Here is a 144,179-nt window from a genome sequence, read left to right as displayed (position 1 = left end):
AATCTACAAGGATAACAAATGAATCAATAGAATTAGGGGGTAAGTTATGATACCATATCAAGGCACCCTTGGACAGAGTCTCCCCAAACTTCTTCAATACTACTGATTCAATTTCTTCATCTTCTAAGTCGTTTCCTTTGATGGCGTATATATACGAGGTGACGTGTTTATTTGGATAGGTCGTCCTGTTATAATTGGGAATCTTGGGCATCTAGAACTTCTTGGGAATTGGCTTCGGAGCCGCACTAGAGGGGAAGGGACTTTGAACGAACTTTTTAGAGTCTAGTCCTTCTAAGATTGGGGGTGCCCCTGGTATTTGATCAACACGAGAGTTATAAGTCTCCACTTTTTTGTTATTATCCTCGATCTTCTTCTCCCCAGACTTGATTCTCTTAGTGAGTTTCTCGAGCATCCTCATAATCGTGGGGTCAGTCCCCGAGCCATTTTCACCTGGCCTTTCTAGCACCAGTTTAGTACGCCGAGCGTTTACTGTTTCGGCTGTATTTGGAGTTTTATTCTGACTCTGAAGTTAAGCGATGGCGATTTGCTGAGCTTGCAGCATCTTGAATATCACTTGGAGGCTGACTCCTCCATCTCCTATTCTTGGTGCTCCTTGGCCACCAGATCGAGATTCCCTGTGTGCATTCTCCCAAGGGTCTGTGCCTAAACCCACGTTTAGAGCAATGCGTGAACTAACATCAACTGGTTCCATATTTGGCACTTTCCCTAATTTTATCGGTGGTACACCGATCCTTGGATTGTTGTTTTCTCCAAGACCTTCATTTTCATGAACATGTGAATTTTGTGAGCTAGACATGTTTCAGCCTAAAAATCAAAAAATCTTGACAAGAAAAAGTGTAAAAACGATGTGTGTAGTGAGAATCAGTAAAGAAATAATCACTATTATCTTTAGTTCCACAGTGGGCGCCAAACTGTTTACCTCGAAAATATGAGTAACAATTAAATTTGATTTGTGGGCTTAAAGATATGTGATTTAAATCAATACCAATTAATAATCAAGAAATATGAAGTAGAAATAAAAGAAGTAAGTGAATCAAACCAATGTTATCCAGCAATAGTGACCTCGAGGTGAATTAAGCACAATAAAGTAAGAACAATAAATATAAATAACAATTCTGATGAACAATAGGCAAAAAGTAGAGAGTATATTCTTTGCTCAATGATTAGATAATGTTACAAAATGATTAGGGTCCCTATTATATAATAGGGGAACCCTTAAATAAGGTATATCTCTATTTACAATAAGGAATATTCTTGATACAGCTATCTAGCCGCCTGGTATGGAATCGTACAATCCTATTCCGGGATTTGCGCCATGAACTTGGGGACGTGACAGGAATCTAGCTCATTCTGTTACAAATCCGCAACAGAACTATTTCGAGGTCGAGGATGCTCGGCTTCGATATTCCTCGTACTCCTATCTCCGGGCATCGCATTCTGTCTTCGAGCTCGAGTCCGGTCCATTGGGCTCGAACTCGACTTCGCCCTCGAGCCTATAAATCGGGTAGCCCCGATTTCTACCGTATAAAATATTCTCATTGTATTTACCTGCACTGTTATTACTACATCTAATTAGTCACTACACATTCTCACTTCCGTATATCACATAATCAATAGAAGTTAATACAGTCTCACGTAAACATGAAGTACAATTAAACGTTAATTGTATAGTCGTGTCTAACTTCATGTACCTCAAAAGGGGCTAGCTCTTCAATTAAACAGTCAACTGACGCTAGATTATTTGAATAAAAGAGGTACCAACAAAGGTTGTGGTGGGATAATAAGCACTCTACCATTTTTAATCAGAGGTTTGAGATTCGATTTTTGGGAATGGATTCGTTTTTATAAAAACCGCTTTCCCTCCCCGAAGTCGGACTTTTCTGAGCGAATCTCTATTATCGATAACTAAATTGCAAATCACACACCAAATTAGAAACAACAAATAAAAAATGTGATTTCTACTGCACATCAGAGTGGAATCATAAACATGAATATAAATACTTCATTTTATACTACTTTCATACGTGAATGATGAGAAAATGAGATGATATGAAAAGAGCTATATAATCCCAAGGGGTTGGTTGGCAATCCGCTTTGACTCCTAGTGGAAGACTCTGATAGAAAACAGATATAAATAGCGAAAGCTGATAGCCAAAATCACTTGTATGTACTGTAGATAACATATAATTACAACTTTTAGTCAAACGTAAAATCGGTACTAATCTCCTGAAGTGCTATTGCAACCGCGAAAAGAACTTTCAAGCATGAGGAAAAGATGATCCTTCAGTTTCGCGATCCTCTGTTGTATTACCCGTATAACACCCGAAATTAGTAAAATTCGTGTGGGCAAATTTCTCCTAGGAAAAACGTGTAGAGACCCTCTAGCCTCCTTAGAGATAAAGTCCCCATTATACAACCACATGTTTTTGAAAACCCGTTGGTTTTTTTTTTCACCAAGAAACATGATTCCATTTAATTTCTAATTATTCTGGAACAGCAGGGACCACATAATTTAATTAACGAGGTTTCCCATTATGGATTTAATTCGGAATATTCAAATTAATACTACCATAACAAATTACGAATTAATCCAATAAAAAATTATAATTGTACTCCTCAGTTCAATTTTGAAATTCTTCCATTTAACCATATTTAACTCCCCATGTTAAGATTTAGAGACTAATCAAATAAATTAAATTACTGCCAATTTTATTTATTGATTATTTCCTTTAGATTTTCGCTTAACTTATTTTACGTGACGGATATCCACCTGCAAGGTTTACACATGAAAACTTATAAGCTTTCATAAAGGCGTATCATAAATATCAAGGTCGAGACATTCCATCAACTAACTATTACAACGTCAATGTATATTATTATTGATGTTTAACTATATTGTATAATTTTTAGTGCATTTCTTACCTTACATTTTTGTGCTTAATATGTGCGATATTTGAGCTTAATTAAGTTGTTTGTTTGTGTAAGATTATTGGAATACAAAGATGAGTGAAGGTTGCACAAAAATATATTGAAAACACAAGAAAATAGCACGAAAAGGAGAAAACTAGATGGAACCCAACACCAGGCGCCAGACCAGACGATCCCTGGCTCCAGGCGAGGCGAGGCCAAAGGCCATGTCCCCATGTCTGCGAGAAAAGTGTTTACTTATGGAATTTGGACTTGTATACTTAGGCCCTAGCCTATAAATACTCCCTAAACATGTCTAAGAAGGGAGGGAACGTTTTTGAAAGGGAATTTTCGATTAAGGGAAAGCACGAACAGCCGTGGAGGCCGAAATTCATCAGATTTCATCTTTCTTCTTCCAAACTTAGTAATTGTTATGTTTCTTTGGATGATTTTCTGTTTGGTTACTACGTCTGTGTGGAGCTAAACTTTATGTTCTAGATTTTTGGTTATTTCATGACTATTGTTATTTGAATATTGATTTCTTAATTTATCGTATTAGTTTATTTATTCAATCTTGCGCTTAATTATTTAATTACTTGATCACCAATTGAATACTCTCTAGGATCTAGAGCTAAGCTCGAAAGTGGATATTCTAAATTGCATGTAGGATTGAGTAGAGCAAGCTCTTAAATCCGGGCATCGACGAACAGATTAGCGGTTAGGATAGACATATGCTAATTGCTTTGCTTGGTTATTATACGAGAATCATGAATACATTCTCGTTGATTCTAACTCTATAGACATATAGGCGTTAGATTTACTTGAATAGGAGAGTGATGACGTCCAAATCTACTACTAAAAAGTAAATGGACACGGTCGCATGCAATATATAATTTACTCAACTTTGAGTCGGGGTCGAATCTCACAGAGAACAATTTGTAGGCAGTTAGGCATGTAAGAGAATTATCACTTGTTATGCTTAGCCAAACACTTAGAATGATTTTGAGAAAATATTTATAACTAATTTCGAAAATGTAAGCTAACCTAAAAAGCAAGTAAAATGATCAATGGCTACAAGCATTGATGCATTGGGAATTACACTCAAGTAACGATCCAATGTATTTCACGATTTTATAAATATGAGCGAGTTTATACTAATTAGCCTCGAGTAATAATTCTTTATTATCTTCTTCCGAAAACTAACAAGACTTCCTAATCGAATTATCCCTATAAAAATTAAGAGATTAAGCACACCCGAATATGGCTACAAGTAGTTCAATCCTATCCCTAGGCTGAATCTATAAAGTGAGGGGTAACACCTCAAGTTCTTGTTAATTAATCTTTCCTAACCCCAAATTATCTTTTTCAAAATTAATTCTCAGTAAATGGGCGAGTCTGAGGGTTAGCTAATCCCTTTGGAAATATTAAAAAATAGGAATAATTAAAGAAACAATAACTCACTTCAATATAAATAAAAATTGTTCAATACATAAGCACAACAAATATTTAATCCACACTTTAAATATGAATATTCCCACAAACAAAATTCAAGTGCTGAAAAAATTGTAAGAAAATGAAGAAATAAATATAAATGAATAAGAAATTCTCAACCAAAAGCTTCAAATCTTCAAGACTCAAGTGTGTGTGGAAGAACCCTAGCTCTAAAACTTGTTTTCTCTGGTGTAAGCATAACCGCAGTTGATTAAATATCCGCCGTGGTTGAATCGCAAGGAAGAAAGATGGGGTCGGTCGAGACTCTTCCTTAGTGAAGTGGGAAGGCCCGTGAGTGATATTTGTGCTCATTATCACACCTCCTTTTTCACCTACCCCCCCCCCCCCCCGTGAAGGGTATAAAGGAGTTTTTCCAATTAAAGGATATTCGAAACGGGATTTACATTAAGAAATTCAGAGTCACCACTTGGGAGATTTATGGTGTCCCAAGTCATCGGTTGAATCCCGAATCGAGGAAAATATGACTCTATTTAACAGTCCGCAAACCAGAAATCCGAATAAGGAATTCTGTTAACCCGGGAGAAGGTGTTAGGCATTCCCGAGTTCCATGGTTCTAGCACGGTCGCTTAACTGTTATATTCGGCTTAATTATCTGATCTTAAACAATTACGAACCTATGTGCGAATTTTTACTTTTAACCGCTTTTATTCAATTTTAAAAGAAGATTGAACGTCATTTAAAACATGTCTTTGGATCGCGCCATATGAAATTCACCCGCGATCCTAAACATATTTTATTCAACGTTTTAAGATTTAGATTTGGGTCACATGAAATGCACACCCGAGTTTAGGAAGGTAAAATTATTAAACTAATGCGCCTAAAGCAATTTCGCGTGGCAACTTTGCAAGGGCCACGAGACTTCACTAAGTGGCACGCCTCGGATTCTAAGGATTGAAACAAAATTAATTAAGTGAGGGTCGTGCAATTTGTTATTTTGTTTGGCACGGCGCACCTCGAATCTAATTAAAAGAACGTGACTAGTTGATTAATAGACGTGGAAGATATCTACTTATATTATGCCAAAGCTTAAGCTAAAACTTAATAATCAATAGGATAGCAAATGACAACCCATGTTTGATTGGGGAAAAGCCTAGGCTGGTCATAAGCCAAAGGCTGGCTGTCTGTGGCTGTAGGCCGGCATGAGAAACAACTGGGCTCAACATTGAAGCCCAGCTTGGCAATCAGATCATTGAAGGGAAAAATAATCACCATTGGGCCAATAATGACAGCCCAATACACGATTCAGAACTAAAGTTTGAAGCAAATTATATCATTCAAGAAATCTGGAATTGAACGAAGTTTGAAGCAAATTATTCACCAATTAACAACAAAACTCAAAGGCCCCCAACTCGTATTAAATTCTGATTCAAATATTGCACATTTAAAATAGATCACACGACATCAAAACTTGCCCAAGCAAACTAAATATAAAGAGTTAAACCAAATCTGAAAATTCCAAGTCGAAAATCAGACTCAAATCCCATTCGAAAGTTTTTTAAGATTCAAGGTTTACAGGAGCAAAATGACAACTCTAAAACCCCTGTACTGTATTTCAAGCGATATAGGAGTAAATCTAAAATGAGCAGTGGGAAATAAGCCTAAATGAAGCTTGCTAAACCAACAACATAAAGAATCTGAACTTAGAACTTACCAAAGCTATGAAACACTCCTCCAAAGCAGCTAGCCTTAACTAATTAAACTAGGAATCATAGTCCTTAATTAATACATATTTTACCAAGTCCAAAACACTCTCGAATCAGCTGTATTCACACAAGGTCCAAATCCAGCACTTAAAACCAAATGTATATCAAGAAATGGATCATTCACAATAAGCTAGACTAGAATATGAATAAGAATATGGCAAAATCAAACAGTAACTAACAACAGGGACTAATGCTTTTCATTCAACTTCAGCTCAGTTTACAAATCTTTATACGAAACTCAAACAGGCTTCATTTCCAACCATGGTTTCAGAAGAGTACCTGGTGCAGTTAGAGCAAAGAAAAGAGGAAGAAATCAGTAGAGCATCAGTAAGAAGTCAGCTACAGAAATCAGCTCAAACCAAGCTTGAATGCCCAAGTTTAAAACTCAAAGACAACCCCGGGAACTTTTAAAATAACCTCATATGCTAACCACAGGAATGCTTAAACCATTTTCAACTCAATGTAAACTAGATAATTTGATTCAGAACTGTAAAAACTTCAAAATCACCAAAAAATTTCAATGGAACAGTAGTTTTATCTCTCTTTTAGCCGTTTCTTTTTCTGTATTTTTTAGCCCTTCCCAAAAATCTCTCTCGAGCTCTAAGTAACAATGCCTTTATAGGCAAGCTACTAGGGCAGCCTTAAAGAGTTCAAAATTGCATTTAAAAACTTTCTGAAATTTTCATTTTTGCTTAGGAGTCCTTAATGTACAATCTAGAAATTCAGAATAACCCCAAACCCAGCTTCCTAGAAGCTTCCCTAGTCAGTTACACCTAGATTCCCTATGTCTTTTACCCAAACAAACCCTTAATTGCCCTGTTTTTACCCCTGAGCCCAAAGCAGATATGGGTCAATCTTGACCCAAAACTTAAAAGGCTTTTGCAGTGGGGTCGAGAATGGCCTCAAGGCCCAAACAAAATCAGAAGCTCATTTTAATGAATCAATAATCACTTGGGAGATTTTAAAACTAAAATTCTAGCTAAATGACTGATTTCTCTTTTTAGAAGAATCAGAAATTGTGACCTAAATAAAGCTAAACAGGCAACATACACAAATCAAACAAAATTGACGATAAATTTAAAAAGAAAATTGGAGAACACACAGAATAAATACGAACACCAAAATGAAAACCTAGGATTAAAACTTTTATCAACTTTTAGTCAGAATAAAAATTAGTTAAAGAAAAAGGAGAAGAAAAGAAGAGGAAGACGGTGAAGTGACAGAAATGGACAGAAAAAATAAAGAAGCTTACCGACTAAACTCGACACCAACACTGGATTTCCAATTTATCCCAAAATAATGTTAATAGCTTGTTCTTTGTCAAGAACCAGCGACCATCATTGTTTCGTGATAAATCGACCTTGAACACTCAGGAAAATCGGGGAAATAGCCCTTGCATGCACAGAATCTGATTTTGGGTTTTTAGGGTTTCACACTTCAAATCAAGATTCGACGGGTTCTAGAAAGATTCGAGGGAAACGAGTACCGGATTTGGTATGAGGGAGCCATGGGGGGGTGTTGTGGTATTGATTTGGATGGGGATTCGAGTGGTCTATGGTGTAAGCACGTGATTTTTGACCCTCCCCGAGAATTTTCACATTTTTAGCATGAATATGTGAAATTGGGTCCAATATAGCTATTTTAACTATTTTTACTTTATTTCGTTGCAAAAGAAAATTTCAAACATATATATATAAATTTTAGTTTATGTATCTCTCATAAACTTAAAAAATACAAAAATTGTACTTTATTTTGGTACTTTATATAAATTCTAAAATTACAAAAAATATAGTTCTATTAATGTTTGCAGTCATTATAATTTTGAAAAAATACAAAAATATTACTTCATATTTTTACCTTTATTAAAAAACAAAAATTACAAAAAAAAAGTAGTTTTATTAATATCCTATAGTCATTTTAACTTTGAAAAATACAAAAAAAAACATTACTTCATATTTTATCTTAATATTTAAAAACAAAAATTACAAAAAATAGTTTTATTAATATTTTGTAGCTGTTTTAAACCTTGGAAAATATTTAAAAAGATATAGTTTTGTTTAAATACTAGTCTTATTTTTGGTAGTTATTTTGCTTACATAGGACTAGTTAAGCAACATGTTCCTATTTCTCGGGTCCGGGCAAAAGAATAATATTCGGGTTTAAACTACCCGGTTTTAGGCCTAATTTTCGGACCTAGCCCATAATAAACCGTGTCCAGGACACGTGGGGAACCCCACCACGCGTGGGGGACATATGCCTCGAACCCCACCACGTGTGGGGCTCATTTTCATGGGCATTGCATTACAAAAACACGGGCAAACACAAAGAAAGAGAGGACTTTTGGAATTTTTTTTGAAGAGAGAAGACTACTGTTCATCGTCTTCTTCTTCTTAAAAAGAGGAAGAAGAAGCCCTAGCAGCTCCCTCCGTGAACAACCACACAGCCCTCCGTTCATCTCCCCGTCACCACCAAACAGACCCCAAACCATCGTCAACCTCCCAGCTGCCCAAACGACCCCATAACCCTCGCTGCTTCACTCGTCAAAAACCAGTCACGACCCAACGACACCGGAACCACCACGTCCAAACCCACCTTGAGACCACCACCGGACCAACACCCCTACTGCCCAAAACCTCCGTCAACGACGCCCAGCTCCATCACACCCGTTGCAACCCAAAAACCAGTCGCGACGCCATTCCCTCACGTCCGAAACCACCCAAAACCACTGCCTAAAACCAGCACCACGACCAACAGCCCCCCCCCTCTTGTCGTCAAACAACCAGATGCCTCACGACCATCGACGGTCCAAAACCAACGCCATATTCATCGTCACTCCTCCACCTCCGTCAACAACCAAACAGACCTCCATAGATGCTCCTTTCATCACCTCCAACGACCCCTTTGTTGCAGTTTCTCGCAACAGTTGCTGCGTCGAAAAAATACAGCAGCTATTGCTGCGTCGCTGCGTTGCTGAGTAGCTCAGCCGTTGCTTCAGTCCGGTGAGGTTGTTTTGTTCGTCGAGGTCCGGTACGTCGAGGCGCTGTCCGAGGTTCCGTCGTTGTTCTTCGTTCAGAAAGGTCCGGCTTAAGTTCCGTCGGAATCGTGTTTGTCGCTCTGAGTTTGTCGAGGTGCAAAGGTTAGTAAACCTCGATGTATTAGATAAATAAACTTACGTTGAATGTTTGAGATGCAATATAAAAATTGGTATGGAAATTTTCTGCCTATGTTTCATTGTCTGCATTTTGGTTCATTTTCATGTTATGTTATTCTTGTTTATTTGATGTCGTTTAATTAAGTTGGACTAGTCGTTCTATGACACAAGTTTGACGTTAATCTGTTCGTCCTTTCCTTTGGTTAGGTCAATCGAAAAAAAATAGTATTAGTGCATGCTGTTACTACTACCGAAACACTCATTCACTAAACTCCTTTTATTAAACTTCTAACAAGTCATGGGATTTTAGTTGTAAAGAGGCCGTAAGTTTTAGTATTGTTAGAGACATAAAAATGGCATCCTTTTAAAAAATAATAATAATAATAATAATAATAATAAAGAATAAAATGAGACGAGCCTCGCCGAATAAAAGGGACAAATTGCGGGGCCCTCACAAAATATATGTATTAAATACTTAGATTCCGGGATGGGCCGTTTAACAAATTTCACGGCCCTCCCCAAAAATAATAATGCGCTAGTTGCTTTAGGCGCGCCTTTAATAATGTTATCTCCCTAAACTCGGGTGCACATTTATGTGACCCAAATCCAAATCTCAACGGAGTCGAAATATGTCTCTAGTCACGGGCGCATTGATTGTGGCGTGGCCCGAGATGCATTTCCATGACGTTGCAAATTCTTTAAAAAATAAGAATGAGATGAGCCTCGCCGAATAAAAATACAAATTGCGGGGCCCTCAGTAAATACTTGTTTAAAATTACTTAGAATTCAGGAGGGTCGTTTAGCGAATTTCGCGGCCTCCGCAAAATAATAACGCGATAGTCTCTTTAGGCGCGTGTTTAATAATTTACTTTCTTAAGCTCGGGTGTGCATTTCATGCGACCCAAATCCAAATCTCAAAACATCAAATAAAAATGCGCTCCGGATTGTGGGTGCATTTCATGTGACGCAGTCCAAAGACGTGTTTTAAGCGATGTTCACATTCTTGTAAAAACAATAATAATAAAGCGGTAAAAAGTTAAAATTGGCACATTGGTTCATAATTGTATTTTAAAATCAGATAAATAAGCCGAATATAACAGTTGAGCGACCGTGCTAGAACCACGGAACTCGGGAATGCCTAACACCTTCTCCCGGGTTAACAGAATTCCTTATCTAGATTTCTGGTACGCAGACTGTAATATAGAGTCATTCTTTTCCTCGATTCGGGATTAAAATTGGTGACTTGGGACACCCTAAATCTCCCAAGTGGCGACTCTGAAATAATTAAACCAATCCCGTTTCGATTGTCCTTTAATTGGAAAAACCTCCCCCTGTGCCCTCGGGTGCGGAAAAAGGAGGTGTGACAGCTCTGGCGACTCTGCTGGGGATCAGCACCCAGAACCACTGGTTCAGGGTTAAGAATTCGAGCTTAGAATAATTGTTATTATTTGGCTTTATTTATTATCTGATTTTTACATGTTTGAGCCTAATGTGCTAAATGCTGCTTTTACTGCTTTGATATTACGTGAACTGTATATAAACTATGCCGAAACCCCTATACTTTCTCTTCTTACCTCCGGGGATGTGCTTACTGGTTGAGACTCCCTATTCTGTTAGTGTCATACCCTAAATAAAAGAGGCTCGGAAAGTTTCTAAGCCGGCTGGCCTTTTGGTTCCCGGAAAGGAGCTCCTTCCTCAGCTCGAGTTGTCCGCTCGGGTACACTGTCTAGAACACCGACCCAGGTTTTTGAACCTAGTATAACAAAGCCACATGCCGGATCCCTAGTAGGAACGTTTATTTGCATCATGTGCATTTGACTTAGGGGACTCAACATAGGGGTTGGGTCCGTCTAGGACAAGCAACCTGAAAATAATAGACAATCTTTCGGCATCCTATGTGCTACATGTTGTATTTAGTCAAGGGCGTATGGGTCATTTGGTCATTTCCAGCATGATGTTATTTTAATCAAAGCATGGGGAACATTTGTGGAATCCAAGAAGCCTTGGAATTCCCTATGTCCCCCACGCTTGCTTTTTGGGAAAGCACATGGGGAACATTTGTGGAATCCAAGAAGTCTTGGAATTCCCATATGTCCCCCACGCTTCATATGTTGGGAAAAGCGCATGGGGAGCATTTGCGGAATCCAAGAAGTCTTGGAAATCATTATGTCTCCCATGCCACATTTGAAAGAAATAATAAATATAAAAAATAAAATTACAAATAAAACAAAGCATGAAAATTCAAAAAAGATTTTGCATGTTGTCATCATTTTCCACATATAAGAAAATAGTGAAAAAGGGAGAAAATAACAGCATAGAAGTCTGAGTAGAGTCGAAACTCTGCCGAAATTTTGAAAATGAAAAAATGTCTTGTTAGTTTGTTATATTAAAAGCAAAGGAAAAAATAAAATAAAAAAATAAAAAAAATCATCATCGTTCTGTCTGGTTTTTTTAAAATATTAAAGAAAATAGTTTGTTTTGCCATTAAATGAAAATAAAAAAGAATCTGTTTTTTTTTTAAAAAAAAATAATAATAATAAAAAAATGTTTTATTTATTTTACTTTGTTTGTCTATGAAAATGCCAGAATTAAAAATAAAAAGAGTCCGGCGTTGAATGTGATTTTATTATTTGTTCCAAAAAATAAGTATATATATAATCCAAAAAAAAATTCAAAAGAAAGTTCAAAATTCAACAAGATAAAATAGATAAATAAAAAATCCGAAAATATTTTGATTCTTCTTTAGAAAATTCAAAATTCAAAAAAAAAACATGTTAGAAGCATTTCTTATATTGAAGGTAAAATTTCGAAAATATTTTCTTCTTTTCTTTAGAATAAAAAAAAAGCGAAAATTCAAAAAAATATTAGTCTTGCTTTTAAAAAGAAAATCAATCAAAAAATAATATTTCTTCGCTTCTTTTAAAGTAGTTCTTTTAAACGAAAATTCAAAAAAAGTTAGTTCATCTGCTTATTATTATTTGCCTACTTATTCTTATTTGACCGAACTACGCGGGTTTGATTCTCACCGGATGTGAGATACGTAGGCAACCCTCATCGGGTCCAACCCCACCTTCTCAAAAAAGAAGGAATGTTTTATGTTTTTCGTTAATTTGTTTGTTTGTTATGAATGAAAAATAATAGTCTATTTGATTGTTGTGGGAAAAATAACAAAAACAAAAAATATAGAAAATGGAAAAGGGTCCTCTCAATAATAGTTTATTTGCCCGAACTACGCAGGTTTGATTCTCACCGGATGTGAGATACGTAGGCAACCCTCATCGGGTCCAACCCCACCTTTTGCTAAAATAGCCAAAAAACAAATAAATAAAAAATATATGTCAAATTTTAATTTTGTCATAAAGAAGTCAGGTGACGCTGTTTTATCAAGACATAGTCGAATGTTCCCGAAAGGGACGCCGGAAGGCTGACTTTGCATAAACAGCCACCTTTGGATCATTTTTTAAGACTTGGTCCAGTTGACCCCCACAGCCTAAAAATCTTCGTCCCCGAGACGTTGAAAGGCCGTGTTTGCAATATTGACTTTTCTAATTCAAAAACGATAAAAAGAGTCATAAATAAGTCAGGTGATGTTGTTTTGTCATAAATAGCCGAATGTTCTCGAAAGGGACGCCGGAAGACTGACTTTGCATAAATAGCCACCTTTGGGTCATTTTGAGTTGACCCACACAGCCTTAAAAAAGCTTCGTCCCCGAGACGCTGAAGGGCCGTGTTTTGCAACACCAAATTTTTATTATAATTTCAAAAAAAAAAAGAGTCAACGATTGGGTGAATGCCGTTTGGATGTTTAGTCAAAAAAAATATGAAAAATAAAATAAGCCGAGCCAGTTTCGGCCGCGTCTTAAACCGTTCTTACCGAAATAGCCTTAGAGTATCTTTCAGTTGTCGAAAGGCTATTTTCGTAAAAGAATGGACAAGTTTGTAAAGTGTCGAAATAATCCTCCTCGGCCTCAAAATTCATGTGAAATTTGGAAGGGGCCACATTTGCAAAAAAAATAACCATTTGGTTGCATTTGTCGAACAGAGAAAGGGAGCTGGAATTTTGTTTTTGAGTCTACCAATCTTTTGATTAGAACATGCGGTTTGTTTGATTTTTAAGTTTGCGGGTCATCTTTAAATCCTTGAAACCCAGTTTGTTCTAATATGAAAATTGAAAAATGTTTATTGTTGTTTAACTTTCCAAATACCCAGCTCCACAGAAGGCCTATCCACCCTCACAAGCCTACCGGAAGCCCCCTGGATCAGGTTTCCGGCCCAATCAAGCATTTAGGAACGAAAGGTTGCTGAAACGAGGAAAGGCTCTCACCCCTATCGGAGTATCTTATGCAAGTCTGTTTGAAAGGCTAAAGCATGCTGGCTCGATTGAGCCACTCCCCGCATGTACTCCAAATCCACTTGCAAGGAGCTTTGATCCGGCAGCGCGATGCGCCTACCACTCCAATGTCATAGGGCACAACATTGAGAGCTGTCATAGTTGGAGAAGGGAAGTAGAGAAAATGATCCGAGAAGGGCGGGTTGTGATTAATAACAGTGACATGGAGCACTCGAACCCCCTCGAGAACTTGCCGACGGAGGTTGATGAGATTGAAGCTGGTAATGGTCTCGGCAGTATTGATGCAAAGCTCAGTGGCTAAAATGCCAATTTTGATAAAGTGGGAGGACGTTTTGTTCCTTGGTCAGCAAGAGAGAAGCTTGTGGTGGCTCATTTTGTTGTCATTTCTGTTGTTCGGATTATTAGGGTTATGAGTCGGATGTTGTCTTGTCCAGTTTGTTTTTAGGATTTTGTTCTGGATTGTTTTGTTTGTTTTGTTATTTAAACCATTTCACCGGTAGTCTAATACAAAGTCCGGTCTTCTATTATTTCCAGTCATCCGTTTGTTTAGTCCTTTTACCATTTTTTGTTCGATGCCGATTCTAGGGACATGACATGCGCACCCAGTTTGGGCCTAATCTTAAAGTTAATCATAAAACCCCGAAAAGGTGATCAGACCATTTAAAGGAAATAAGGACGGTTGAGATTATTCGGAGCTCGAGTCATATGGAACTGGGGCAAGTAATATATGAAGAAAAACCGTTAAAAGCAAGATTCGCCAAATTGGCATGAGGGGCGTTCATGATAATGAGAGTATCGCCCAACGGTGCTTTAGAAAGGACCAATGAACAAACAGATGTTGAATATAATTGTCAAGTCCAGCACCATCGGAAAAGACTATAAATCTATAGTTTAAATTGTGTTGTTTGCACTTGGCATGTTTTGAAGACTGGAATGACGAAGGCATTTTGTTCTGCTACCCAAACACTTTATCCTTCGTTACCCCTTTTGAGCCATATTTATTTTCTTTCATACCCCTCGTTCAGAATTAGTAGCAACGAATAAAATACGCAAGCATGGCAGGTAAGAGAAAAGAAAGAAAAGAAAACAACAAAAAGGAAAAGAGAAAAGAAAAGAAAAGTGATAACAAAAAAAAAAGAAAAAAAGAAAAAAAAAAGAAAGTCAAATGGAAAAGAGGAATTGGGAACTACGTTTGACCTGATTCCTCAAAGAGGATACGTAGGCGCTTCACGACTCGGTCATAGTTTTGAAAAATGAAAAATTACTAAAATATCCCCAAGCAAGAAACTGGGGCAAAGGTTGAGTTTATTGTGAATAAATCTAATTCCGAAGGTTGTAACTAATAACCCAAAATTAATGCATTTTTGAGCCTTTAATACCCTTTCTTTCTAGCCCTATCCAAAACCCACATTACGGTCCAAAGAAAGACCTTCTGATCAGTCTGCAAAAGATGCCAAGTCAGACAAATGAAGAGTCTTACCGGCGAACATAACATTCTATTCCACAGCAAAAGGGACTCTAATCTCCAGCAGAAAGAGTCATACCGGCGACACTCCACATCCCCAGCTGGAAAGTGATACAAATGAGAGAGTCTTATCGGTGAAAACCTTCACAGGCACCATAAGGCGATTGAAAGCTGAGAGAAAAACCCAAATGAGAGAGGCTTGATAGTGAAAGCCCTTCGGGCACTACAAGTCGAATAAGATTAAGAATCATATGGGGAATCACCAATTGAAGATCTTAAAAGATGATTGAAGGCAGAGGATAAGCCACATACGCATGTCATGGCCATTAGAGTCGGTATCTGTGTTTGATAGGTTTCTATTTATAGTTTCTTTTGTAAAAGAGTCATCGTTTCCTTTGTCTTTTATTTTGTTTCTGCTATCGTTCTCCTTTCATAAAAAATTTCCCCAATAGAGTCTGTTCGGTCAGAACAAGTATGAAATGACTTCAAAATATGCCATCAGCTTTCCAAAATGAGATCTGACTAGTATATCCAAATGGTATAGTCAGCGAGGAACAAGCGCGAGGCCAGTGTCAAAAAAGATATCCCCAGCAAAGGGAATTGACAAAAGGATTGACGAGCGTCAAAAGAGATATCCTTGTCAAACCCAAGGTTATAAACCTCAAAGGCCAAGGCCCATGAACAGAGCAAGGAGAGCAGTGAGCATGATTTGGCGAAATCCATACTAGACTAAAAGGTCGGGGAAATGCCAGTTTCCAAGCTATGCCACAAAAGAAGAGGGATATCCCCCAGGAGGAAGGGATTATCCCCAGCACATAATATCATCCCCAACAAGTTGTGCAACGCAAAGCAAGGAAGGAGAAAAGGGAAAGCCATCCCGTTGGGAGTATCACAACCAACCACCATGTTTTAAACTAACAATTTTGTTTGATTTGAAACAGGTAAAGGAAATGGCATTGATGCCAGAACTGCATGCCACAAGGGATATTATCAAACTGGGGCAGAAAATTTTCCTTCCATTTAGAAAAATTTTCTGGAAGTCAGGTACCCCCAGCTGATAACATTTTACCCCCAACAGGTAAGTAAATCAAGGGAGGTAGTCTTTGAAGGAAGAAGCTATGTAAAAACAAAACAAAAAAGGAATAAAAAAAAGAATAATAATAAAAAATGGGGAAGGTAGAAAAGGAAAATTCATCCCAATCCCCAGCAAGTATTCGAGGTAAGACATTTTCAAGTCTTAAGGATATTTTGGGTTCATCCGCCCTCAAATAGGATATGTTGGGTTCATCCGCACTCGAATAGGATATTTTGGGTTCATCCGCCCTCGAATAGGATATTTTGGGTTCATCCGCCCTCGAATAGGATATTTTGGGTTCATCCGCCCTCGAATAGGATATTTTGGGTTCATCCGCCATCGAATAGGATATTTTGGGTTCATCCGCCCTCGAATAGGATATTTTGGGTTCATCCGCCCTCGAATAGGATATTTTGGGTTCATCCGCCCTCGAATAGGATATTTTGGGTTCATCCGCCCTCGAATAGGATATTTTGGGTTCATCCGCCCTCGAATAGGATATTTTGGGTTCATCCGCCCTCGAATAGGATATTTTGGGTTCATCCGCCCTCGAATAGGATATTTTGGGTTCATCCGCCCTCGAATAGGATATTTTGGGTTCATCCGCCCTCGAATAGGATATTTTGGGTTCATCCGCCCTCGAATAGGATATTTTGGGTTCATCCGCCCTCGAATAGGATATTTTGGGTTCATCCGCCCTCGAATAGGATATTTTGGGTTCATCCGCCCTCGAATAGGATATTTTGGGTTCATCCGCCCTCGAATAGGATTTTATTTTCTAAATTGTTGTTGAAACCAGGCGCCAACCTGTAAAACGAGAGGAATACATTTCAGTCTTTACTTTTCAAGTGTTGAAATTCTAGGTCGCCCACCAGTATAATGCGGGAATACATTTAAGTTCTAGGTCGCCCACCAGTATAATGCGGGAATACATTTAAGTTCTAGGTCGCCCACCAGTATAATGCGGAAATACATTTAAGTTCTAGGTCGCCCACCAGTATAATGCGGGAATATTTTTAAGTTCTAGGTCGCCCACCAGTATAATGCGGGAATACATTTAAGTTCTAGGTCGCCCACCAGTATAATGCGGGAATATATTTAAGTTCTAGGTTGCCCACCAGTATAATGCGGGAATACTTTTAAGTTCTAGGTCGCCCACCAGTATAATGCGGGAATATATTTAAGTTCTAGGTCGCCCACCAGTATAATGCGGGAATACATTTAAGTTCTAGGTCGCCCACCAGTATAATGCGGGAATACATTTAAGTTCTAGGTCGCCCACCAGTATAATGCGGGAATACTATTAAGTTCTACGTCGCCCACCAGTATAATGCGGGAATACTTTTTAAGTTCTAGGTCGCTCACCAGTATAATGCGGGAATACATTTAAGTTCTAGGTCGCCCACCAGTATAATGCGGGAATACTTTTAAGTTCTAGGTCGCCCACCATTATAATGCGGGAATACATTTAAGTTCTAGGTCGCCCACCAGTATAATGCAGGAATATTTTTAAGTTCTAGGTCGCCCACCAGTATAATGCGGGAATACATTTAAGTTCTAGGTCGCCCACCAGTATAATGCGGGAATACATTTAAGTTCTAGGTCGCCCACCAGTATAATGCGGGAATACTTTTAAGTTCTAGGTCGCCCACCAGTATAATGCGGGAATACATTTAAGTTCTAGGTCGCCCACCAGTATAATGCGGGAATACATTTAAGTTCTAGGTCGCCCACCAGTATAATGCGGGAATACATTTAAGTTCTAGGTCGCCCACCAGTATAATGCGGGAATACATTTAAGTTCTAGGTCGCCCACCAGTATAATGCGGGAATACATTTAAGTTCTAGGTCGCCCACCAGTATAATGCGGGAATACTTTTAAGTTCTAGGTCGCCCACCAGTATAATGCGGGAATACCTTTTAAGTTCTAGGTCGCCCACCAGTATAATGCGGGAATACATTTAAGTTCTAGGTCGCCCACCAGTATAATGCGGGAATACTTTTAAGTTCTAGGTTCGCCCACCAGTATAATGCGGGAATACTTTTTAAGTTCTAGGTCGCCCACCAGTATAATGCGGGAATACATTTAAGTTCTAGGTCGCCCACCAGTATAATGCGGGAATACTTTTAAGTTCTAGGTCGCCCACCAGTATAATGCGGGAATACATTTAAGTTCTAGGTCGCCCACCAGTATAATGCGGGAATACATTTAAGTTCTAGGTCGCCCACCAGTATAATGCGGGAATACATTTAAGTTCTAGGTCGCCCACCAGTATAATGCGGGAATACATTTAAGTTCTAGGTCGCCCACCAGTATAATGCGGGAATATATTTAAGTTCTAGGTCGCCCACCAGTAAAATGCGGGAATATTTTTAAGTTCTAGGTCGCCCACCAGTATAATGCGGGAATACATTTAAGTTCTAGGTCGCCCACCAGTATAATGCGGGAATACATTTAAGTTCTAGGTCGCCCACCAGTATAATGCGGGAATACTTTTAAGTTCTAGGTCGCCCACCAGTATAATGCAGGAATACATTTAAGTTCTAGGTCGCCCACCAGTATAATGCGAGAATACATTTAAGTTCTAGGTCGCCCACCAGTATAATGCGGGAATACATTTAAGTTCTAGGTCGCCCACCAGTATAATGCGGGAATACATTTAAGTTCTAGGTCGCCCACCAGTATAATGCGGGAATACATTTAAGTTCTAGGTCGCCCACCAGTATAATGCGGGAATACATTTAAGTTCTAGGTCGCCCACCAGTATAATGCGGGAATACATTTAAGTTCTAGGTCGCCCACCAGTATAATGCGGGAATACATTTAAGTTCTAGGTCGCCCACCAGTATAATGCGGGAATACATTTAAGTTCTAGGTCACCCACCAGTATAATGCGGGAATACATTTAAGTTCTAGGTCGCCCACCAGTATAATGCGGGAATACATTTAAGTTCTAGGTCGCCCACCAGTATAATGCGGGAATACATTTAAGTTCTAGGTCGCCCACCAGTATAATGCGGGAATACTTTTAAGTTCTAGGTCGCCCACTAGTATAATGCGGGAATACATTTAAGTTCTAGGTCTCCCACCAGTATAATGCGGGAATACATTTAAGTTTTAGGTCGCCCACCAGTATAATGCGGGAATACATTTAAGTTCTAGGTCGCCCACCAGTATAATGCGGGAATACTTTTAAGTTCTAGGTCGCCCACCAGTATAATGCGGGAATACATTTAAGTTCTAGGTCGCCCACCAGTATAATGCGGGAATACATTTAAGTTCTAGGTCGTCCACCAGTATAATGCGGGAATACATTTAAGTTCTAGGTCGCCCACCAGTATAATGAGGGAAGGCAGTTGTTTGAGTCATTGAGGTTTTATTTTTGCAGACGCATTTGCTAACAAAAGTTTTGTTTTACCCGTAGGAGATGCACATCCTAGCATAGTCTTTAGGTTACTCATCATTGCATCAGTAGTATAAATGAGTTACAATTTTGCTAACGACTCACGAATCTTCCCAGTACACACTGGGTTAGGATATTTTGTTTGTTTTGTTTGTTTTGGTTGTCAGGGACCCGCCTGTAGAACGGAGGTTGTTGTATGCCAAAGAAAAATAGAAGTCAGGCGTCCACCTGGAGAACAAGGACAAAGAAAATAGAAATCAGGCGTCCACCTGGAGAACAAGGACAAAGAAAAATAGAAATCAGGCATCCACCTGGAGAACAAGGACAAAGAAAAATAGAAATCAGGCGTCCACCTGGAGAACAAGGACAAAGAAAAGAAGTAATCAGGCGTCCACCTGGAGAACAAGGACAAAGAAAAATAGAAGTCAGGCGTCCACCTGGAGAACAAGGATAAAAGAAATAGAAATCAGGCACCCACCTGGAGAATAAGGGAATACAATTGAAGTATTTAAGTCAAAAGCCCGCTCATATGAGAAAGGAGCACACTCAGAATCAATAAAGCAGAGGAATACAACAGGAATCCCCAGATGTGGAAGTGGAGAACAGATGTGGTCTGCTCAAGAACTGACACCTACAACTAGCAAGTATCAAGGTTCAAATCCAAAGTCTGTATGAAGCACCATTCAAGACTCAAGACCAAGTTTCAGAAGACTTGAGAGATAGGAATCCTTGTAACTAGTAGCTGATAGGCTTAGTTAGTCTTTTTCAGTTTTCATTTTTGTTGTAATGACAGGACCGCGGACCGGAACCTCGACGGAACGGCACCTCGATCGGCTCTCCACCTCGGTACACTTCACTATCTCTCTCATTCCCGAACTACACGTGGCCTGATTCCTGTATAACCAAGGATATGTAGGCAGCTCAGGTACCAGGGCTCGGTCACATTCCCTCCCTTTCCTTAAGTATAGTCCGTCCAAGTAATGGTCGGGTCAAAAACACGTCTAGTCGTTCTTTGTCGGAAAACTCTTCGGGTTTCCAGTCAAAGAGGGGCAGCTGTAAGCACGTGATTTTTGACCCTCCCCGAGAATTTTCACATTTTTAGCATGAATATGTGAAATTGGGTCCAATATAGCTATTTTAACTATTTTTACTTTATTTCGTTGCAAAAGAAAATTTCAAAAATATATATATAAATTTTAGTTTATGTATCTCTCATAAACTTGAAAAATACAAAAATTGTACTTTATTTTGGTACTTTATATAAATTCTAAAATTACAAAAAATATAGTTCTATTAATGTTTGCAGTCATTATAATTTTGAAAAAACACAAAAATATTACTTCATATTTTTACCTTTATTAAAAAACGAAAATTACAAAAAAAAATAGTTTTATTAAGGTTTTATAGTCATTTTTAACTTTGAAAAATACAAAAATATTACCTCATATTTTATCTTAATATTTAAAAACGAAAATTACAAAAAAATAGTTTTATTAATATTTTGTAGCTATTTTAAACCTTGAAAAATATTTAAAAAGATATAGTTTTGTTTAAATACTAGTCTTATTTTTGGTAGTTATTTTGCTTACATAGGACTAGTTAAGCAACGTGTTCCTATTTCTCGGGTCCGGGCAAAAGAATAATATTCGGGTTTAAACTACCCGGTTTTAGGCCTAATTTTCGGACCTAGCCCATAATAAACCGTGTCCAGGACACGTGGGGAACCCCACCACGCGTGGGGGACATATGCCTCGAACCCCACCACGCGTGGGGCTCATTTTCATGGGCATTGCATTACAAAAACACGGACAAACACAAAGAAAAAGAGGACTTTTGGAATTTTTTTTGAAGAGAGAAGACTATTGTTCATCGTCTTCTTCTTCTTAAAAAGAGGAAGAAGAAGCCCTAGCAGCTCCCTCCGTGAACAACCACACAGCCCTCCGTTCATCTCCCCGTCACCACCAAACAGACCCCAAACCATCGTCAACCTCCCAGCTGCCCAAACGACCCCATAACCCTCGCTGCTTCACTCGTCAAAAACCAGTCACGACCCAACGACACCGGAACCACCACGTCCCACCTTGAGACCACCACCGGACCAACACCCCTACTGCCCAAAACCTCCGTAAACGACGCCCAGCTCCATCACACCCGTTGCAACCCAAAAACCAGTCACGACGCCATTCCCTCACGTCCGAAACCACCCAAAACCACTGCCTAAAACCAACACCACGACCAACAGCCCCCCCCTTCTTGTCGTCAAACAACCAGCTGCCTCACGACCATCGACGGTCCAAAACCAACGCCATATTCATCGTCACTCCTCCACCTCCGTCAACAACCAAACAGACCTCCATAGCTGCTCCTTTCATCACCTCCAACGACCCCTTTGTTGCAGTTTCTCACAACAGTTGCTGCGTCGAAAAAATACAGCAGCTGTTGCTGAGTAGCTCAGCCGTTGCTTCAGTCCGGTGAGGTTGTTTTGTTCGTCGAGGTCCGGTACGTCGAGGCGCTGTCCGAGGTTCCGTCGTTGTTCTTCGTTCAGAAAGGTCCGGCTTAAGTTCCGTCGGAATCGTGTTTGTCGCTCTGAGTTTGTCGAGGTGCAAAGGTTAGTAAACCTCGATGTATTAGATAAATAAACTTACGTTGAATGTTTGAGATGCAATATAAAAATTGGTATGGAAATTTTCTGCCTATGTTTCATTGTCTGCATTTTGGTTCATTTTCATGTTATGTTATTCTTGTTTATTTGATGTCGTTTAATTAAGCTGGACTAGTCGTTCTATGACACAAGTTTGACGTTAATCTGTTCGTCCTTTCCTTTGGTTAGGTCATTCGAAAAAAAATAGTATTAGTGCATGTTGTTACTACTACCGAAACACTCATTCACTAAACTCCTTTTATTAAAATTCTAACAAGTCATGGGATTTTAGTTGTAAAGAGGCCGTAAGTTTTAGTATTGTTAGATACATAAAAATGGCATCCTTTTAAAAAAAATAACAATAATAATAATAATAAAGAATAAAATGAGACGAGCCTCGCCGAATAAAAGGGACAAATTGCGTGGCCCTCACAAAATATATGTATTAAATACTTAGATTCCGGGATGAGCCGTTTAACAAATTTCACGGCCCTCCCCAAAAATAATAATGCGCTAGTTGCTTTAGGCGCGCCTTTAATAATGTTATCTCCCTAAACTCGGGTGCACATTTATGTGACCCAAATCCAAATCTCAACGGAGTCGAAATATGTCTCTAGTCACGGGCGCATTGATTGTGGCGTGGCCCGAGATGCATTTCCATGACGTTGCAAATTCTTTAAAAAATAAGAATGAGATGAGCCTCGCCGAATAAAAATACAAATTGCGGGGCCCTCAGTAAATACTTGTTTAAAATTACTTAGAATTCAGGAGGGTCGTTTAGCGAATTTCGCGGCCTCCGCAAAATAATAACGCGATAGTCTCTTTAGGCGCGTGTTTAATAATTTACTTTCTTAAGCTCGGGTGTGCATTTCATGCGACCCAAATCCAAATCTCAAAACATCAAATAAAAATGCGCTCCGGATTGTGGGTGCATTTCATGTGACGCAGTCCAAAGACGTGTTTTAAGCGATGTTCACATTCTTGTAAAAACAATAATAATAAAGCGGTAAAAAGTTAAAATTGGCACATTGGTTCATAATTGTATTTTAAAATCAGATAAATAAGCCGAATATAACAGTTGAGCGACCGTGCTAGAACCACGGAACTCGGGAATGCCTAACACCTTCTCCCGGGTTAACAGAATTCCTTATCTAGATTTCTGGTACGCAGACTGTAATATAGAGTCATTCTTTTCCTCGATTCGGGATTAAAATTGGTGACTTGGGACACCCTAAATCTCCCAAGTGGCGACTCTGAAATAATTAAACCAATCCCGTTTCGATTGTCCTTTAATTGGAAAAAACTCCCCCTGTGCCCTCGGGTGCGGAAAAAGGAGGTGTGACATATGGCGTCGTCACCGGGCTCAAAGCAGTGGGGAAAGGGGGCGGCGGGTTAGGGTTCTTGCTGAGAGTTTCAGAAGGGGGGTTGAACGAGATGAAATGAGGGGGGTAGGGTAGTGTTTGGACACATAAATATCCTTACCTCCCCAGTTCTGATCCGTCCGATCAGACCCGTTCAACGGTCAAGATGAAGGGAACTGGAACGACGTCGTTTGGTTGAGTGGGGGGAACCAGACCGGGTCAAGGCGTAGGTTTGGGCTGGGTTTCAGGTTGTTTGGACGGGTTTCACATTGGAAGATTTGGGCCTGGGAGTTTAGTTTGAAAACTGGCCCAACCCTTTTCATTTTTTATTCAAAACAAATTTAATTCAAAACTCTTTTTCCTTTTTCCTTTTTTCCCTTTTTTGAAATTTAATTAAAATCAAAATTAATTCCTAGAACTAAAAAAAACTAATTAAACCTAAAATGATAATTAACACAATTAATTAAAAACAAATTAACAAAAGAAAGCTACTCAAAATCAAAGCTAAAATTAAAAGTGCAAATTAAACTAATTTTGTGATTTTTCCATTTTATGCAACAATTAATTTTCTAATTAATCCTAAAATGTAAAATTAACCCTAAATGTAAATGCAATGTATTTTTGTATTTTTCACTAGTTAAAACGCACGAACAAAATGCGAACAATTAACAGCAAATGCCACAAAAATCCACAAAATTGCAAACACTGAAAGAAATTATTTTGTTTTGAATTTGTTGGAATAATTCATATAGGGCAAAAATCGCGTGCTCACACTCATTGTAGTTACCTCCGGGGTTCTTTACACCTGGATAGTACCAGGACCCTTGTGCCCCGGCCCGGACTCATGTGCCTACCAGAACCAGGGGTATTCGAGCCTACTACGTACGATTAGCCAAACTTGCGGTGGCAAAAAGATTAGACTTCCTCCCATGCCACGGTTCCCCGTGGTCCAAACCTGGTGGCGTTTTAGGTTAGGGAAGAAAAGGAACCTCGGCACCCAGAGATCACGGAGTCTGTGCCCGTGCCAAAAGTGAAAAAGCTTTCCTCTCCTTTTAGTCGAGCATGCCCGCCCTATATCAACCACTGCTTCTGCTTTCTGCCATATGGGTAGGAGATGAGTGCATTTGAGAAGAATGAGACATGTTAGATTAGTGTAAAATGTTTACCACTCAATGCTATGCATACAGAAATGAACATAAGGATGATACTAGGAAATATGATCCAAAGAATCTTGATAGTAGTCCCATGAAAAATCCTTTGCGGGATTGGATTTTTTTCTATCTCGGACCCAACTGCTACTGAGAAAGTATTAGGAAATACGAAGATTCAAGAGGCAAGAAAGGGATTGGAGATTACGGAGTCACAAGTAACTGATTGTTAGAGCATAACAATCAGTCATATGCAATCAAGGATGGAGTTATTCGATCATAGTGGATTCGATAATGTCGTTTTTATTATATAATAAATATCTCTTTCCGAACAGATTTCCCCATTAGTAGTGGGACATTCGGGATGAAGTCAATAAATAAAAGGAAGACTTTAATAACTATATCATGCCATAAACGAGCCTCTCTTATTACTTTGTTGTATCCCCTATTCTTCAGATACAATTGGATACTTCTACGGCCAAATCTCAATTTGTGAAAAGCCTTCGATGGTTTCCTTATGAAAATGGTTTGTCTTGATTTCCGATTGATGAACAAGAAGGAAAATGGAACAATTCTAATTTTGACTCGCCCCCGGCTACATGTCCTTCTGTTCTTGAATGTACGAAGGTAAGCCACCATAAACTGATTTCCTTTCTTCTCTCTTTCACTATCATGTTCTTCACTAACCCGAAAGGCTAATAGGCATCCTACAACAATAAATAGAATCCCCATAAAAATACCACTAGATCGAACACTATTGATTTCGTATCCGGTCAAAATCTTTGATAGAGTTAAGATGTATTTAGAGAATCGTTTTGTCTCAATCAATCAAGAATGCCAAAAGTGCGTGCTTCAACATCTAAGTTTCACACAAGGAACCTCCAAAAACCGTAAGCGAGATATCCGCTTCTATTATCCACTATGGTCTGTCTCTTTTTGAGAGAAGATTTTCTACCCCGCCTGCAGTCCGAGGAAAGAAAAGTTTTGCCTTTGAAAAAAAAAAGGAGCTCGCTAGGCATTCAGAACAAAGGCAGGTAGTATGGGCCCTCTGACTTCCAGCTATGTGATGTGCGGCTCCCGCGTCAGGGCCTTTTTAGTACTGACGATTCTTGATGCCAAGACGGAGACCAACTAGATGAGACATACTATTGTTCAAAGTCCGGTATTTGACAAAATCTTTCTATCAATAGATAGGAATGAGTGTTTGATATAGGGGATAAGATCCATCTGTGAGGCAAAAATTTTTAGTTCAGATTTTTCTGGTAAAAAAGAAGATAGGATTCCTGATTATTGATATCTTAATCAAATCATATGTGCTGGTCAGTATAATCTCGTATATTCGCTTATTCTCCATGAGAATTCTAATTTGTTGTCAAAAAGGTAAAGAAATAAATTCATCATTCCACTACACTCGATTCAAGAACTCGAGAATGAATTACGAGCCTTTCTAGCCACATCTGAATCGGCATCCCTAAGCCACGGATTGTCCCCTGCGTCCATTTTTGGTATCTACTGTTGTAAGCACGTGATTTTTTCCCTATATGAGAATTACTCCAAAAAATTCAAAATAAAATAATTTTCCTTGGTGTGCAATTTTGAGAATTTTTGTGACATTTTTGGATAATTATTTGTATTTTGTCTGTGCATGTTTATTTGTTAAATTAATAAAAAAATACAAAATATCTCGCATTTTGCATGTAGGATTTAATTCTACAATTGTTAGTAATTAAATTTGTTTTACAAAAATTAAAAATTACAAAAATAGGCATCTTTTGCATTTTTAGCATTTAACGTCCAAATATACAATTTTATGCTTAATTATTACTTAATTGTGCGTTAATTGTTATTGGGAGTTAATTTACGCTTTTATAACTTAATTTAGTTCTTAATAATAATTTAAGGATTCTTAGAATTTAGTTTTATAAAAATAAAAGTAGAAAAGAGAGCAAAAATACAAAAAAAAATCGAAATTAGGCCTCTTATTCAAATTCAAGCCACAGGCCCAAAAAAATACCCAACCTTCCCCATGACCCGGTCCATTTCAAATCGGGTCGACCCAGTTCATAACCCAACACCCCTATTTCCCTATCTTTCAAAAAAAACCCTAACAGTCTTTTCTTTCACTGTTGAAGCCTGCCCCCCCTCTCTTTCCTTCTTCTTCCCCAAGCTCCAAGCAAGCCATCAATGGCTACCCTCTTCACCATCTCCACACACACACACACTCATCCCCACGCCACACACACAACCACGTCGACAACACACACACGCACACAACCACGGCGACGTAACACACACACACTCGCGGCTTCACCAACATGAACGACCATCCATGAACGACCACGACCTCGTCGCCTTTGCTCCAAAGCCAAGCGGCTTCTGCTGCTCCTGCTGCATCTAGCATGGTCGAGCAGTTGGTTCGAAAAACTGACCCCGTTACTCCAAACGACCAGCCCGTCGTTGCTGCTCCATTCCAGCTGCCTCGTCGAGCTGCTACTGCTTCACTGCTCCAGCAGTGTTACTGCTGCTTGCTCCGTTGAGCTCCACCATGAAAACCCAGTCTGCTGTTGCTTCATCTTCTCCAGCTCCTCCGTGCTGCTGCTGCTGCTCATGTTTCTGCTTCTGTTCCCCGCTGCTTCTGCTGTTGCTTCATCTTCTTCGTTTCGTCGAGCTCGAGTTGAGTGGTCGAGCTCCCGAGCTCTAGCCATGGACGTGAGGCTTCGCTTCACTTGTCTCCATCCAAATGACCAGCTGTTACTGCTTCTTATTCACTACATACCCCATCGTTGTTGCTTCACGTTTGCTTCACCTCTTTCAGTTGCTTCTTAGGATCGTCTTCATCGTCGTTTGTGCGAGTTTTGGTTGGGGTCGTCAAAACAGTCCATACGAGTTCGTCGTTGGTCAATCATTGTTCGTCGTTTCGATCCGGTTAGTGGGTTTTGAGTTTTATTTTTGTCCGTATTTCGTTTTGATATTCTCGAATCTAAAATCGGTAAATTTTTTTTTGTTCGTGTTCATTGTTTTGTTAATTTTTCAGTTGTTCATGTGAAATTGTTAGTTTAATGTTTGTTAGATTCAAATTGAAATTTAATTAATTATTTCTTCAATTTGTTTCATGTGTTTTATGTATTTTTCAGAAATTGTTAATATTGTTAGATTCAAGTTTAAGTTCATAATTGTTTCTTCTTCGATCTTGTTATTTGTCTAAAAGAATTTAGTTGTAATAGGGAAATATGTTGGTTTAATCATGTGAATCCGTCATGTTTTGTTATTTAAAATAGATTTAATTTATGTTCATCTTTGTTTGAAGTTCATTTTTAATCCAGTGATTTAATGTGAGTTTATATTTTTGATTTTTTGATTCGTTGATGAATCATGTATTGTGTTGTTAATATTGTTGTTTCATTGCTCATCCATTTTTGGTCTAAGTTAACCAGGATTGGTTCCCAATATGGTTGATTTATTCACATTAATTTGATGTTGTTCATCTGTGTTCATATGAGTTGTTGTTGAATTTGTTTAGAAATTAGTCATATTGGCTATATTTTGGTTAAGTTTGATTAATTGATTGATTATAGCTGATGGGGTAGTTTGGTAAATCGCAGTACGTTCAGGGGTAAAATGGTAATTGCAATAACATCGGAGGGGTAGTTTGGTAATTGAACATTTTGTAATTCTTTATGTTAAGCATGGGGGACAAAATGTAATGGGGTGTGAGTGATATAATTGTTTAATATAAATGGGGGACAAGACATAATGTAGTGGAGGCGAATATTGTAATTGTTTATGTTAGGCATGGGGGACAAGATGTAATGGGGTGGAGTTGATATATTTGTTTAATGTAGTGGGGGATGAGTGGGAAGATAGTGAGTTTGGTAGGAGAAAGTGGTTGTTATTAATTGATTAAAGGGTTTGGGATGGGAAATAAATAGAGAGACTTGAATCAGATTTAAGGAGAAGACAGAATACAGAAGAAAATTTTAAGAGAGAGGAAATTCCGAAAAATACTAAGACTTTAGAAAATAAATAAATTAAGACTTTTCTCTTTCATTTTATAGAGACATAATAGGAAAATGTAGTCATTGTAGGTTTATCCTTTCATAAAATGAGACGAGCCTCACCAAATAAAACAATGCAAATTGTGGGGCCCTCAATAACTGGTCACAATAAAATACTTAGAATTTGGGATGGACTGTTTAGTGAATTTCACTGCCTTCCCCAAAGACAATAAACGCGTTAGACTCTTTAGGCACGACTTAATTAAATTACATTCTTAAACTCGGGTGCGCATTTATGTGACCCAAATTCAAATCTCAACGGAGTCGGAATGTATTAACAACCATGGGTGCATTGACTGTGACGTGGTTCGAGACGCATTTTCACGACGTTGTAATTCTATAAAAATGATAAATAATAAAAGCGGTTTAAACTTAATGAAAGCACATAAGTAATAACATGTATTAAATCAGATATCTAGCCATTATAACAATTTAAGCGACCGTGCTAGAACCACGGGATTCGAGGGTGCCTAACACCTTCCCTCGGGTCAACAGAATTCCTTACTTAGAATTTCTGGTTCGCAGACTTCATTTGGAAAGTCGAATATTTTCCTCGATTTGGGATTCAAGATAAACCGGTTACTTGGGACACCAAAAGCCAAACCTTTCTCAAGTGGCGACTCTGAATTAAATAAATAATCTCATTTCGAATATTGTCACTTAAATTGGAAAAACTCCCTCGCGCATTTTACCCTTCGGGGCGGGCGCGCAAAAAGGAATTGTGACAGCTCTGGCGACTCTACTGGGGATTATTTAACCCAGAACCACTGGTTCAGGGTTCAAGAATTCGAGCTTAGAATAATTGTTATATTTGGCTTTATTATCTGGTCTTTATTACATGTTGGTATAACGTGCTAAATGTTGTCTTTTACCGCCTTGATATTACCTGAACTGTATATAAACTGTGCCAAAACCCTTCTCTCTTCACCTCCGGGGATGTGCTTACTGGTTGAGACTCCCTATTCTGTTAGTATCAATACCTTGAAATAAAAAAGAGGCTCGGACAAGTTACGAAGCCGGATGGCCTTTTGGTTCCCAGTAAGTTGCCCCCTCCTCGACTCGAGTTGTCCTCTCGGGTACACAATCTAGAACATATACCCAGGTTATAAACCTAGTATAACGAAACCTCATGCTGGATCCCTAGTAGGAATGCTTATTTGCATCATGTTGCATTTGACATAGGGGACTCAACACAGGGGTTGGGTCCATCTAGGACAGGCAACCTGAAATGAAAAGACCATCCTGTTGCATCCCGTTTGTTTTGCGCATTTATTTGCTTCAGTTCTGCATGCTGACCGGTTTCTAAAAAAAATATATAAAAAAAAAATAGCAGCGTAGGGAGATAATTACTTATTCTTGGAAAAAATAAAACCAATATCCGAGTAGTGTCAAAATCTCGCCAGAATTTTCTTAAAAAAAAAAAGAAAAAAAAAGAAAATGAAAACAAAGTTTGTCTTTTAGTTTGATTTATTAAAAAATATATATATAAAAAAATATTCTTTTAATCACTTTCATAATCAAAAAATATATATTTAAAAGTAAAAAAAAAAGAAAATTCAAAATTCAAAAAATGTGTTGTTTCTTTTGTAGTATCTCTTTTATAAATTCAGACTAGTAGTCCAAATACTTCCTTAAAATGATTTTTCCTTAGTCTTTATCTCTTTTCAAAAAATAAAAAAAAAATAATATAAAAATCCAGAAAAAATATTTTTTCTTTTTTAAAAAAAGATTGTATTCAGAAGGGGTTTAGTTTATTTACTCTACGTTTGATCAAGCCCGAACTACGCCGGTTTGATTCTCACAGGGTGCGAGATACGTAGGCAACCTTCATCGGGTCCAACCTCCCCTTTTTCAGAAATAGCCAAAATATCAGAATTTTAATTTATGAGTCGGTGATGCCGTTTTGTCAAGAATAGCCAAATATTCCCAAAAGGGACGCCGGAAGGCTGACTTTGCATAAACAGCCATTTTTGGTCATTTTTTAAAAAAATTTGACCAAGTTTCCCAATGGCCTTAGGATCCTCGTCCCCGAGGATCTGCGAGGCCATGTTCCCAATATCGGGTCACCATTATAAAAAAAAATAAAAATAAATCAAGTGATGTTTTTTTTGTCAAAAACAGCCGAATGTTCCCGAAAGGGACGACGGAAGGCTGACATTGCATAAACGGTCATCTTTGGTCATCGTTTTTTATTTTTGACCGGTTGATCCTCCCAGCCTTAAAATCTTCATTCCCGAAGTGCTAAAAGGCCGCATTTGAAATCCGAGTCCATCATTTCGAAAACAAAATCTTGAAAAAAAAAACATAGATAGTTTTATTTTTTGAGTCTAATAAAAGTTTTTCGTTGGTATAATCACCTTAATAAATGTGCAGGATGAACACAATACAAAACAAACCCTTTTCAATAATGACCAAGATCCCTTTTGAGTTGCGATTATGGTGGAATAACCTAGGCAAGGAAGGCAAGACAAAGTAAAGAAGTATCTGAAAGATCTCCCGGATTTACTAGACATCCAGCCTCGGGGTGATGTTATCAGATCATTGGTCACTTGCTGGGATTCAGCACACAATGTATTTCATTTCTCGGACTTTGAGCTCACCCCGACATTGGAAGAAATAGCGGGATACATCGGAAGTGATGAAGCTCCGTTAAGGTTCAAATACTTGATTGCACCTAGGGCCGTCATTGTACACCGGTTTCTGGATTTCCTAAAAATACCCCGAACATTTCACCACCCAGATCTTGCAAAAAGTTTCTGCAGTCTCCGCCTCATATATGCTAGATACGGCCACATGGGCGGGTTCAATAAGCCAGACTTCAAACTATGCAGTAGAGGTAACCGACAAAAGTGGGACGAACACAGGCTGGTAGCTTTTATGACAGCTTTTTTGGGTCTTATAATGTTCCCAAGGAAAGACGGAAACATTGATCTAAAAGTAGTTGGGGTCGTCAGTACCTTGCTTACCCAAGATAAAAGTACTCTGGCGCCTATGATTATGGCTAACATCTTCCGGGCTCTTACTGCTTGCCAAGCCGGGGGCGAATTTTTCGAAGGATGTAACCTATTGTTGCAAATGTGGATGACCGATCATTTATGCCACCGCTCCCTGCTCTTGGGTTACGGTTCGCCTGAGAAGACTTGTATTGGAGAATTCTACACAAGAATCAAAGGGTTTAGTCTACCCGAGGGAGTCACAGCATGTACGTCATTTTTTCGAACTCTCACTGCCAACCAAATCCAGTGGACGCTCGGATGGTTGCCTGTTGAGGAAATCATATACATGCCGGCAACCAGGCCCCACTTTCTGTTGATGGGACTTAAAAGCATCCAACCCTATGCACCATATCGGGTTTTGAGGCAACTTGGGAGGTATCAAGTAGTGCCGAAAGATGAAGACTTGAGTACCCAAGTGGTTGAAATCAGTCCAGACGGTCGGTTCCCCGAAGAAGAAGTTCGCCAGATCTGGAGTGAGTGTCAACATCTGACGGCAAACACTTGTGTGTTGGATACGGCTAAAGGAGAAGTTTCCCCGGGGTATCACGCGTGGTTTAGAGGTGACATGTCCTGCGAGAGACCAGCTAAAAGACCTCATCTCAAAGATTTCGTTGAGTCATCCCAAGAGCAATGGAACTGGTTAACAAAGGAAAAAGGGTATCGGGCGGAGATCGGTGAGTTGAAGCAACAGGTTGAAAGTCTGAAATTCAATAGCAGTATGCAAATCACCGCGGATCGAGGCGAAAAGAATAGATTGGCCCAAGAAAATGAAGAACTTAGGGCCCAAATCCAGAAATTGAGAATGGCTCCTGATAAACAACCAAGGAGTCGATCAGACGAGCAGTTGATAAAAGGGCTGAAAAATGAAGTCAGGGAATGGCGAGATGGTTTAGAAGAATCTGAAAACGTCATGGCAGAGCTCAAGGTACAGTGGGGTACAAAAGCAGATAAGCATCGCCGATACTTGAATCAATTGAAACGCGACCACGAGAAAATTGTTGCCAACATGAAGAGAAAGATGGCTACACTTGAGGTTAAAGCAGTTAAGCAGGCCGAGGATTTCCAAATTGAAAGCGGACACTGTTACGACTTGTTGGCCCAAATGGAGGTAGAAGTGCGGCAACTGAAGAATCAGCATATGCAGGATTCTCAGGCGTTAAAAACATGCAGTGATCAGATAAAACGCTTGCTTATAGAAAAGAGGCGAACCAGAGATAAGATTAGGACCATTGCCCATGCCATCATCAGAAGGTGTCTACGGTGTGAAAACATGACCAGCATTACCGTTCTCTCGGCAGTAATGGTTTATGTCAAGTAGACCATGCATGAGCTGGAACAACTTGAAAGGGATCTCACACCTAAGACTGCGGCGAGGCCGAACGATGCCCCGCGGGCGCCAATTATCGAAACCTTAATGTATTCATAGGTCGAGTCTATATCTTAGCATCTTCTGTCCGTCTTTTCGCATCAGGGTGCATTAGTCTGTTTGAGTCTGTACTTATTTTCAAGGTTTGTTTATTTTCCCTTTTTCAAATGTTGGTTCTAATGGATTGCTTCAGTAATAAAATGTGTGCTTCTTTTACACTCCTCTATCCCGAACTATGCAAGATCTGATTCACGCGGCATCGTGATACGTAGGCAATCCTCATCGGATCCGGTCATATTTTTAACTGCAAATAATGAAAACAATAATAATAGAAAAAGAAACAAAGAAAGAAAAATGGTGATAAATAAAAGGAAAGCCTAAGGAGAAGCCGGAATGACGTATGTCTTTGTTGCAAGCATGTAAAAACTCACCTAACTGTATAGGTGCATTACACCCCAATGTGAGATTACCTGTCTGTTATTTGTTTCAAACTAACCGTTTGTTTGCTGATAAGTTCAGGTTCCTAGAAAAGTAGTTTGGTTTTGTGGTAATCTGGCCTCACATTCATACTTCACGAGATCAAAAGGAAGCGTTCAGCCACCCGTCGCTAAATCAAGAGGAAGTGTTCATACATACTTCACAAGGTCGAAAGGAAGTGTCGAAATGTCTTCAGAAGTTCCTCTGCCAACGATTCCTATTTCGGAGGAAAGTTCAATCTCAGCCATCCTAACTTCTGAGTCAGCAACGGTCGAGGAAAATAGAATTCTACGTCTCCGCATGATGGAAATGTGGGACGCCTGGGCCAATGGAAAAGAGCCACCAAGTGCGATCCCTGGATTCCCTGAGCTTTTTCTAGGGCAAGTGGGACCTCCAACATCCCCATAAGTTATCCAAATACCCCACTGGGATTTCCTACCATCTCAGCCTACTTTACTGGAACACCTTCTGAGTCTCGCCCCCAGGTGTTAGCTTCCGGTACGGCTTCAAACATATTCATTGCTCCACCTTGTTCAGCTACGGCACAACCTATTTTACCCAGGCCTAACTTCGATTCATCATCCTTCACATTTCAAGCACCACCTCTTCCATTGGAACCTAGCCAGTTCACTACCAACGCTTACCCTCAGCCGTCTCGGTACGAGTTTATCACAGGGCAGGAGAAAGCCGAGAAAACACCTGAACAAGAGGAAATGACCAGAAAAATGAGAAGCATGGAGCAAACTCTCAAAAATATACAGGGTCTGAGCGGGCAAAAGAGCGTATCTTACGCTGACCTGTGCATGTTCCCGCACGTACATCTGCCCTTGGGTTTCAAAACCCCAAAGTTTGAGAAATATGACGGGCATGGGGACCCCATAGCCCACCTCAAAAGGTACTGCAACCAGTTGCGAGGAGCGGGCGGAAAAGAAGAGCTTCTTATGGCTTACTTTGGAGAAACTTTGATCGGCATTGCTTCTGAATGGTATACGGATCAGGAAGTATCTCGTTGGCACATTTGGGACGACTTGGCTCGGGATTTTGTCAGGCAGTTTCAATATAACATCGATATTGCCCCCGACAGGAATTCATTGTTGAATCTAAAGAAGAAGCCTTCAGAGAGCTTCCGAGAATATGCTGTCAAATGGCGCGAACAAGCATCCAGAGTCAAACCTCCCATGGATGAAACAGAAATGGTCAGCGTTTTCCTTCAAGCTCAAGAGGCTGATTATTATCAAAACATGATGTCTGCAATGGGAAAGCCGTTTGCTGAAGCCATCAAAATCGGTGAAATGGTGGAAAATGGTTTAAAAACAGGGCGAATCTTGAGTCAGTCTGCTATAAGGGCCACCTCCCAAGCAATCCAAGGCGGGTCTGGAGGAGGAGCAAACCGAAAGAAGAAGGAAGAAGCAACAATGGCAACTTCGAGTGTAAGAAAACCCCATCCGTCCAGATTTCATTTCTCTGAAAGAGCCCCGCAACACTACTACCCCCATCAAGATGCGGCCTATGCTATGAACCTTCAGCCCTACACAGTAATGAATGCACAACCATATATTAGGCCACAACAACAATTTCACCAAAAGCGAGCTCAATTTCCAAGAAATCAACCTCCTCACCAAGCTCAGTATAATCCCCGACCTCCACAAAATAATCTCCCCTACAATGCCCGCACTCGAGAGCCGCCCAGGAAAACGGACTTCACACCTATTGGTGAGTCGTATTCCAACCTTTTCCCTAAATTGGTCCAAATGGGTTTGTTACAACCCATACCCCCAAATAGGCAAAACCCAGAGTCACCCTCTTACCAACCTGGTGCCCGATGTGCCTATCATTCTGGAGTGGAAGGGCATGACACTGAGAGCTGTTGGACTTTGAAAAGGGTTGTTGAAAACCTCATAGAACAAAAGCGGATAGTGTTAAAGGACAAAGACATTCCTAATGTGACCAACAACCCGTTACCGGCTCACAACAATGGACCAATTATTGGGATGATCTGCGAAGATAAAGAGTTTAATCCTGTCTTGAAAGCCATCATTGCAATCGCTGACATTGAGAAAAAGCCCAAGACGTATGCAAAGCAAGAAAAGGGGGACAAGAAGAGTAAATCCCCCCCCTCAAAACACAGAAAAAGCAGTGGAAACCAAAACTGAGGTAGTACCCTCGAAAGATGTCGTCCTTTATGTCCCCCGAGGTTCGAAGAAAGGACAAGTGACATTGAGCCCTCCAAGAAGGTTTGAGCTGAACAAAAGATCTAAAATGTATGTGCCCAAAGGGACCTATGCGGAAAGGGGGCCAATAATTTCACCAAGGCTGAATGAGCCCATGATTATTGGACGCGCGCCGCAGAGGCCCATGACAGATCCTACTACCGTCCCGTGGAATTATAACAAGGCGGTAGTAACCTACAAAGGAAAAGAAATCCTGGGAGAAGTAAATGAAACTAACCCAACTGAAAAATACCTCAACCTGGAGGAGTTGAATGATTCTACAAAGAGGCGTTTCCCACTCAAGAAACCAGTTAGTGCCGAGGAAGCGGAAGAGTTTTTTAGGAAAATAAAAACTGCGGACTACGAGATAATTGACCAACTCCGAAAGTCTCCCGCTCAGGTCTCGTTGTTGTCTCTATTAATGAATTCAACTGAGCATCAGAAAGTGTTGATCAAGACCCTCAACGAAGCTTACGTCCCAATTGAAACTACTGTGGAACAGCTAGAGAGGATGGCAGAAAGATTCTTCATGATCAATCAGATTTTCTTCATCAAAAATGATCTGCCCCCGGAAGGGGCCGCTCACAACAAGGCCCTCCACCTAACAGTTAAATGTGAAGGGTACTATGTGAAGAGGGTCATGCTGGATGGCGGGTCCGGAGTAGATATCTGTCCCCTTTCGACTCTGCAAAGAATGGAGATCGAGACAGGTAGAATCGGGCCCAACAGTGTATGTGTTCGTGCCTTTGATGGCATCAAAAGGGACACCCTAGGCGAGATCGATTTGATTTTGACTATTGGACCTGTGGATTTTGAGGTGACCTTTCAGGTCCTAGATATGGATACTTCTTACAATTTCCTTCTAGGAAGGCCTTGGATTCATGCGGCGGAAGCCATACCTTCTACTCTCCACCAGATGGTAAAATTTGTATATGAAAATCAAAAGATTATAGTCCACGGAGAGGATGAGCATTCAATTTATCGAGACTCGTCGGTTCCATGCCTCGAAGCTAAGGAGGGTAGTGAACACATAGTCTATCAAGTTTTTGAGGTTGTGGTCGCAGACCAATGCGAAGAAGGAAGCCCTTACCCTCAACCTTTTCTCTCAAAAGCGTCAGTTATGGTTGCCAAGGAAATGATCAGGTATGGTTATAAACTAGAGAAGGGACTCGGGGCATCATTGCAAGGTATCACCGAACCTATCACCTTACCTGCCACCGAAAAGTTCTTTGGTGTTGGTTTTTACGCCGAAGAAGCTGACGTAATGTGGGCAAACCAACGGAAGAGAAATGGTTGGGTTTTATCTCAGCCAATTCCGCATCTTTACAGAACATTCGTCAGACCCAAGTACATTGAAGAAAGAGAGGATGAGACCTTCACGACCAAGGAAATTGAAGAAATCTGTGGGGTTATGAGGCAAATGCTGTATGAAACCCATATGGTTCAGCCGGGAGAAGGCTCGAGCACCGCTGAGGTGCTTTACATGGGGCATGGTGCCAAATTGCAAAACTGGAAGGCTACTCCATTTCCGATCAAGCGGGAATCCTGGTAGACCAGTCTTGACACCTTTTCTGCATCACGAGTTATTTTGGGGTGTAACTCGAATGATTTCCTTTTAGTTTCCTGTCCTTAAATTCTGATGTAAACCCTATTATCTTCAAAATTCAATGAAATGAAATTAATATTTCATCTTTCATCTTATTTATTCTCTCTGATTTTTTTTATTTTTCTTGTTTGTTTTTTCTTTCAGTTCTAATAATGCGGTTTTAAATAACATGACATGCTTGTGGACTTCATGCCCATATCCAAACATGCAGTCTAGCTGCGAAATAATGAACCAAGAAATGGAATACGATGAAGAAGAGACTTTTAGGGAAATAAATCGAGAATTGGAACACTTTGAGAACAAACCTAAGCCGAATCTGAATGACACCGAACCGGTTAATTTGGGAACTCATGAGGAAATCCGAGAGACCAAAATAAGCATTCACACGGACGAGAGAACGCGAGACGCGATAGTTCAACTCCTTTTTGAATTTAAAGATGTGTTTGCTTGGTCATACGATGACATGCCAGGATTAGGTGTTGATCTAGTGGTGCATAAATTGCCAATTCACCCTGATTATCCTCCAGTTCAACAAAAGCAAAGAAAGTTCAAAACTGATGTCAGTGACAAGATTAAAGAAGAAATCACCAAGCAGCTGAAAACGGGAGTAATTCGGGTAGTCCAGTACACCACGTGGTTGGCGAATGTAGTTCCAGTGCCGAAAAAAGATGGGAAGACTCGGGTATGTGTGGATTATCGAGATTTGAACAGAGCGAGTCCCAAAGACAATTTCCCATTGCCCAACATCCACATCCTTGTTGATAATTGCGCCAAACATGAGATCCAGTCTTTCGTAGATTGTTACGCTGGATATCATCAGGTGTTGATGGATGAAGAAGACGCCGAGAAGACTGCCTTCACTACACCATGGGGCACTTACTGTTACCGGGTTATGTCATTCGGTCTGAAGAATGCTGGGGCAACTTACATGAGATCTATGACTGCCATTTTTCATGACATGATGCATCAAGAAATAGAGGTGTATGTGGACGACGTGATAGTCAAGTCCAGGACTCGGGACAATCATATCCAAGACTTGAGGAAATTCTTCGAGAGACTGAGAAAGTACGACTTGAAGCTGAACCCGGCCAAATGCGCCTTTCGGAGTCCCATCAGGCAAGCTTTTGGGTTTCATAGTAAGCAGGAGAGGTATAGAGTTAGATCCAACAAAGATAAAATCTATCAGAGATCTACCTCCCCCAAGAACGAAGAAAGACGTGATGAGTCTGTTGGGCAGGTTAAACTATATCAGTCGATTTATTGCCCAGCTGACTAGCACGTGTGAGCCCATACTTAAGATATTAAGGAAGGATGCAGCGATCAAATGGACGGCTGAGTGTCAAGAAACTTTTGACAAGATCAAAGAATATCTTTTAAATCCCCCAGTTTTGGTCCCGCCAGAGCCAGAGAGACCCCTGTTCTTGTATCTGACAATCTTGGAAAATTCTTTCGGTTGCGTCCTCGGGCAACATGACATAACCGGAAAGAAGGAGCAGGCGATCTACTACTTGAGCAAGAAATTCACCGGCTACAAGGCCAAGTACACTCTGCTGGAAAGAACGTGTTGTGCTTTGACGTGGGTTGCTCAAAAATTGAGACATTATCTCCAAGCTCACACTACTTACCTCATAAGCAGGCTGGATCCTTTGAAGTATATATTTCAGAAACCAATGCCTACTGGAAGACTGGCCAAGTGGCAAATCTTGCTTACTGAATTTGACATAGTCTATGTCACCCGCACGGCAATGAAAGCCCAGGCGTTAGCCGATCATTTGGCCGAAAGTCCGGTTGATGAGGAATACCAGCCATTGAGTACTTATTTTCCAGATGAAGAAATAAATACCATAGAAGTGGTCTCGGAAAACACTGACGTTTGGAAGATGTTCTTTGATGGGGCCGTAAACGCCAAAGGTGTAGGAATAGGGGCAATCTTGATCTCACCTGCTGGTCAACATTATCCGGCTACAGCTAGGCTTCGTTTCTTTTGCACGAACAATACAGCTGAATAAGAAGCCTGCATCATGGGCATGAATATGGCGATCGATCAAGATGTTGGGGATTTGTTGATTATGGGGGATTCTGATTTGATTATCCGTCAAGCCCAGGGTGAATGGGAAACTCGAGATGTCAAGCTTATTCTTTACCGGCAGCACGTAGAGGATCTCAGCAAGCGGTTCAGATCAGTAGAGTTCAGGTATATCCCGCGATGTCACAATGAATTAGCCGATGCACTTGCCACTTTAGCTTCAATGTTACCTTATCCAGGCAACGCCCACATCGATCCCTTGGAAATCCAAATCAGGGAAATGCAAGGTTACTGCAATGCCATCGAGGCAGGACCAAGTATCCAGCCATGGTACCAGGATGTTAAGAGGTTCTTGAAAATACAATAATACCCCGAACATGCTACTGGAGATCAGAAGAGAACTATTAGGCGCCAGGCAAGTGGATTCTTTTTGAGCGGTGAGATATTGTATAAAAGAACCCCTGATCTCAACTTATTAAGATGTGTTGACGCCAAAGAAGCAGGCAGAATCATGCATGAAGTACACGCAGGAGTGTGTGGACCTCATATGAACGGGTATGTTTTGGTAAAGAAAATCCTTCGGGCCGGGTATTATTGGATAACTATGGAGAAAGATTGCTTCAGCTTCGTTCGGAAATGTCATCAGTGTCAGGTGCATGGAGATCTAATTCACGCACCTCCCATAGAACTGCATCCCATGTCTGCACCTTGGCCATTTGTTGCCTGGGGTATGGATGTCATTGGTCCGATTGAGCCCAAAGCTTCAAATGGGCACAGATTCATATTGGTCGCTATCGACTACTTCACAAAATGGGTCGAGGCTGTCACTCTCAAATCGGTCACTAAGAAAGCCGTGGTGGATTTCGTACATTCAAATCTTATCTGTCGTTTCGGTATTCCTGCAACTATAATCACAGATAATGCGGCAAACCTGAATAGTCATTTGATGAAGGATGTGTGCGAACAGTTCAAAATAACGCATAGGAATTCCACTCCTTATCGGCCCAAAGCCAACGGCACTATTAAAGCGGCGAACAAAAACATCAAGAAGATTTTGAGGAAGACAACCCAGAGTTCCAGACAATGGCATGAGCAGTTACCTTTCGCCCTGTTGGGATATCGCACTACAATACACACATCAGTAGGGGCAACCCCATGCTTGTTAGTTTACGGGACCGAGGCTGTGATACCGGCAGAGGTAGAAATCCCTTCTCTCCGGATCATTGTTGAAGCTGAAATTGAAGACAGTGATTGGGTCAAAACCTGTTTGGAACAGTTAACGCTGATCGATGAAAAACGAATGGCTACGGTCTATCACGAGCAGTTGTACCAACAAAGAATGGCCCATGCTTACAACAAGAAAGTGCGACCCAGGAATTTTGAAGTAGGTCAACTGGTGTTAAGGAGCATTCTTCCACATCACCAGGAAGCGAAAGGAAAATTTGCTCCTAATTGGAAAGGTCCATACATCATCATGAAGATATTGCCCAGGGGAGCATTATATCTAGGTGATATTGAAGGAAAAGATCTCGACACAGCCGTGAATGCGGATGCAGTAAAAAGATACTATGTTTGAACTTGCTCTGATTGTTTTTGCACAATTGAGAGGACGAAGGCTTTCATCCCCGCTACCCAAACACTCAAATCCTTTGCTAACCCTTTGAGCCGTTTACCTTTCTTTCATTACCCTCTTTGGAACCCGGAAGTGCTAGTAAAAAAAAGCATAAAAATGAAAGTTGCCTGAACTACGTTTGACTTGATTTCGAAAGGATACGTAGGCAGCCTCTCTATGGGGTTCAGTCACACCAAAACAAAAATCCAGTTTTTTCCCCAAAAGTTAAACTGGGGCAGACATTATAATAATTCGGCGATAATCCCGCCTGGACGGTTCTAAAGTTGTAATTCGATCCAAGTTCTTTTGACCCCAAACCTGTTGCAAGTCCTTCCGATCAATCGGCAAAAGTTTCTTCAAAATCAAAGGACGCAGTTGCTCGGATCCGACGCAGTCAGGATGAGAGAAATAAAATGAGAGAGTCTTATTGGTGAAAACCTACAGGCACCATAAGGCGATGGCGAGCAGAGAAATCAAAATGAGAGAGTCTTGTTAGTGAAAACTCATGACGAGCACTATAAGGCGACGGTAAGAAGAGAAATGAGAGAGGTCGTCTAGCGAAACCTCGCAAAGGGCGATGTCGGCCGAAAAGAGGATTTCACCACAGAAGGTTCTGGCAAGGTTCCCTAGTTTGGAAACATAGATCCATTTGGTTCGTGAGAAAATATAGGTTCGTGAGAGTCGGGCATCCAGTCCAAAAAGCAGGTTATGTCAATTTAAAGCCAGCATGCACCTCAGATAAGTCTTTCTTTTCCCCGAAAAGGACGCTTCTCTTTTTAAATTCATTTCCTCGCTCTTTGTTTACCTTTCTTTGGATTCCTTTTCGGTTTAACCCTAAGCCCCAAAACATGCTAGAAAGAAAAGGTGGTAGGACCGGTTTCACAGGGCTCTGTCTGGCAAGAGGTGGAGAACATACCCGGCCTCAGTGATGCATCAGTCTAATCCCGACTGATCGTGACGTTTGATTACCTCAAAATCCCCAAGCAGAGTGAGACGGAAGAAACAGAGTCGTACACGCGCAAATCATCGTGAAATCCTAAAATATTGAGTCTTATCAATTTGAAAGGAGGTCGCCTTGGAAGCCAATCAATGGCAAATTTTCTCAACAGAAATGAGGCTTGGGACCAAGAAAAACAATGAAGGCCACAAAACCGACCACAATTTCAAACTAACAATTTTCCTTTGTTTGAAGTTGAAGCAGTTGCGATACAAAACGAACTAAGCAGGAAGCAGGTACAACCCTGCGAGTGGCAGGTGCAGCCAAAAGGAAATGCGCAAGGGTTAGAAATAGCTATGCTGCAATAATCAACCCAAAAGAGAAGTCTCCTCCTGATTCTTTCCTGCATTTTTTCTAACCCGATGATTTCCCCGGCATAACCCGAGGACTCTCTCCCTTTTCTGGCATAACCCAATGACTTCCCCGGCATAACCCGAGGACTCTTTTCCTTTTCCGGCATAACCCGATGACTTCCTCGGCATAACCCGATGACTTCCCTGGCATAACCCGTGGACCTCCCTGGCATAACCTAGGGACCTCTTTCCCCTTTCCGGCATAACCCGATGACTTCCCCGGCATAACCCGAGGACTCTTTCCCTTTCCCGGCATAACCCGTAGACCTCCCTAGCATAACCCAGGGACCTCTCTCCCTTTTCCGGCATAACCCGATGACTTCGCCGGCATAACCCGAGGACTCTTTCCCTTTTCTGGCATAACCCGATGATTTCCCCGGCATAACCCGAGGACTCTCTCCCTTTTTCCGGCATAACCCGATGACTTCCCCGGCATAACTCGAGGACTTTTTCCCTTTCCCGGCATAACTCGTGGACCTCCCTGGCATAACCCAGGGACCTCTTTCCCTTTTCCGGCATAACCCGATGACTTCCCCGGCATAACCCGAAGACTCTTTTCCTTTTCCGGCATAACCCGATGACTTCCCTGGCATAACCCGTGGACCTCCCTGGCATAACCCAGGGACCTTTTTCCCTTTTCGGCATAACCCGAGGACTCTTTCCCTTTCCCGGCATAACCCGATGACTTCCCCGGCATAACCCGATGAATCTTCCCAGCATAACCCGTGGACTTTTTCCGGCATAACCCGATGAATCTTCCCGGCATAACCCGGTGAATCTTCCCGGCATAACCCGTAGACCTTTTCCGGCATAACCCGATGAATCTTCCCGGCATAACCCGATGAATCTTCCCGGCATAACCCGTGGACCCTTTCCAGCATAACCTGGCAATCCTCCCAATTTAGGGCTCCGATCCCTAAGTTGAGCAAGTTTCTATTTAGCCAGCATTAGAGCTCCAACCCCTGAACTGAGCGTTTTTTCTGTTAGCCAGCATTAGGGCTCCAATCCCTGAACTGAGCGTTTTTCATTTAGCTAGCATTAGGGCTCCAATCCCTGAACTGAGCGTTTTTTCTGTTAGCCAGCATTAGGGCTCCAATCCCTGAACTGAGCATTTTTTCTGTTAGCCGACATTAGGGCTCCAATCCCTGAGTTGAGCAACCTTCCTTTAGCCGACATTAGGGCTCCAATCCCTAAGTTGTGCATTTTTACCTTTTGCGATATTAGGGCTCCAATCCCTGAGTTGCGCTTTGTAGACTAGGGTTTTTTTCTAATCCCCTCATCAGTGCTGTAAATTTTCATGACAATTAACTCACGAAATTTTCCTAGTGAAACTGGGGAAGAAAATTTCGTTTGTTTTGTTGTCTCAGCAGGTCTGACCCAGAGGTGCATGTATCGAGACGACCTACGGGATGAGTCTCAATCCAGAATAAAGAAAAGAAGAAAAGAACAAAAGAAAAAAGAAGATGTTCCCACATATTGGAACAAACAAAGGGCAGGTCGCTCAAAAATTGGATCAAATTCCCGAGCTCCGCCAATCCCGTTTCATTCAATACTGCAGAAATAAACAAGCGCCTACAACTTGCAAGCATCAAGATTCGGATCGAAGTCTACAAGCAGAATCAGCTAAGACCCAAGATCAAGTTGCAAAAGAATTATAGATAGGAATCTTGTAACTAGCGGTTGACAGGCATAAGTAGTTAGTTCAATTTCAATTTCCTTTGGTTGTAATAAGGAGGTCAGTAAAGCGGTAGTAGCAACAGCAACAGCAGTAACAGCAAGCACTGCAATCCCGTGGTAGTCCCAGCTACCAAAATTTCCCGAACTATATTAACCTGATTCTCCTTTAGCCAGGGATATGTAGGAAACCTTTGAAGCAAAGGTTCGGTTAAATCTTTTTCAAAAAATGCTTCATACGGAGTACTCAGATGGGCAAAACTCGCTCACTTTATCTTTGCACGAGAACCCTTCGTGTCTTCGGGCAAAGAGGGGCAGCTGTAAGCACGTGATTTTTGCCCTATATGAGAATTACTCCCAAAAATTCAAAATAAAATGATTTTCCTTGGTGTGCAATTTTGAGAATTTTTGTGACATTTTTGGATAATTATTTGTATTTTGTCTGTGCATGTTTATTTGTTAAATTAATAAAAAATACAAAATATGTCGCATTTTGCATGTAGGATTTAATTCTACAATTGTTAGTAATTAAATTTGTTTTACAAAAATTAAAAATTACAAAAATAGGCATCTTTTGCATTTTTAGCATTTAACGTCCAAATATACAATTTTATGCTTAATTATTACTTAATTGTGCGTTAATTGTTATTGGGAGTTAATTTGCGCTTTTATAACTTAATTTAGTTCTTAATAATAATTTAAGGATTCTTAGAATTTAGTTTTATAAAATAAAAGTAGAAAAGAGAGCAAAAATACAAAAAAAAATCGGAATTAGGCCTTTTCTTCATATTCAAGCCACAGGCCCAAAAAAATACCCAACCTTCCCCATGACCCGGTCCATTTCAAACCGGGTCGACCCAGTTCATAACCTAACACCCCTATTTCCCTATCTTTCAAAAAAAAAACCTAACAGTCTTTTCTTTCACTGTTGAAGCCCGCCCCCCCTCTCTTTCCTTCTTCTTCCTCAAGCTCCAAGCAAGCCATCAATGGCTACCCTCTTCACCATCTCCACACACACACACCCCCTCATCCCCACGCCACACACATAACCACGTCGACAACACACACACGCACACAACCACGGCGACGTAACACACACACACCCGCGACTTCACCAATATGAACGACCATCCATGAACGACCACGGCCTCGTCGCCTTTGCTCCAAAGCCAAGCGGCTTCTGCTGCTCCTGCTGGATCTAGCATGGTCGAGCAGTTGGTTCGAAAAACCGACCCCGTTACTCCAAACGACCAGCCCGTCGTTGCTGCTCCATTCCAGCTGCCTCGTCGAGCTGCTACTGCTTCACTGCTCCAGCAGTGTTACTGCTGCTTGCTCCGTCGAGCTCCACCATGAAAACCCAGTCTGCTGTTGCTTCATCTTCTCCAGCTCCTCCGTGCTGCTGCTGCTGCTCACGTTTCTGCTTCTGCTCCCCGCTGCTTCTGCTGTTGCTTCATCTTCTTCGTTTCGTCGAGCTCGAGTTGAGTGGTCGAGCTCCCGAGCTCCAGCCATGGACGTGAGGCTTCGCTTCACTTGTCTCCATCCAAATGACCAGCTGTTACTGCTTCTTATTCACTACATACCCCATCGTTGTTGCTTCACGTTTGCTTCACCTCCTTCAGTTGCTTCTTAGGATCGTCTTCATCGTCGTTTGTGCGAGTTTTGGTTGGGGTCGTCAAAACAGTCCATACGAGTTCGTCGTTGGTCAATCATTGTTCGTTGTTTCGATCCGGTTAGTGGGTTTTGAGTTTTATTTTTGTCCGTATTTCATTTTGATATTCTCGAATCTAAAATCGGTAAATTTTTGTTTTGTTCGTGTTCATTGTTTTGTTAATTTTTCAGTTGTTCATGTGAAATTGTTAGTTTAATGTTTGTTAGATTCAAATTGAAATTTAATTAATTATTTCTTCAATTTGTTTCATGTGTTTTATGTATTTTTCAGAAATTGTTAATATTGTTAGATTCAAGTTTAAGTTCATAATTGTTTCTTCTTCGATCTTGTTATTTGTCTAAAAGAATTTAGTTGTAATAGGGAAATATGTTGGTTTAATCATGTGAATCCGTCATGTTTTGTTGTTTAAAATAGATTTAATTCATGTTCATCTTTGTTTGAAGTTCATTTTTAATCAATGATTTAATGTGAGTTTATGTTTTTGATTTGTTGATTTAGATTGAATCATGTGTTGTGTTGTTAATATTGTTTGTTTCCTTGCTCATCCATTGTTGGTCTAAGTTAACCAGGATTGGTTCCCAATATGGTTGATTTATTCACATTAATTTGATGTTGTTCATCTGTGTTCATATGAGTTGTTGTTGAATTTGTTTAGAAATTAGTCAAATTGGCTATATTTTGGTTAAGTTTGATTTATTGATTGGTTATAGCTGATGGGGTAGTTTGGTAAATCGCAGTACGTTCAGGGGTAAAATGGTAATTGCAATAAGGTCGGAGGAGTAGTTTGGTAATTGAACATTTTGTAATTCTTTATGTTAAGCATGGGGACAAAATGTAATGGGGTGTGGGTGATATAATTATTTAATATAAATGAGAGACAAGACATAATGTAGTGGAGGGGAATATGGTAATTGTTAATGTTAGGCATGGGGGACAAGATGTAATGGGGTGGAGTTGATATATTTGTTTAATGTAGTGGGGGATGAGTGGGAAGATAGTGAGTTTGGTAGGAGAAAGTGGTTGTTATTAATTGATTAAAGGGTTTGGGATGGGAAATAAATAGAGAGACTTGAATCAGATTTAAGGAGAAGACAGAATACAGAAGAAAATTTTAAGAGAGAGGAAATTCCGAAAAATACTAAGACTTTAGAAAATAAAAAGAAAAACATTCTGGAAATTCAAAAGAAGAAGAGTATACACCTGATATACAATCCAAATATTCTGATATACGGATTCAGAAATTAAGGGTTAAACACTAACTAGTCTTTCAAAATCTGAAAAGATTCCCTTTGCTTCTGTCCGTTGATTGTTGTTGTTGTGTCTGGATTTTTGTCTTGATTTTAAAATCTGTCACTAAGTTTCTCGTTGCTGGTTGTTACTGGTTGTTGAGGTTGTTGTTGTTGTATGCTACTGAATTTCTGCTGATCTCCCTTTTCTTTTGCTTCCAATATCAGGTACACAAGTGACACGCTGATTATTGTAAACTGAAACAGGAAGCATGAATACGAAAAAATGAAGAGTTGAAGTTCTAAATTTATTTAATTATATTCTGAATTTTTTTTGTATATATAAATTATTTAGCTTACAAAAATCAAAATCATGTAGCTATTTAATATATATATAGTGGAACATCTGACAGTAGCTTAACGGATGAACTATCTATATATATTGCCTAAAAATAAATGAATGGTGTAGCAACTCCGTCTAGTTAAAAATCAAACGATAGGCCATTTCGAACTTGTAGGAATATTGTTTAGTTAAATAATATTGGTTAATTTCAGCATGTAAATGGTTTAGGATTAAAATTAGATTGCTAAGTTTTTTTTTAATTTGACAAACTGAGAACATGCCTAGTATAATGTAACTAGGTAGTAACATGTGAATAAGACGGCCCAGGTCTAGTTTTATGTCATACACGTTGGGCCTGGGCCCGCATTGGCAACAGACTGCCCTGCTTGCATCATTTTCAGAATTTATGAATCATATTCGAAACCCAACTATAACAACTCAAGCATGTAAATAAATTAAGACCTTTTCTCTTTCATTTTATAGAGACATAATAGAAAAATGTAGTCATTGTAGGTTTATCCTTTCATAAAATGAGACGAGCCTCACCAAATAAAACAATACAAATTGCGGGGCCCTCAATAACTGGTCACAATAAAATACTTAGAATTTGGGATGAACTGTTTAGTGAATTTCACTGCCTTCCCCAAAGACAATAAACGCGTTAGACTCTTTAGGTGCGACTTAATTAAATTACATTCTTAAACTCGGGTGCGCATTTATGTGACCCAAATTCAAATCTCAACGGAGTCGGAATGTATTAACAACCATGGGTGCATTGACTGTGACGTGGTTCGAGACGCATTTTCACGACGTTGTAATTCTATAAAAATGATAAATAATAAAAGCGGTTTAAACTTAATGAAAGCACATAAGTAATAACATGTATTAAATCAGATATCTAGCCATTATAACAATTTAAGCGACCGTGCTAGAACCACGGGATTCGAGGGTGCCTAACACCTTCCCTCGGGTCAACAGAATTCCTTACTTAGAATTTCTGGTTCGCAGACTTCATTTGGAAAGTCGAATATTTTCCTCGATTTGGGATTCAAGATAAACCGGTGACTTGGGACACCAAAAGCCAAACCTTTCCCAAGTGGCGACTCTGAATTAAATAAATAATCCCATTTCGAATATTGTCACTTAAATTGGAAAAACTCCCTCGCGCATTTTACCCTTCGGGGCGGGCGCGCAAAAAGGAGGTGTGACAACTGTGATAAGAAAGCGCTCTTAGATCAATTCAGTAGAACGTGGGTCTCCAAAACTTTTCTGGTTATATCGACATAACAAATACCCTAAAATGGAAGATATAGATCAATAATCTATTAACACTAGTAGAGACCCTCTATGTAGTTGTCAGCTTTCTATCTCTTTCTCCAACCTTCGATGATCCTCCTACAGGCAAACCATCAAAGTCAAGAAGAAGTGATGGACCTGCTCTTTCGATATCTATATCTGATCCCTAAGCTAAGCTCCAAAGTCTGACTACAGTCTCTTTCCTAGGTCAGGCTATTCCTCGTAGGTGCGGTTTCGTAGAACCAACATTTGGTGGAAAATATTTACTCCGCAGAAGCGAACTTCACGTGCAGAAGTGCAATCACATATGTAGAGATAAGGGGCAGAAGCGCGATCGCAGAAGTGGTTCTCTAGTCGCAGGTGCAATTTTTGCCTCGCATGCCTTCTTTCGCAGATACGAATCTTTTCTTTCAGATGCGAGACTGCAAATGCGCGCCTTTTCTTGCAGATGCAAGATCACTAGAAATATTTGCACTTCTTTTATGTTTTTTTGTTGCACAAATCTACTTTATTTAATCTCAATTCTCTTCAAGACTTCATTTACCTGAAAATCTAGCAATACACACCACAAACAACCTCATATTATAATTAACATACCACAAACAACCTCATATTATAATTAAAAGACACAAAATCTAAAGAAAAGGAACTAAAATAAATGGTAGAATCACCACTCATCAACACTTTCAACTTAAAGCTTTTGCTTGTCCTCAAACAAATCAAAACCAAAAATTAATTGAGGTTCTACCATTTGAAGCACAAGTATCATCGCTATCATTCACAACTCACATTCAACAGTTAAGCACCATACTTATGATTTTGGTTGGTAATAATAACTAGGCTCAAGCATGTGAATTTGAAGCAAAAAACTCCCTCATTTAAAAACAACTTCAAGAATGCAATGGAGTTTCAAAATAATCAAGTAACAATAATCAAGCCTCAAGAAATGACTCAAAAATACTAGTCTACTACATATGCTCAATTTACACAATTCGGACTCTATCAATGTCACCAATATATATATATATATATATATATATTGAGGGACACAAGAGATGTGATGTGGCATTCTATTAGACAGGAATGACTATTTATCCATTTTCTCATTTATTTGCCTTTAAAAATTTAGATTTAGTGTAGTATTTTAAAAAATAATCAAAAGTTTTTTTCTATGTTGAATAGTCGCTTCCCATACTGAAAAGTCACGTATTCTTGACACCATTTTCTATCTCGATCCTTCTACAATTTCTTCCCCTCTCTCTCCGGCGCACACCTGCAAATTAAAGTAGTCACCGGAGATCCTGAAGTACTTGGGTAGTTTGATTTTTAAAAATGTAAAGCCGAGGAGATGAAGTTACCTTTGAACAATTGGATTCGAATTAATCTACTTACAAAGAAAATCTTCAGCAGGTAATGCCCTAATTTATTTCCTTTACGCTTTCCTATGTTCTCTGAAGAATTTATTCCTCAATTTCGTTTTAGTTTAGCCATGTTTAGTTTAAAACCCCTTCTCTCTTTCCATTTTAATTCTGCCAAATGAAAGCTTCCTCTAAACCAAGTTTTGGCCCCTAAAATTCCGTCACAGGGTCAACCATCTTCTCTATCTGAGTCCAAATTAGTTTTCTCCTCGTCCCATTCTTTTCATGCTTATTCATATATGGTCGAACTTCCACCTTCTGATCTTTATTTAAGTTTTTGTTTTCCCTTTTTTCCTTATTTCCTTGAAGGGTGCAGCGGTAGGTAAGGCCCTGGAAAAGCGAAATAGAGAAGATGCACAGGAAGTAGGTGAAATGAAATTATGTATAGATAGCAAATGTTGCCTATATTACCGATAGAAAGAGGTTACGAAAAATATTGCAGAAAGGCCAAACTTTAACAAGGTCCTGATTTACCTCATTCAATTGCGATTGGTTCTGACGTTTGATGAAATAAGGCAGGGAAATGGAGAAGGCTTATCAAACCAGTGACTTCCACAAAGTCTTTTCTGGTAGACGAACTCTTTTATTTTTTTTGTGTAAATAAAGGTTATGTCCATCCTGCTAATAAACTATACATGACCGATGTGCTTCAGATCTTTTGGTTTTTAACACCTGCAATTTTGCCCCACATATTTATGAAGTCCATTCACATATTGAAGATACTATATTTTTGAGATAAACATCTGAACTACCACTCTTATTTACTGGAATTTTTCAACTTCCATTGTAATTTTTGTTGGTGTGGTAAGCAGAACCTTTTTTTAGATAAGGATGGTATATAAAACCTTCAAAACTGCATTCGTATTCAAATTGTGTATGTTAATTATTTCTAAAATTTATTCACTGATTATAAGGGTGTCACGTTGGTTTGAATCTATTGTATTTCTCCTTTTGACATCATATCGAGTATCTAACTCAGTGGATGCAAGCGATAGACTGATATGTGCGTGTTTTGCTTTTATGTTGCCCAAGTAGTAGTCCTTTGATAAGCAGGTTGTCTTTATGGATGGATCAAATAGATTATGACATAGAACATTTATTTTGTTTAATTTTTTGAGTTCAACTAGGTAATCTAATAAAACTGGGAAGGTTTGATTTTTTGAAGGTTAGTAATTAATGTACCACCGCTGACACTTTAGCACCACTACTCGCTAGAGGTAAATCTCCCTTTTCTGATTTTGTGATTTACTTATCTCTCTCTCTGTTTGGCTGGCGTTTCATGTATCTTTGATTCTGAATTTTTGATAGTGAAGTCAAGAAGGCTTTTGATGTGATAAATAACAAGGGGAAAGAAGGCAACAATTGTGTTTAAGATAGAAAATTCAAAATTACATAGGAGCTTTGAAGAAGCTGAAGAAATAAAAAGTGTAAAGGAGAAAGTTTTGGAATAGTGTTGGTCTGATTCGGTAGAAGAAAAGGTTTAAAATAGAACTGCTAAAGGTGAAGTTATTGAAGTGGAAACAACGAAAGCATGGGAGCAGAAGAAGGGGGTAGTATGATGGAATATTTTCTTAGGTTTTATGTTTTCAGGGTTAGTCCTATTTGGACCTTCTTTATAGTTGCTATTTGGTTCGTAGATTGTGTAGGGTGAATAAAAAGACAAAGATTTGGAGCTGAAAGTTGCTACTGTGGATGATAAGGTTAGTAATTTCTCCATGCTTGTAGTTATGTTATTCAATTTCGGGACTATTGGGCATCAACATTATATAGCTAAGAAAACATTAACCTCTAGATTTATATGAATCTCAATACGGTGCTTTCTCCATCATGTTTCGGAGGTTTCATATGGTGACAGCTCATGAGCATGATCTTGAAGAGATTTTTTTAGTGGAGACAAGCTCCGACAATATGGTTCAGATGTCGTTTGATGTGTATTGAGAGAACTTGACATTTTTAACTATATGCCGACTATGCAGAGCTTGGAAAGGTAAGCTCATGGTCAGATTCAATTCTATGAAAGAAAAAAATGTCAGCCTCTGAGTGGCATTAAACCTGTGGTATATTTTCCGACCATATATCATAATGCAATATATCTTCGTATCAGATATATTTTACGCATTAGTTGAAGCAATTCACCTGTTTTTACTTGGAAAGGCAGGCACACGGTGAGATTCAATTTTATGTATGAAAAAGACGCCTCTGAGTGACATTACACATGTTGTATATTTCCCGATTTTATTTCATATGCGATATATCACAGTATCAGATGTATTTTGCGCATCACTTGAAGCAATTCCCCTGTTTTTACTATTTCTGGCATATTTTCTTTCGGTTTTACTGTATTTGCTTTGCAGTTGTTTATGTTCCTGCCAAGGCTGCCCATAAAGAATGAACTTTCTTAGATAAATAAAGAGTCATCACAGCCATTTCCATTGGCTTCAACTGAGCGAACATACTATCTGTTACATAATTATTTTTACTTATACGGACATTTGCAAGTTGGATCAAAATTAAAGCATATTTTGAATATTGATTGGTGACTTATAGATTCATGCGAATAGCTTTATTCATTGTATACCAAAGGTCAGAATTAACATTTTGGGGTAGATTGTATTAAAAAATTCCGAGGCTTCATTAAACACTTTATATATTTACTTATTGATTTGGCTTGGAAAACTGTAAATAGCATGAAAGCCAGTTAATTCGAATATAAAGAAATTATGGCGAAATTAAGCTCTTGAAATAGGTGAAAATTGGTAATATTGGTTCGGCTCCAATTACTCGGTTGAGTTGATTTTAGTAAATGTTGGACTGTGGGAAAGGCCATGACGGAGACGTTGATAGCTATTGATTAGGGCTAAGTTTTCATGCATCATATAATGTATACCAAAAGATTTTTGATAAGATAGGAAGTACTCTATGCACAACTCTACAGGTCATCTTTAGTTTATGTAAAAATATACTATTATTTTTTATATTTTATGTATTAAAAAAAGTTTACATCATAAATTAGGCGAGTTTTTTCACAACTGCGCGAAGCGCGGGCAGTTGACTAGTCTATCATAATTCATGTGCCCTCACAAGAAAGAAAGTTTCAAAATCACCATATTTACAATAATAACACAAGGGAAAAATGCACAAAGATACTCACTCTCAACAATGAATTTCAAGTGTTTTAAAATATCATGTCATAAGCTTGCCCTTATTTTAATTCATCACCTATTCAAGAACATTCGTTTGGAGATCCCCATTCGGACTTTTTAAGCTTGTAATATAAGTTTAGGGAAGGGTAGGATAAGCATTTGGGATACAAATGACTACACCCTCATTGAACACTACTCACATTTGTCTTTCTTTTTACTCTTTGCTTCTTTTTAAACCACATAGCCTTTATTGACATCTAGTTATCAACATAGAACCACCTTAAAGTACCTCTCTAATTTTCTCAAGACTCCATTTTTTTTTCATTTATACAAATATTTTCTTTTGCTTTTCTTTTGGAGCTTGAGTATCTTCATATAAACAACTTTGAGGTATATGGTTCTACACACAATGTACATCGTCATCGTTTCCCAATTAATACCAACACCCCCAACTTAGACTTTTAGCCTCATTCTTAATATTCAAGGAGGGATAGTTTCAAAAGAGGGAATTATTTCACAAAAGGGTAAAGGTTTGTAATGTAGTAGCCAAATAAGAAGTTAAAGGCTCAAATGGGGTTAACTAGTGATAATATTTATGCAATGGTAGGCTTGAAAGTCTAAAGAGGCTTTTTCAAAGATCACAAAGAATACCTAAGATCCTCCCTCCAACCAAACATAATTAACATTAGCATTGAAAGACCAACCGGGCAAGTTCTAGATGATAAAAGTAAACACAAAAATTATTTTAAACAAAAACTAACACACATGACACATGAACTAATCAAGATGGATCAATTTCACTTCTTAATAAGAACAATTAGAGCAATATCATGCCAACTAGTGGGCAAAGAGTCACAAAATGAGCCAAAAAGTTGTCACAAAAATTATTTTTCCCCATGCAACTTACTTTTTCGCTTTACAACCAAAAATCGGAGGGGTATTCTTAATTCACACTTCACATACAAGATACTGATTCTATTAGTACCAAACAATCCAAAAGTCTCTGCGTAACAAAACAAGACTAATTCCCTTAAGAAAGTTGTCACGCCATCTATCATAGGAAAAGTTACCCGGTTCAACATAAAAATATTCCTCGGAAAAGAACCATAGTATAAAAAAATCCAATGAGATTTATTATACAAGATATTACTACTAAGGAAATAAAAATAAAATAATACATACTAAAAACTACTAAGGAAAATAAAACAAACACTAGAGGAATAAAAATAAAATAACTAAAAACTACTAAAGAAAATAAAATAACAAAAGCAACTAATACTAAAGGAATAGAAATAATAAAAACTAAAAACTAATGAAGAAAATAAATAAATAAATAAATAAATAAAAATAAAATAGAGTAACAAAAGCGACTAATCCGCAATTATATCACCAATCCCAAACTACACCCGACAAAGACACACAATATCCATACAAAAGTATAAGCCCGATAGAGGCACAAGTTAAGAATTAATGTACAAATAAAGTATACTCCCTAAAGCCACCCCAACTAAAAGCACTGCAATGTCATCACTACACAATATCAAAATAAAATAAGAGTAGGTTGAGGGTCTCCTTGAGGTCTGCATCTGTCACGACCCAAACTAAAGGGCCACGACGGGCAGCCGATACCTTACTCAACCGATTACCAACGTACATATCTTTCTTATCGTACTATCATGGGTAAATGGTCCAAAAGGGGCGTCATGAGATAACCAATATAAAATATAAATGCATACTAGAAATAGGATGACCCAACATGATATATAAACTTATACATGTGACATATGTGCCGATAAGGACGACATGATCATTTTTACATTCAAAACGTAGGCCGATAAGGCCATACAAGTATCCATATATATGACATCTGTCTACAAGCCTCTAAGAGTACATAAATGTCATATAGGTCGGGACAGGGCCACGCCATACCGATCAATACATGTCCCACTCATACTGACCAAATAGGCAACTCCGGAGCAAGTGGAGTGCACCAATATCTTCCGCTGAGTTGATAGCCTACTAGAAGGACTATCAACCTGTCTATCGGGACCTACGGGCATGAAACACAATTGCCCCAGGAAAAAGAGACGTCAGTACAAATAAAGTACCGAGTATGTAAGGTAGAAAATCATAAGTAAGAACAGTAATGTAAAGAGAGATATATCAGATACAATCTGCAGCATCTGAGTACCTCTGAGGGCTACTGACATGAAATACTTGATACATATATATACATTAACTTTTAAAAACATACGCCTCTGTGGGCATCATCAGCATCATATCGTACTCGACCTCGAAGAGGACTCGGTAAAAACGTACTCGACCATCATAAGGCTCGGTAGAATCGTACCCGACCACGTGGAGCTTAGTAAAACCCAACTAATCATTGGTTGCATAATAGGTGTTGTACCTAGCTGACTATAGCACGACTCGGTGGAGTAAATTAGATACATTATAATGCATACTGGACTCATGGAATCACGTTCTAAACCTTTCCGAGTGACGTATGGTCGTTGCACCTTTTCTTAACGTTATGGACATCATACCATCAATATGAACCTCAATAGAATTCAAGCATCATATGTACATGCTTAGAATAACTTTATAAGGAAAGAACATCATGGACAACCTTAGTTTCTAGGAGTAGATTCGTTATGAAATAGTGTATCGTTTACTTCATTTCACATTAGATCATGCCAAAAGAAAGAAGGAAGTGCCTTAACATACCTTAACCCTGTTGATTACTTAATACCTTCCAAGCAACTCTTCAAACAAGTCAACTCAATCTATCAAAGCATAAGGATATTCAAAATCAGTGCTGAGCAAAGGCTAAGTCTGTAACTTAAGCTAGTAGCTCGTTTACGTAAATTCGAGTAGCATCTCCCCTGTAACAAGGGAATCCTCCAATATCATATACCAACAACAAAAACCAGAGAAATTCAGCAACATATAAATATCAATAACAATTCACTATATAACAACAACATGTCACAACTACTTCACGACGAGCGGTAACCTCCGATTGGAATCCATATAACCCATATCACCCCTTATAGACTTCTTACATTAGCTTAACAGTATCATTAACATGATAATGAAGTCATTCATCAATGATTTCATCCTTATACCATATATTTATAACAAAGAAACAATCCACAACTCCAACTATTTTCAATTAGCAACTTTATTCACTAGTTCATGTCTAGTCCATCCATTTAACTTAATTAACTTCAAGATAACTTTAAGAACATGAAAGAACACAATACACATACCTCCTACAGTAACTTCAAGTCAAAATCCAAGTTATATTTAGCTTATAACAGCCCTCAATAGCAATACGACACCATAGAAGTGACTTAAGCTAATCCAAGTAGTATCTTGTAGTTTATCATCCTAACAACTTAACAAACATACAAGCAAGCTTAAGAAAAATTAGTAGGTCGTTATACTCACCTTATCCAGTAGCAACAACTTTATATTTCAGCCAAACACATCCCACAACTATCTTCAATGTCAACACAACCTCAAAGAGGTGTTGTTCTTCACTAGAACTAACTTTTGATGTTGAAATATGGTGTTATCCATTTGCATGACTTGAAAACTAGGATTGATGTGAAAACCTTGGGATATTATTTTACAGAACTTAAACCACTTAAAATAACCTCCCACACGAGCTGCAGCCACCCAAAAATCAGCAATAACAAGAAGAACAAGAAACTTACTAGCACGACGGGATTCCCGACACTTAATTTGTGTTGTTTGCCCTTTGTTTGGGTCTTGGATCATGAGAGAACCTAGAGAGAGTGTTTTTAGGTGTTTAGGGTCTGAAGATACTGAAAAATAATAAGTTAAAACGGGGTTGAGGCGTCTTATATATATCAATATATCTCAACCGCCATTTTGGGTCCCATAGAGAGCTGCTTGGTGCAGTCTCGAAAAAATGCGAATATCTCCCTACTCCGATATCTTATCGACAAACAGTTTAATATGTTAGAAACTAGATTCGTAGATATTCAATTTTGCAGGTACATCACCCCATAATTCAAAGTAAATAGGGAGAAAATCGCATTTATATTTCATCTAATTTTCAGCACATTTATGAATGCAACATGTGATGACCTTTGCCAACTTTTATTCCACAACTTGCTTGACTTAAAAACGTAGCAAATTACTATCATACAAATGAAATAACTCATAGAATAACATCCTTATCATGTTAAGAACTCTAGTCTCACCCCAAAGTACATGTTATAACATTCCAAACATCTCGACTTTCGACAAAACTTATTTTCTTCAATTGGTTTAGCTTCTAAGATTTCCAACCCTCTTGGTAATATTTATTCATGATATTAAATATTTGTAACCTCCAAGGTAACATGATTAACTTACTTTATATGCTTCCAAATATAATCTTATTTCTGAGCTTACATTAATTGACTTACGACGTACTCTCACATACGAAAACATGGGGTGTAATGACATCAGACTAGCAGACTGCGGGAAAAGTCTAATCATTTCCATGTAGAGCTCTCGGCCTCATCATCATCATCATCGATATCATCAGTATCATCATCAGCAGCATTCGACAAAAAGGAATACTCTTCACTATCGTTTTTGTCCTCGACCGGTATCTTCCTGTTCGACTGCCCCAATTTGAATATGACTTTGATGCCTCTCTACATATTTATCATGAACTTTCCATTCTTCTTATCTCTCTTTCTCCTTTTTGAAGTTTTCCTGAAGATCTACATGTGCCTTGGCCTTATTGCTATAGGCTGCTTCAAGCTTGCTAACAGAAGCTGCCAACTTCTCGTGAGACTCTCCCTGCTTTTTTCTGGACCTCCATGTAGGTCTTCATTTCTTCCCTGGTTAAATACTCGGGCATAGGCTGGGAGTGTGAGGGCTCACTAGGGAGCTGTGACACTAAGTCACGAATGGAGGTAAGCTGGGAATTTAGTATCCCAAATGGTCCCTCGGCCTGAGTAGCTTGTGAGGAGGACCCCTCACCTACATCAATCACCATTTTCCTCTTCTTGCTCTTTAGCACACTGCCTTATTCTGTCACTCTCAATGGGTGAAAGGTCTTATCCGCCTGTATCAAATGATCTCCATCGCATTCCTCAACCTATGCACGCCGGCATAACTCTGTAATCAATGATGGAAATATCAATGTCGATCCACCTTGAAGCACATACTCCTTTAGCTCCTGAACGATGTAATGACCAACATTCATTGGATTGCCATCAAGGATGCAATAAATTATCAGGCCGCTAGTATATGGGACATCAGACACGTTCCCACAAGGAGACTCTCTACTCGCAATGATATACAACCACATTTTTGCTTCAGCTGTGAAATCACCACATTTGATGCCTTTTTTCTTTTTAGCCCAAGTCACTGTTTGACCTGTAGGACAAAGCTTTGAGACTAGCCAATCACCATTATCGCATGTATCTCTTTCTCGCATTGGCTTGAGCAGATGGTTTTGAAGTCCATAGACATCATTTATCTCTTTAACTCCAAATTTTACTATCTTGCCCCTTATTGTAAGTTCATGGTTTTGGAAATATGTATGTTTTAAGTTTGCGTAAAATTCCCGCACCCATTCCTCATTGGACTTGCATGAAGTAGGTATGAAGCAGATCCAGACGTTTGAAGCTAGCCGGCCATGGAAATCTAGAAGGAGCTCGACCACTTTATCATTGGCAATTCCTTTTTCAAGTTTGAGCTTCTTCATGAGGAGATCATCATAATACCGGTTTTGGCACTCAGAAGACATGAATTTGTTATTTTCAAAGTTCAAATCCTCAGCCACTTATTTAATTTCGTGATCAAGGGACGCATTTTCGTTCATGTTCTGGTACATTTTAAGCTTAAAGTACCTAAAAAAATCAAAACAAAGTTAGTCTGGCAATAGAGTTATGTTAAACAATTAAAAGCAAATAAACTAGGCCAAAGAACAGAGCCGAACGAGCTCCGGAAGCTCCAGTTGCAAAGCTATTGGAATTGCCCAATTCTGCCAGTCATCACACCTGCGGAAAAAGCCGTGCAGGTGTTATTCTGCTTCTGCGGAAATTCTGTCGCTTCTGCAAAATGTCACTACTAACCAATATTCGCATATGTGCTGCATGTGCGGCATTGTGTTTGTTTCTGAGCCATCATCAGGGGTTTCAAAAACCCAGCTACTGCCGGCTCGTTTCAATTTAACTTAGTTTTTGGCATAGAATTTATACTCAAAACTTCTAACTTTGTGCTATGAAAGATTATACGACTTGATTAAACATGATTTTATGGTACTTATCAATAAAATTTCCTTCGGACAATTTGTCGAACATTTAGTGAGCATTGGCAATGTTATACTTCTTTAATTTAATTTGGTACTCAGACTTTCAAATTGTTTTTCATCATCAACAGAACACACAAACACACTCTCAACCAATGTCCCTCACTCCTAAAACTAACACTGATAATAAAAAGGGAAAAACGGGACTGTGCGAAAAACAACCATGGAGAGGAAAGAAGAAAAAAAATGAATAAGAAGAAGAAGAAAAGAGAAGGAGAGTAGAGACAAAGATTTACTGAGTTGTCTTGTGTGAGAGCAGAAGAGTGAACGAGCAGTGGAGATAAATGTGAGAGATGATAGGAATTTGATTTTAGGGAAGAAGGGTTTTAAATTTTACCTGCTAAAGAACATATTGACTCGTTAAAATTACCCGAGTATCGCATCTGCGCGCTTTTAGCCGCTTCTGTGTAAACGCTAGTGTGCAAAAACTGTCGCTTCTGCGATAGAGTCGCATCTTCGGCCCCAAGGCCGCATCTACGTGGATAATTTTGCAGATGCGGTTGAACCAGAGTTCTCAATGACAGAACTAGGCAGCCATTGCTTTGGCTCCTTCTAACACCTCAACCTCTTCAATTCAACTTCAAAAATTCTAAAACTGGGCAGATTAGTCAAAAATAATATACTAAGCTATTCTAGAAAAGAAAATTTCAAAAACAACTTCAAATTTTAAAAACGATGGGTTACCTCCCACCAAGCGCCGCACTTAATGTCATGACATGACACAAATCAAGTTTATCACTTTTCTCTCCACTTGGAAGATATGAATTGGGCACCTAACTTGGAATCAAGCTTGTGACCACGAGCAACGGGGGTGATAAGTAGATGATCAAGCCAAATTTTAATTTCTTCATTTTGCATTTCTTTGATTTCATGTGAGGAATGTCATCTTGCCTTCTTGAATATGCAAATTGCAAGATATATGGCTCTTGTTTTTATTCTTTGGACTTCTATATGGATTCACATGGCTCAATTCCCATATCACCATGAAATTTCAAAGTTGAAAAATGCTTGCAATTCGACCTCAAGCCTTCAAATTGAAATTCTTTCCGAATTTCGACGTTCTCTTCCCCCCCCCCAAATTATATCATTTTCAACCATTTTTAACTACATCGTTTGACTCTAAATCCATATTTTTCTTGGCATAACCGACAAGCATGGAGTTGGTTGACGGAAGTTCAATTCTTGATTCCTCAAAATATAGCTCACTTTCTTCCTTGAAGTTGGACTCTTCTTGACCTCTTTCCATTATATGAAGTTGGTGGGCATAATGAGCCTCAACCAATATTTCATTTGATCTTCCAAGGTGCAGGTATTATTATCATTTTGAGTTAGTACTTGTTTCAAGTCCTCGAGTGCCAAATTGTGCTTCTCCTCATTTTCAAGAATGGTCTCTAACATGATCATCATCCTCTCATTTTAAGCATTTGAGAGTTCTTCTTGGTTTTGATCAAGTACGAAGGAAGGATTTTCGGCTTCAACTTCTATGGAAGGTTTTTGGCTATCATTCAATTCCGAGGATTTTTGGACCTCTAAAGCTTCAAGCATTTCTCCCATTTGTAAATTCAACCTTTCAAGTGCCAAATTATTTTGGAGACTATTTTTTCCAAAAGCTCCTCCAAGGCTTTTTGCTCTTTGTTTCCTCCTTCAAGTAGGAATTCCACTATGAGCTTGAACTCTCCATTTTGACCATGCTCAATTTCTTCCACATCCATATCCTTATACTTGTCATCACAAAAAGTATAATCATCATAGCAGAGGTTCGGGGAAGGAAATGACAAATAAGCACAATTAGTCCAATGACCATTTTGACTTATAACAAATACTCCATTCATGGGTTTGAGATTGTGCCCACAATCTGCCCCCGGGAGAATTTAAATAATTTTTCCACGAGTATGGTCCTCCACAGTAAGGACAAGGGTCATCAAAGTATGAACAACTACCATCCGACTAATTCATTTACATGATGCCATTTTTCACAAACTAAGAAAATATACAAGAAACAAACAAGAAAAATAAACAAAGATAAGAAAAATAATTATGCAAATATCCACAAGTTTGGACCAAAACATGTATTCTTACTTCTCAAACAACCTAAATACACCAAATTATTCCCCGGCAGCGGCGCCAATTTTGATGACGTCCAAATCAACCAATAAAAAGTAAATGGGTACAGTCGCATGCAATATAATTTACCCAACTATGTGTCGGGGTCGAATACCACAGAGAACAATATGTAGGCAGTTAGACGTGTAAGAGAATTATGACTTGTTATGCTAAGCCAAACACTTAGAATGGTTTTGAGAAAATGTTTATAACTAATTGCGAAAATATAAACTAACCTAGAAGCAAGTAAAATGATCAATGGCTACAAGCTTGAATGCATTGGGAATTACACTCAAGTAACGATCCAATGTATTTCACAATTTTACAAATACGAGCGAGTTTATATTAATTAGCCTCGAGTAATAATTCTTTATTAGCTTCTTCCGAAGACTAAAAAGACTCCCTAATCGAATTATCCCTAAAACAATTAAGAGATTAAGCACACCCGAATATGGCTATAAGTAGTTCAATCCTATCCCTAGGTTGAATCTATAAAGTGAGGGGTAACGCCTCAAGTTCTTGTTAATTAATCTTTTCCAATCCCAAATTGTATTTTTCAAAATTAATTCATAGTAAATGGGTGAGTCCTAGGGTTAGATAATCCCTTTGGAAACATTAAAGAACAAGAATAATTAAAGAAATAAAAACTCACTTTAATATAAATAAAAATCGTTCAATACATAAGCACACTAAGATATTTAATCCACACTTTAAATATGAATATTTCCATAAACAAGATTGAAGTGCTGAAAAAAATACTACACACTTAGATATTCAATGCAAAGCAATGAAATGAAGAAATGAACATAAATGGGTAAGAAATTCTCAACCAAAAGCTTCAAATCTTCCAGAGCCAAGTGTGTATGCAAGAACCTTAGCTCCAAAACTTGTGTTCTCTTTTCAAGATTTGCCAATAATATCCTCTGGTCGGCCAAAGATGTCTTTCAATAAGCTAGGTCATGTATTAAATGGTTTTGGGGTAAAAAACGTGAAATTCAAAACTGCCCAGTTTTTTCCACCTATTTGTTCTTCCTGTTCACGATCATATCTTCGCGTCCATGAAGATTTGTTTTCTGCATCTTCGCGCTCACAATCTCTCCTTCGCGTTCGCGAATGTTTGTTTTCTGCGACTTTGCGTTCGCGATCCCTCCTTCGCATTCGCGAAGGTTTGGTTTCTTGCTCTTTCGTGTTCGCATTACTCCTTCGAGTTCGCGAAGGGTAGTTTACTGGGCAGTGTTCCTATGTTCATTTTAGCTCTTTTTGACTCATTTTCACTTGATTTCTTCACGATCACTTCTAAATTACACAAAACCTGTAAAATAGAAGTAAATGACTTTAAACACACGATTTTATCAATCAAACATAGCAAAAATATAAGATTAAAGACGAGATAAGTTGGTAAAATACCCACGTATCACATACTTAATCCCTAACTCTTCTACTCAAGTGACTGACATATCACGCATACACAATCATCACATGGGAGGTAATCCCATAACTCTCTGCACCAACCAGCAAAACTTGAATATTACCGGCTACCAACCATGCAATTTCTGTAGCACTAGTCAAGTATCTGCAATCAATACACAATGTATCTTCCACAAAACACACCATTCCCAGGCGATACCAAAACACTGCTAGCATTCTCTTAAATGTCATATAACCGATGTTGTCTAGAACTCATAACATTCCTTTCAAAAATGAACTACAATATTGTGCATTCAATCCCAATTCCACACAGCTCACCGCATTTATCTTGCTAATATGCAAAAATACGAGAATCCCATTATCGTCTCCAAATCACAAACATGATACACACTTTATCGACTAGAAACCTCCCACTTAACTCAATTCAGGAGAAAATCACAACACACAACCAAATTTTCATGCATGTAGAAGACACCAACCGCAAGTGGTGGTCAAAACCATCACAAACTCTTCGAAAACCACATGCACATAACCAAGCCAGCCAAACTTCATCCTTCTAAATCACCCAAATCACAAAGACTACCAAACCCGATTGTATTGCCACAAAACACCTATAAAGCCCTATAATACCAAAGGAACCGCTCGTCTCTATTACCATGATGACCCAAGCCACTGCTAAATGGACCCTACTTCTTCCAATTACTCGTGACCCGCCTTCACGTCAACGTTACTCTTCACAAGTATACTATGGACCTTAATCGAATATCATCCCTAGTGATCCTAATATAAAATCTCGTCGTCCCAATACTTGTGAGCTACTTACTCTCTCTTATCCATCTGGTAGACCTCTAACCCAAGCACCCGTTCAAAATAAGCCTCCTATAAATCTAAATTTGTTCCCTTCATCTCTCAAACACTGCCTCGCATGACCGATAATAATGTAGCACTGCCCCAAGTCTCTTTCACAAACCAACACAAATCTCAAATCTCCAATTGCACACTCTTTCTTGGTCTCGAATACGTAGCCAATCATGCTGAATGATTAGTGCTCTGTTAGTACAAAAATATACCAAAATTAAATAACGGAGTGAATCCTTTTCATGCACACTACCTCCATAGAAGATTATCGAATCTGAGTCCTTCCACAATCTCCATATATCACTAAGGTGAAATACAACACGAACATAGAAATTCCTTGCTCCAATCATCCTCAAAGTCATCTTCCTAAGATCATGTCTAATCCCCAAGCGTCCCTTAGTCTAGAATCTATCACAAAATACGACCAGGTGACCCCAATCTCCACTGGTAGACTCCCCCATTTGGCTTCAAGTCACAATCACATAATCCAAGAATCCATAATGACTGATCCTCCTTATATGCCTTGATTCCATATTGTTACATAGATGAATCCCTTATACACTAATGCTGCTTTGACCATAACATATCCCAAATCATCAACCCAAAAACACACTCAACCTGTTGGCAGCGAGCCATCTTCCTATAAAGTGACCCGAACCCATTTTGTAGCACATACTTCCCACCAGGTAGAAGATAAAACTCTTCATAAAAATCTCATAAGAAATCATGCAACCCCTAACTTCCTCACAGAAGATAGCCCACTTGTGTGACCTTATATTAACATCTTTCTATGACCTGCCATGGTACAATGCTATGCAATTAATGACTCCTGCTGAGTTCACACTCGTCCACAAGCTTCAAAATCTATTTCATTCCACCAATGTACAACTAGAAGACCTTGCATCACGTCCCAACTGAAGACGATATACACACCAAGATGATAATCAAGCATTCACAGTCCCTTAATAGCTCAAGCAAACCTTTCTCATCAAATTCAAACTCTCATAATGTATGAAGCCACCACCAATATGAAATTCCCTTGGTAGTCCATAATTATCCAAATAGCGTCAAGCGTCCTCGAAATTCGTGGCAACCCTTGTCGCGTCCCTTTCTCTCTTGAAAGAGGGTTTCTATGTATGACAACTCCTTTAAAATGGGTACTAAAATAAAAGAGTCACCACCTAACGATTTTTAAGATGTGTTAGGGCACCTATTTGCAAATAACTCTATTTGACTAGTCTACGTCACCAAAGATCAGGTAAGGGCTCAAATTACCTCAAAGAGAAGGTGTTAAGCACTCTTCGAGGTCCACAACTGTGGGTCCTGGTCGAAGTTCACACTATGTGGATTATTATAATTAAGATATATGATCAAATAAGTGAAGAAATATATGGAACTTGAAGGTTCTATTGTAACATTAACAAGTGTAAAGAAAACAACATAAGAATTTAAACTATTTAAATAATCAGTACAAGTCTCAGAGGTTACAAGGATACAATGTTGTTGGTCTATATTTGATGACTAAATGCGAACCACAAACATATAAAGTAAATGGGGTCCTAAATTTTTTTAGCCTAAAGGATCACCCCGTACAACATAAATAGTACTTCACAACTCCCTTAGGGTAGGGGTTGCTCATATTATTCAGCCGGCACATCTATCATCTCCTGTTACCCGATTAATATGTTAAAGTTGTTACTTCAAGGTGCTCTAATTCAATTCTAGGTCACATTCTATGTGTACACTACCCGTCCTATGCCTATGGTCCGGGAGGTTTGGACCTACTATTGGGTGGTTCTAGACTTTACTTAGGATACTCAAAATGATAAAACTAGGCACGCATTCAAAACATTCAGGACTTCACATAAAGGCAACAAATGGCTCAAGTTCACCTCCACACATTAACGGAGAATGCACGTAGCAGATTAGGCAATAACCAATTTCAAAGTTGAGAAGCATTATAGTTGTTAAATCTTATAGGCACGATTTCTAGGTAATTCTGAGTTTCAGTATCATATAGATGGTACTACAGCCTTAGATTAACGAATTTGTAGCTTATAAACGTTGCAGGCGCTACATGCATGATATCTAAATATTATGCAATAAGGCAGTAAAACAACTTTGAGAGCCCAGAATTAGCAGCGTCGACTTTATAAATAGTTTTATATGCGAGTGACAATATCCTATAGGCAAGATCTCTAACAGTTGATAATTAGACTTGGTTTTATAACACTTTATCCCTATAGTCATGTCATCTAAGTGAGGCAGCATAAAATAACTGATTAATTATTTAAAACCTTATAGTCATGGTATCTAAATGAGCATTATCAAAGGCGTGCATTATTGTATCCTATAGACATGCTGTCTAATAATTAAACAAGTAGTTATTGGCATTTGATCCCTATAAACATGTTGTCTAATAATGCACAACAGTAGGCATGGAAACGGGTACAACAATTACTCAAACTAACATGCTTTGAACAATATACATGTACTCAGACAAATTAAGTGAGGTGTGTGATTCCTATAGGCATGACTTCTATTAGTGTGTAGAAATAGAGCATGTCAAACAAAATAGCAAACAAAGCATGTAGACCCTACATGCATGTTTTCTACCCTTTTGTGCAAAAATAGAATATACCCATTCCCCCAATTTCACTAACACCCCAATTATTTGTTTACAAATTATTACAGACCCAAATAATGAGTATAAGTACAAATATTACATAAAGAATATTTGCAAGCCTGAGAACAGGCCCAAACGAAAGTAACCCAGAGCTGATTGGGCCTTTAACAACCTCACTCTTCACATAACCAGTATACCCAAATCTTAGGCTTAGCAGAACAAAAGAGTATGCCTGAACCTGAAACCCAAGTCCAAAAACATATATGGCCCAATACCAGGCCCAAGAAGCATGACTTACTCAACCCAACTGATGCCAAACTTAACCATGCAAGTGACAACTATTTGAAAAATTAATCAAACAACTCTTGAGATCCCCACACTTAATTCTTAAGGCTATAGATATCATCAGCTATAGGCCAAAGGCACATATGCAAGATTACATTAAATTGGAAGGCACACAAGGCATATATGAGGCTTCATATTTGTATTTCTAGAAGAGTGTTTAAAGTGACAAGATTGAACAATATGAGCTAGAAAATCGCTCCAAATATAGTTTCAAAATAAAGAATGATTCCGAACCAACCTAACGAACTTCAGATGACAATATAGCATAATCATAGCTAAGAAGTAAGTAGAGTAAAATCTTCACATGAAGGTTTTAACATAAGAGCCTAATGAGAGCGTAAGTTGCAGACAGTCATAACAACATATTAGTGGCATAGTTTGGAAAACATATCGCTTAGTTGAACATGAAACTTAACATAATGAGCATTGATCATAATACAAAAAACTCTGAAGAACTCGTGGAAGGTAAAAGATCATATCAACTCTAGGCTAACAAGATAGGCAGACATCAGAACTTATGCCTATTGCCCATACATAAGAGAAGAAGCAAAAAGGGACTCATTAAAGCAATAGATTACACATAAAAGGTTCAGCAAAAAGGGACTCATTAAAGCAATTTCTGGGTAGACATTAATTCCATAGGAGTTTCAGTGGAAGTGTTCAAATTGAGACATGAAAAAGGGTTCAATATTAGATAATCAATGTAGGAATTTAAGTATATATAAATATGACAACCTCAAACAAGCGTAACAGCCTAGAACTCTTCCAAATTGTGAGGGATTGAACGCTTACCAATTTGCAGATTTAATAACAAATAGAGGAGAATCATTGAGTTCTAATAGCAAAGTAAGAATGACAGCAAGAACTCCAAACCCTAGTGCGTCAGAGTTCACAGGAGCTTCGAATGAGCTCCGAGCAGTGCTCGCACTAGGGAGGTAGATAGAGAAGATTCCGGTGGCCTTGGCTTTCAGTAGGCCAAGAGGTCAAGTTTCAGAATAGTATAGAACGAGTGAGAGTGAGAGAATAACAGTGATTAAGGATTGTATAGGGGAAACGGGAAGGAGTTTTTTATAGTAGCAAAATTAAATATACGAACAAAGAAACACAGTCAATCAAACACAAATAAAGAAAGAAAAACATGCAAAATCGATTTAGAATCAATTTAGGAGAAACTTGAGCAAATCCTAGTTCAAGACGGAGAACAAAAATAGTCAAAGATCTTACTGAATTAGACCCATATAGCATGGTAGTGAATGTATCAAGTCAAGAACATGAAGATATTACAGAATCAGAGTTGAATGAACACCCATTGATTTAGCTTCCATAAATAACTGAAGACCAAACACTATAATGTTTAGGAGATGGTAAAAATCTCTGTGTGTGCAAGAAAGGAAAGGAAACATGGAATATTTCCATGTGATATCGGATTAGGACTGGGATTTGAGTGGGGTAGCTAGGGTTTCTTTTAGAGAAGAGAGGACGAGAGGATTTTAGGGCGGATTTCTTAGGGAAATGGGTGTTAGGGTTTGGGGTTGGGCAGTTTAAAGATGGGAGATGGTTTGTGGGCCGTTGATCTCCGAGATCAATGGCTAAGATCGAAGGAAAGAGTGTGGCAGGTCATTTAAAATGGGTACCGACCGGGTTAACTAAAGGGGTTGTTTGGTTTGGGCTGGAGAATTGGGTTAACGATTTTGGGCATTTGGGCCATTAAATTGGTCGGAATTTGGCCTATTTTGGGCCAGCTTTTAAAATACCCGAATTTAATTAAAAATAAATTATTAAAACATCTAATAAATGGTAAAAATATTATTTATGATGTGAAAAATTCTTGAAAATAATAACTCAACATCATAAAAATATAAAATGCTATTTTGGCATAAATAATATAATAAACATAATTATTTATAGGATATAGCATATTATTGTAAATATTTTGTGTGTAAATAGCTCAAAAATACAAATGCAATTATATGAAATGGAGTGAAATGTTATAAAATATACATGTGGGTATATATAATAAATTTGGATGATTAAATCACCTCAAAATAATTTGTATGGATAATTACTAAATATTTGAATAATTTAAATACAAGAAAATCAAATTTACAACAACAACAACAACAACAACGACCCAGTATAATCCCACAAGTGGGGTTTGGGGAGGGTAATATGTACGCAGACCTTACCCCTACCCCGATGGGTAGAGAGGCTGTTTCCAGGAGACCCTCGGCTCAAAAAAGCAACAGGAGCCGATATATTAGTACCATAAAAATACATAATAAAATAATAACAATATAAGAGATATGAAATACAGAATACGAAATACGAAATAGATGGCTGGTATAGTAAAAACTAGCAGGCAAAGCCCTGCATCAATAGACGACCAATGACATTCTTAGTCTAACTCCTAACTGGCTAGTCTCACCCTATTGTGCTGTAGAAATATTCACAACTTTCTCCTAACCTACAACCTTAATGCTCGACCTCCATAATTCCCTGTTAAGGGCCATATCCTCAGTAATCTTAAGTCGCGCCATGTCTTGTCTGATCACCTCTCCCCAATACTTCTTAGGTCGCCCTCTACCTCTCCGCGTGCCCACTAAAGCCAGTCGCTCACATCTCCTCACCGGTGCATCAGTGCTGCTCCTCTGAATGTGCCCGAACCATCTGAGTCTTACTTCCCGCATCTTGTCCTCCATGGGGGCCACGCCCACCTTTTCTCGAATATCTTCATTCCTAATCTTATCCATCCTTGTATGCCCGCACATCCACCTCAACATCCTTATCTCTGCTACTTTCATCTTCTGTATGTGTGAGTTCTTTACCGGCCAACATTCAGTACCATATAACATTGCAGGCCTAACCACTGCTCTATAAAACTTACCTTTTAGTAACGGTGGCACTTTCTTGTCACACAAGACTCCCGACGTTAACCTCCACTTCATCCACCCCACCCCTATACGGTGTGTGACATCCTCGTCAATCTCCCCGATCCCCTGAATAACCGATCCAAGGTACTTGAAACTACCCCTCTTGGGAATGACTTGAGAGTCAAGCCTCACTTCAACTCCCGCTTCCGTCGGCTCAACTCCAAATTTGCACTCGAGGTATTCCGTCTTCGTCCTGCTCAACTTGAAACCTTTAGACTCAAGAGCATGTCTCCAAATCTCTAGCCTCTCGTTGACGCCGCCTCGTGTCTCGTCAATTAGAATAATGTCATCAGCAAATAGCATGCACCATGGCACCTCCCCTTGAATATGATGAGTCAGTGCATCCATCACCAGGGCAAATAGGAATGGGCTGAGCGCAGACCCTTGGTGCAACCCCGTAATAACTGGAAAGTGTTCAGAGTCGCCTCCTACTGTCCTAACCCGAGTCTTAGCTCCATCATACATGTCTTTAATCACCCTAATATAGTTACTCGGGACCCCTTTATCCTCTAAGCAGCTCCATAAGACCTTCCTAGGAACCTTATCGTACGCTTTCTCCAGATCAATAAACACCATGTGGAGATCCTTCTTCCTATCCCTGTACTGTTCCACCATCCTCCTAATAAGGTGGATAGCTTCTGTGATAGATCGCCCCGACATGAACCCGAACTGGTTGTCTGAAATAGACACCGTCCTTCGCACTCTCATTTCTACCACTCTCTCCCAAATTTTCATGGTATGACTTAGTAATTTGATGCCCCTATAGTTGTTACAACTCTGGACATCCCCTTTGTTCTTATACAACGGGACCATTGTACTTCACCTCCACTCTTCAGGCATCCTATTAGTCTTGAATAGAACACTAAACAATGCAGTAAGCCATTCCAAGCTTGCTCTACCCACACACCTCCACAGTTCAACCGGAATTTCGTCTGGCCCGGTAGCTCTGCCCCTTCTCATCTTACGCATTGCCTCCATGACTTCATTGATCTCAATGTCCCTACAATTACTTAATTCATGGTGACTGTCGGCATTCCTCGATTCCCCAAGTATAATATCTTGATCCCCTTCTTCACTTAGAAGTTTATGAAAGTAGGTCTGCCACCTCCTCTTAATATGGTCATCTCCCATCAAAACTTTGTCGTCGTAATCTTTTATGCACCTCACTTGGTCCAGATCCCGAGTTGTCCTCTCTCTCGCCTTAGCGAGTCAAAATAACTTCTTCTCCCCACCTTTGTTCCTTAGTTCCTCATACAGACGAGCAAAAGCTGTCGTCTTAGCCTCCGTCATTGCCATCATCGCCTCCTTCCTAACTACCTTATACCTTTGACTGTTCTCTCTCTTCTCCTCCTCGTCAATTCTCCCTACTAACCGCAGGTAAGCCGCCTTATTTGCTTCCACTTTACCTTGGACAATTGCATTCCACCACCAATCCCCTTTGTGGCCACCATTGTGGCCCATAGATATCCCTAACACCTCTCTCGCCGCCTTTCTTATACAGTCCGCCGTCGTCGACCACATTGTGTTTGCATCCCGATTACTTCTCCAAGCTCCCATTGCCGATAACATTCCTTCCAACTCCTTAGCTTTATCCTTAGTTAAGGCACCCCACCTAATCCTGGGGCGTCCTTGTACTGACCTCTTCTTCCTCCTTATCCTAATACAAATGTCCATCACCAAAAGCCTATGCTGCATTGAGAGGGTCTCACCTGGGATAACCTTGCAGTCCTCGCACAACCTCCTGTCGCATCTCCTGAGGAGGAGATAGTCAATCTGAGTCTTCGCCACCGAACTTTAGTAAGTAACCAAATGTTCATCCCGCTTCGTAAAACTCGAGTTCGCAATGACTAGATCGAAAGCCTTGGCAAAGTCCAACAGCGAAATGCCCCTCCGTTCCGCTCCCCGAAACCAAAACCGCCATGCAGCTCATTGTACCCACCTGCAAATGACCCAATATGACCATTGAAATCTCCTTCTATGAATAACCTCTCAGAAGGCGGTATACTACGAACAATCTCATCCAACCCCTCCCAAAAACGCCTCTTAATATCCTCATCCAAGCCTGCTTGCGGTGCATACGCACTAACGACATTTAAAGTACCCTCACCCACCACCAACTTAATAGTCATTAGTCTATCATTCACCCGCCTGACCTCTACCACGGACTCTCTAAGATGGCTATCTACCAGGATACCCACTCCATTCTTACCCCTCACGACACCAGAGTACCACAACTTATACCCATCCACGTTTTTTGCCCCCGATCCTACCCACCTAGTCTCCTGGACACACGCTATATTAATCTTCCTCTTCTGCAGGATTTTCGCCAACTCTATGGATTTACTCGTTAGTGAACCTATGTTCCATGACCCGACTCTCAACCTATAGGCTCCCTTGCCCCCTCTACCTCCCCTGCTACCCGACCCATCCCCTGACCCCAGCCCCACACTCTGCCCCACCCGAGGACATGCCCTTATTCTATCATCCCAGACTGCAGCCACTACACCTACAACAATAGAAGACTCGCTAGTGCACAACGCACACAAATCAAACTAGAAGGAAACAAGTGGTAACTAGTATCCTAGTTGAAAGGTTTAACTATTGCTAAGTAAAGTAACAATAATTTAGCTAACACCAAAAGGGAAACGGTAAAACAGGAGGTACCAACTCCCGATAACAAAACCTGTGGCTGATTTGTTGTACTCGATGTAGTTGTACGCTCACGCACCACTTCCTACCGCCCTTTGCTGACACTCGCCCAGGTTACTCTCCTTTGCCAGTGCTCGTGCGCCCAACTTGTCTCCAATACTCCGAGAATTCCTGAAAACATAGAAAATACCACAACCCAAAAACCAGAAGGAGCTATCACCGCTACCACTGGTATAGCCCCAACAATATAAAATGTACCAGGAAAGGAGAAGAAGAAAACGAGAATATAAGGGAATCCTCCTGTTTTATTTATTTTGGCTAAGAGCAGGAAGGGAATCCTCAAATTTAGAAAATGAACTAAAATCTACCTTAGAAACAGTAAATAAAAGAGCAGCTCCCAAAACCCTAACGAATCTGAACTGAAATCTACCTTAGAAAATGAAGAAATAGTAAATAAAAATGGAATACACTTACCTTATACTAGGATGAACAAATAGTGAAGAAACCCATTTCTCAAAAATTAAACGAAAATCTCCGAATTAAATTGACGGAACTAAAACTTCAGTAATTGCAAGGACTTTAAGAATTTGTAATAACAGTTTCTTAAATACGGAAACCAAAACACCGGTTTAATCTCAGCGCCACAAAGCTTATAAACCGAAAATGGGTTTAAAAAATTAAAAGAGCTGAAACTGCAAATGGGCTGACAATGAGAGTAAATTTCACTGATTTTGATGAGAGAGATAGAGCTTACCAAAGAAAGAAGGAATGTAGAATTGAATCGGATCTGCCAGAAGCTCCGATCTGCAAAAGTTTTCCTCAAAAAGGTTGAAAATCAAGAAAGAAGGAAAGATCTAGCTCTAGGTTCTCTTCCTTCCGATTCAGGCTACTGACAAAGAAAGTTGAAGAAGGAACACAGTTAAAACTTTAAGCATTAGAGTTCAAAGATTCCTTTGCCTTATTCTGGCCTTTGAACATTAGACTCGAGAGCTTCCTTTCTCTGTTTTGCAAAGATAAATCGTTCCGATTTCTAATAGATCTATTGAGATTTTTAGGGTTTATCTCAGAGTCCCCACTCTGTAGAGCTTCGATGTTTTAGAAATATGAGCTTCTCTCTAACTTCTCTTATCCAAAATTCGTCCCTTCTTCCCCAAATTCTTTAACCTCAAGTCTTCCCAGCTTTCCTCATATTCAAGGTAAGTTTGTTTTTCTTCTTTCTCATCCTTCCCAGCTTTAAAGCTTAAGAATTATAGAAAATTATAGAAAATACTTATATGACTCTTGTAAATTGGGTAGTAATGCAAAATGATATTTTGAAAGTCTATGGAATATTTTATAAAACATGAGGACAAAATTGAGTATCAACAACCCTACCACAATTCCCATAATGATATGTTATCACTTCCATATCAGTATGGCCATCTCTCGAAGTAAACCACTCGATCTCCGATGCTCATTCTCGACCTGCTGACAATCAAACACAATGAAAGATACCAAGTAATGTTTCCTCGAATCACGATACTTCTCTGTAACACCTGTACAAACAGAATACCGCAACTACGATCCTCCTTGAGGATTATCTCCCTCGAACCATCAATACTGGAAATGCATATCCGACCTCGAAGTCACAACACATCGTCCCCACTAAGAACCACTTTCGTAGCACTACTTCACAATGTCGTATTCTTGAGGACAAGAAAATGGGAACCATTGATACCGACAATCCTTAATGCACTAAAAAATACCCAATCTCATGAATCTATCAACCAAGTCCTGAACATTTATAGCCCAAATGTCTCACCTCTGATGGAACAAATTCCAAACTCCGAATCGTGAACCAAGTAATCCTTCTCATATGTTGCTACAGCCGTAAGCTTAAGCAATCACCCTACCAATCTACTCCCACACCGCATCAAGGCCAAAACATGAACACAATATACTGTTTAAGACCCTGAACCAGTGGGCATCACCAACACTAGGTGTGAGCACGTGATTTTTGCCCTATGTGAGTTACTCCCATAAATTTAAGAAAATAATATTTTCCCACTATTTGCAATGTTCGTAGATTTTTCATAGGATTTTTATTAATTGTTTGCATTTTCTTGCATGTTTAAGTTATATTTAAATCATGAAAACTACCAAAAAAAATCAAGCATGGCATTTAAGCTTTATATTTATATTTTTAGGATTAATCGGTAGTTACTTGTTTTATAAAAAATTGAAAATCACAAAAATACTTCATTGTTACACTTTTTCCTTTTATTGATTTTTTTCTCTCTTTTAATTTAGGATTAAGTATGCTTTTATAATTTTTAGAATTAGTTAATTAGATTACTTTCACATATTTAGATAATCTAAGATTTTAATTTCTAGGATTTTTAATTTAATAAAAAGAAGAAAAAGAAAAAAGAAAAGGAAATAAGGAGTTTATTTAATTGGGTTTAAATTCGGAACTTGGGCCATTTTAAAGCCAAAATTAGCCCAAATAAATGGCACCAAAAATTTGTCCAACCCAAGCCCAATCTCCCTACCCAAATACTCATTATCCTTTACCCTACCCCTACATATATATAAAACACAATTAGAAAAACCAAAAAGGAGGGTGAGAAAGTCCATCAGATCCAACTCCTGAAGAAACGACGCACCCTAAGTCGTCTTCCTCAGCTTCGTTTGTGAAAAACACCAACTAGCCGTGATACCCTCTCCTTGATTCTCTCATCTCGCTTTCATCCTCCTCATCTCCCCATCGGCACACACGAAACAACTGAGGAATGATTTTCTGTTGTTTCTTTGAATTTTACAAAACAAATCTAAGAAGGAAATGAGCTTCCAAAATTCGGTTTTGTAAAGGAAATTGCTACTGTTTCTGCTGGACTGTGTTACTTCCTAGATTACTGGGTGTCATCCCTCAATTGTTCGACAGTTGTGGCTTATTTCAAGCTCTATTTTGAAGCTTTCACTGGGGAATTCATTTTGTATTGAATCAAACATTGGAAAAGGCTTCATCCGAATTTCTTAAAAGGTACAATTTATCACTTTGATTTCCTATTGTTTTGATTGAACTAGCTGGTTGATCAACTTTTCTATTCCTAAATCATGATTGTTGTTTGATTTCCTCTCTGTCCGTACTTATATTTTTTTTGGCATGTATATATGAGTGTCGCTTTATTTACCTATATTATGTTGTTGTTGGAAGATTTTTCTTTACTTTGAGCATTTGAATATATTGGTGAAATTTTGTTTATTCACTGAAGTAAGGCGGAGTGCTCAAATATAGTTTGTTGCCTAATGTGAATATAATGGTTTGGACTAATTCTAAATAAAATCCAACTAGCTTCAGTCAAGTTTGAGAGCCAACATGTATGAACGTCTAAAAATTTTACTGGAAGTTATCATATTAATTTGGTGTAGGCATTAAAGTTTGGGAGATTCTTTGGCAATATGAGTAGCACAGGGATGATTACCCAAATTGTGGCCACAATGACTTTGTAAATAACTTGATTATTTATAATTGGGTTGCATTCATTGGAGTGTCTTAATTGTATTCTAAATTTGCAAACGTACTTTTGGACATAAAGACACTATGGTTTTAACATTGCTATATTTTGAGTATGATGATTCCATTCATTATTTCCTAAATGATGTCTCTTGCGCCAAATGAAATTCCATGCCAATTTGAGTATTCTGCAAAAAATTGTCAACCATTTCAAATGGTAAAGCTAAGAAGCAGGGAGTTGGTTAGCTTTGCATCTTCCTCTATTTTTCTCTGTGACGCATGTGTTTGGATCTGATTGTTACTATCAAATTTTTGGCATCTCAAATTTTTGGTAGTGCTTTATTGGCCCTTGTAATGGGACAGATTGCATTTGTTTATTTCCGTTTTCATTTAGTTTGATGCCTTAAATCTGATATAGCTCATTTTTGATAAAGAACTTAATTTAGCTGCTCCAAAAATTAGTTCTTGCCACTGAAGGGTGTTTTCCACAATAATATCTTGTCTATAACTTATGGCCCTCTTAGAATTAGATCAAGATTTCTTTGACAAATAGAATCGAGGTGTGCCATTTAGTTGAATTTTTCATGGCCCTCGCAAACTTGAAAGTGCGCAGTTGCTTTAGGCGCGTAATTTAAATTAATTTCCTTAAACTCGGGTGTGCATTTCATGTGACCCAACTCCAATTCTGAACAGCGTAAATAAAATGTGTCATGAACTGCAGGTGCATTTCATGTAGCGTGGTTCAAGACGTGTTTTAGATAACGTTGAATCTTCCTAAAATTAATTAAAAGCGGCAAATAAATTAAAATATACCATAGGCTAAAACATGTATTAAAATCAGATAATTAGGCCAATATAATAGTTGAGCGACCGTGCTAAAACCACAGAACCCGGGAATGCCTAACACCTTCTCCCAGGCTAACAGAATTCCTTACGCGGATTTCTGTGTTCGCGGACTGTGAAACATAGTCAATCTTTCCTCGATTCGGGATTTAAAACCGGTGACTTGGGACACCATAAGTTATCCCAAGTGGCGACTCTTAATCTTTAAATGAAATAATCCCATTTCGATTGTCACTTAAATTGGAAAAAACTCCCTTATATCCCCCTCGGGGTAGGAAAAAGGAGGTGTGACAGCTCTAGCGACTCTGCTGGGGAATAGAACCCAGAATCTCTGGTTCAGGGTTCAAGAATTCGAGCTTAGATTAATTGTTATAGTTGGCTTTATCCATTATCTGATTTTGTTACATGTTTGGGCCTAATGGGCTAATTATTGCTTTTACCTCTTTGATATTCTGTGAACTGTATATAAACTGCTACGAAGCCCTTCCTCTCTCTGAGTCTTCTAAATCATGGAGAAGTGTGCACTTCGTGTGACTTCTCTTCTGTTCATATCCCAAATTTTAGAACGAGGTTCGGACAAGTTGCAAAGCCGGTAAAGCTTCTGTATTCCCGGTACGCTGCTCCCCCTCGGCTCGAGCTGTCCGCTCGGGTAAGCCAGGTCTAGAACAAATAAACCTAGGTTTTTAAACCTAGAATAACTCAGCCTCATGCCAGATCCCTAGTAGGAACGTTTGTTTGCATCATGTGTCCTAGGACAGGTGTACTCAAAATAACAGACCATCTTGATGCATCCTATGTGCTACATGTTGCGTTTATTTAAGGGTAAAAGGGTCATTTGACGGACCAATGATAGTTGAGGGCAAATGAAAAAAAAAAGAAAAAAAAAGAGAGGGTGAAGTGTGAAGATAAAGCGAGTGGAGCCTAATTATATTTTCTGTCACATTTTTGTTAAGGAAAAAAAAGAGCTTGAAAATTCAAAAAAAAAGATTTTGCACTTTTTCATCATTTTCCAAAAAATCAAAAATCAAAAAAAAAAGAAAAAGAAAATCCAAAATGATTTTGCATGTTTCATCATTTTTCAAAAAAAAAAACACAAAAAAAATGTTTTCTCTAAAATTAGTTGTTTTTTTAATTCTTGCCCGTATCCAATTTGCCCGAACTATGCAAACCTGATTCTCGTCTTTCGGGGCGTAATACGTAAGCAACCTACATAGGGTCTGGTCTTCCTAGTAAATCTTAGGTTCTTGGCTTTACGGGGTCTTAGCCAAATTTTTCACTTCTAGCCACCTCTTGGCCAAATAAGCCATTTTGCAAAAATAGCCTCAATCATGTCTTGCAGGTGTCTTAGGTAATGTTATTGTCTCACATAGTGTTGGTTTAAGTTTTCTTATACAGGTGTGGATCTACTTACCGGAGTTTGAGCATGACAGATACCTAGGATCACTGCCTTCAGGAGCTGCTCGAGGAGCCATTTTATGTTTTTGAGTCAATTATTTTTGTTTTATTTTCTAGTCTGGTATAGTAATATTCAGTCTTTTAGGTGATGTTAGAGTTTGTATTGTCTAGTTAAGTTTGCCTAGTCTTTTGTTTTTGCATTTGGGAATGTGTTACAAGTCAAAAATCCATTTTTTTTTATTTTTTTTTTTGCGTTTTTATATTTTCGTTATAAGTTTTCTTTAGAATACTAATTCTAGAAATGAAAAAATAATTCCTTTGAGATTGTTTTCCTTTAGGCAATTAATATCAAAATAAAAGTTATTTTTATATTTCCTTTACTATATTGAGACCAAAATTCAAAAGAAAAAAAGAGAATTTTCTTTTAGTACTTCTTTAAAAGTTTTCTTTAAGGTATTAATTTTAAAATCCAAAAAGATTTTCTTTTGAGGCGTTCCTTTGGGAAATTAGTGAAAAATAGAAAATAAAATTCTTTTTATTTTCATTAGAACTTTAGGATATTGTACATAAAAAAAACATACTTTGTCTTTCATTAGAATTTTTCCTTTAGGCAATTAAAATTGAAATCCAAAAACATTTGGTTTTATTTTGTTTATTGCTTGTTTCGAAATCTTGCGTCAGGATATCAAATGAAAATTCAAATACTTTGATGTGGTTTATTCTTTAGATTTTCTTCCTAAAAAAATAAAAAAGGGTTTTTTCTCTTCTAGGATTTTCCTTAATAGAGTATTTTTTCAAAAAGAAAAAAAAAGAAAAAAAACATGCTCGTTAAGCTTGAATTTAGAATAGGTTATAGAGCATTCAGTCTAGGAAATTCAAAAAAAAAATTTGCTTCTTTTATTTCTCTTTTATCATCGGAGTAGTCACTAAGGTAAAAAGGAAAAAAAAGAAGAAGAAAATAAAAAAGGAAACGTTAGTTTATGTGCTTTACTCTCGATCTTCCAGAACTATGCAACGATCTGATTCATGCGGCGTCATGATACGTAGGCAATCTACATAAGGTTTGATCGAATCATTTTTTATTTATTGAAAGAAAAAAGAAAAGAAAAAAAAGGAAAACAAAGAGAGAGAAAAAGGAAAAAAAAGAGGTGAAATCATGGGATGTGAGAAATGAGAGGAAATAAAAGAGCGATAATCAGAAAGAAAAAGGGGAAAGAAAATGAGCGAGCTAAGAAGTGCGAGGAAAGAAAAGAAAAGAGAAGATTCAAATGGACAAATTGGGATGATGCCAAGTGACCTTATGACCTTCGAAGTCATTCTAGAACCGATAACTGTGACTAGGTGCATTGCACGCAATGTGATATTTTAGTTGTTAATGCCCTAACGCTAACGGGATGACCCCGTTTTGTTCCTTTTGATATCTTCATAGCAGAAAGGTGGTTGGTTTATGGTTGTCGAAGTAGTAACTCCTCTCTACAACATAAAAGGCAATGGCGGACAATAACAAAACTGGGTTGGTTGATACCGGTGCCCGAAAGCAGTTGGTTGAACAGGACACTGGTTTGGCTGATGAGGTAAGAATGTTGAGACAACACATGACGGACATGTATCAGGCCTCGATGACTGGGAAGGCACCACCCTCGCCACCACCTAGCTTCTTAGATGCTGCCTTTACCCAAACTCCGGTCATAATGCCGGATGATTCCCCATACTCTCCAGATCTACCCGTTTATCACAGCTTTCCCAACCACCCTAGTAGCTCCATCACTCTTCCTCCAATTACCTCTCCTCAAAATTGCCCTCATGTCATATCCACTATTCCCAACAATGAATATCTACTCAAAGCTCATGATGACCAATACTACCCTGTAGAGGTTACCCGCAAGGTTCCTGACTCATACAAGAAGAGCCCTGGGGATGAGCTTCATGCTGTACATGAGAAATTCACAGGAAGAGAAGGGCGAGATGGGATACCCAGGAGGCTGAAAGGCATAGAACAGTCCATAAGGAACAAGCAAGGAATGGGAGACCAGGATAGCATGACTTGCAAAGAGCTGTCTGTGTCCCCTGACATTCGCCTGCCCGCGGGATTTAAAGTGCCACAATTTAACTTGTATGATGGGTGTGGAGATCTGGTAGCCCATTTGAGGGATTATTGCAGTGAAATGAGAAGTGTTGGCGAGAAAGATGATTTGTTGATGGCGTATTTCAGTGAGAGCTTGACTGGGGCAGCTTTGGAATGGAATAATCGTCAAGATATCGGTAAATGGCCTACACTGGGTGACATGGCTCAAGATTTTGTTCGATACTTTCAATACAAATCAAGCGTTACCCCAGACTGCTCCTCTCTATCTAAAATGGAAAAGAAGCCGGAGGAAAGCTTTAGGAAGTTTGGGCTCAGATGGAGGGAGCAAGCTTCTCGAGTCAGTACCCCGATTGGTGAAGAAGAAATTGTTGAGCTTTTCCTACAAGCCCAGGGGCCCACCTATTTGATCCCGGCTGTGGGAAAGTCTTTCAATGATGTGTTAAAAATAGGGGAGATGGTAGAAGAGGGAATCAAGTCAAGCAAAATCATAAGCTATTCTGCATTGAAATATACTACGAAAGACATTCAAAACATCTCAGTAAGTTTGGGTGGAAGAAAGAGAAATAGAAAAGATGATCCGATGGGCCTTCCTGCTCAACACTTCCAGCCTCGAAATCGCCCCCGTGGATATCCTTGTGCACCAGATGACACTCCCCAATGTTACTTCTCTGCATAGAACTCCCAAAGTCGTACATCACTTTCCCAGTACCCAGCTCCACAAAATGCCTATCCACCCCCACGAGCCTACCGAACCCCCCCTGGATTAGGTTTTCGGCCCAATCAAGCATTTAAGAACGAGAGGTTGCGGAAGAAGAAAACCTTCACTCCATTGGGAGAATCATATGCCAGTCTGTTCCAGAGGCTAAGGAAAGTGGACATGTTGAAGCCGATTCAGATAAAAATGTCAAACCCCTTTTCAAAGAAGTTTGATTTTTCTCAAAGGTGTGCATATTGCTCAGATGCCCCGGGGCATGACATAGAGAAGTGTTGTAATCTGAAAAAAGCAATTCAGAAGCTTATTGATGCAGGTGACATTGCCGTGCAAAATCTAGATGCAGCAAACACTAGCCAAAGTCCATCGCCTGTTCATAATGAGTCACATATGGTGGGTATGATTTATTTTGAAAAGGAATATGAGAACTCTTCTGAGATCCTTGGAGGTCCACGTACTATGAAGCTTTCAGCAATATCAGAGGTTGATCCTAAAAACGAGCAGGAAAAGGGAACCCAAAAGCAATTTGTTAAGAATAATGTGATGGAGACTTGTGAGGTCCCAGTATTGTTGATGCAGAAGTCAATGACTAAGATATTGAGTTTGGTGATTGGAAAGACACTCCTTTCTTGGTTAGCCAAGGAGGAGTTTTTGGTGGTTTATTTTGTTGTCATTTCTGTTGTCCGGGTTATTTCAAGGGTTACAACACGGATATTGTCTTGTGACTCAAACCCTTCTATCCTTTTGTTTTGCTTAGTTCCTTTAGTCGTAGGAACTCATTTAGTGTTACCTAGTTTTGTTCCAGGGTTGTACCCCAGTTTGTTTTACTTGTTTTGTTATTTGAACCGTTTCACCGTCTGTCTAATGCAATTTCCTGTCTTTTGTTATTTCCAATCATTTTCTTTGTTTAGTTCTTTTCTATCCTTTCATTTTGTCTTTTGTCTAATGCTGGTTTTAGTGACATAACATGCATGCAAAATTCTAGGCCTGGTCTTAAAAATCAGTCTAGTCATGAAGCAATGGAACAATTTTGAAGATGATGGGGACATTTGAGGGAAATAAGTAAAGGCATTTTGAGATCACTTCAAGCCCGAATTGTGTGAAATTGGGGAAGATAGAACATAAAGTAACCCTATTGAAATGCATCATGCCGCATCGGGTTGAAGCTAAAGGAAAGTTTGCCCGAACTGACGGGGGCTGTTCGTGGTAATGAGAGTGAGAGTGTTGTCCAATGGTGCTTTGTAGTTAACAGATGTAAATGGCGAACGTGTGGATATGGTTGTCAAGTCTGGTAGAATCAAAAGATGTTATAAATGTTTTCCTTGGTTTGTTTAATTGTGTTGTTTGTACTTGACATGTTTTGGAGATTGGAATGACGAAGACATTTTGTCCTGCTATCTAAACACTTTATCCTTCGTTACCCCTTTGAGCCTTATTTATTTTCTTTCATACCCCTCTTTCGGAATCAGTAGCAAAGATCAGAAACACAAGAGTAAACGATAAGTAAAAAAAAAAAGAAAAAGAAAAAGAAAAAAAACAAAACAATAAAACAACAAAAAAAGAAAAAGAAGAAAGAAAAGAAAAGAAGAGAAAGAGAAAGAAAAGGAAAGAAAATCACAATAATAAAGTAATTCCTATGACATGAATTACGTTCGACCTGATTCCTTTAAAGGATACGTAGGCAGCCTCACGGTTCGGTCCCATCAAAATAAAAATCCAAAAGTCCCCAAGCAAGAAACTAAGGCAGAAGTTGTGGTTGTTGTAAAAAATCTGATTCCGAAAGTTGTAATTTTTGAACCCATGTGAATTGTTTTGAGCCTTTGATATCCTTTCTTTTTAACCCTATCCAAAAGCCCACGTTACGGTCCAAAAAAGACCTTCCGATCAGTCTTCAAGAGATGCCAAGTCAAGCAAGGAGAGGTAATTCATATCAGGGGCAACACTCTGGTCCAAGCAGAAAATTAATGAAAATGAGAGAGTCTTATTGGTGAAAACCCTCATGGGCACCGTAAGGCGACGAGAGCTGAGAGAAATAAAAAATTAGAGAGTCTTATTGGTGAAAACCCTCGCGGCCACCGTAAGGCGACGGTAAGTTGAGAGAAAGAACAAAATGAGAGAGGCTTGATGGTGAAAATCCTTCGGGTACTACACGTCGAATAAGGATTGTGAATCAGATTGGATAATCGGAGAATTAAAGCCCAGTTTCACGGTTTAGGGGTATAACAGGAGTTGAACATCAGACTTGCTAACCAGAATAGGCCACAGGTGCATGTCATGGTCATTAGAGTTGGTATCCACATCTGATAGGTTTCTACTTTGTAGTTTTCCTGTTAGGAATCATCTCTTTCCTTTGTCCTTTACCATGTTCCTTGTGTCTTGTTTACTTCCTCTTCCTGAGTCTATTTTGTCAAAATAAGTGAGAAATGACTTCAAATTGCCACCAGCTTTCCAATTGCACAAAACGGGATCTGGCCAGCACATCAAAGTGGCATAAGTTAGGAAAGAACAACGTGCGCACTGAGTTGGTAACAATCAACATGCTTTGGGATTTATGTGAAAAACAAAGGTTTGGTGTATATCAATTCATGAATAATGCAACAGATGGAGGATGTAGGGTGAATGGATCAAAGGTATTTTCTGTGATAAGATTGACAAAGAAAGTGGCTAACTAGTGACAAGCAAGGTCTTCCAAGCAGAAATCAAAGTTAACATGGCAAGTGAAAGAGCAATAGACCTCAAGGCCAAGGCCAATAGTTTAAGTCAAGAAAGAACAACATACACACTGAGTGGGTGGTAATTGACGTGCTTTGGGATTCATGTGAGACACAAAGGTTTGGTAAATGTCAGTTCATGAGCAATGCAACAGATATAGGGTATTGGGTCTGAACGGAGAAGAGGTATTTTCTGTGATAAGGATGATAGAGAAAGTGGTTAGCAAGGTCTTCGAGTCGAAGTCACAGTTATCATGGGAAGTAGAGGAGCAATCGCCTTCAAAGTCATGGCCATAAACCAACCACAATATTTTAAACTGACAAGATTTTTCTTTGATTGAAACATGGGCAGAAAATTTTGTTTGTTTCGAAGAAACCCTCCGTAAGGAAAAACAAGCAACAGACAGGTTTGACCGTAAATTTTCAGGCCTCCTGGAAAATGGGACTTAGTTAAAATTCAAAACATTCATGAGTAGCAAGATCTAGCATAAATGCACCCCAAAGAAATATAAGTTGGTTTCAAAGTTTTCATGCTTGAGATAGGATTCAATTAAGGGCTTTCATGACCCTCCTGGATAATGGGATTTAGCTTTAAGACTTCCTTTAGATAACAAGATTTAGCGTAGGCTCTGCTGTAGGGTAGTGTAATTCAGCCGTAAAAATTGTCACTTTTAGGATAATACTTGATTTTTGACTTTCAGGACCCTCCTGGATAATGGGATGTAGCTTTAATACTTTCTTAGATAACAAGATGTAGCGGAAGTTATACCTTCAGAAGATATAACTTAGATTTAAAATTTTCGTTTAATTAAGAGTTGTCAGGACCCTCCTGGATAATGGGGTGTAGTTTTAAGAACGGCTTAGATAACAAGATGTAGCGAAAGTAATACCTTTAGGAGATATAATTTAGATTTAAAACTGTCGTTTAACTTGGAGCTATCAGGACCCTCCTGGATAACGGGATCTAGCTTTCAAATTCTTAGTAATATTTGGTAATATGATTCAGTTTAACACTCACATATGTGCCCAGCTACCAAAATGGGGCAGAAAAGTTTCTTTGTTTTGTCTATTTTTGTTGAAATCAGGTACCCACTTGGAGAATAGGGAGAAGCAACTCAAATTCAGCAGTCAAGCGCCCGTCTGGAGAGCACGAGAATACAATTCAAGTTCAGCAATCAGGCGCCTACCTGAAGAGCACGAGAATACAATTCAAGTTCAGCAGTCAGGCTCCCACCTGGAGAGCACGAGAATACAATTCAAGTTCAGCAGTCAGGCGCCCACCTGGAGAGCGTGGGAATACAATTCATGTTCAGCAGCCAGGCGCCCACCTGGAGAGCACGGGAATACAATTCAAGTTCAGCAATCAAGCGCCCACCAGGAGAGCACGGGAATACAGTTCAAGTTCAGCAATCAGGCGCCCATCTGGAGAGCACGGGAATACAGTTCAAGCTCCGCAATCAGGCGTCCACCTAGAGAGCACGAGAATACAGTTCAAGTTCAGCAATTAGGTGCCCACCTAGAGAGCATGGGAATACAGTTCAAGTTTAGCAATCAGGAGTCCCACCTAGAGAACAATGCAATTCAAGCGTCGGTAATCAGGAGCCCACTTGGAGAACAAAGCAGCAATTCAAGTGTTGGTAATCACGAGCCACCTGAAGAACGAAGGGAAAGTAGCAATGTTCGAAGGAAGACGATCAAGTTCAGTAGTCAAGCGTCCACCTACAGAAAAGGAAAAGCATCTCCGATTACAATTCAAGTCAGCAACAAAGGAATTTCACGTGGAGAGTACGGGTCGACAAAGCAACAGGAACTACAAGATCAAGTTTGAAGATATAGATAGGATTCTTGCAATGCATAGATCATAGTTTAGTCTAACTTCTTTTATTTTATCATGGTGTAATAAGGAGTTTAGTAAGCATTAGCAGCAGCAGTAGCAACAGTGAAATCACAGCTTCATGGTAGTCCCAGCTACCGAAACTTCTCGAACTACGCTGACCTGATTCCTTTATAGCCAAGGATATGTAGGCAACCTCGGAAGCAGAGTGCGGTCAAATCTTTCAAAAATGCTTCCCACGGAGTATTCAAACGTTCAAAAAATCGCTCGTATCCGCTCACTTTATCTTTTCACGAACCCAAACCCAATCTCCCCACCCAAATACCCATTACCCTTTACCCTACCCCTACATACATATAAAACATAATTAGAAAAACAAAAAAGGAGAGTGACAAAATCCATCAGATCCAACCCCTAAAGAAACGGCACACCCTAAGTCGTCTTCTTCAGCTTTGTTTGCGAAAAACACCAACTAGCCGTGATACCCTCTCCTTGATTCTCTCATCTCGCTTTCATCCTCCTCATCTCCCCATCGGCACACACGAAACAACTGAAAAATGGTTTTCTATTGCTTCTTTGAATCTTACAAAACAGATCTGAGAAGGAAATGAGCTTCCAAAATTCGGTTTTGTAAAGGAAATTGCTACTGTTTCTGCGGGACTGTGTTACTTCCGAGATTGCTGGGTGTCATCGCTCAATTATTCGGCAGTTGTGGCTTATTTCAAGCTCTATTTTGAAGCTTTCACTTGGGAATTAATTTTGTATTGAATCAAACAATGGAAAAGGCTTCATCCGAATTTCTTTAAAAGGTGCCATTTATCACTTTGATTTCCTATTGTTTTGATTGAACTAGCTGGTTGATGAACTTTTCTATTCCTAAATCATGACTGTTGTTTGATTTCCTATCTGTCCGTACTTATATTTGTTTTGGCATGTATATATGAGTGTCGCTTTATTTACCTATATTATGTTGTTGTTGGAAGATTTTTCTTTACTTTGAGTATTTGAATATATTAGTGGAATTTTGTTTGTTCACTGAAGTAAGGTGGAGTGCTCAAATATAGTTTGTTGCCTAATGTGAATATAATGGTTTGGACTAATTCTAAATAAAATCCAACTAGCTTCAGTCAAGTTTGAGAACCATCATGTATGAACGTCTAAAAATTTTATTGGAAGTTATCATATTAATTCGATGTCGGCAGTAAAGTTTGGGAGATTCTTTGGCAATATGAGTAGCACTGTGATGATTACCCAAATTGTGGCCACAATGACTTTGTAAATAACTTGATTATTTATAATTGGGTTGCATTCATTGGAGTGTCTTAATTGTATTCTAAATTTGCAAACGTACTGTTGGACATAAAGACACTATGGTTTTAACATTGCTATATTTTGAGTATGATGATTCCATTCATTATTTCCTAAATGATGTCTCTTGCGCCAAATGAAATTCCACGCCAATTTGAGTATTCTGCAAAAAATTGCCAACCATTTCAAATGGTAAAGCTAAGAAGCAAGGAGTTGGTTAGCTTTGCATCTCCCTCTATTTTTCTCTGTGACACATGTGTTTGGATCCGATTGTTACTATCAAATTTTTGGCATCTCGAATTTTTGGTAGTGCTTTATTGGCCCTTGTAATGGGACAGATTGCGTTTGTTTATTTCCGTTTCCGTTTGGTTTGATGCATTAAATCTGATATAGCTCATTTTTTATAAAGAAATTAATTTAGCTGCTCCAAAAATTAGTTCTTGCCATTGAAGGGTGTTTTCCACAATAATATCTTGTCCATAACTTATGGCCCTGTTAGAATTAGATCAAGATTTCTTTGACAAATAGAATCGAGGTGTGCTATTTAGTTGAATTTTCCATGGCCCTCGCAAACTTGAAAGTGCTTAGTTGCTTTAGGCGCGTAATTTAAATTAATTTCCTTAAACTCGGGTGTGCATTTCATGTGACCCATCTCCAATTCTGAACAACGTAAATAAAATGTGTCGTGGACTGCGAGTGCATTTCATGTGGCATGGTTCAAGATGTGTTTTAGATAACGTTAAATCTTCCTAAAATTAATTAAAAGCGGCTAATAAGTTAAAATATACCATAGGCTAAAACATGTATTAAAATCAGATAATTAGGCCAATATAACAGTTGAGCGACCGTGCTAAAACCACGGAACCCGAGAATGCCTAACACCTTCTCCCGGGTTAACAGAATTCCTTACCCGGATTTCTGTGTCCGCGGACTGTAAAACAGAGTCAATCTTTCCTCGATTCGGGATTAAAACCGGTGACTTGGGACACCATAAATTATCCCAAGTGGTGACTCTGAATCTTTAAATGAAATAATCCTGTTTTGATTGTCACTTAAATTGAAAAAACTCCCTTATATCTCCCTCGGGGATAGGAAAAAGGAGGTGTGACACTTGGGCTCTAATAACTCATCTGCAAAGCGACAATAATATTCTAACCTCCCACACAAGAGAAAAAATCCCTCATCATGTTTGTATCATCATCAAAGCTCGTCGGTGCCCATATGATATTGAGTACTCAGAACTGAGTACAAAATGGGTAGGAAAGAATTTAATATATAGGCTTAAGGACAAAATAAAATCGCATGAAAGGAATCAATAAAGGGTAAGTTTCCTAAAGCCCTATAGCCTCTCAAAGATAAGTACAAACGTCCGTATCGATCCACAAGACTCTACTAGGCATGCTCATGAATTGCGAGACTTATGCAAACTAGTGCTATAATACCAACTTATCACGACCCAAACTCCCATAAAAACTATGATGGATCCTAACACCGCTTGCTAGACAAGCCAACAAATAATATGCAAAAATAAACTTCACTAATGAAAAGAAATTATTATACCCGTACTTATGTGATGTTGTATATTATGTAAATGACTTGATAAGCATGATTTAAATGAGTTTAAAGTCATAATATGACTATGTATGATGTTTGAATATAAAATATAAAGTTTAGGAAAAATCAAATTTAAGTTGCGGAAAAACCGACTAAGGATTTGCCTTGTAACGAAGCTTTTTTTAATTTTGTGTGTTATATTAGGTATTTTTGGGACATATTATATACCAAATTTAAGTTCATGAAATTTAGGTTCTAACACTCTCGACTTCTCTTTTTACGATGTTTGGATAGAGAAATATGGGCGTCGGAAGAAGGATCAGTAAGCACACATGTGGTTGACTTTTCAACCTTACTATAAATAGAAGACACAGTCTTCTTCTTTCCTCATTTTGCATAAATTTCATGCCTAAGAAGAGATTACATATCTCTCCAATATGTTCCTTAGGGTTTTGAAGCAAGTCCATCATCCACAACTCAAAATCAAGAAACGAACATGATCCTTACGACATGGTAAGACTTTGCCGTCCTCCTTTTTCATTATAAATCAAGTTTTGGATAGAGCTTAGTGGCTGATAAAGATGGTAACCTCTGTATTTTATCTATACAAGCATAAGGAAGGGTGTGGATCAAAGGGAACAATGTTTGTAAGCGAGAACACAAGAGGTATGTAGCGTTTTCGCTTCATTTTCAGTATGGTTTGGTTTAGCTAAGTTTTACCCTTTCTTATTGATCTTTTAAGAGTTATTAAAGGGAAATTTAATCATGTATTGTATCCTTGTATAGTATTAAATTTCATATGGGAAGTATCGAAGAAACTAGTTTAGGTTGGAACCTCAAAACACAACAAAAAAGGGCGAATCGCCCATTTGGCCTATGCCATCCGAACATCCGTTTGTTCCGTTCATTTGTTGTTTTTATATATACCTAACCCCCTTATGATCCAAATATATTCATTTAATATTATACTTAATTATCATGTATTGATGCTTATATTAGTCCTAAATCGTATTTAGACTTTCATGTCACAAGTTAGTCATTATGAGCCGACATTACCTTCATAATTCTGTTTTGTTGATCATTTGACACTGTTGTGGATAATTTGACCACCTTTAGTTTTATGTTATCATCTTAGTCAGGTATTGATTCCCTTGTATATTGTGGTGTTTTTTTTATTTTAGGATCATCAAGTTTTAGGAAAACTCTGCCGAAATTTTGGAAATTCAAAGAGTGGGACAAATATTAAGTTCCTTGGTTCTAAATTGATTCTAGAGGGATCCTAATGAGTTAATTAGCCTTAGTATCCAATGTACATACTCATTTTGTCTTTAAAATAGGTATTGGCTCCATCAAACTTATGGATGACGAGCGTCAGATTACGTTTGTGATTCTGTTTATGCTTTCCTTCGTGATCTCATGATTTTATATGATGTTGCCACATGTTTTATGCCTCACACATGCTTACATTGATTATAATTGGGGGGGGGGATATATATACCATAACGCCAGTGAGGCCTATTAATTATATGCTGGGGGAGATAGCCCATAACACCAACCAGTCCTATTTATCTGCTAGGGGATATAGCGCATAACGCCAGTCAGGCATGTTATATACGTGTATATAGTTACAGTTTGTATTGCACGACGATATCGGAGGCCAGTTCAGATGTACAGTTACCTTATTGGGGGATATAGAGGATAACTCCAGTCAGGTACCAGTTCAGATAGTAGTTCAATTTCAGCATAGTTTCAACTTAAACTTCAGTTTAGTTCTAGATTAGTTGCTAGTTCAGACTCTTGTTTAGCTTCCAGCTTATATTTAGATTTCCAGCGTATATTCATACTTTAGTATGCTTTCCATCCTACATACTTTGTACATATTGTACTCACGTCCCTTCTGAGGTGTTTCGTTTCTTGTCGTGCAGGTACAGATAAATCAACGCTTGAGCCACATCAGTAGGACATCCACCAGCTATTGGAGTCACGCTGCTTACTCCGGGAGTAAGTTATCTCTTTGTATGTGTACATTCAACTAGTTTGGGTATGGAGTGACCTTGTTCCGTCCAATACTTATTTAGTTCAGCACTCCTAGAGGCATGTAGATATGCACCTGTGCAGTTAGTATGTTTTTATATGTCAGCTTGTGTTAGCCTTGTTGGCTACAAAATTGTACTGTTCTTATCAATTATGTTTATGCTTGTTTAGTTTATCAGTTAAATTCATGATTAGTAGATTATTAGCAGGTTTAGTGATGATCAGTACTTAGTGTCGGTTATCCTTCGCGGCCCTAGGTAGGTCGTGACAAACATGGTATTAGAGCAGTTCAGTCCTTGGGTGTCTACAAGCCATGTATAGTGGAGTCTTATTCAAGAGTAAGTTGCACACCATACTTATGAACATGAGGCTGCAGGGCATTATAGAATGGTTGTCCTTCCTTCTTCTCTAGATTGTGCGATTGAGCTATGTTATAAGAATTCAGCCTTCTAATGAAATATTTTATATGTAGGGATTCCTCCAAAGAGATTCACAACTGCCTTGAAGGGCAAAACCATTGCTGGCCAGGGTTCTAGCAGAGTACCACCTAAGTTAGATGAGCATAAGGATCCAGACATGAGGTTCCATCCAGAGCTTCATGGACTATGTTTGTTTAGGGAGAAGTTAGGTGGTGCTCCAGCTACCACACCTCCGTCTACTTCGACATGAGGGATGTAGTTAGATTGTTAACTAGAATTGTAGCTACCCAGTCCAGATGGTAGAATAATGGTCCTCAGGGTGATGATACAAGTTCTATGATTCTTGATTTCCTCATATTAGAGCCTCCAATTTTCACGAGATCTAGTACAACAGAGGATCCCCAAAATTTTCTAGATAGAGTAGTTAGAGCCCTTAGAGTTATGCATGCCATATATAGAAAGTCAGTTGAATTGGTGGCATATAGATTACAAGATCTAGCAGCAGGTTGATATACCACTGGGAGATGTCTAGGGTAGCAAATACTGCTCCAATTACCTGTAGGGAGTTATTAGAGGCATTTCTCCACCATTACTTACCTATAGAGACACGTAGAGCATGATTGGATAAGTTCCTGACATTGAGACAGGGGGTATGAGTATTGCAGAATTGAACCTTTGCTTTAATTCTTTGGAGAGGTTTGCTCTTGCAGTTGTATCAGACATGGAGGACATGGTACACATGTGTAGCAAGACTTGGTCCTCACTTAGTAAGTGAATATATGACTGTATCTATGCATTTGAGTGTGGACATTGGACGTATTTAGTCGAGTGTGGACATTGCAAGTATTCTTTTGGTGAGACATCTGGTGCTTCTAGACAATATAGTTGTTACGTCGACAGCAGCTAGTACTCCTTCACGATTTTAGGGGCCGAGATCTAATTGACCCTCATAGTCTAGAGCTAGTCAGGAATCACGTGCTTCAAGGTCCTAGTATCGAGGTGTTTCTAGTCAGGGTGGTTCACTTTACCCTAGGTGTTTTGATTGTGGTAGACACTATTTGGACCGATTTCAATTGGGTTAAGATGCATGTTATGTTTGTGGTGAGTCAGGTCATTTTATGAGAGAATGCTCGTTTAGGGGTGGTAATGGTGCATCTCAGTCGGCAAGATTAGTTGCAGCTTCTTCAGCACCAGCACGCTTGCAAGGGCAAGTTCCTCAGACACTAGCAGACCATGGTAGAGGCCGAGGCGGAACTCTTACTACAGGCGGTCCCCAGAACCGCACCTACTCTCTGTTTGGTCGTCAGGACTAGGAGGCTTCACTAGAGTGGTTATAGGTACTTTATAAGTGAATTCTCAGAATGTGTATGTATTGTTAGATCCTGGTTCTACACTATCATATGTCACTCCCTTTCTTGCTACTAAGTTTAGGATAGAACTAGATGCCATTAAACCTTTTGAGGTAGCCACCCCAGTTGGTGATTCAATAGTAGCTAGGCTAGTTTTTAGAGGTTTCACGGTTGTGATTGGTGACCCTAGTACTATAGCTGACTTTATTAAGTTAGAAATAGTTGACTTTGATGTTATACTTGGTATGGATTGGTTGTCTTCTTGCTATGCTAATGTTGACTGTAGAGCGAAGACGGTCTCGTTTAGATTTCCTAGAAGGGTCATTTATAGAATGGTGTTTCTGCATCACTAAAAGGTAGATTTATTTTGTACCTTAAGGCAAGAGGGATGATCGCTAAGGGATGCTTATATCATGGGTTCATGTTTGAGACATAGAGAAGGGAATACTGACTCTTGAATCAGTTCCACTAGTGAATGAGTTCCCTAACGTATTTCCGTATAATCTTCCAGGTCTTTATCCATAGTGGGAAATTGACTTTCCCATCGATATAGTGTCGGGTAAGCAACCAATATCTATTCCTCCTTACAGGATGACACCAACAGAATTAAAGGAACTTAAGGAGCAGTTGAAAGATTTGTTTGATATGGGTTTTATTAGACCCAATACTTCTCCTTGGTGAGCATCAATATTATTTGCGAAAAAAAGATGGCTCCCTACGTATGTGCATAGATTACAAACAACTAAACAAGGTCATGATCAAGAACAAATGTCCTCTTCCCAGAATTGATGACTTGTTCAACTACCTTCAGGGTGCTAAGTTCTTCTCGAAGATAGACTTGAGATCAGGCTACCATTAGGTTAGAGTCAGAGAATGTGAGATACCTAAGACATCATTCAGAACCCAATATGGCTATTACGAGTTTCTAGTAATGTCGTTTGGGTTGACTAATGTCCTAGCGGTATTTATGGATCTTATGAACAACATGTTTAGGCCTTATCTGGACCTATTAGTGATAGTGTTTATTGATGATATTCTGGTTTATTCCAAGTCTGAAGCATCTGCGCATAATGTTGGGTATCCTCCGAGACAAGAAATTGTATGCCAAATTCTTGAAGTGCAAATTCTAGTTGAATTCGGTAGCATTTCTTGGACATATATATCATCAGAGGGCATCAAAGTAGATGGTCAGAAGATAGAGACAATGAAGAATTGGCCTAGACCTATAACGCCAATCGAAGTACGTAGCTTTTTGGGTTTAGCAGGGTATTACAAGAGGTTCGTAGAAGGCTTTTCTTCCCTTGCAGCGCCATTGACTAGATTAACACAGAAAGCATCCAAATTTCAGTGGTTAGATGAATGTGAGAAGAGTTTGCAGGAGTTGAAGAACAGGTTGATTACAACTCCGGTTCTTACACTTCTAGAGGGATCTGAGGGTTATGTTATTTATTGTGACGCTTCTCGAATTGGCCTAGGTTATGTGCTGATACATCACAAAAAGGTAATTCCTTATGCTTCTAGACAATTGAAGAAGCACAACAGAATTATCCTACACATAACTTGGAGCTAGCAGCGATTATTCAAGCACTGAAGATTTGAAGGCACTCTCTCTATGGCATTAATGTTGATATCTATACATATCATAAGAGCCTCCAGTACATAATTAAATAGAAGGAGTTGAACTTGCAGCAAAGAAAGTGGTTAGAGCTTCTAAAGGACTGCGACGTTGACATTCTTTATCATCCAGGTAAAGTTAGTGTTGTAGTTGATGCTCTCAGTCATAAGTCCATGGGGAGTTTAGCTTGCTTTCAGCCTAAAAAAAGGGAGTTAGCTCATAAACTCCATCAGTTAGCCAGTTTGGGTATTAAATTGATAGATTTAGAGGATGCAAAAGTTATAGTTCAGAATACGACTACCACTTGTTTAGTGACCGAAGTGAAATAGAGGTAATATGAAGATCCAGTTCTAATTAAGTACAGTATGGTAGCCAGGAAAAATAAAAAGTCTCCTTACATAGTTACTAGTAAAAGAGTCCTCAGATATAAAGATAGGCTCTTTGTTCCAGACGCTGCAGGGTTACGCATGAAAATTATGGTAGAGGAACATCATTCCAGGTACACAATTCATCCAGGCTCTACTAAGATGTACCATGATCTTAAGCAGATTTATTGGTGGGGTGGAATGAAATGTGACATAGTAGAGTTTGTGGCCTAGTGTCCTAGCTGCCAGCATGCTAAGTTTGAGCACCAGAAGCCTAGCGATTTGTTACAAGAGATAAAGATCCCAACATGGAAGTGAGAAGTAGTAAATATGGACTTTATTACATGACTGCCACGTACGAGGAGCAGGTATGATTCTATTTGGGTTATAGTCATCAGGCTTACTAAATCAACTTATTTCTTGCTTGTTAGCACTACCTATACAATAGAAGATTAAGCCTGATTTTATATCAGGGAGATTGTACATCTCCAAAGCGTTCCAATATCTATCATTTCAGGTAGAGGCGCACAGTTTACAGCTAACTTCTAGCAATTGAATTTGAGTACAACTTTTCATCCCTAGATAGATGGACAGGTCAAGCGAATCATATGGATGCTCGAGGTCATGTTAAGGGCATGTATGTTAGATTTCAAAGGTAGCTGGGATGAACACTTACCGTTGATAGAGTTTGCATACCACAATAGTTATCATTCCATCATAAAAATGACACCTTATGAAGCTTTGTATGGGCGTAAGTGCAAATCACCCATAGGATGGTTTGAAGTTTGTGAGTATCAACTTATAGGCCCATATATGATCCAACAAGAAGTGGATAAGGTTAAGCTGATTAGGGAGAGATTGCTAGCAACCCAAAGTTGACAGAATTCATATGCAGACAATCGATACTGAGATCTAGAAGTCCAAGTTGATGATTAGGTGTTCCTGAAGGTGTCACCTATGAAAGGTGTTATAAGGTTCTGAAAAAAGGGAAAGCTTAGCCCTAGGTATATATGTCCATACCTGATCATCACACGAGCTGGTCGTGTAACATACGAGTTGGACCTTCCAGCAGACCTTCAAGAGGTACATCTAGTGTTTTATGTCTCCATGCTTCGGACGTGTATTGGAGATCCTTCTAGAGTAGTACTAGTTGATGATGTACAGATCACCAAGCAATTAACTTATGAGGAGGTACTAGTTGCCATTTTAGATCAGCAGGTTCGTCGGTTGAGGACGAAGCAATAATGTGGAAGAGATGACTTGGGAAGCTAAGAAGGATATGAGAGCCATATATCCACACCTCTTCACTACTCCATGTATGTAATGGATCATTGCTTAATGCTTTTGTATACCTCAGTCAATATTCAAGGACGAATGTTCTTAAGATTGGGAGATTGTCACACCCCATACATATGTGATGTCGTATATTGTGTAAATGAATTTTTAAGCATGATTTAAATGATTTTAAAGTTATAATATTACTATATATGATGTTTGAATATAGAATATAAAGTTTGGAAAAAATCAGATTTAAGTTGCGGAAGAATCGATTAAGGATTTGCCTTGTAACAAAGTTTTTTGAGCAATTAATTTTGTGTGTTATATGAGTTATTTCGGGGACATATTATATACCAAATTTAAGGTCATGTAAGTTAGTTTCCAACTCTCTCGACCGCTCATTTATACGACGTCTGGATAAAGAGATATGGGCATCGGAAGAAGGGCCGGTGAAGCACATGTGGTTGACTTTTCAACCTTACTATAAATAGAAGACTTAGCCTTCTTTTTCCTCTATTTGCAAAAAATTCACGCCCAAGTAGAGCTTCCATAGCTCTCCAAGATGTTCCTTAGGGTTTTGAAGCAAGTCCATCATCCGCAACTCAAAATCAAGAAGTGAACACATAAACACGATCCTTATGACATAGATAAGACTTTGAAGTCCGCCTTTCTCCTTATAGCTCAAGTTTTGGAAAGAGCTTCATGGCTAAGAAATCTTGTAATCTCTTTATCATATCTATACTGTTACAACCCATATTCATGTATGTTAGATCACACCGTAAGTTAGTCGACATAAATACGAAAAGCGATTATCTTTGAGATGATAAGAAGTTAATCATATTGGCCTTAAATGATACAAGAGTGTATAAGAGTGGTTAACAAGTATTAGAAGTTAAACAAATCAAGGATGTTGTAACCCATATTTTTGGGTAAAACTAGAGGTTCTTAATATTCTCAAGAGGTCGTTTTTAAGGTATTTGAATCATATAATATCCGTATCATATGTTTTGAAGTCAAACGAGTTATGAAACAAAAGTCGACAGAAGTTGTCGCAACTTACGTACATAATTTTACTTATACTTTAGGTCAAATGTTACTAAATTTTCTTGCAATGATGGGGTGATATACCCACCAAGTTGAATATCTATGATTCTAGTTTTCAACTCATTAAACCATTCGTCGATACGATGTCGGAGTAGAGAGATATTCGCGTTTTTGCGAGACTTCACAAGTAGCTCTCTATGGGGCCCATATAGGCGGTTGAGATATATTGATATATATGAGATGCCTTAACCCCCTTTTAACTCTTTACTTTTCATTATCATCAGACCCTAGACACCTAAAAACACTCTCTCAAGGTTCTCTCATGATCCAAGACCCAAACAAAGGGCAAACAACACAAATCAAGTGTCCGAAATCCCGTGGTGCTAGTAAGTTTCTTGTTCTTCTTGTTGCTGATTTTTGTGTGGTTCCAGCTCACTTGGGAGGTTTTTTTAAGTGGTTTATGTTCTGTAAAATACTCCCTCAAGTTTTTAATATCAACCCTAGGTGATTTCAAGTTTTCCAAAGTGATTCTAGTGCCGGAAAACCCTAGTTTCGCTTCCTTGTTCTTGTGGCAGCATTGGAAGGATATTTCGTGGTGAATTAAGGTCAAATTGGATTTTATCTATCCATTTAAAGGTAAGTAACCTCTTACTCTACATGTATTTAAGATTATCCATGTTGAGGCTAAGTCGTTGAAGCTAAAACTTGTGAGTTATCTATCGAAAGACTTGTTAGTATGTTGTTGGTTGGTGGACTATGTTGGGAGGCTTAATATGATTATTATTGATGTTTTTTGGGCTGTTTCGTGATTGTTTTAACTCGTGGGAAGTCATATAATTAGGGGAGGTATTGTATGGTTCATCGTAAAATAGGTTGCGGTCGATATGTAATAGTTACGATGCTTAAATGATAACGACATTGTCATTTCTCTTGTTGTAGATTAGGGAGTCGTGACATTTGCATAGCTTGAGGTTGGGTAATATATACAAGGTATGTGAGGCTATCCCTTTCCTTCTTCTTTTGAATGACTCCGATTGTACAAAATGTAATGAACGAGCTTTTAAAGATACTTCACTCTTAGAAACTAGCAGTACTTACATTGTTTCCCTTCTTATGGAACGATTGATGTTGATGTTGCTTCTCTTATTCTTATGTTATCAATGTTGTTGGTACTTCTTGATTCTTATAAGATCCATGATGAAGAGTTAGTCCTAATAACGTGTACGAAGGTTACTGACCTTACATCACTCCGAAAGGTTCAGAATGTGATTCCAATGAGTCTAGTATGCACTATATATGTACCTATTTTACTCTACTGAGCCACGATATAGTCGGATAGGTACGATACCTATTATGCAACCACTGATCAATTAGGTTTTATCGAGCTCCACATGACCGGGTACGATTTTACCGAGCCTTATAATGGCCGGGTATGTTTTTACTAAGCCAATTATGGCCGGGTACGATACGATGATGATGCCTACAGAGGCATACATTTTAAAAAGTTTATGTATATATATATGTATCATGCATGTCAATAGCCCTCAGAGGTACTCATATGTTACAGGCTGTATATTTTCTATCCCTATTTACATTACTGTTCTTATTTACGCCTTCCTGCCTTAAATACTCAGTACTTTATTCGTACTGGCATCCCTTTTATTTGTGGATACTACATATCGTGCTGCAGGTCCTGATAGACAGGTAGGCAAAGCTCCCCCACCACAGTAGGCTGCCCAATTCAGCGGTTATTAGCGAGATCCCTAATCCAGACTTGCCATAGTCTTGGTATGAACTTTTGTTATAGACATTATGGGTATGTCGGGGCCCTATTCCAGCAATGTTATAGCATTTATTTTCCTTTAGAGGCTCATAGACAGGTGTTGACTCATGTATAGTTTGGACTGCCTTGTCGGCTGATTTTTGTTGTATAGTCTGTCATAGCAGCATGGAAGCTCGTACCTTATATATATCTTCATGACATCCTTGTCGACCCATGTTATGTATGTTCATGTCATTATATATCATTGTTGGTTGCTCATGATTCATGTCTACTATTCATGTTGATATCGTCGGCCCTTATAAATAATAAGAAAGGTTAGATAAAATGTACGTTGGTACTCGGCAGGTATGGCCCGGGTGCTAGTCATGACCCTCCAGTTTAAGTCGTGACACATACAAGCATAAGGAAGGGTGTGGATAAAGGGGGATAAGGTTTGGAAGCAAGAACACAAGAGGTATGTAGGGTTTTCACTTCGTTTTTGGCATGATTTGATTTAACTATGTTCTAGCCTTTCTTCTTGATCTTTTAAGAGTTGTTTAAGGGAAATTTAAGCATGTGTTGTATAATATTCAATTCCATATTTGAATTATGTAAGAAACTAGTTTAGGTTGGAACCTCAAAACACCACAAAAACAAAAAACAGCGAATCGCCCATTTGGCCTATGCCTTCTGGACTTCTGTTTATTTCGTTACTTTGATGTTTTCACGTATACCTAGCCCCCATATGATACTAATAGCTTCATTTAAGATTATATAAACTTAATTATCATGTATTTATTCTTAGATTATTTCTAAATCGTATTTAGACTTTCATGTCACAAGTTAGTCATTATAAGCTGACATTACGTTCATAATTCTGTTTTGTCGATCATTTTACACTATTGTGGAGAAGTGAATCCCCTTTAGATTGATGCTATCAACTTGGATAGGTATCCATTCTCGTGTATATTATGGTGCTTGCTGTTTTTTTATCATCCAGTTTTAGGGGAAACTCTACCAAAATTTTGGAAATTCAAAGAGTTGGAATTTTTTTAATTAGATTCTAGAGGGATCCTAATGAGTTAATTAGCCTTAGTATCTCATGTAAATACTCAGTTTCTCCTTAAAATGGGGATATGCTCCTCCATCCAACTTATGGACGACGAGCGTCAGATTACGTTTGTGATTCTTTTTATGGTTTCCTTCGTGATATCTTGAGTCCATATGATGTTGCCACATATGTTTTGCCTCATACATGCTTACATTGATTACGCAAGGGTGATATAGCCCATAACTCCATGGAGTCCTATTGACTGTATGTTGGGGGGAGATAACCCATAACACCAGCCAGACCTATTGATTATATATTTACCTACTAGGGGATATAACTCATAACATTAGTAAGGCATGTTATATATGCGTAAATAGATACAGTTTGTATTGCATGACTATAAATGAGGCTAGTTTAGATGTATAGTTACATGATCGGAGGGATATAGCTCATAACGCAGACATGTACCAATTCAGATAGTAGTTCAATTTCAACATAGTTTCTGCTTAAACTTTGGTTTAGTTCCAGATTAGTTCCTAGTTCAGATTTTGTTTAGCTTTTAGCTTATATTCAAATTTCCAACTTACAGTCATACTTTAGTATGCTTTCCACCCTACATACTTAGTACATATCGTACTCACGTCCCTTTCGGTCCATTGAGTTTCATGCCATGCAGGTATAGATAGATTAGCACTTGAGCCATATCAGTAGACCATCCACCAGTTGTTAGAGTCACTCCGCTTAGTCCCCGAGTTACTTAGATTTTGGCATGTGTACAGTCAGTAGTTTGGGTATGGCAAGACCCTATTCCGTCTAGTACTTTTTCACTTCAGCACTCCTAGAGGCATGTAGAGATGCACCTGTGCAGTTAGTTTGTTTTTATATGTTTGCTTCTATTAGCATTGTCGGCTTTTTAGATTGTATTGTTCTTATCAGCTATGCTTATGCTTGTTCGGTTTATCAGTTTATATTCCTTCTTAGTAGATTATACCAGGTTTAGTGGTGATCGGCACTTAGTGTCGTTATTCGTCTCGGCCCTAGGCTGGGTCGTGAAAGAAATTGTCTAAAAAACGGAATGGTACAAATAACTGAAGTAAAAATGTCAATACAAGTGAATCCACCCTAAATCTGGTATCACTGAGTGCATGAGATATATAGAATACGGAATACAAGGTCTGAATAAAATATAATATTATCTAGAAAACTTAATAGTAAGAACATAAGATAAAATAGGGGACTTTAAGGCATATGAATAACACATGTAATGCTACCTTGAGATCTCCAAGCAAAATCGGATACAGCTCACTGGCCACCACCGCTATTAGCAGCACCTAGATCTGCACATGAAGTGTAGAGTGTAGTATGAGTAAAACCTACCCCATATACTAAATATGTAGTAAGCCTGAACTTGGGCTAAAAGCAGTGATGAGCTTGGCAAATATCACGACCAAAAATCCCACCTCAAGGCTGTTATACCCCACATTTTCGTACATAGAAATGCACCATAAGTAAATTGATAAAATCTTGGAAATGAGATTATCCCGAGGTTAGCATACTTATGCTATTTACAACAAGTGATAAATAAGTGCCATGGAGGATAAAGGGTACACGAATTAAAGAAAATGAGTTTCGTTGAAGGTTGTCAATTTGGGATAAAATACGGTCCGAGTTATAATAGCCGATATTTATGGGCTAGCGCCTTATAAGGTACCATAGGACCATGATAGTATGATGGATAAAGTATGTTAAAAATGTATAGAATTTTAAGTAATTTGAGAAAATTCTTAATTTTTTGGGTAATTGGTTAATTACCGGGTAACGGGACATGTGACGACCCGGCTGGTCATCTTGAGGATTTACGCCCAGATCCCCTATTAACTACTTTCCCCGTATCTATTTTTGCTATTTTGATTTGCCGGGATGTTCAGTTTTGAGTTTCGGAGAGTTTTGGGACACTTAGTCCCTAATTGAGAGCTTAAGTTTGGAAAAATTTGACTGTAGTCAGAACAATGTGAAGATGGCCTCGGAATGGAATTCTGATGGTTCCGTTAGCTTCGTTGGGTGATTTCGGGCTTAGGGACGTGTTCGGATTGTGTATTGGAGGTTCATAGCTAATTTAGCCTTGAAATGTCGAGAAGTCGAATTTTGAAGTTTCTGGTTCGACAGTGAGATTTTGATTTGAGGGTCGGAATGTAATTTCGGAAGTTGGAGTAGCTGCGTAATGTTGAATGTGACGTGTGTGCAAAATTTTAAGTCATTCGGACGAGGTTTGATAGACTGTTTTTGATCGAAAGCGGAAATTTAGAGTTTTGGAGTTCTTAGGCTTGAATCCGTGGTTGATTTCATTTTGATGTTGTTTTAGGTGTTCTAAGGATTGGTATAAGTTTGGATAATGGTATATAAGTTGTTCGTGTTTTTGGTTGAGGTACCGGGGGCCTCGGGATGATTTCGGGTGGTTAACGGGAAGTTTGGAGTTGAGAGGTTGCAACTGAAGTTTCAAATCTGCTATCATAACCGCATCTGCGGCTTGGGGGCCGTAGGTGCGAGCCCGCAGAAGTGATAAGGGAAGTCGAAGATGCGGCCAAGAGGAAGATGGGCTGGATCCGTAGATGCGGAGGTAGGCTACACCTGCGAGGTCGTAGGTCCGGGGAGCATGTCGCAGAAGTGGAAATGTTGAGTTAATGAGAAGTCGCAGATGCGACCTTGGATTCGCAGAAGCGGGACCGCAGGTGCAGTGCATTGCCGCAAAAGCGAATTAGCTGGGCAGAAACATATAAATTCTTGCATTCGCGAATTTGAGCTATTTTCACCTCTTTTCAAACGGGAAGAAGCCTTGGGGAGCATTTTCAAGAGAGATTTTAGAGGAATTCATTGGGATCCAGGTACCCCCACTCAGACTTATCACGCTTGATATGAGGCATTCATAGAAACTCCGAGGTATATCTGCCGCGTCCGCAGACCGAAGAGTCCCTTTGTACTGTCCCTTTTGTATTAGCCCTTCCGTACTTTGTGTCTTTGTTAGATATTATGGAGTTAGACGTTTGTATACTTTCAAAGGCTTGTGATCATGAGATTCTGGGTTTTAGGAAATGTATTTAGCTTTCGAGAGTTGATATTGTGTATTCCAAGCAACACTTTAAATTACTGTTTTATTTCACTACTTCGGTTTTAATTATTTCTTCCGCAAATTGGTTTATTTTCCGCATTGTTAGGCTTACCTAGTCGTAGAGATTAGGTGCCATCACGATGGTTCACTGAGGGAGAACTGGGGGTCGTGACAAGTTGGTATCAGAGCTCTAGGTTCATAGGAGTCATAAATCACAAGCCGTATTAGAGTCTCGCTGATCGGTACAGAGACACCTGTACTTATCTATGAGAGGCTATGTAACTATTAGGAAAATTCGACTACATTTGATTTCCTTGTCATGCGAGATTTTGACATCACAATTCTAAACTTTTGTCTTCTATTCTCTCACAGATGGTGAAGACACGCGCTACCCGAGATGATCAGGCACCCGCGCCCCCTACTGCAGCCGTTAGAGGCCGGGGTCGAGGTATAGGTCGAGCACGCACACGTGGTGCATCCAGAGTACCTATACGAGCTGCCACCGAGGTAGAACCAGCAGTTCTAACTAGAGTCCCGACACCAGATACGCCTACTGCTACTACTACTCCAGCACTTCAGGAGACTCTGGCACAGTTCATGAGCATGTACACCACTTTGGCTCAGGTAGGGTTGCTTCCCCTTGCTGCAACTACATCTTAGGCCGGGGGAGGAGCACAGACTCCCGCCGCCTGCACTCTTGAGTAGCGAGTACATGTTGAGCAAGTCCCCAAGAATATTTCTGTACCGCCTGCAGTCCGAGATCAGCCCGAGGACAGGGCAACGGTTTCCGAGGATGAGCAGCTGAGGCTTGAGAGGTTTAAGAAGTACAAGCCTCCTGTATTCAGTGGTCTAGCATCGTATGATACTCTGGGATTTCTAGATGAGTGTTACCGCATTCTCTGTACCATGGGTATATCAAGGTCGAGCGGGGTTTCTCTCACTACCTTCCAGCTTCGAGGAGCCGCCTATGAGTGGTAGCGCACCTATGAGTTAGACAGTCCGGATGAGGCTGCTTCATTGACTTGGACTCAGTTTTCAGATCTGTTCCTGAGAGAGTATGTTCCTCAGAGCCTCAAGGACGCATGGCGCGCAAAGTTTGAGCATTTGCGCCAGGGTGCTATGACTGTCTCAGAGTATGATGTCTATTATACTAGTTTGGCTAGACATGCACCAACCTTGGTTTCTACTGTTCGCAAGAGGGTTCGCCGGTTTATTGAGGGCCTTATTCCTAACATCAGGTCTAGCATGGCTCGTGAGTTGGAGATGGATATTTCTTATCAGCAGGTGGTGAGCATTCTAGGAGGATTGAGGGTATGCATTCTAGGGAGAGAGAGGAGAGGGAGGCCAAGAGGTCTCGAGAGTTGGGCCATTATTCTGGTGCCCGTACCCCAGCTGCAGGCTGTCATGGTAGGGATTATATGAGTCACACTGTTCATTCAGCTTTTCCAGTAGCCAGTGGTATTCCAACTCCTCCTAGGCCTCAGGAGACTTACTATGCACCTCCGGTATCTAGCACACTCCTCCTGCGCGGGCTGCTTTCAGAGGTCAGTCCAGCAGACTTGGCCCGAGCTAGTCACAGCCACCACGTCCCACTAAAGCTTGTTTTGAGTGTGGTAACACATGCCATATGGCGACGGATTGCCCTAGACTTGGGAGGAGTGCGCCTCCACAGACTTCTCAGCCACAACGTGCCCCACAGACTTCTCAGGCTATGGTTACAGCTCCAGTTGCTACCCCACCTGCTCAGCCAGCTAGAGGTGGAGGTCGGGGAGGTAGAGGTTGCCCTAGAGGGGGAGTCCAAGCCTGGTACTATGCCCTTCTTGACTGTACTGATGCTGTTGCCTCTGATTCTATCATTAAAGGTATTATACTGGTTTGTCATAGAGATGCATCAGTTCTATTTGATCCAGGCTCCACTTACTCTTATGTGTCTTCTTATTTTGCTCCGTATTTGGGTGTACCTCGAGATTCTTTGAGTTCCCCTATTTATGTTTCTACTCCTGTGGGAGATTTTCTTATTGCGGACCGCATTTATCAGTCCTGTTTGGTTGCTCTTAGTGGTTTTGAGATCAGAGCTAATTTATTGTTCCTCAATATGGTAGATTTTGATATTATCTTGGGCATGGACTGGTTGTCGCCTCATTATGCTATTCTTGATTGTCACGCCAAAACTGTGATGCTGGCTATGCCAAGTGTATCGCGTGTTGAGTGGAGGGGTACTTTAGATCACATTCCCAGTAGAGTTATTTCTTTCCTTAAGGCTCAAAGAATGGTTGGGAAGAGGTGTGACGTATATTTAGCTTATGTGAGAGATGTCAGTATTGATACCCCTTCAGTTGATTCAGTCCTAGTAGTACGGGATTTTCCTGATGTGTTTCCAACTGATCTTCCAGGCATGCTGCCTGATAGAGATATTGATTTTGGCATTGATCTGTTGCCGGGCACTCAGCCCATTTCTATTCCTCTGTATCGTATAGCTCCTCCTGAGTTGAAGGATCAGTTACCGAAATTGCTTGATAAGGGTTTTATTCGGCCTAATGTATCACCTTGGGGCGCTCCTGTCTTGTTTGTGAAGAAAAAGGATGGTTCCATGCGTATGTGTATAAATTTTCGCCAGTTGAACAAAGTTACAATGAAGAACCGTTATCCTTTGCCTCGTATCGATGATCTGTTTGACCAGCTTCAGGGCGCACGAGTGTTTTCTAAGATTGACTTGCGCTCAGGTTACCATCAGTTGAAGATTCGGGAGCCAGATATCCCGAAGACTGCTTTCAAGACTCGGTATTGTCATTACGAGTTCCTTGTCATGTCATTTGGGCTAACCAATGCCCCAACAGCCTTTATGCATTTGATGCACAGTGTGTTCCGGTTGTATCTTGACTCGTTTGTCATTATATTTATTGATGATATTCTGCTGTATTCCCGGAGTTGGGAAGATCATGAGTAGCACCCGAGGACAGTTCTTCAGACCTTGAGAGAAAAGAAGTTATATGCTAAGTTCTCGAAATATGAGTTTTGGTTGGATTCCGTGGCATTCTTAGGCCACGTGGTGTCCAGTGAGGGTATTCAGGTTGATCCGAAGAAAGTAGAGGCCGTGCAGAGTTGGCCTAGACCATCCTCAGCTACAGAGATGCGTAGTTTTCTTGGCTTGGCGGGTTATTACCGTCGTTTTGTTGAGGGGTTTTCATCTATTGCAGCCCCTATGACCAGGTTATCATAGAAGGGTGCTCCGTTCCAGTGGCCGGAAGAGTGCGAGGCGAGCTTTTAGAAGCTCAAGACAGCTTTGACTAAAGTGTTGATACCCAATTTTTTCCCTATATATTTTTTCAATATGCAAAATAACCTCAAAATGGCATATATATGCATATGTGAGTATATCCAAGTGTTTTATTATTTTTCCATAATTTTTAAAGGTTTTTTAAATCAATTTATTTCCCTCTTTTATCCATAAAACCCCAATAATTATTTCCAAAATTACTATTTTGGTAATTCATTTATTGGACTTTCATATTTATGCTAGAATATAGTTAAGATAATTTTTGCATATTTTTACAAATTTATTTAGTATTTTAAGCTAAATTGCACGTAATTGCAATATTAGACTCTTCTAAGATTTAATTGCGATTATATTCATAAAATCAAGACCTATATTTTTAAATTGTTAATTATATGTTATAAATCATTTTAGCGCTTTTAATTTGTTTTCAGAAATTAATTTACTATTTTTTATAAAATGAATAGGGAAAATGGCTATTTAAAATCTAGCCAGATTGACTTTCAATTTCAGCCTAAATTGAGCCCCAAATCAGACCCAATTTCCCAGCCCAATTGCAACTCAAACCCGACTGCTAACCCAATTTAAATGACCTAACCCGGATTCCCCACCTAACCCCTTTAATCCTAGCCGTTGATCATTTAGATCAACGACCACTATCCGCCCTTCCATAATTAAACCCAAAAGACCCCTTACCCTACCTCATTCTTCACCAAACGCCGCCCTTGAATCCTTCTTCTCTCTCAACTCTCTCTGAAACCTCTCATCAACCATAGCCACCGCCATCTAACCCCACCCTAATCCACCTCAACCCCTGCCTAATCCATGGCCTCTCATGGTCATTCGAGACATGTATCAGCCTCATATGGCTCCTGGATGATTGTTTCTGTGGTTTCATGGCCAGGCCTCGAATGGATCAGGTCCAATCGTTGCTCGACTTCAGTTCAGGGCCTTTCAAGGTAGATCCTTGACTTTCCTGGTTAGATCGGAAACTTTCACGGTCTTTCTCACCGTTTCTGGGTTTTCCAAAACCCTAATCTTTAAGATCTTTCAACTTCGATCTACTTTAAATTTGTACTTGCTATGAATTTCTTAAGTGTTTTCTCGAAGGTTCTTCAACTTTTCTTTCAAAATGACTCTTCATTTTCTCCGATTAGGGTTTCTCTTAACCTCTCTTTTAAAAACCTCTTCTCTGATTCTTGAGGTTGTTTTATGATTTTACTATGTTCAAACTACTTGTTATGCTTTCTTTCTACTTGAGTCAACATGTTAAAACCCTAGTTCCCTTTTTGTCTCATCTGAGTTCTGAAATTGCATGTTTAAATGGGTACTTGTTCGATTAAGTTCTTCGTTCTTGCTTGACTTATTTGATTATGAGTTTTACCATCTTTTAAACTCGATTATTGTGGAAAACCCTAGGTCTTTTGGTCTGAGACTGCTTGTTTGAATGTATACTTGACTCGATTAAAGGTTTATTGTTTCAGACTCTCTTTTCTTTTATGTGACTTATCTTATTCTGAGTTTCACTATCTTTTTAACTCGACTATTGTTGAAACCCTAACATCTCAAAAGGTTTCCTCACTTGTTACTGTGAGACCTTTACTTGTTTTGACTCTCTTCTTCACTTTGGCTATACGTGTGAGCCCTGACTATCTAACTTTGTTCACTACTGAATCCTATGCTTATTTCTTCTACTATTGTATGTTGTTTCTTTTGCCAATGCCCTTGGCCTCGCATGTCTGATGATTCTGTTCACTCTATTTATATACTGAAGTGTAGAATCATGTTTCTTCCTTGATTGATCTTGGTCTTGTGACTGATTGCAAAAGCTTTTCTTTTATGACCCCTAATTTCACTCGCCTGTTTAAAATTAATTGATTCCTTTCCCTTTACTGTGATGTTTTACCTTGCTGAATCCTTTCCCAAAATAAGCATATTTTGTATTTATACTTGATTGTTTACTGCATGATTTTATTGCCCATTTTATGGCAATAATCAATCTGTTTCCAAACTGATTTTCCTTCCTTTATTAGACCTGCTGCTACCCGTTAAACAGTGATTCCTTAATTAAAGGGAGCCACTTGTGGTAATGGGTTCTGACTTGTGATTGTTTCCATGTTTGTGTTAAGACTTTACTTATTATCTTATTCTTCACCTGTTTTCAATACTATAAATACCCACCCTCTTTTCTTCAAAGACACGAACAATTTGAGTTCAAGAACACACACTTAACTCAAAACTCTCATTTTCTCTATTACTACTTGTGCTACTGCTTTGTCTAGCCAGCTGAAAGCCATGGCTAGGCTGTGGAAATTTGCTTACTTTTTCTTTCTGCACTTTGTCTCTTTATTGGTATGTCCTAGTTAATTTTCAAGCATCAACAACAACATGTTTCTGTAATTGTTCCAACTTCTCTCATGTTTGTCTACTTCTGCTTATGTTTCTGCAATCAAGTTACATTACTAGCATGTTGAAATGTGTTCTCTTTCCCTTTTAAATTAATGCTCTCCTATGTGTATGAATCCCCACATCCCCTCTTTGTGTTTGTGTTCTCTGGCTGGTTTGTGGGCATGCCAACATCATCTATTGCTGTGCATGTCCAAACCTGACTCTTCCAAGGGTCATATGCTTCATGCAATGTATTCCCAAAACCCATGACCCCTTTGTGCAACTGCTAATTCTGTGTAGTTTAAGCTTTACTACTACTATTTTCAAATCACCCTTACCCCTTACCATTCTCAACCCGGTTTTAAATAAATCTCTGTTTCTGCACTTCCACTATACTCTTAGGACCTAGGTTCTACCCCTCTTGTGTGAGCCTTGCCTTGGGACCCTTGAGCTCCCTCTAAACTTGGACACATAAGAGCTGGCCCTTCCACACTGCACTTATCTCTATCTGGTTATGCAAACCTGGGTGTAAGCACTACTCGGGGTCCCTTGAGACCCTTAGGGAACTTTGATACACCCAAGTCTGAGAAAGGCTTTGAAACAAGTGGTACTTGAGGTGGTTTATTCCATAACTCAGAGAGGAAGTCAAGAATCAGGCTTCCTATGGTTGTAACTTCCTTTTTGCATTTTTCTAATGTAATTCAGTCATTTCGGTCTGTAATAAATATTGGGGGTTGGTTAGTTAAAAGGGATGGGTAATTATGCATGTTTAGCTATTAGAAGGGTAGAGAACATGCCTATAGGATGTATTCTATTTTAATTCAAGTTCTGCATGCTCCACTTTCACGCAGATAGAGAACATCCCTATAGGATTTGTTTAATGAACTCTGCATGTTTTATTACCACACTTAGATACCATGCCTATAGGATCTAAATGGCTATAATCAGACGTCATGTCTACAAGGTTAAAATCGGCTTCGAAATTAGTTTCATGTCTATAAGATTAAAATGAGTATTTTTTGAAGAAATCATGCCTATAGGAATTTTAAGTAAGTCCTGCCTGCTTCATTTCATGTTCAACTAGCTATCATGACTATAGGAATTAAAAATCAGCAATAATAGAGATCACGCCTATAGGATCTGAAACCAGTCTAGTTTAAAAATCAGTTTGACTCGTACTATTCTAAATTAGTTTTAAACAACCTACTCCTTTTATTAATACAATTTAGATAGCATGCCTATAGGATCCAAATCGCTTGTTTAAAACTGTCACTTCTTTGCTACATTCTGAATCAGTAATAGATATCATGCTTAATTCAAGGGTATTAGAAGGGTAGAGAACATGCCTATTGGATATGTTCTGTTTTAATTAAAGTTCTGCATGCTCCACTTTCACGCAGATAGAGAACATGCCCATAGGATTTGTTTAGTGAACTCTGCATATTTTATTACCACACATAGATACCATGCCTATAAAATCTAAATGGCTATAATCAGACGTCATGTCTACAAGGTTAAAATCGGCTTCGAAATTAGTTGTCATGTCTATTAGATTAAAATCAGTATTTTCATAGAAATCATGCCTATAGGAATTTCAAGTAAGTCCTGCCTGCTTCATTTCACGTTCAACTAGATATCATGTCTATAGAAATTAAAAATTAACAATAATAGAGATCATGCCTATAGGATCTGAAACCAGTCTAGTTTAAAAGTCAGTTTGACTCGTACTGTTCTGAATCAATTTTAAACAACCTATTCCTTTTACTAATACAGTTTAGATAGCATGCCTATATGATCCAAATCGCTTGTTTAAAACTGTCACTTCGTTGCTACATTCTGAATCAGTAATAGATGTCATGCTTATAGGATGTCACCAATACACACTTAGGCAAGCTTTAGGTGATAACAACAAAACTGAATCCGCCTTTGTTAATTAGTAACCACTACAACCAACAGGCAGGCCTGATTCGGACTTCTTATCTGAGTTATGTAATAAACTGGTCTGCTTCAACAACTAAAAATCCCCTGTCTTAGTACTTTAAATTCTGACCCTAAATGTGTTTAAGTCATGCTATTTCTGTTCTTTACTTGAGGAGGTATATATGAGCCTCTTAGTTGCTTACATGTTTCCCATTGTATGCTGTCCTAGGTGTTTTGAATGTTGCCTTGGTCTTTTTACCTTTAAAAAACCTAAGAGTCAGCCTAAAATCCTCCCTCTTATAGGAATAGTAGTCCTAAATTCCTTTGGGACTGATAGGAACGGGACGAGTAATATCATGCAATAGAGGTCGAGACCAATCCACGCTTTAATACCTTAACGGGGTGGGAAGGGTAGATATGGATATGATGACCGGTGTGCTAATATCACGTGTATCCCCTCTTCTGAGGAGTGTCATACCGAGTATCACATTGATTTAATCCATATTATAAATAAACCTAGGACCCCCCTCCTTTTATATTCTCAAGTATTTATAGAACTATAACTCATTTTCAAAATTCGCCTTTTAATTGTTTTCAAACTCTTGTCTGTTCAAACTTAAATCCCCTACTATTTGAGCCTATATTTGTCTATCTGCTAATTGTACAAAATTCACAAAACTATCTGGCCGGGAACCACACTAGTGGATCCTGAAGGGTGCCTAACACCTTCCCCTTAGGATAATTTCAAGCCCTTACCCTATCTTTGGTTATCAAAGAAACTTAGAAATGAACCCTAAGGTGTCCTAATGCACCTTAAATCATTAGGTGGTGACTCTTCAAATGCAAAACCCAGTTCCCAAAAGGAATGAGTTGTCCCATACCCAAAATGTCATAAATCCGATTTTCAGATGCAAAGAGGGAAAAAGGGGGCGCGACAGCATGGCGACTCTACTGGGGATATTAGGCTTTTACCACTTCAGATTGCTCTTGTGAATTTGTACCCTCCCTTATGTGCAATTACTTGTTTAATTCTTTTAAGCATTTAATTTCTTTTCAAAAGCAAAACTGACATATCTTCTTCGTTTCTTTCCTTTATTGGTGCTTTAAATTACGACATTGTTGTTTTTTATCGCTTCCTTAACATGCAAATACATTCCAACATGATTTTAATTGTTGCATAATCATTCTCAACATCATACTCCTCTCGTGCCAAACAAATACCATAGCAACGCTTATAATAAGTGGTCGCGTCTTCCTATATCATTACCCCCTAAATTCGGAAAGGCATATTTATGGTAAAACCAGTCGATCAGCGGTGCAGTCGATGGTTCTGTGCCTTCCCCCTTGAGTTGTCCAGTCAAGGGTACCAGTCTAAAACTCCATAGAAACCTTACTCTATTCAAATTGTGCATGCATCATAGTCAAACCTAGCCGACTTAGTTATGTTGTCCACATAATGATCCTTTAAGATAGCCTTGTCCAAAGTCCATTGGGTTTCCCTAAACCCAAACGGACATCACCACGTTCTGTGCACTTATTTGGAGAACTAAATGCTTCATGCTAATTATTGGTATTAAATAGTCGAGTCTGGTGGGGGTAAGGGCCTAACCTTATTTGTTTTGCAGAAATAGGAGGCACGAAGTCCCTAGATTCGGCATGGTCACCAATATCCACCCAAGACTGCTAAGCTGGTGGAAAGATCTCCACTCTAGTGATCAAACTCTCGTCCGAAAATATTTGGGAAATCTACCATCCCTTCTGGAGATCCAACCTAACAATAAGATCATAGAAGCTGCCATACTGTTTTGGGATTGTGAAAGGGCTGTGTTCCGCTTTGGAGACATTGAAATGAAACCCTAGATAGAGGAGATAGGAGGATTGGCCGATATAGTGTGGGAAACTCCGGGTTTGTTAATGCCAGAGAACCGCAAAGGCAGGGGTTTTCCTCAAATTGATGGGTTTAAAGAAGAATCCCGAATCGACATGTCTGAAGGAATCCTATATCCCTTTTGACTATTTGTATGAAAGGTACGGTCACAGGAAATCCTACCGTACCTACCTTGACTAGTTTGCCATCACATCCTTGGGGCACATCTATCGTAGGGTTTTCGTCTTCATGTTTTGTTTCCTGGGCCTGATTGTATTCCCAATGAAGAAAGCAAGAATCCATACCAGGCTGACTATGGTAACTAAGACCCTAATGGAGAAGTGTCAACGAGGAGCAAAGCACTTTAAAGGATGCAATTTATTACTTCAACTCTGGCTCATGGAACATCTCCAAAAGGGCGAATACCGACAAGAGATTCAGCGAAGGGTTGGGATGATCACATTGCTTTCCATCATCCAAAGCGAATGAATTACATCCCCAATATGTTCGCTCAGCTGGAGGATGCCAAAGGATGGGTTGAGCTATTTGATAATCTGATTGAGGAACGGGTCCAATGGGTGTTCGAATGGTTTCCAACCGAAGAATTTATCGCCAAATCTAGAGATGCACCTTTCCTGATACTAATTGGTCTGAGAGGAACATACCCTTACATCCCTCTCCGAGTTGTGAGGTAAGCAGGTAGGAAGCAGGTTATACCAAGGGTCGACAAGATGAGTCATTTTCGGGATGACTTCCAGAATGATGATAGTCCTTACAAGTGCCAAGCTCAGCATATGTGGCACTGCAAGATCAGGCATCATGCTAGTTGCGCTCCTTTTTACTCAGATTGGTTGGAAGACAATCATGATGGTCTAGGCTAGCCAGGGTTTGCATAGGATTATAGATGAAAGGGCCGAGGCACAAGTCAAATACAACCAACTGCGCAAAAGGATCCAAGAATGCAAAAATGAACACTGCGAAATACAAGAGTCCAACCAAAAGCTGATTGAAGAATGGAAGGACATGGCTGTCAGTGGCAACAAGCGACTAGGATACTTGGAGCGAGGCATAGTGGAATTGGAGAGAAAGTTTCTTAAAAGGGTCGAAGACTGTCAAAATGATGAAGGAAGCGAAGGCGGACACCTAGCCAGAGCATACTTGTTGCTGGGACTTTGCGAGTTGGGGAAGCTGTTCGACGAAGCCAAGGATGCCGAATCTGGGGAAGGTCCTTCTGGGACCAAGTAGATAGGAGTTTATCTTTTCACTTTATAAATGTAATAAGGCCAATGGCCATTAGTGACTTTTATTTCCTGTTTACTTAGTGTCAATTTGGGATTCGTCTTATTTTCTATCAATAAAATGAGGCATTTAACATCCTAAGTTCTCCAAACCAACTTGTTGCTAGGCCTACCTCGGGCGCAAAGAGGTCCCCAAATTAGGACGCACTTTACTTTCCCGCACTATATGTTTAAATATTGCAACACTTTTTATGATCCTCACAAACTTTGTTACCTTTTTGTTTTTACTTTTTTTTATTATTCCCCTCCCCAAGGTTAGTTCGTGCACTCTAGCAACATCATCCTATTCCACGAGATCCAGAGGCCCTCCACCCACTCCTCCTCTTAGCCTTGTCAAAAACAAGAACAAAAGCAAGATGGAAGATTTGAACAACGTTAGAAAAGAGAATCCAATTGAACGGGTAGAGGCCACTAATGGCCATGGTACTCAGGTTCCTAAGGAAAATGTGTCACAACTGGAACAGAAGTTGTTGAAATTCCAAGAAGAGCTCGATCAGGTTCGGAATCTAGCAAGCCTGTCATTTTCCCTCGGCACCCCAGATGTCAACTTTCCCAACACTCAAAAATCCTACACCTCCTCAAAATATCCCAAAGCAACAGAATCATCCCGTTTCCCGCCATCACACTGTTCCACCAAAGACCCAATGCAACACATGCCATACCCCAAACAATACTCCACTACTTATCCTAGAACCCCAAGACTCCACAAACGACCACTTTCACACCTACCATAACACCTCTATCTATGTAGAGACCATGCCACACTCCGCCCAACCTATCTCAACCATACCCGAGTCTGATGAAAATGATTTGCTTATTAGAAACGTGGCAGAGGAACTTAAGAAATTGACTAGCCGGATCCAGGGCATTGAGGGAAGCAAGGGAATCGAAGGGCTAAACTATGAAGACCTCTGTATACAACCTGATGTCGAACTGCAAGAGGGGTACAAGCCTCCTAAGTTCTAGATGTTTGATGGTACAGGTGATCTAAGGATCCATTTGAGGACGTACTGCGACAAGCTGGTTGGAGTAGGTAAAGACGAGAGAATCCGCATGAAGATGTTCATGAGTAGTCTGAAAGGAGATGCGTTGTACTAGTACATCAGCCAAGATCCAAAGAAGAGGTCAAGCTGGGTATGCATGGCGTCCGACTTTATGGACAGGTTCAAGTTTAACACAGAGAATGCGCCGGATGTGTTCTGTATTCAGAATCTAAAGAAAAAGCCTACAGAAACGTTTCGCGAGTATGCTACTCGCTGGAGGTCCGAAGCTTCTAAGGTTAGACCTGCCTTAGAGGAGGAACAAATGAACAAATTCTTTGTCCGAGCCGAAGACCCACAATACTATGAATGACTAATGATGATTGAAAGCCACAAATTTTCCGACACTATCAAATTGGGTGAAAGAGTTGAAGAGGGTATCAAAAGCGGTATGGTTACAAACTTCGAGGCCTTGCAAGATACAAATAAGGCCTTACAATCCGGTGGTGTGTCCAAGAAAAGGGACGTGGGGGCCGTAATGGTTGCACAAAGGACCAAATCCCCTATCAAATACCAAACTTACCCAACACCTCCACTCACATACCCGCCCACTCCGAACTACCAAGCACCCTCACCCTTCTATCAAGCTCCACCACCCACTTATCAATCACCTTCACTTCCCATATATCAACCTACTTCACCTAGATATTCCCAACCCACACATGTCTACCAAACCTACAACGCTCAACCATCCCACTATCAATCACCTCCTGCACACCAAAACTTCCCTAGACCCCAACCTAATTTTGATCGCATTCCTCCAAAACAATATACGACCATTGCTGAACCCATTGACCAGTTGTATGAGAGACTCAAAGCTACTGGTTATGTCACCCCCATCCCTGCTGCAACCCCTCAGAACCCTTCTCAGTGGGTTAACCCAAACAAATCCTGCACATACCACTCCGGCATGAAAGGGCACACCATCGATAAATGTCGTTCCTTGAAAGACAAGATCCAGACTTTAATTGATAACAAGATTATTGTGGAAAAGGAATCCGCTCCAAATGTCCGTAACAACCCCCTGCCAGACCATAAGGGTGGAGGTATCCACATGATTGAAGTAGAGGATGATTGGGACCCGAGGGATCAATCGGGTTGATCGCAGAAGGTGATGACCCAAAGAAGCCAATAGTTACTCTCAATCCAATCATAGTCCAGATTTAACCATCTGAGGATGCTGAGGTGAACTTGTCTGTACCACTTGAATTTGAAGCAACATTGTTCGCTAAGACACCAACACCAATTGAGGTTGAATTCGTGTCTCCGCCAAATGCACCCACACCGTTTGAAGTTGCAGTTTTACCACCCAAGGCATATGCACCATCCAGAGTAAGGATAGCCACGCCGATCCCAGTGGCAATGTTGACCATGATACCATTCCATACAAAGGTTGTACCCTGGGATTATACAGCCGAGGCAAGGAGGAAAGGCAAGGTCAGGTTCGAAGAGACTGTTGCAGCACATGGTATGACAAGAACTGGTAGAGTCTATACCTTTGAACATCTAACTGAGTCGAGCAAGCAGACCTCCAACCAGACACCCATCATTGAAATAGGTCTAGACGACCTTTGGAGAAAGATACAGGCCAAGGAATACTCGGTCATCGACCAGTTGAACAAAACAACAGTGGAAATCTCCATTTTTGCTTTGCTACAAAATTTTGAGGCACACAAGAATGCTCTGCTAAAGGTGCTGAGTGAAGCATACGTACCAAGCAACATCACTGGCAGGGAAATGGCTAACATGGTAGGACAAGTGCTGGAGAGCCATAAGATCACCTTTCATGAGGACGAGCTGCCACCTGAAGGTTTGGGGCACAACAAGGCATTGCACATCACCGTGCAATGCGAGGACTATTTTATCACTAGAATCCTGATCGATGGAGGTTCTAGTCTCAACATTTGTCCACTAGTAACACTCAAAAAGTTGGGTAAAGGACTGTACAAGATAAAGGATGGGGCAATCAATATGAAAGCCTTCGATGGTTCTCATAGGCCCACCATTGGCGAGATTGTTCTATGCTTGCAAATGTGACCGACATGGTTCGATGTCGATTTCCAAGTGATAAACGTGCCAACATCTTACAACCTACTATTGGGACGGCCATGGATTCATGCTACTGGGGCTGTGGCATCAACACTACATCAGGTAGTAAAATTCGAATGGAATTACCAAAAGGTGATCATTCAAAAAAGCGATGGTACCAACCCTATATACAGTCGTCAGAACATTCTGGCAATCGAAAGAAGAAGGAAGCTAGGTGGAGAGACTTACAATCACATCGAACGGGTAAATGCTGTTGACAAGGACAAATGGTGGGATAACAAGATCGAGAGTATACTGAATTGGAGTGGGTACAAACCTGGCAAGGGGCTCGATAAGAACCTCCAAGGAATCTCTAAGCCCATAAAACTCAAGAAGCATGACACTACTTTCGGTCTGGGATATGATTACACCTGGGAGGATTTCAACAACTGGTCACCACCATGGCACAGTCCTTACTATCCACTGGAGCAGCCAATACCACATTTGGAGCAGACTTTCCAGTAGGCCAACATTGTTTATGGGTCAGACAAAGAAGAAGCACTAGCAGCAGTGAAAAACTTGTTCGTAGAAGACAATGACATGGACTGTTGTGTTGTTCTCAAGGAGGAGGGGGAGGAAGGCCCTTCCATACAGGCTGTGAGAAGAGGGGCATGCCTTAATAACTGGACTATCAGGACAACCAGAGCCCGGCGAGCCTCAGGGTAGCAAGGCTAAAACAAGCATCATGCACCATTTTATTTACTAAATGATTTTCTTTTCCAATTTTCACTTCCCGCAATAAGATCTCCAATGTTCAGAACATTTATGCAATTTATCAAAGCATTTTGGCTTTTCTTATGAATCAAAACTCATTGTTATTTTTCTCTCATTACTTTACTTATACAACATTACTATTACTTATCTTGATGAACCAATGACTATGACATGCAATAAGACAATGCAATAAACTGGCATTAATTCAGAGGAAGATGACATACTTGACAAAATTATTAGAGAAGTTGAGAACTTTGAGAACAACCCTAAGTCCAACCTGGACGAGACCAAAATTGTTAACGTGGGAGATGCTGAAAACGTTAAGGAAAGACAAATCAGCGTTCACTTATCGCCATCAAAAAAAAGAAGGAAAACACAGAATTTCTAAAGGAATATGAGGACATATTCGCCTGGTCGTATGATGACATGAATGGTCTAAGTACGTCTACTGTGGCTCATAAACTACCAACCAATCCAACGTTCCCACCGGTAAAGCAAAAGCTCAAAAAGTTCAAGCCTGATATGAGTTTGAAAATCAAGGAAGAAGTCACGAAGCAAGTCAAAGCTAAGGTTCTCAGGGTAATAGAATACCCGACATGGTTGGCGAACATTGTGCCAATGCCAAAGAAGGATGGGAAGGTCAGAGTCTGTGTCGACTACCGGGATCTCAACCGGGCTAGTCCAAAAGACGACTTCCCTTTGCCAAATATACACATCCTGATTAACAATTGCACCAAGCATGAGCTACAGTCATTCGTAGATTGCTTCGCTGGTTATCATCAGATCTGGATGGATGAGGAAAATGATAGAGAATCACAGACAGTGGCACGAGAAGTTATCATTTGCTCTTCTAGGGTATTGTACCACAGTCCGCACATCAATCGGGGCAACCCATATATGCTGGTTTACGGTACAGAGGTTGTCTTTCCCGCTAAGGTAGAAATCCCTTCCTTAAGGATCATACAAGAAGCTGAGCTCGACAACGCGGAGTGGGTAAAAGTCGTTATGAGCAACTAGCCCTTATAGACTGAAAAAGAATGAATGCAGTCTGCCATGGTCAACTCTATCAGAACAGAATGTGCAGAGCCCTCAACAAAAGTGTCAAGCCAAGATAGTTCACATCGAGGTAGCTGGTGTTGAAGAAAGTTTTCCACATCAAGATGAAGCCAAAGGGAAGTTCTCTCCCAACTGGCAGGGTCCATACATGTTTTACTGGGTTTTGACAAGAGGAGCTCTCATACTCGCAGAAATGGACGGAGAAGTCTGGCCAAAGCCGATCAATTTAGATGCAGTCAAGCGTTACTATGTGTAATCTTTATGCTTTCCTTATATGATGTAAACTGAACTACGCCTGACCTGATTCCCGCTTAAGAGGGGATACTTAAGCAGCCCTATGGGTTCGGTCACAATTCAACAAAATTTTTATCTCCCCCAGCAATTGGAAACTAGGGCAGAATTTTGAGGAGGACCCTCAAAATTCCGAAGTAATTTCAGCCGATCGTCGCAAGTAACAGTCAGAAGCGTCAACCCATCAAACTGGGGCAGAGTTTTGAGGAGGACCCTGAAAATTTCGTTGCAAGAAAGGGTGCAATGTCCCGAACCACGTCACAATCGTCAGTTCATCTAAAAAAACTATTATGTCGTATTTTTACAAAATCATGCATATTATTGAAATTGCTTTGTTTAGCAACGCTACCCCAATGATACATACAGTATCACCAGATCAAAGTCGAGCAGGTCAAGCAAAGCCAGCGAGTATATGAACCTCCCCTTTTACAAAACTCACGATTTTTCTTTGGATGCAGGCACTTGGACTACGAAATCATCAAACATACTATATACCCATGGGACAAACATTATTCAGGAATACAACTCTCAGAACCGTTGCACTTACCAACATTTGCTATCCACAGACACCAGTGATATTTCGTATGTCACAATGTCCCCAACAATCACAATGTCGCAATCTGCTATCAGCTAAGAAAGCTCTACTACCATTTGCCATTTTATTTCTTGCATAAGGCTACTATTCTGCCTTCCGAGACTAAACGCTGTCTCCATCTGCATTTTGCATTGCATAAGGCTACCATTCTGCCTTCCGAGGTTAAGCTCTACCTCCATCTACATTTGCATTGTATAAGTCTACCATTCTACCGTCCGAGACTAAACGATGTCTCCATCTGCATTTTTGCATTACATAAGGCTACCAATCTACCTTCTGAGGTTAAGCTCTACCTCCATCTGTATTTGCATTGCATAAGGCTACCATTCTGCCTTCCGAGATTAAACGTTGTCTCCATCTGTATTTTCTCATTACGTAAGGCTACCATTCTGTCTTCCGAGGTTAAGCTCTACCTTCATCTGCCTTCATCCTTGCATGGCTGAAAGATCGCCTCATACTGCATCTGCATGGATGAAAGATCACCTCATACTGCATTTGCATGGCTGAAAGATCGCCTCATACTGCATCTGCATGGCTGAAAGATTGCCACATACTACATCGCATGGGCTAAAAGATCGCCACATATTGCATCTGCAAGGCTGAAAGATCGCCTAATACTACATCTCATGGGCTGAAAGATCGCCACATATTGCATCTCATGGGCTGAAAGATCGCCAAATTATTCGAAGGCGTCATCGTTCGGAGGCATCATCTTCATAGCCCGAGAACACCATGTCATGGCCTGAGGACCCCTTTTAATCTTTTGCATATCATTATTCAAAGGCATCATGGTTCGGAGGCACCATCCTCATAGCCCGAGAGCATCATTTCATGGCCTGCGAATCCTTTATTGTATGCCTCATGGACCAGGACTTCATGGTCTAAGGACGTCATCCTAACCATCCGAAGACAACATTCATGGTCCGACGAGAATTTGCATCATATTTAAATTTATGCGCGATATACGCTTGTATTATTTCTTATTGATGGTAAACCGGCAAGCAACGACCATCTCGGCAGGAGCGATCCCACTCTAATTCCTGCACCGATGTCGAACCTAACCATTCCCACAAACCTACCAATCGCTCGGCCCTAGATATTGCATCCGTTCTTGAAAAGTCTCCATCGGCATACTCCGCCGACGAATCCTGAACTACATATGGCCTGATTCCTGTAAAACCAGGGACATGTAGGCATCTCAAAAGCCAGAGTGCGGCCTATCTTCTTCAAACCATTTCGCTCGGTCAAAATTGGCCATCATATCTTTACCCGACAACTCTTTCATCCTTCCCCGGTAAAGAGGGGCAGTTGTTGATACCCAATTTTTTCCCTATATATTTTTTCAATATGCAAAATAACTTCAAAATGGCATATATATGCATATGTGAGCATATCCAAGTGTTTTATTATTTTTTTATAATTTTAAATGTTTTTTAAATAAATTTATTTCCCTCTTTTATCCATAAAAACACAATAATTATTTCCAAAATTATTATTTTGATTATTAATTTATTGGACTTTCATATTTATACTAGAATATAGTCAAGGTAATTTTTGCATATTTCTACAAATTTATTTAGTATATTTAAGCTAAATTGCACGTAATTGCAATATTAGCCTCTTTTAAGATTTAATTGCGTTTATATTCATAAAATCAAGTCCTATATTGTTAAATTGTTAATTATATGTTATAAATCATTTTAACGCTTTTAATTTGTTTTTAGAAATTAATTTACTATTTTTTATAAAATGAATAGGAAAAATGGCTATTTAAAATCTAGCCAGATTGGCTTTCAATTTCAGCCTAAATTGAGCCCCAAATCAAACCCAATTTCCCAGCCCAATTGCAGCTCAAACCCGACCCCTAACCCAATTTAAACGACCCAACCCGGATTCCCCACCTAACCCCTTTAATCCTGACCGTTGATCTAAATTAGATCAACGACCACTATCCGCCCTTCCATAATTTAAACTAAAAGACCCCTTACCCTACCTAATTCTTCACCAAACGCCGACCTTGAATCCTTCTTCTCTCTCAACTCTCTATGAAACCTCTCATGAAACCTAGCCACCGCCATCTAACCCTACCCTAATCCACCTCAACCCCTACCTAATCCATGGCCTCTCATGGTCATTCGAGACATGTATCAGCCTCCTATGGCTCCTGGGTGTTTGTTTCTGTAGTTTCATGGCCAGGCCTCGAAGGGATCAGGTCCAGTCCTTGCTCGACTTCATTTCAAGGCCTTTCTCCGGCCAACCATGACCTTTCTCCGGCCATTCATGGCCTTTCAAGGCAGATCCTTGACTTTCCTAGTTAGATCAGAAACTTTTAAGGTCTTTCTCACCTTTTCGGTGTTTCCCGAAACCCAAATCTTTAAGATCTTTCAACTTTGATCTACTTTAGATTTGTACTTGTTATGAATTTCTTAAGTGTTTTCTCGAAGGTTCTTCAACTTTTCTTTCAAAATGACTCTTCATTTTCTCCGATTAGGGTTTCTCTTAACCTCTCTTTTAAAAATCTCTTCTCTAATTCTTGAGGTTGGTTTATGATTTTACTATGTTCAAACTACTTGTTTTGCTTTCTTTCTACTTGAGTCAGCATGCTAAAACCCTAGTTCCCTTTTTGTCTCATCCGAGTTCTGAAATTGCATGTTTAAATGGGTACTTGTTCGATTAAGTTCTGCGTTCTTGCTTGACTTATTTGATTCTGAGTTTTACCATCTTTTAAACTCGATTATTGTGGAAAACCCTAGGTCTTTTGGTCTGAGACTGCTTGTTTGAATGTATACTTGACTCGATTAAAGGTTTCCTGTTTCAGACTCTCTTTTCTATTATGTGACTTATCTTATTCTGAGTTTCACTATCTTTTTAACTCGACTATTGTTGAAACCCTAACATCTCAAAAGGTTTCCTCACTTGTTACTGTGAGACCTTTACTTGTTTTGACTCTCTTCTTCACTTTGGCTATACGTGTGAGCCTTGACTATCTAACTTTGTTCACTACTGAATCCTATGCTTATTTCTGCTACTATTGCATGTTGTTTCTTTTGCCAATGCCCTTGGCCTCGCATGTCTGATGATTCTGTTCACTCTATTTATATACTGAAGTGCAGAATCATGTTTCTTCCTTGATTGATCTTGGTCTTGTGACTGATTGCAAAAGCTTTTCTTTTATGACCCCTAATTTCACTCGCCTGTTTAAAATTAATTGATTCCTTTCCCTTTACTGTGATGTTTTACATTGCTGAATCCTTTCCCAAAATAAGCATATATTTGTACTTAGACTTGATTGTTTACTGCATGCTTTTACTGCCCCTTTTATGGCAATAATCAATCTATTTCCAAACTAATTTTCCTTCCTTTATTAGACCTGCTGCTACCCGTTAAACAGTGATTCCTTAATTAAAGGGAGTCACTTCTAATAATTGATTCTGACTTGTGATTATTTCCATATTTGTCTTAAGACTTTACTTATCACCTTATTCTTCACCTGTTTTCAAAACTATAAATACCCACCCTCTTTTCTTTCAAAGACATGAACAATTTGAGTTCAAGAACACACACTTCACTCAAAACTCTCTCTTTTCTCCATTGCTACTTGTGCTACTGCTCTGTCTAGCTCGATGAGAGCCAAGGCTAGGCTATGGAAATTTGCTTACTTTTTCTTTCTGCACTTTGCCTCTTTACTGGTATGTCCTAGTTAATTTTCAAGCATCAACAACATATTTCTGTAATTGTTCCAACTTCTCTCATGTTTGTCTACTTCTGCTTATGTTTCTGCAATCAAGTTACATTACTAGCATGTTAAAATGTGTTCCCTTTCCCTTTTAAATTAATGCTCTCCTATGTGTATGAATCCCCAAACCCCACATCCCCTCTTTGTGTTTGTGTTCTCTGGCTGGTTTGTGGGCATGCCAGTATCATCTATTGTTGTGCATGTCCAAACCTGATTATTCTTGGAGCCATATACTTCATGCAATGTATTTCCAAACCACTGACCCCTTTGTGCAACTGCTGATTCTGTGTAGTTTAAGCTTTACTACTACTGTTTTCAAATCACCCATACCCCTTACCATTCTCAACCCAGTTTTAAATAAATCTCTATTTCTGCACTTCCACTATACTCTTAGGACCTAGGTTTTACCATTCTTATGTGAGCCTTGCCTTGAGACCCTTGAGCTCCCTCTAAACTTGAACACATAAGGGCTGGTCCTTCCACACTGCACTTATCTCTATCTGGTTATGCAAACCTGGGTGTAAGAACTACTAGGGGTCCCTTGAGACCCTTAGGGAACTTTGATACACCCAAGTCTGAGAAAGGCTTTGAAACAAGTGGTACTTGAGGTGGTTTATTCCATAACTCAGAGAGGAAGTCAAGAATCAGACTTCCTATGGTTGTAACATCCTTTTTGCATTTTTCTAATGTAATTCAATCATTTCGGTCTGTAATAAATATTGGGGGTTGGTTAGTTAAAAGGGATGGGTAATTATGCATGTTTAGCTATTAGAAGGGTAGAGAACATGCCTATAGGATGTATTCTATTTTAATTCAAGTTCTGCATGCTCCACTTTCACGCAGATAGAGATCAACCCTATAGGATTTGTTTAAAGAACTCTGCATGTTTTATTACCACACTTAGATACCATGCCTATAGGATCTAAATGGCTATAATCAGACGTCATGTCTACAAGGTTAAAATCGGCTTCGAAATTAGTTTCATGTCTATAAGATTAAAATGAGTATTTTTCATAGAAATCATGCCTATAGGAATTTTAAGTAAGTCCTGCCTGCTTCATTTCATGTTCAACTAGATATCATGACTATAGGAATTAAAAATCAGCAATAATAGAGATCATGCATATAGGATCTAAAACCAGTCTAGTTTAAAAATCAGTTTGACTCGTACTATTCTAAATTAGTTTTAAACAACCTACTCCCTTTATTAATACAGTTTAGATAGCATGCCTATAGGATCCAAATCGCTCGTGTAAAACTGTCACTGCTTTGCTACATTCTGAATCAGAAATGGATATCATGCTTATAGGATGTCACCAACACACACTTTGGCAAGCCTTAGGTGATAACAACAAGACTAAATCCGCCTTTGTTAATTAGTAACCACTACAACCAGCAGGCAGACCTGATTCGAACTTCTTATCTGAGTTGTGTAATAAACTGGTCTGCTTCAACAACTAAAACTCCCATGTGTTAGTACTTTAAATTCTGACCCTAAATGTGTTTAAGTCATTCTATTTATGTGCTTTACTTGAGGAGGTATATATGAGCCTCTTAGTTGCTTACATGTTTCCCCTAGTATGCAGTCCTACGTGTTTTGAATGTCGCCTTAGTTTATTTACCTTTAAAAAACCTAAGAGTCATCCTAAAATCCTCCGTCTTATAGGAATAATAGTCCTAAATTCCTCTCGGACTGATAGGACTGGGACGGGTAATAGCATGCAATAGAGGTCAAGACCAATCCACGCTTTAATACCTTAACGGGGTGGGAAGGGTAGATATGGATATGATGACCGGCGCGCTAATACCACGTGTATCCCCTCTTTTAAGGAGTGTCATACCGGGTATCGCATTGATGTTATCTATATTATAAATAAACCTAGTACCCCCTCGTTTTATATTCTCAAGTATTTGTAGAACTATAACTCATTTCCAAAATTCGCCTTTTAATTGTTTTCAAACTCTTGTGTGTTCAAACTTAAATCCCCTACTATTTGAGCCTATATTTGTCTATCTACTAATTGTACAAAATTCACAAAACTATCTGGCCGGGAACTACATTAGTGGATCTTGAGGGGTGCCTAACACCTTCTCCTTAGGATAATTTCAAGCCCTTACCCTATCTCTGGTTATCAAACATACTTAGAAATGAACCCTATAGGTGTCCTAATGCACCTTAAATTATTAGGTGGCGACTCTTCAAATGCAAAACCGAGTTCCCAAAAGGAATGAGTTGTCATATACCCAAAATGTCATAAACCCGATTTTCCGATGCAAAGAGGGAAAAAAGGGGCGCGACATACAGCCCCAGTTTTGATATTGCCTACAGGTTCGGAGTCTTATACAGTCTATTGTGATGCCTCAAAGATTGGGCTTGGAGTAGTGTTGATGTAGGTAGTGTTGATGTAGGGCGGTAGGGTGATTGCCTACGCATCCAGACAGTTGAAGGTACACGAGAAGAACTACCCTGTCCACGGCCTTGAGTTAGCTGCCATTGTTCACGCCCTAAAGATCCGGCGTCATTATTTGTACGGGGTTCCTTGTGAGATTTAGACTGATCAACGGAGCTTGCAACACCTATTCAAGCAAAAGGATCTAAATTTGTGCCAGAGGAAATGGTTAAAGTTGCTGGAGGACTATGATATCACTATTTTTTAGTGGCCGATGCCTTGAGTCGCCGGGCAGAGAGTTTGGGGGAGTTTGGCTTATTTACCAGTATCAGAGAGTCATATGGCGATAGATGTTCAAGACTTAGCCAGCCAGTTTGTGAGATTGGATCTTTCGGAGCCTAGTCGGGTTCTAGCTTGTGTGGTTTCTCAGTCTTTCTTATTTGATCGTATTAGTGAGCGTCAGTATGATGACCCTTATTTTCTTGTCCTCAAGGACAAGGTTCAGTATGGTGATGCCAGAGATGTGACTATTGGTGATGATGGGGTATTGAGGATGCAGGGTCGAATGTTGATGGGCTTCGGGAGTTGATTCTAGAGGAGGCTCACAGTTCGCAGTATTCCATTCATCCGAGTGCCGCAAAGATGTACCAGGATTTGAGGTAGCACTATTGGTGTAGGCGGACGAAGAAAGATATAGTTGGAATTGTAGCTCGGTGTGTCAACTATCAACAAATGAAGTATGAGCACCAAAGACCGGGTGGGTTGCTTCAGCAGATAGAGATTCCGAAGTGGAAGTGAGAGCGGATCACCATGGATTTTGTATTTGGGCTCCCACAGACTTTGAGAAAATTTGATGCTATCTGGGTGATTGTGGATCAGCTAACGAAGTCCGCTCACTTCATTCGTGTGTGTACTACCTATTCTTCAGAGCGTCTAGCGGAGATTTATATCCGAGAGATTGTTTATCTGCATAGTATTCCAGTTTCCATTATTTCAGATGGAGGTACCCAGTTCACATCACGATTTTGGAGGGCAGTTCAGCATGAGTTGGGTACTCGAGTGGATTTGAGTACAATATTTCTCCCTTAGACGAATGGATAGTCCAAGCGCACTATTTAGATTCTTGAAGATATGCTCTGTGCGTGTGTGATTGAGTTTGGAGGGTCTTGGGATCAGTTGTTGCCATTGGTAGAGTTTGCCTACAACAACAGCTATCAGTCCAACATTCAAATGGCACCGTATGAGGCTTTATATGGTAGGCTGTGTAGATCGCCAGTGGGTTGGTTTGAGCCAGGGGAGGTAGACTATTGGGCACAGACTTGGTTCAGAATGCTTTGGAGAAGGTCAAGGTGATTCAAGATAGACTCCGTATAGCCTAGTCCAGACAGAAGAGCTATGCGGACCGGAAGGTTCGTGATGCTTCCTATATGGTTGGAGAGTGGGTTTTGCTTCGGGTATCGCCTATGAAGGGAGTTATGAGATTTGGGAAGAAAGGAAAGTTGAGTCTAAGGTTTATTGGCCCTTTTGAGATATTGAGGCATATTGGGGAGGTTGTTTATGAGCTTGCCTTACCTCCCAGCTTGGTAGGATCTCTTCTGGTATTTCATGTTCCGATGCTCCGGAGGTATCACGGTGATCCGTCGCACGTGTTGGATTTCAGTTCAGTCTAGTTGGACAAGTATCTATCCTATGTTGAAGAGCCAGTGGCAATATTGGACAGGCAGGTTAGGAAGCTGAGGTAAAAGAACATTGTGTCAGTGAAGGTTTAGTGGCAGGGTCAGCCGGTCGAGGAGGCAACCTGGGAGATCGAGTAGGATATGCGCAGCCGTTACCCTTATCATTTCACTACTTCAGGTATGTCTCTATGCTCGTTCGAGGACGAATGAATGTTTAAGTGTAGGAGGATGTGACGACCCGGCCGGTCGTCTTAAGGATTTACGCCCGATCCCCTATTAACTATTTTCCCCATGTTTATTTCTGCTATTTGATTTGACGGGATGTTCTATTTTGAGTTTCGGAGGGTTTTGGGACACTTAGTCCCTAAATGAGAGCTTAAGTTTCGGAAAATTTGACCGTAGTCGGAACAGTGTGAAGATGGCCTCGAAATGGAATTCTGATGGTTCCGTTAGCTCTGTTGGGTGATTTTGGGCTTAGGGGCATGTTCGGATTGTGTATTTGAGGTCCATAGCTAATTTAGGCTTTAAATTCTGAAAAGTCAAATTTTGAAGTTTCCGGTTCGATAGTGACATTTTGATCTAAGGGTCGGAATGAAATTTCGGAAGTTGGAGTAGCTCCGTAATGTTGAATGTGACGTGTGTGCAAATTTCAGGTAATTCGAACGAGGTTTGATAGACATTTTTTGATCGAAAGTGTAAATTTAGAGTTTTGGAGTTCTTAGGCTTGAATCCGTGGTTGATTCATCGTTTCGATGTTGTTTTGGTGTTCTAAGGATTGGTATAAGTTTGGGTAGTGGTATATGACTTATTCGTGTTTTTGGTTGAGGTCCCGGGGGCCTCGGGATGATTTCGGGTGGTTAACGGAAAGTTTGGAGTTGAGAGGTTGCAGCTAAAGTTTCAATTCTGCTATCATAACCACAGCTACGGCTTGGGGACCATAGGTGCGAGCCCGCAGAATCGATAAGGGAAGCCGCAGATGCGGCCAAGAGGAAGATGGGTTGGATCCGCAGATACAGGAGTTAGGCCACACCTGAGACCTCGCAGGTGCGGGAGCATATCGCAGAAGCGGAAATGTTGAGTTAATGAGAAGTCGCAGATGCGACCTTGGATCCGTAGAAGCGGGACCGCAAAAGCGGATTGGCTGGGCAGAAACATATAAATTCTTGCCTTCGCGAATTTGAGCTATTTTCACCTTTTTTTAAACGGGAAGAAGCATTGGGGAGCATTTTTAAGAGATATTTTCAGAGGAATTCATTGGGATCGAGGTACCCCCACTCAGACTTATCACACTTGAGACGAGGAGTTCATGGAGACTCCGAGGTATATCTGCCACGTCCGCAGACCGAAGAGTCCCTTTCTACTCTCCCTTTTATATTAACCCTTCCGTACTTTGTGTCTTTATTAGATATTATGGAGTTAGACGTTTGTAGACTTTCAAAGGCTTGTGATCATGAGATTCCGGGTTTTGGTAAATGTATTTAGCTTTCGAGAGTTGATATTGTGTATGCCAAGCGACACTTTAAATTACTGTTTTATTTCATTACTTCGGTTTTAATTATTTCTTCTGCAAATTGGTTTATTTTTACCTAGTCGTAGAGACTAGGTGCCGTCACGATGGTTCATGGAGGGCGAACCAGGGTCGTGACAGGACATTACCTAATTACCTAATAAGTTGATAATGATTAATATTTTCCACCCCACAGCACGTGGCAGCCACTATGTCTATGTACATATGACTCATACAATTTAGGGAAAGGTGCAAAACATTAAGGAATTCAAGAATTAAGTAATTAGTCATAAAGAATTCAAGACTTAAGTCTTCAAGGTTAAAGAACTTAGTGGTAACGTTGAAGACTTCAAGACAGAAGCCTTCAAGATTAAAATCTTTAGTCATAACGTCAAAACATTCAAAGGTTCATACAAACTGACCTTTCTAATTCAAGAGAAAGGTAACAAATATTCACGCAAAGTAGGAAACTGATTTTTCCCTTCTCCGATTTTGCTGTCACGAGTTTTGTCGCAATTGTCGTGTGTTGGAAGGATTGTCAAGAGAATCGGCTCAGGTATGTTAAGGCTATCTCTTCTTTCTTTTTGGCATGATCCAAATAATACATATGAAACGAGCAAAATACGCAACTTTCATAAATGACTCTATTCATAGAAATACTAGGGGTGTCTATATTCTTGATTCCCCATGAATTATTATATCTTCTGTTCATGGGTCCCAAAAAATTACGTATTTGATAAAGTTTATCCGAAATGTATATTGATTTTTATGGCATTTCGAGAAAATCTTGTTAACGTATTTCATATGCATTTCATGCATTTATACATATACATTGACCCATGACCAGATGATATTATATAAGCGTATATATGTATATTATATGTATGTGGGATATGGGAAAAGGTTACAGCGTTATATACACACCACCACCTGATCAGCTAGTATATGTTGAAGATTTTGCCCATAGTGGCCGAGATGATATGATGGGATGTCCTCAGAGGCTTGATGTTGTGAACATATGTACCTATGTACGGCATGACATTCATATGAATATGCATGACACTATAAGTATTTCATGATTTACAGAGTTATCCAAACATACAGGTTGAGTCATTTACTCTATATTTCTTCCATGTCTTTTATGTACTTATTTATGTGCCTTACATACTCGGTACAATATTCGTACTGACATCCCTTTTTGCTTGGGGACGCTGCGTTTCATGCCCGCAGGTCTCGATAGATAGGTCGAGAGTCCTCCAAGTAGGCGATCAAATCAACAGAAGATGTTGGTGCACTCCATCTGCTCTAGAGTTTCTTATTTGGTCAGTATGATTTAGATGTGTATTGTTTGGTATGGTGGGGATCTGTCCCGGCCTTTATGAGAACTCTGTGTGCTTAGAGGCTTGTAGGCAAATGTCATGTACGTAAAAGATTGTATGGCCTTGTCAGCCTATGTTCAGTGTACGAGTGGTTATTTTGGCCTTATAGGCCAGTATGTCATATGTCTTAATTTTTATTCCCTTGTGCTTTACTCCGGTTTATTTACCTACGATATAATGATATGAAAGATAAGTTATGTTGGTACCCAGTTGAGTAAGGTACCAGGTGCCTGTCGCGGCCCATCGGTTTGGGTCGTGACAAAAGTGGTATCAGAACAGTTCTGTCCTAGGGTATCTACAAGCCATGTCTAGTAGAGTCTTGTTTATGGGTATGTCATGTACAACACTTATAAGCAGGAGGCTATAGGGCATTTAGGATTGTTACTCTTTCTTCTTACTCTAGATCATGTGGTAGAGATGAGTTGTAAGAACTCAATTTCCTAAACTCTATCTTATTCATAATGCAACGATGACTACATCCAGAAAGACGCTTGGTAAGAGATATAGCTGTGGAAGAGTTGAGTCAAAGGAATTCGATTTTTGCATCATGCTTATGATGAGTAAACGTAAGGTCTTCAGTAAATCATGTGTGTGTAAGCTCCTTGGTAAGGATCCCTAAGGTAAGAATACATATCCACTCTTACAGTAAAAAGATTGGAAGGTAGACACAAGTTTCAGCAAGTAAAAGAAACAAGGTGAAGAAGGGTACGAGATACCCAGTTAATAAAGATTATCATGATTTACCATTCAGGAAGGGAGATATAAACATTTTGAGTTACCTTCAATAGTGACAGATGTACGTACAATCGGCCACACCGATCTTAGTTATGCCCTATGGGAGCTAACAGATATAGTTTAAGAGAAGAAAGGGTTATCAGGATCCGGGTGGGGTTAGAGTAACCCAAAATGGGGGATGGATTGGTAGAGTTAGTTGACATTTCCGAAGGATAGTGCAAATGTGGTAATGGATCTCCTTGTGAGACACTCAGATGGTGCAGTATAAAATAGTACAACCAGATATGAGTACTATAACGATAGGCACTGGGAGACTTGAAGGGACAAATATTATCTTAGTGTGGCTTCCGCCCCTAGTAGAGGAGGAATGTTAGGCAATTCAAAGAGCCAATGGATGGAGCAAAGGGAGTTAATAGCAAAAGAATGTCTTGTTCGAGTTTTCAGAATAAAGTAATAGACATAGATGTTAGCATGAAATAAGAAGAGAGTTAATGAAGCATTATGAGTAAGATGTGATACATGGATGACAATGTTAGGTAAAAAAAAAGATAGTATTATAGAATCTACAGTCAAGTGAAGGAAAAGACGAAAGGTGACAGTCCTTGAGATAACAAAAGAGTATGGGCCATAAAGGCATATCCTCATTTCAAGGAATAAGTTCGTGACTCCAATGTGATTACCAAAAGGGAGAGTTAACCACCAAAGTAATAGAAATTAGTATGGGTTGGTGAACAAAATAAACTAAACGTGAATTAGCGACTGAGTGATTGGATGATAGTTGGCATCATGAGAATTTCAGATTTCTCTGGCGATAATATAAAGGACAACAGAAGAAGATTCATGAGAAATTCAGAGAATGGTCATTCAGGAAGACGCTTCCCTAAAGCAAGCAATGTGAGTAAAGTTAAGCTTAAGGGACTATGTGTGCCAGTTACACTAAGTGCCACCCTCACGAGTAAGGAATTTCGTTATCCTTGGTACAGAAGAATTACCGCAAGGCAAGTAAGGGTCCTCGATGATGTGACAAGATGCCAAAGATGAAAAGGTAAAACATCTATAGGTAGATCGTCATAGCATTAAATCTTAGTACTTCCCTAAAGGGGGAATATGGAGTAACGTGGTATTAAGTCAAAATTAAGTGGTTCTAGTAACTATAGAGTGGTAAAAAAGGAACGCGATAAAAATAAAAAAGGGATGAAATTGCACTTATCAAATCCTACAGATATGCTACGATTCCAGAACATTATGCAAATGCGACGTCAAAGAAAGGAAGTAAGGGTTCCTGCCCGGAATGTTATTGAGAAATAAGGAGCCAGTGCGAGAGGTAAGTTAAGACAAGGAAATAACCCAAGAAGGATTATGCATAATATTGATATGAGAATGAGTCAACGAGTAGTTAATAATTGATTCGGTAAGAGCCTAGTTATTTCCAGACAAGAGGTTGCAGACAAATCAGCAGATCGTGCAAGATAAACATAGGGAACCCCAACATGGGGAATTCATCCTTGCAGTTATGACATCGTGACCCTTGAGAAATATTCAGATAGGAGTTGGGATAGTTAAAGGCATCATATAAGTGTTACAGAAATAAAAGAGAGTGCCACTTGGAAGACAGTCAAAATATCAGTTCAGAAGCAGCCCTACAAGCATAAGGGCATGGAGGTAAGTAACTATGGATAATTATAGGAAACGAAGGACATCAAAAGGTACGTCGAGTATACGATGTAATAAGCTCGCAGTAATACAAGAGTTAGAGGGTCCTCCCTAAGTACTAAAACGAAAGACTAGCCGAGGGAATAACGAAGAAGGCTTCAGCCTAAGCATACTGACCTAAAGAGGAAATGGTCTTGTAACAACAGTATCACAACAACATTGTATGCACTCCATAAGAAAGTGGCACCTACCGTGGCTAATGAACGGGAAGTGAAATCAGAAGTGATATCCCAGATCATATGACTTGTATGGAATTCCAATGTGCGTGGGCACTAAGGTAAGCTAAGTATGCACACGAAAGGGGGAAGAAAGACCAGAAAAAGTAAAAGCTTACATTTAAAGAAAGCTGAGAAGGAACAAAAAGGAATTATTCGCTCAATAATCTGGACTTAGTTACGTTATGGGTACACTTAAGAGTTTGGAGTTTTATACTTGCTGCATATACAACCGTGGAAGATTCCAGTATCAGTTAAAAGAAAGAATTGAGCCCAGGTCATAGATCGAATTGTTAAAGGATTATATCATGAATATTCCATAGCGCCCATAAAAGGCTAAACATAATAACTAATACCATGAACTACAGATTAGAGATAGCTTAAGCCTACATAAAGGTTGATCAGAAGAAGGAGGAAACTAAAGAGTTACATCAACGAAGTAAATCAGGAATCTGATTATTGGACCCAGAAAATCATAGAAATCGTGATTAAGCACATTACAGGGTCACTCTTAATATCATAGGTACAAGAGGGATAGTGCAACAACCATATTCTATAACGGCCTTATGATAAAGCCAATTAGAAAAGTACCAGCCTCATAAGAAGTCAGTACGAAACTTCCATCGGATTATGTATGCACTAGAGGTGCAAGTATTATAGTAGAGCTTCAAGTTATGGACGTAAATTACACCTAGGTGGAAGGGAGGTCATGAAAGAGATAGAAGATACGATGCGAGATTTTAAGATAAGCAAGGTAAAGGTGAATAATGTACGAGATACTCAAAGGCAGAAGATCGTGAATAGTCCATTCTTCAGATAAAAGAGTAAAAGCGCGGGGATTCAGTATCTAAGAATAATAGTGGCGTCGTCAGTAGCATATCTTCCAGCCTATCGAAAAGCCTGACTGAGAGAGTAAAGAAGAGTTAGAGACGATGTGATGTCTCGTTTGACGTTCCAAAATGACATAAGGAAATCTATAATGCAAGCAAGTTGAAAGATTGCAAGTAATATAAATAGAGTTGTGTAGGTGGCAAGCTATTGTATGGTGAAACGACAAGGTTCTAGAAGATAGGAGTAAGGATAAGAACGGGCGAGTGAGAAGGTAATGAAAATGGACAAGTCCTCAAGATTAAGCCCATGAAAACAAGAAGAGCAGATAATTTCTCTAAATTATACAAAGCTCACTATAGCCTGAATGAACTGAAAAGAGTCTAAGACTAATAGCATTTAGAAGAGATGGAATGTTGCCCTGGTAATAGCATGATGGTGTAATTGTGATAGATAAAGGATGATGTTTAGGCCTTCGACTGAGTAATGATCTGACGAAGAAAAGAAAGGGATCTCATGAATTGGCCAGGGTTATAATACCCACGTAAGGTGAATCGCAATGGGATGCTATAAGATACGGTTATGAAAGCATGGTATCACCCCGGGTGGATCGGTCTAATCATTTCAGATATTCCCCGATGAAATGTGAACCCTAGTGGCAGTATTACATAAAAGGTTAGGATATCAGGGGTAGATTATAGATCAATATTGAGGTGAATCAACAATGGATGGAGAAAAGTTATAAAGTATGAGATGAGATTAGGTCGTCATTCTTAAGATGAACGGTAATGTGAAAGCATTGAAGGACATAGATTTATACATATTGGATAAGCAATGAAAGTAACCTGGAATTTGGTAGCAGACCTCAGTAAACAGAAATCGAGGTAAGATTTATGGTATAAAATGACATACTTAGATATAGTAAAGTCATACGGATGGATAACTGGGTCTATGAAATAAGATATAGCAATATTCGTAAGTTTGGCAAAATACCGAGCGAAGAACTTCAGTAATGGCTAAAAATCGGAGGAAAAAGGAAAGAAGAGACGCATAAGCGCACTTACAAGGTCAGAGTGGTACAGGCTGCATGATAAAAGGTAGCAACAGTTACGAGACTGGAAGGATTCCGACCATAAGTCGTAGTGTAAAAAAATGGCCTAAAGGGGGGAGTGCCCTGGACTTTGAACTTATTCACAGAACAATTGCCTAGATGGAAAGAAAAGCACTAACGTATTCATAGGAGCTATGGGTTATGAGAATGATAAGTTCATCAGATAACATTCGGGGACAAATATTCCAAAGGGGGGAGTGATGTTACACCACACATTTTTGTATGTAGAAATACGCCATAAGTAAATTAAAAAAATCTCGAAAATGAGATTATCCCGAGGTTAGAATATTTATTCTATTTACAACAAGCGATAAGTAAGTGCCATGAAGGATAAAGGGTACACGAATTAAAGAAAATGAGTTTCGTTGAAGGTTATCAATTTAGGATAAAATACGGTCCGAGCTATAATACTTGATAGTTATGGAATATGTCACGACCTCGGTTCGCCCCCTGTGAACCATCGTGACAACACCTAGTCTCTACAACTAGGTAAGCCTAAACTTGCTGAAGATAGCCAAAACTTGCAGAAGTAAAACAATTTAAAAATAGAAATAAAGCAATAACAGTGTTAAATGTGCCGCTCGGCATACACCATATTTATATAGATCTCAAAACCAATATCTAAATCCAAGACCCGGAAACCTACGAATCACAAGCTAAGAAAAAGAAACACTACATAGCTCTAACTCCGGAATTTATCTAATAAGAACAGAAAGTACAGAAGGGCTAAATACTAAAAGGCAAGAATAGAAAGGGACTCCTCGGTCTGCGGACGCGGCAGATGTTCCTCGAAGTCTCTAAGTAGTCGCCTTCCTCAAGGATGGTAGGCCTGAGTAGAAGTACCTGGATCTGCACATGAAAAACATGCGCAGAAGGGGCATGAGTACACCACAGCGGTACTCAATAAGTGCGAAGCCTAACCTCGGTCGGGTAGTGATGAGGAAGGTTAGGGCTCTACTGAGGTTAAATACAATATAAGGTTTAACAGTGTGGAATAAAACAGTATAAATAAGTTCAACAGTAAGAAATAACATAGAAGTGATAGGACAACAACAACTAGAACAGAGACAAACCAAGCCACGGAAAGAAATACAGCTCAACATAGAGATAACAATTGGGGCACCTTCCAAGATACCGTCCTGTAGTCCCAATTACAACTGTCCAGTGGATCTCCCAGGATACCGTCCCATAGTCCATCATATATATGTCCAAAGGTTCTCCCGAGATCCCGTACCGTAGTCCAACTATCAATGCGCGGGGATATACCGGAATCCCGATCTGTAGTCCCAAATGTAAATACCCAGTACTAGGGGAATCTACCGGGTGCATTCCCGTAGTTCCATATAACTGTGCAGAGGGATGTACTGAGAATCTAACCCGTAGTCCCAAAGTAACTGTGCAGGGGGATCTACCGTGAATCTAACCCGTAGTCCCAAAGTAAACAGACAAGGGGGAGCTACCGGAATCCCACATCTGTAGTCCCAAAATAAATACACAGCAGCAGCAAGAAGATAAATAGAAATAGCAAAATTCATATGAAGGCAATAAGTGATTCTAGCGTAGTATGCTGCACATAATTCAAGTAAGGCAGGTTAAATCAAATGAAGCAATAAGTCACTTAGACATGCTTTCCTAAGTTAACAACAGGCTTAATAGTGCAAGTGATAGAAATAGGAAAGGAAACATACTAGTAAGTACTTAAAGAAAACCGAATTTCCAACAATTAGCACAAGCACACACTCGTCACCTCATGTACAAGGCATTTCAATTACCAAATATACCAATCCTAAGGGGAAGGTCCCCCACACAAGGTTAGACAAGCGACTTACCTCGATGCCACGAACACAATTCACGATTAAACTATAGCATTACCCCTTAATTCCACCATCAATTCACTTATATCTAGTCACAAGTTACTTAATTACATCAATAAACGCTAAATGAATCAACCCCAATGCATGAAAATGAGTTTTCTAAAGTTTTTCCCAAAAAGTCAAAAAATTGCCCCCAGGCCCATATGGTCAAAACCCAAGATTCGAACCAAAACCCGATTACCCATTCCCCCACGAACTCAAATATATGATTTGTTTTGAAATCGTACCTCAAATCGAGGTCCAAATCCCCAATTTTGGAAAAACCTAGGTTCTACCCAAAACACCCAATTTTCCCCATGAAAATCATTGATTTTGAGTTGAAATCATGTTAAAAGATGTTAATGATCGAAGAAAACTAGTTAAAAATGTCTTACAATTGATTTGGAGAAGAAGAAGCCTTTGAAAAATCATCCTAGGGTGTTTATGTTTTGAGAGGATATGAAAAATGAGTTTAAAATCGGTTAAGTATAAAAGTTGCAGGTCACAGGTATGGGAAATGCGAACAGGGGTTTGCAATACTATGTTGGGAAATGTGAAATAGGGCTCGCATTTTCGAACCCTTCAGGAAAATAGGACCTTCGCATTTGCGAACAGCATGTCGCATTTGGACTTGGAAATTGCGAAGAATGGGTCACATTTGCGACCCAAGGCTGAACAGGGATTTTCGTATCGCATTTGCGAACAAGGCAGGCCTGGGTTGACTTTCGCATTTGTGATCCAGCCTTCGCATTTGCGAGCTCGCATTTGCGAAGCCTGCAGGCCTGGGCATACCAGCTAAAATTTTGTAATTTTCTAATTTCAAAATGCACCCCGCGGCCTATCTAAAACTCACCCGAGCCCTCGAGGCTCCAAAACAAATATACACACAACCTCAAAAACATCTCACAGACTTATTCGTGTATCATATCACCAAAATAACATCAGAAACCTTGAATTAAACCTCAATATCAATGAAATTTCTCAAAACTTCTTTAATCACCGAACTTTCCAATTAGGTCCGAATCACGTCAAACGGACTCCGTTTCTTACCAAACATCACAGAATTAACTTAAATCATATATAAGACATATATCGGGCACCGAAACCAAAATACGGGCCTGATACCAACATGTTCTAATCAAATTTCATTTCCAAATCCTTTAAACAATTTTAGTAAATAATTTCATTAAAAATTCATTTCTCGGGCTTGGAACCTCGGAATTCGATTCCGGGCATACGCCCAAGTTCCATATTTTCCTACGGACCCTCCAAGATCATCAAATCACTGGTCTGGGTCTATTTACCCAAAACGTTGACTGAAGTCAAATTAAGTCATTTTATAGACAAAATTTATCATTTTCACAGATTTCACATATAGGCTTTCCGGCTACATGCCCTGACTATGCACGCAAATCAAGGTGATGTTAAAAGAGGTTTTTAAGGCCTCGGAATGCAGAATTTTATTTTAAAACAACTGATGACCTAAAAAGGTCATCACATTCTCCACCTTTAAAACAACCGTTCGTCCTCGAACGGATAAAATAAAGAAGTACTTAAGTCGGGGAAAAGATGGGGATAACGGCTCCACATATCCCACTCGGTCTCCCAGGTCTCCTCCTTGACCGGCTGACCCCGCCACTGAACCTTCACTGATGCAATGTTCTTTGACCTCAACTTTCTAACCTGTCTGTCCAATATTGCCACTGGCTCCTCAATATAATATAGATCCTTGTCCAACTGGACTGAACTGAAATCCAACACGTGCGACGGATCGCCGTGGTACCTCCAGAGCATCGAAACATGAAATACCGGATGAACTCCTGCCAAGTTGGGAGGTAATGCAATCTCATAAGCAACCTCCTCCACAAGCCTCAATATCTCAAAAGGGCCAATAAATCTCGGACTCAACTTCCCTTTCTTCCCGAATCTCATAACGCCCTTCATAGGCGAAACCCGAAGCAGAACCCGCTATCCAACCATATAGGAAACATCACGAACCTTCCGGTCCGCATAACTCTTCTATCTGGACTGGGCTGCATTGAGTCTATCCTGAATCACCTTAACCTTCTCTAAAGCATCCTGTACAAGTCTGTGCCCAATAGTCTAGCCTCACCCGGCTCAAACCAACCCACCGTAGTTCAACATCGCCTCCAATATAAAGCCTCATATGGTGCCATCTGAATGCTGGACTAATAGTTGTTGTTATAAGCAAACTCCGCCAATGGCAAGAACTTATCCCAAGACCCTCCAAACTCAATCACACACGCACTGAGCATATCCTCAAGAATCTGAATAGTGCGCTCGGACTGTCCGTCTGTCTGAGGGTGAAATGATGTATTCAATTCTACCCGAGTACCTAACTCATGCTGAATGGCCCTCCTGAACCGTGATGTGAACTAAGTACCTCTATCTGAAATGATGGAAACCGGAATACCATGCAGACGAACAATCTCCCGGATATAGATCTCCGCCAACCGTTCTGAGGAATAAGTAGTGCACACAAGAATAAAATGCGAGGACTAGGTCAGCCGATCCACAATCACCCAAATAGCATCGAACTTCCTCAAAGTCCGTGGGAGCCCAACTACAAAGTCCATGGTGATCCGCTCCCACTTCCACTCCGGAATCTCTATCTGCTGAAGCAACCCACCCGGTCTCTGGTGCTCATACTTCACTTGCTGACAATTGAGGCACCGAGCTACAAATCCAACTATATCCTTCTTCATCCGCCTCCACCAGTAGTACTGCCTCAAATCCTAATACATCTTCGCGACACTTGGATGAATGGAATACCGCAAGCTGTGGGGCTCCTCCAGAATCAACTCCCAAAGCCCATCAACATTGGGTACACAAATCCGACCCTGCATCCTCAATACCCCATCATCACCAATAGTCACATCTCTGGCATCACCGTACTGAACCTTGTCCTTGAGGGCAAGCAAGTGAAGGTCATCATACTGCCACTCCCTGATACGATCAAATAAGGAAGACCGAGAAACCACGCAAGCTAGAACCCGACTAGGCTCCGAAAGATCTAATCTCACAAACTGGCTGGCTAAGGCCTGAACATCCATCGCCATAGGCCTCTCCGATGCTGGTAAATAAGTCAAACTCCCCAAACTCTCTGCTCTGCGACTCAAAGCATCAGCCACCACATTGGCCTTGTACGGGTGGTACAAAATAGTGATATCATAGTCCTTTAGCAACTCTAACCACCTCCTCTGGCGCAAATTTAGATATTTTTTACTTGAACAAGTGCTACAAGCTTTGATGGTCAGTATAAATCTGACAAGGCACACCGTATAAGAAATGGCACCAAATCTTTAGGGCGTGAACAATGGCAGATAACTCAAGGTCGTGAACAGGGTAATTCTTCTCATGTATATTCAACTATCTGGATGCGTATGCAATCACCCTACCGTCCTGCATCAGCACCGCTCCGAGGCCAACCCTCAAGGCATTACAATAGACCATATAAGACCCCGAACCTGTAGGCAGTATCAAAATTGGGGTTGTGGTCAAAGCTGTCTTGAGCTTCTGAAAGATCGCCTCACACTCCTCCATCCACTGAAACTGTGCACCCTTCTGGGTCAACCTGGTCATAGGGGCTGCAATCGATGAAAACCCCTCTACAAAATGACGGTAGTAGCCAGCCAAACCAAGGAAACTGTGGATCTTTGTAGCTGAGGATGGTATTGGACAACTCTACATGGCCTCTATCTTCTTCGGATCCACCTGAATACCCTCACTCAATACCACGTGGCCTAGGAATGCCATTGAATCCAACCAGAACTCACATTTCGAGAATTAACATATAACTTCTTCTCTCTCAAAGTCTGAAGCACAGTTCTTAGGTGCTGCTCATGATCTTCCTGACTCCTGGAATGCACCAGAATATCATCAATGAAGACAATGATGAATGAGTCAAGATATGGCCGGAACACACTATGCATCAAATGCATAAAAGCTGCTGGGGCATTGGTCAGCCCAAATGACATGCCAAGGAACTTGTAATGACCATACCGAGTCTGAAAAGAAGTCTTCGGGATATTTGGCTCCCGAATCTTCAACTGATGGTAACCTGAGCGCAAATCAATCTTAGAAAACACTCGTGCACCCTGAAGCTGGTCAAGCAGGTCATCAATACGATGCAAAGGATAATGGTTCTTCACCGTAACCTTGTTCAACTGTCTATAATCAATACACATACGCATAGAACCATCCTTTTTCTTCACAAACAAGATAGGAGCACCCCAAGGTGAAACATTGGGTCGAATAAAACCCTTATCAAGCAATTCCTGTAACTGATCCTTCAACTCATTCAACTCAGGAGGAGCCATACGATACGGAGGAATAGAAATGGGCTGAGTGCCCGACAACAGATCAATGCCAAAATCAATATCTCTATCAGGCGAAATGCTTGGAAGATCAGCTGAAAACACATGGGGAAAATCTTGTACTACTGGAACTGAATGAAGTGAAGGGGTATCAATACTGACATCTCTCACATAAGCTAAATACGCGACACACCCCTTCTCAACCATACGCTGAGCTTTAAGAAAAGAAATAACTCTACTGTGAATGTGATCTAAAGTACCCCACCACTCAACACGCGGTACACCTGGCATAGCCAGCGTCACGGTTTTGGCGTGACAATCAAGAATAGAATAATGGGGCGACAACCAGTACATGCCCAAGATAATATCAAAATCAACCATGCTGAGTAACAATAGATTGGATCTGGTCTCAAAACCATTAAGAGCAACCAAACACGACCGATAAATGCGGTCCACAACAAAATAGTCTCCCACAGGAGTAGAAACATAAACAAGGGAACTCAAAGAATCCCGAGGTACACCCAAATGCGGAGCAAAATAAGAAGACACATAAGAGTAAGTAGATCCTGGATCGAATAGAACCGATGCATCTTTGTGGCAAACAAATATAATACCTGTGATGACAGAATCGAAGGCAACAGCCTCAGTACGAGCAGGAAGGGCATAGTATCTGGCCTGGCCTCCCCCTCTCGGGCAACCTCTACCTTCCCGACCTCCACCTTTTAGCTGGCTGAGCAGGTGGGGTAGCAACTAGAGCTGTAACCATAGCCTGATAACTCTGCGGGGCACGCTGTGGCTGAGAAGTCTGTGGAGCTATACACCTCCCAAGTCTAGGGAAATCCCTCACCATATGGCCTGTGTCACCACACTTAAAACAAGCTCTAGGAGGACGTGGTGGCTGTGAATGGTTGGGGCCAGGTCTAGTGGACTGACCTCTAAAAGCACCTCGCATAGGAGGCATGCTAGATACCGGTAGTGCATAATAAGGCTCCTAAAGTCTAGGAAGAGCTGGAGCACTACTAGTTGTTGGAAGAGCTGAATGAACAGGGTGACTCATATAACCCCTTACATGACGACCTGCAGCTGGGGTACGAGCACCAGAATAATAGCCCGACTCTCGAGACCTCTTGGCCTCCCTCTCCTCTCTCTCCCTAGCATGCATACCATCGATCCTCCTAGCAATGCTCACCACCTACTGATAAGAAATATCCATCTCCAACTCACGAGGAATGCTAGATCTGATGCTGGGGATAAAGCCCTCAATAAACCGGTGAACCCTCTCGTAGATAGTAGAAACCAAGGCTGGCGCATGCCTAGCCAAACTAGTGTAACAGACAACATACTCTGAGACAGTCATAGTGCCCAAGCACAAATGCTCAAACTCTGCGTGCCATGCATCCCTGAGGCTCTGAGGAATATACTCTCTTAGGAACAGATTTGAAAACTGAGTCCAAGTCAGTGAAGCAGCCTCATCTGGACTGTTTAACTCATTGGTGCGCCACCACTCATAGGTGGATCCTCAAAGCTGGAAGGTAGTGAAAGAAACCCCACTCGATCCTGAGATACCCATGGTACGGAGAATGCGGTAACACTCATCAAGAAATCCAAGAGCATCCTCCGATGCTAGACCACTAAATACAGGGGGCTTGTACTTCTTGAACCTCTCAAGCCTCAACTACTCATCCTCGGAAGCCGCTGCCCTATCCTCGGGCTGAACTGGTACTACAGGTGGTACAAGAATAATCTTAAGGACCTGCTCAACATGCACTCACTGCTCAGGAGTGCCAGGGCGGGAGTCTGTGCTCCTCCCTCGGTATGAGATGTGGCTGCAACAAGGGGACGCAACCCTGCCTGAGTCAAGGTGGTGTACATGCTCATGAACTGCACCAAAGTCTCCTGAAGGGCTAGAGTAGTAGTAGCAGTAGGCGTATCAGGTGCCTGGACTCCGGCGAGAACTGCGGGTAGTACCTCAGTGGTAGCTCGCGCAGGTGCTCTAGCTGCACCATGTGCACGTCCTCGACCTCTATCCCAGCCCCAGCCTCTGATGGCTGCAGTAGGGGGAGCGAGTGCCTGATCATCTCGAGTAGCACGTGTCTTTACCATCTGTGAGAGAATAGAAGATAGAAGTTTAGAATTGTGATGTCAAAATATTGCACGACAAGGAAATCAAATGAAGTGGAAATTTTCCTAACAGTTACCTAGCCTATCGTAGATAAGTACAGACGTCTCCGTGCCGATCAGCGAGACTCTAATAAATGGGGTTGTGATTCGTGACTCCTATGAACCTAGAGCTCTGATACCAACTTGTCAAAACCCCGGTTCACCCTCCGTGAACCATCATGACGACACCTAATCTCTACGACTAGGTAAGCCTAAACTTACGGAAGATAGCCAAAACTTGCAGAAGTAAAACAATTTAAAACAGAAATAAGGCAATAACAGTGTTAAATGTGCCGCTCGGCATATACCATATTTATATAGATCTCAAAACCAATATCTAAATCCATGACCCGGAAACCCACAAATCACAAGATAAGAAAAAGAAACACTACATAGCTCTAACTCCATAATTTGTCTAATAAGAACAAAAGTACAGAAGGGCTAAATACTAAAAGGCAGGAATAGAAAGGGACTCCTCGGTCTGTGGACGCAGCAGATGTAACTCGAAGTCTCTAAGTAGTCGCCTCCCTCAAAGATGGTAGGCCTGAGTAGAAGTACCTAGATCTACACATGAAAAACTTGCGCAAAAGGGGCATGAGTACACCACAGCGATACTCAATAAGTGCGAAGCCTAACCTCGGTCGGGTAGTGACGAGGAAGGTCAGGGCCCTACTGAGGTTAAATACAATATAAGGGTTAACAGTGTGGAGTAGAATACTATAAATAAGTGCAACAGTAAGAAATGATATAGAATTGACAAGACAACAACAACTAGAACAGAGACAAAACAAGCCATGGAAAGAAATACAGCTCAACACAGAGATAACAACGGGGGCACCTTCCAGGATACCGTCCTGTAGTCCTAATTACAATTGTTCAGTGGATCTTCCAGGATACCGTCCCATTGTCTATCATATATATGTCCGAATGATCTCCCGGGATCCCATTCCGTAGTCCAACTATCAATGCGCGGGGATCTACCGGAATTTCGATCCGTAGTCCTAAATGTAAATACCTAGTACTGGGGGAATCTACCAGGTGCATTCCCGTAGTTCCATATAACTGTGCAGGGGGATCTACCGGGAATCTAACCCGTAGTCCCAAATTAAATATGCAGGGGGATCTACCGTGAATCTAACCCGTAGTCCCAAAGTAAACAGACAAGGGGGAGCTACCGCAATCCCACATTCGTAGTCCCAAAATAAATACACAGCAGCAGCAGGAAGATAAACAGAAATAGAAAAATTCATATGAAGGCAATAAGTGATTCTAGCCTAGCATGCTGCACATAATTCAAGTAAGGCAGGTTAAATCAAATGAAGCAATTAAGTCACTTTGACATGCTTTCCTAAGCTAACAACATGCTTAATAGTGCAAGTAATAGAAAGAGGAAAGGAAACATACTAGTAAGTACTTAAAGAAAACCGAATTTCCAACAATTGGCACAAGTACACACTCGTTACCTCACGTATAAGGCATTTCAATTATCAAATATACCAATACTAAGGGGAAGGTCCCCCACACAAGGTTAGACAAGCCAGTTACCTTGATACCACGA

At 39.7% G+C, this 144,179-nt stretch overlaps 2 protein-coding genes and 2 long non-coding RNA genes across 23 annotated transcripts; all 4 read left to right on the top strand.

The window, feature by feature from the left end:
- The first annotated feature begins 39,518 nt into the window (after positions 1-39,518).
- On the top strand, positions 39,519-39,842 carry LOC138889688 (uncharacterized). Its single transcript, XM_070173023.1, has one exon. The coding sequence runs from the start codon at positions 39,519-39,521 to the stop codon at positions 39,840-39,842; it is 324 nt and encodes a 107-aa protein (XP_070029124.1).
- A 9,928-nt stretch (positions 39,843-49,770) lies between these two features.
- On the top strand, positions 49,771-52,373 carry LOC104224506 (uncharacterized). 3 transcript variants are annotated; one of them, XR_011406779.1, is made up of 3 exons: positions 49,784-50,055; positions 50,373-51,763; positions 51,856-52,373. It is a non-coding gene; the product is annotated as an uncharacterized lncRNA (long non-coding RNA). The 3 variants fall into 3 exon arrangements; XR_011406778.1 differs by having other exon boundaries at positions 49,786-50,055; positions 50,373-51,280; positions 51,372-52,373; XR_710367.2 differs by having other exon boundaries at positions 49,771-50,055; positions 50,373-52,373.
- Positions 52,374-75,080: 22,707 nt separating this feature from the next.
- LOC138889148 (uncharacterized) lies at positions 75,081-78,544 on the top strand. Its single transcript, XR_011406777.1, has 2 exons — positions 75,081-75,510; positions 78,223-78,544. It is a non-coding gene; the product is annotated as an uncharacterized lncRNA (long non-coding RNA).
- A 507-nt stretch (positions 78,545-79,051) lies between these two features.
- Positions 79,052-129,821, top strand: LOC104229345 (uncharacterized). 18 transcript variants are annotated; one of them, XM_070172006.1, is made up of 10 exons: positions 79,052-86,374; positions 88,876-88,940; positions 89,039-89,093; positions 90,353-90,428; positions 97,471-97,521; positions 98,222-98,319; positions 98,660-98,768; positions 102,823-103,074; positions 118,845-118,968; positions 129,521-129,821. In XM_070172006.1, exon 1 carries the CDS (start codon positions 79,713-79,715, stop codon positions 80,982-80,984), a length of 1,272 nt encoding a protein of 423 aa, XP_070028107.1. In that variant the 5' UTR covers positions 79,052-79,712; the 3' UTR covers positions 80,985-86,374; positions 88,876-88,940; positions 89,039-89,093; positions 90,353-90,428; positions 97,471-97,521; positions 98,222-98,319; positions 98,660-98,768; positions 102,823-103,074; positions 118,845-118,968; positions 129,521-129,821. The 18 variants fall into 17 exon arrangements, with proteins under 18 accessions (XP_070028107.1, XP_070028094.1, XP_070028108.1 ...); XM_070171993.1 differs by lacking the exons at positions 118,845-118,968; positions 129,521-129,821 and adding exons at positions 96,816-96,917; positions 97,036-97,167 and having other exon boundaries at positions 102,823-105,848; XM_070172007.1 differs by lacking the exon at positions 102,823-103,074.
- Positions 129,822-144,179: the final 14,358 nt, after the last annotated feature.

This window comes from Nicotiana sylvestris, chromosome 4 (genome assembly GCF_000393655.2).
Source record: "Nicotiana sylvestris chromosome 4, ASM39365v2, whole genome shotgun sequence".
Taxonomy (NCBI): Eukaryota; Viridiplantae; Streptophyta; class Magnoliopsida; order Solanales; family Solanaceae; genus Nicotiana; species Nicotiana sylvestris.
This window is presented reverse-complemented; position numbering and strand designations above follow the sequence as displayed.

What these genes read in the sequence shown, in the direction of transcription:
- LOC138889688 (XM_070173023.1), top strand. Translation starts at nt 39,519, where the DNA reads ATGGGGGATTCTGATTTGATTATCCGTCAAGCCCAGGGTGAATGGGAA.
- LOC104229345 (XM_070172002.1), top strand. Translation starts at nt 104,078, where the DNA reads ATGGCGACGGATTGCCCTAGACTTGGGAGGAGTGCGCCTCCACAGACT.